Source organism: Vitis vinifera, chromosome 1 (assembly GCF_030704535.1).
Source record: "Vitis vinifera cultivar Pinot Noir 40024 chromosome 1, ASM3070453v1".
Taxonomy (NCBI): domain Eukaryota; kingdom Viridiplantae; phylum Streptophyta; class Magnoliopsida; order Vitales; family Vitaceae; genus Vitis; species Vitis vinifera.
This window is the reverse complement of record NC_081805.1, coordinates 1,037,696-1,151,058: the sequence shown is the minus strand read 5'-3', so window position 1 is coordinate 1,151,058 and position 113,363 is coordinate 1,037,696. Positions and strand designations below refer to the sequence as shown.

The 113,363-nt window shown below is 33.3% G+C and overlaps 14 protein-coding genes and 1 long non-coding RNA gene across 23 annotated transcripts; 10 read left to right on the top strand and 5 right to left on the bottom strand.

Moving 5' to 3' along the window:
• The first annotated feature begins 3,111 nt into the window (after positions 1-3,111).
• LOC100266338 (copper-transporting ATPase RAN1) lies at positions 3,112-10,979 on the top strand. The gene is made up of 9 exons (XM_002275968.5): positions 3,112-3,547; positions 4,229-4,837; positions 5,337-5,766; positions 5,877-6,202; positions 7,571-7,629; positions 7,738-8,080; positions 8,700-8,900; positions 9,008-9,265; positions 10,313-10,979. Exons 1-9 carry the CDS (start codon positions 3,248-3,250, stop codon positions 10,787-10,789), a joined length of 3,003 nt encoding a protein of 1,000 aa, XP_002276004.2. The 5' UTR covers positions 3,112-3,247; the 3' UTR covers positions 10,790-10,979.
• Positions 10,980-17,306: 6,327 nt separating this feature from the next.
• LOC100855161 (uncharacterized) lies at positions 17,307-17,894 on the top strand. Its single transcript, XM_003631197.4, has one exon. It carries the CDS (start codon positions 17,307-17,309, stop codon positions 17,892-17,894), a length of 588 nt encoding a protein of 195 aa, XP_003631245.1.
• A 13,724-nt stretch (positions 17,895-31,618) lies between these two features.
• Positions 31,619-35,423, top strand: LOC100254274 (organelle RRM domain-containing protein 6, chloroplastic). Its single transcript, XM_002274947.5, has 4 exons — positions 31,619-31,883; positions 34,629-34,697; positions 34,824-34,930; positions 35,014-35,423. Exons 1-4 carry the CDS (start codon positions 31,754-31,756, stop codon positions 35,128-35,130), a joined length of 423 nt encoding a protein of 140 aa, XP_002274983.1. The 5' UTR covers positions 31,619-31,753; the 3' UTR covers positions 35,131-35,423.
• A 2,624-nt stretch (positions 35,424-38,047) lies between these two features.
• Positions 38,048-42,600, top strand: LOC100245839 (choline-phosphate cytidylyltransferase 1). 2 transcript variants are annotated; one of them, XM_003631199.3, is made up of 8 exons: positions 38,048-38,229; positions 38,844-38,957; positions 39,341-39,436; positions 40,038-40,080; positions 40,623-40,778; positions 40,885-40,965; positions 41,892-42,002; positions 42,148-42,600. In XM_003631199.3, the coding sequence occupies exons 1-8, from the start codon at positions 38,123-38,125 to the stop codon at positions 42,307-42,309; spliced, it is 870 nt and encodes a 289-aa protein (XP_003631247.1). In that variant the 5' UTR covers positions 38,048-38,122; the 3' UTR covers positions 42,310-42,600. The 2 variants fall into 2 exon arrangements, with proteins under 2 accessions (XP_003631247.1, XP_003631248.1); XM_003631200.3 differs by lacking the exon at positions 40,623-40,778 and having other exon boundaries at positions 38,059-38,229.
• Positions 42,601-43,599: 999 nt separating this feature from the next.
• LOC100259396 (RING-H2 finger protein ATL73-like) lies at positions 43,600-44,627 on the bottom strand. Its single transcript, XM_059737517.1, has one exon. It carries the CDS (start codon positions 44,475-44,477, stop codon positions 43,824-43,826), a length of 654 nt encoding a protein of 217 aa, XP_059593500.1. The 5' UTR covers positions 44,478-44,627; the 3' UTR covers positions 43,600-43,823.
• Positions 44,628-44,897: 270 nt separating this feature from the next.
• LOC100264569 (polygalacturonase QRT3) lies at positions 44,898-48,769 on the bottom strand. The gene is made up of 3 exons (XM_010650873.3): positions 48,502-48,769; positions 48,184-48,408; positions 44,898-46,175 (listed from the first exon to the last, which is right to left on the bottom strand). Exons 1-3 carry the CDS (start codon positions 48,649-48,651, stop codon positions 45,132-45,134), a joined length of 1,419 nt encoding a protein of 472 aa, XP_010649175.1. The 5' UTR covers positions 48,652-48,769; the 3' UTR covers positions 44,898-45,131.
• Positions 48,770-52,523: 3,754 nt separating this feature from the next.
• On the bottom strand, positions 52,524-54,980 carry LOC100242282 (polygalacturonase QRT3). The gene is made up of 3 exons (XM_003631146.4): positions 54,506-54,980; positions 54,187-54,423; positions 52,524-53,765 (listed from the first exon to the last, which is right to left on the bottom strand). Exons 1-3 carry the CDS (start codon positions 54,734-54,736, stop codon positions 52,716-52,718), a joined length of 1,518 nt encoding a protein of 505 aa, XP_003631194.1. The 5' UTR covers positions 54,737-54,980; the 3' UTR covers positions 52,524-52,715.
• Positions 54,981-59,698: 4,718 nt separating this feature from the next.
• On the top strand, positions 59,699-64,098 carry LOC100247417 (allantoate deiminase 2). 2 transcript variants are annotated; one of them, XM_002275807.5, is made up of 12 exons: positions 59,699-60,045; positions 60,992-61,071; positions 61,270-61,373; positions 61,444-61,528; positions 61,649-61,765; positions 62,047-62,156; positions 62,236-62,341; positions 62,457-62,543; positions 62,907-63,149; positions 63,241-63,366; positions 63,445-63,606; positions 63,830-64,098. In XM_002275807.5, the coding sequence occupies exons 1-12, from the start codon at positions 59,910-59,912 to the stop codon at positions 63,950-63,952; spliced, it is 1,479 nt and encodes a 492-aa protein (XP_002275843.3). In that variant the 5' UTR covers positions 59,699-59,909; the 3' UTR covers positions 63,953-64,098. The 2 variants fall into 2 exon arrangements, with proteins under 2 accessions (XP_002275843.3, XP_059593493.1); XM_059737510.1 differs by having other exon boundaries at positions 59,751-60,045; positions 60,998-61,071.
• Positions 64,099-69,360: 5,262 nt separating this feature from the next.
• Positions 69,361-70,923, top strand: LOC109121469 (zinc transporter 5). The gene is made up of 3 exons (XM_019222770.2): positions 69,361-70,044; positions 70,145-70,294; positions 70,393-70,923. Exons 1-3 carry the CDS (start codon positions 69,460-69,462, stop codon positions 70,702-70,704), a joined length of 1,047 nt encoding a protein of 348 aa, XP_019078315.1. The 5' UTR covers positions 69,361-69,459; the 3' UTR covers positions 70,705-70,923.
• A 2,473-nt stretch (positions 70,924-73,396) lies between these two features.
• Positions 73,397-75,949, top strand: LOC100250979 (zinc transporter 5-like). The gene is made up of 3 exons (XM_019222406.2): positions 73,397-74,412; positions 74,862-75,011; positions 75,445-75,949. Exons 1-3 carry the CDS (start codon positions 73,675-73,677, stop codon positions 75,748-75,750), a joined length of 1,194 nt encoding a protein of 397 aa, XP_019077951.1. The 5' UTR covers positions 73,397-73,674; the 3' UTR covers positions 75,751-75,949.
• A 696-nt stretch (positions 75,950-76,645) lies between these two features.
• On the top strand, positions 76,646-79,487 carry LOC100256132 (uncharacterized). Its single transcript, XR_785686.2, has 3 exons — positions 76,646-76,784; positions 78,062-78,171; positions 79,016-79,487. It is a non-coding gene; the product is annotated as an uncharacterized LOC100256132 (long non-coding RNA).
• A 56-nt stretch (positions 79,488-79,543) lies between these two features.
• On the bottom strand, positions 79,544-83,378 carry LOC100261218 (putative phosphatidylinositol N-acetylglucosaminyltransferase subunit C-like). Of its 2 annotated transcripts, XM_002274347.5 has the most exons (4): positions 83,203-83,378; positions 80,996-81,145; positions 80,715-80,790; positions 79,544-80,585 (listed from the first exon to the last, which is right to left on the bottom strand). In XM_002274347.5, exon 4 carries the CDS (start codon positions 80,520-80,522, stop codon positions 79,611-79,613), a length of 912 nt encoding a protein of 303 aa, XP_002274383.1. In that variant the 5' UTR covers positions 80,523-80,585; positions 80,715-80,790; positions 80,996-81,145; positions 83,203-83,378; the 3' UTR covers positions 79,544-79,610. The 2 variants fall into 2 exon arrangements, with proteins under 2 accessions (XP_002274383.1, XP_010649217.1); XM_010650915.3 differs by lacking the exon at positions 80,715-80,790.
• Positions 83,379-83,937: 559 nt separating this feature from the next.
• LOC100266425 (protein SUPPRESSOR OF FRI 4) lies at positions 83,938-90,762 on the top strand. Of its 4 annotated transcripts, XM_019222654.2 has the most exons (8): positions 84,091-84,424; positions 85,275-85,375; positions 86,177-86,303; positions 87,345-87,769; positions 89,401-89,555; positions 89,653-89,706; positions 90,081-90,141; positions 90,399-90,509. In XM_019222654.2, the coding sequence occupies exons 1-7, from the start codon at positions 84,231-84,233 to the stop codon at positions 90,114-90,116; spliced, it is 1,092 nt and encodes a 363-aa protein (XP_019078199.1). In that variant the 5' UTR covers positions 84,091-84,230; the 3' UTR covers positions 90,117-90,141; positions 90,399-90,509. The 4 variants fall into 4 exon arrangements, with proteins under 4 accessions (XP_010649233.1, XP_019078115.1, XP_019078199.1 ...); XM_010650931.3 differs by lacking the exon at positions 90,081-90,141 and having other exon boundaries at positions 83,938-84,424; positions 90,399-90,762; XM_019222628.2 differs by having other exon boundaries at positions 90,081-90,762.
• Positions 90,763-91,984: 1,222 nt separating this feature from the next.
• LOC100244086 (GTP-binding protein ERG) lies at positions 91,985-99,428 on the top strand. Of its 3 annotated transcripts, XM_059737486.1 has the most exons (8): positions 91,987-92,591; positions 93,637-93,726; positions 94,480-94,625; positions 95,914-96,072; positions 96,230-96,300; positions 97,841-97,944; positions 98,103-98,242; positions 98,929-99,428. In XM_059737486.1, exons 1-8 carry the CDS (start codon positions 92,115-92,117, stop codon positions 99,011-99,013), a joined length of 1,272 nt encoding a protein of 423 aa, XP_059593469.1. In that variant the 5' UTR covers positions 91,987-92,114; the 3' UTR covers positions 99,014-99,428. The 3 variants fall into 3 exon arrangements, 1 of the variants encoding a protein (XP_059593469.1); XR_002031001.2 differs by lacking the exon at positions 98,929-99,428 and having other exon boundaries at positions 91,985-92,591; positions 96,230-96,296; positions 97,793-97,944; positions 98,103-98,216; XR_009465844.1 differs by lacking the exon at positions 98,929-99,428 and having other exon boundaries at positions 91,986-92,591; positions 96,230-96,296; positions 98,103-98,216.
• Positions 99,429-100,316: 888 nt separating this feature from the next.
• On the bottom strand, positions 100,317-102,017 carry LOC100262784 (protein UNUSUAL FLORAL ORGANS). Its single transcript, XM_002275737.3, has one exon. The coding sequence runs from the start codon at positions 101,773-101,775 to the stop codon at positions 100,465-100,467; it is 1,311 nt and encodes a 436-aa protein (XP_002275773.1). The 5' UTR covers positions 101,776-102,017; the 3' UTR covers positions 100,317-100,464.
• Between the last annotated feature and the right edge of the window lie 11,346 nt (positions 102,018-113,363).

Genomic DNA, 113,363 nt, shown 5'->3' with positions numbered 1-113,363 from the left:
CATTTTAAGTTTTCAACATCATAAAAGAGTTTTTAAAAACTATTTTTGATAATTATTTTGGAAAATAATTACCAAATTGTTCCTAAATTTCAATCTAAAAAGTTACTAAACATATTATAAAATTGATGAAATAAGAGAAAAAGTTGGTAGAGAATTACAAAGGTAATTCCATGAATCAAGCACTTGAATTGGGTAAACTATTTGTGATTGCCACATGAGCCCATTTTCCACCAAGTGATAGGGGAGGTGACCAAGGGCTTGTTTGCGAGGAATGAGGGCTTGGAAGTTTTCCTGGAGTGATTTGCATCGTGTCGTCATGAGTGGAGGCTGACATCCCCTTCCTCAACTTTTGTTCCCCCGTGCGTTAATGGTTAGTGCAAAAGAAGTCATCTTTCCAACAACAACACACGCACCCCCACCAAAAAGGATTGCTTTACGTTAACAGAAACCCAAACTTTTCCCATTCCTCTGCTTGGACATTTCTGTCCCTGCATCCAAACAACCCCTCAAGTTGATAGGATGTTCCACTGAACGAAAATTTCTGTTATGTTTGGATAAGACTTACAGCAAAGGGAAAAAAAAAATTGACCTTATTGTTGATTGTTGATGCTGATCAACATGAGTCGGATCCTCCTTATGATGTGCCACTTAGAGCCTCTTCCATGCACAAAGGATTCTTCCATGCACAAAGGATGTTTGAATAGGGTGTCCAACACACTCCATTAGACGCAAGTGAGTTAGAACCTTTTTGAAAGGAGAGTGAATAGGTCAGTTTAAATATATGTATTTGGGTTATACGTCAAGAGAGTTTTTTATAATGTTCGGGAGGAAGTTATTATAGTGCCGAGTTAACACTTTGACTTTCACCGTAATGATGATTATTCTGTAGTAGACAGGACAATCATTATAGTTTAGGACGACTAGCAAGTGTCATCAAATGGTGTGTCATGATATAGCCACCCGTCATTTTAACCTGTTGGAGTTATGAGATAGTGTGTGACAATCCATTGACACAAACGTAAGGATTGGAGAATATCCCATCAGTCATTCCTATGTCAGATGGGAACTGTTTCACATGGTAGGGTGGGCTTGAAGGTTAGCTGAAAGACATTGCCTGCTTAGGGAATTCGATGTCATTCGCTGTATGCCTATGTGGTCCAAGGCTCCGGACACGTTGACAGTTATCCGGACAATGCTGAAGGGAGTGACATGTGGGGGAAGCCCCCACACTTATGTTTGCTTATTAAAAAATTTGGGAAAAAATGCGAAAAGAAAAATTAAAGAAAATAAAAATGGAAAGAAAAGAAAAATTCATTTAAAGTTAATACATTATTTTAACATATTTTTTAAAATTTAATTTAATTTAATTTTTTTGCATAAAATGAATCATATTAAAATATATAAATTTTATATGAATTCTCCACTTTCTTTAATTTCATTTATTTACTTCTTCCTTATTTAAAATAAAGATATTTTTGTCTTTTTATAATTAATTTTAAATTTAAAGATAAAAATTAATTAAAATAAAAAATAAAATTGGTGAGTAGGGATAACACCAATCAAAATTAAATAATTTATGGTTATAGAGAGAAAAAACTTGGATGGACTTAGAATCCTCCTATAGACTAAACAAAAGAAATAGATTCATCCAACATTTTCAAATTAAATAATCCCCATGCCTCATTCCAGGGATAACCTTATATCTCACGGGAACAGAAGTAACCTTACGCCCAAACAGACCGGAAAACATGACATCTTTGTCTATACCGCTATACCGGTCAAAGCTTCTGACGGCCGCCGTGTCTGCCAATCAAAAATAGAAGACACGTTCAAAAATGAAAAAAAAAAAAAATTTAAATGTCGAAAACGCCTTCCACAAATCCCAAAAATTTAAAAATAATATAAAAATATTTTCAAACTTTTGTCCCCAATCAGATAAATTTATTAAAAAATAAATAAAAAATCCGAACCTCGCCGTTGTTGAATGGGAAGCAACTACTTTAAAATTTTGTTTATATTATTTTACCAAACTTTCAACCCTATTGGCTAAGTAATATTATTTGTATTTAGAGTTTATTAATAATTTTTTATTGCCAAATACATTATAATGCAAATGAAATGAATGCAGGATATTTCGTTACATTTAAAAAATTGATTTTAAAAAATAAAAGTCAGTTTGACAATATGATTTAAAAATAGTTTTTTGTTTTTAAAAATATAAAATTGTTTTTAAAATTTTTATAGCATTGTTCAATTTTTTAAAATAAAAATAATTTTTAATGAATAAATAAAAATTGTTTTGATTGATTTTTAAAAATAAAATGACAATATAAACTTGTTTAATTATATTTTTTAAAAATTATTTTTTACTCTTTAACTTAAAAATAAATTTAAGAAAATATTACCACACAAACCTTAAAACATTCATTCCAAAATTTACAAGTTTTCTAAAATCCAATTACTAAATTAAAATTGGTGACAAAAATGGTAATATGAAAAACATTTTTTTATATAATACATTTTATTTTCTTTTTCCTTAAAAATGTGATTAAAATAAAAAATATTAATAATGCCATCACTTTTTCCAAATAATTTATTAGATACTAATAAACTTTTGTATTTTATGAATGTAAATTACCTTTTATCATATCAAATTATAATTTAAATAATAATATTTTTGTATTTCTAGAATTTCATAAATATAAATATTTGGATGAAAATTAAATAAGAAGTTTGGTCAGGTGGGATCACATGGCGTAATGTACTAAGCAAATAAAAAAATAGGAACATTTTTTAAAAATAAAATTGGTAATAATTCTAAAAAAATAAGTTTCACTTTTTTTTAAAGATGAAATTCTATTTTTTTTTAAATACTATAAAAATAAATTAAGGCGACTTATTCTTGGAACAAATTAGAAAAATTTATTTTGAAAAACATTTTCCACAATGATTAACTTGCGTGTTTGACACATTTCATTTTCCCGTCAAGCCCCCCACACGTTAAATGCAGTACAAAAACCGGCCATAGTATAAAAGGCCCTCATTGGTAGATTGGGGAAATATCAAGGGCAAATTAGAAAACACAAAAGATATATCTCTCTTGAGACTTGACGAGCCCACCCGCTACAAAGTTAAATAAAAGACAGAAGGTTTTGGTGTCTTCGCCATCTGCATCGGAAAAGTCTCTCTTTCTCCTTCTTTCTCTCGCTAGATTTTCTCTCTCTTGCTCTGTTTCTCGGTTCCATCAATGGCGCCGAGTTTCGGAGGCCTCCAGCTCACGCCGTTTTCATCCGGCGGCAGGAAGACGTTGCCTGACGACGATGCCGGCGACCTAGAGGACGTGCGGCTCCTCGATGCTTACAAGGAGGACGACTCTGGGTTGGAGGAAGGTATGAGGGGGATTCAGGTGAGAGTCACGGGGATGACCTGCGCTGCTTGCTCCAATTCCGTGGAGGGAGCTCTCCGGGACGTCAATGGTGTCCTGAGGGCCTCCGTGGCGCTGCTTCAGAACAGGGCTGACGTGGTTTTTGACCCCAAATTGGTTGGGGTTAGTTCTTTCTTGCTCTGTTTCAGCAATTTGTGTTTCTTGTGGAATTTGTGTTGAGATCGTGTGATTTGCGTTTGAAGTTTTAATTTATGGTGGGTTGGATGATGGGTTAGTGTTAATTGTTGCGAATTTGTTGACTTGCAGCAGCATATATTGGTTTAAGCTGTGGGTTATGCTTAGTTTTTGTTGGTTTTCTGATTTCTATGTCTTGAAATTCATTATATTAAATCACAATTTACTGTTAATTACTGAATACAAATATTAATTAGGAGCTGCACCTGTTGTTTTGGTGTTTCTTAGTGAAAATTAGTTCAAGGTGCTTTCTTTTTCTGATAAATCATGTCTTTATTTTGTCTATTTTTAGTTTTTAGTTTAGAGTATGTGGTGGATTAGATCTTTGGATAGTGTTAATTATTGAGAAAATCAATTCAGGTGCCATGTATGGCAGTTTGAACTAGGAGTTTGGCTTAAGTTGCTTTCTTTTGCTGATTTATCTATATGAAATTTCTGAGACAAGGATTTGAAATCTTTAAATGCTTTTTTACGTGGGTTGGATCGACTATGGAGTCCAAGAATCTTTTTGCCTTGATTTGCTTTCAATGCTGATAATCTACTTGATAGCTATTACTGACATGGGATTATGCTTCAACTGATGTTTGTTGCAACTGTTCCTTGGTTCAGGAAGAGGATATAAAAAATGCTATTGAAGATGCTGGGTTTGATGCAGAGATTATGAGTGAACCCAGTCGAACGAAGCCACATGGGACCCTGCTGGGGCAGTTCACGATAGGAGGTATGACATGTGCTGTGTGTGTGAACTCCGTTGAAGGAATCTTGAGAAAGCTTCCTGGTGTCAAGAGGGCTGTAGTTGCCTTGGCAACTTCATTAGGTGAAGTTGAGTATGATCCTACAATTATTAGTAAAGATGATATAGTCAATGCCATTGAAGATGCTGGTTTTGAAGCTTCATTTGTACAGAGCAGTGAGCAGGATAAAATCATACTAGGGGTTACTGGGATATCTAATGAGATGGATGCACTGATTTTAGAAGGCATACTCACCAGCATAAGAGGTGTGAGACAATTTCTATTCGACCGGACGTTAGGAGAACTTGAAGTTCTCTTTGATCCTGAAGTTATCAGTTCTAGATCCTTAGTTGATGGAATTGAGGGTGGAAGCAATGCTAAGTTTAAATTACATGTCAAGAACCCTTATACGAGAATGACTTCTAAAGATCTAGAAGAATCCTCAAACATGTTTCGGCTCTTCACCTCTAGTTTGTTTCTCAGTGTGAGTTCTCTTTAACTTTTTTACATGGACATAGTTTTGGTGTATTGTGTGTCCTTTTACTTTTCCCCCATGTTTTCTTATTAATCAGTGTATTATTTTAATAATTTATTTTCATAATGGTTGGCTTTGTCATTAGGCGTTGTTTGAATGATCCCTCAAAATGCCTCTTATTGAATGATTCATGTGAAACGTGTTGCATTTTTTAAACAGAGCATGCTTTCATAAAAAAAAATATATGGTATAGAATGTTCACAATAAATTCTCTTTTAAGAATAGAAATCTTAGCTGTTTTTTCCTTCTGCCTTCTCCTAAGCAACATGAGAAGTAGACACATTTTATGTTAACTCTTCATGAGAATCTCACTATTCAGTAAAACATGTGTCTCTTGTGAAAACACATGGATGATGCATCCAACAACCTTTTAGTTTCTAACAATTTTTTTCTTTTTTTTCTTTTACATTTTAGAATTAATTCTTGGGACTGGTTGTATTCTCTTCAGATTCCTGTCTTTCTCATACGAGTTGTTTGCCCTCATATACCTCTGGTGGATTCATTATTGCTCTTGCGATGTGGACCCTTTCTAATGGGTGATTGGTTGAAATGGGCATTAGTCAGTCTTGTTCAATTTGTCATTGGGAAGCGTTTCTATATTGCTGCCGGTAGAGCACTTCGAAATGGTTCAGCGAACATGGATGTTTTGGTTGCATTGGGAACTTCAGCCTCATACTTTTACTCTGTTTGTGCACTTCTGTATGGTGCAGTCACTGGGTTTTGGTCTCCAACTTACTTCGAAGCAAGTGCCATGCTAATAACATTTGTATTATTGGGGAAATATTTGGAAAGTCTTGCTAAGGGGAAGACATCAGATGCGATCAAGAAGTTAGTAGAACTTGCACCAGCAACGGCTCTGTTGCTTGTCAAAGATAAAGGTATACTTTTCTCAACATGACTTGAGGGAGGGTTTTTTATTTTTTAACAAGACATTTACATATCTTTTGATCAAGATAGAAATAGTAGTTTTGATTGATTGATTTCTCAGGTGGAAGGTTCATTGAAGAACAAGAAATAGATGCTATGCTAATTCAGCCTGGTGACGTATTGAAAGTTCTTCCTGGTACAAAGGTTCCTGCTGATGGTATTGTCATGTGGGGTTCAAGTTATGTCAATGAGAGTATGGTAACAGGTGAATCTGCACCTGTTTCGAAGGAAGTCAATTCACCAGTTATTGGAGGTACAATGAATTTATATGGTGCCCTTCACATACAAGCCACCAAAGTAGGATCTAACGCAGTTTTGAGCCAGATAATTAGTTTGGTTGAGACAGCTCAGATGTCCAAAGCTCCTATTCAGAAGTTTGCTGACTTTGTAAGTATTATTCATGTGAGGTGCATTCTAAGCAATTTATTTTCCTTCAAAAAAATTAATGGAGTTGACGTATGTTGTGCTTGTGTTACAATTTGTGTTATTTGAGGATATGATTTGATTATTGTTTTGGAAGTACTTTTCTTGCTTGTTCCTTTTGAAACCGAGTCAACTAGGGGCTTTCATACTGACCGAATGGTTTCTTGGGTAAACAAGATGCTAAAACTGTGACTTGGCATTTCTAACGATGTTAAATCTAATTACCTCTGTTCATTCAGTTCCCTATTTTTGTTTCCTAAATTTTATGATATATGTCGGCCTGCCCTCTTTATTTGATATATTGAACTCAAAAGTCAGTAATCTCTTAATATTTAAGGGTCAAGTTGAGTGTCATGCTGTTGCACTATTAATGTTGTCTTTAAGCAGGGTCATTCTACACTGTGATGCCATTAGGTTGGATTCCAGATACTTTGCTTGATAGAATCCATGTGATTTGAGTGCCTTGCTCTCTTGCTTTTGGTTGATTCTGATAGTTGTCACTGTTTAATTTGTTGTTCTATTCAATTTCTACTGAATTGAGATAACCATTTATTCCAATATAAAATTAGTCATTCTTTGTTCCCCCACCTCAAAGAGGCTGATTATTTGGATAAGTAACACTTCAGCTTGTTGAAGTTTCTCACATGTTGCTGGCAGCTAGCTGTTATGTCTAACAAACCTCAATCAAAAGCAAGGTGTGTTGGGTGTTAATGAGTCGGTGCCTTATTTTGTAATTTGTATCTTCCTTGTCATTGCTCTTCAAACCATAATGCCAACCATTTTGGTGTGCTGTTATTTTTGTATTCCATTCACTAGAACAATATTAATAACTACCCCAAAGTCTAGGACATAAAGAGTCAAACAGAAGATAATAGCCTTGACTTGTGAAATTTCTTCCATTTTGCTTACTCCATGCGGTTTAAGAAGTAAAAAACCTCAGGCAATAATGAGGAGCATAGAGTATGAATGAGTGAGTATCCAGTGCTTGATTAATGCTTGTCCAAGCATTATTCTCTTAAACATATTGTCAGCTCTAGGAGAGATGTAGAAACTTACCGTTTTGAAGTTTCTCTAATAACTACTGCAGATGACATGGAAGAATATCCCAAGAACAGTAATAAACCATTATGATCCAATAGAATACTTCTGAGAAGACTAATTATCAAGTTTCTATATTACCATCTGTATGCCTTTTTCTGTTCTCTGAAATTCATATTTCTTTTTTCAGTTGTTGACTTTATGAGCTGGAATTTTTGTTGGTCAGGTGTCTATATGAATTGTGAAATCAAATTTCATCTGACCCCAGGTTTCTTTTATTCTTAATGATTACAGGTTGCCAGTATTTTTGTTCCAACAGTTGTTGCTATGTCGTTGCTGACACTATTGGGCTGGTAAGATTGCAGTGGCTAAATTTGGGGTACTCATTTAAGTGGTATATTCATAATTTTGTCTGAATGTTTAACATCTCATTATCATTTCTTTATTTTAATTCTCCATAGGTATGTTTCTGGCACTCTTGGTGCTTACCCAAAGCAATGGCTGCCAGAAAATGGAAATTATTTTGTTTTTGCACTTATGTTTGCAATATCAGTTGTGGTGATTGCATGCCCCTGTGCCTTGGGCCTGGCAACACCAACTGCTGTCATGGTTGCAACAGGGGTTGGGGCTAATAATGGTGTGCTGATAAAAGGAGGAGATGCTTTGGAAAGGGCTCAGAAGGTTAAGTATGTGGTATTTGATAAAACAGGCACCCTAACTCAGGGAAAAGCTACAGTTACAACTGCAAAAGTTTTCACAGGAATGGATCATGGAGAATTTCTTACTTTGGTAGCTTCTGCAGAGGTGATTTCAAATTCCCTGATTAGTTCACATTTTCTGTTTTTTTCTTGATAGTCCTATTCATTTTTTGTTTTCAAGATTTCGCTTTCAGTTTTCAATTACATGGTATTGCAGAATGTATAGTGCTCTGTAATTTTCTTATGCATAGAAAAAGTCATTTAGACACCCTTCTTGTTTTGGTGAAGGGACCACATGCTCTCCTTACAGTGTGGTGTATGCTGTGCTTGAGAACTGAATGGCGTGGGTTTAGGGGAGTGGAACCTTTTTCCCATCTGCCCTTTGGTATTTGATGTCCAATTTTCAGTTTTTTAATCACAGTGCTACATGTAGGTGTGAAGGGACACCTTTGTAATTTCAGTAAAAACAGCACAAGCCATTTATTGAAATACCCTTGCTTTATCGAAAAAGGACCACATGCTTCTTCTTGCAGTATTATGGCATGCTGTGTCTGCAAACAGAACTGTAAAATTTGGTAGTTGACGGCTTTTGAACCTTTTCTTCTTCTTTTTTTCTTTATGTATTTATTATTTGGGTGGGGACAGGAGCTTGACTTATTCAATTGTCAATCAATTAAAAGGTATGGACAACCAATAATTCTGTTTTTTCTTTTTCCATGGCTTAGGCTAGTAGTGAACACCCACTGGCTGTAGCCATAGTGGAATATGCTCGCCATTTCCATTTCTTTGAGGAGCCTTCTACAACCAAGGATGCTCAAGACCACAGCAGAGAGACTAGATTCTCTGGATGGCTTCTGGATGTCTCAGAGTTTTCTGCTTTGCCTGGAAGAGGTGTCCAGTGCTTTATAAAAGGAAAACGAGTCCTGGTGAGGTTTTTTATTCAGATTAATGCTATCAATGCAGTTTGGAGCCGGAAAACTATGCTTAATTTTTCTTTTTGGGGGTGCTTAATAGAGATAATGTTCTTGAACAGGTTGGTAATCGAAAGTTGCTGACTGAAAGTGGGGTCACAATCCCAACTGATGTAGAAAATTTTCTTGTAAATTTGGAAGAAAGTGCAAAAACAGGTGTACTTGTTGCATATGATGATACCGCAGTTGGTGTTTTGGGGGTTGCAGATCCACTAAAGCGAGAAGCTGCTGTGGTTGTGGAAGGCCTTTTAAAAATGGGTGTCATACCAGTCATGGTTACGGGGGACAATTGGAGGACCGCTCGGGCTGTTGCTAAGGAGGTCAATTTTTTTGCCCTCCTTGTTCAGTGTTATTAGTCAAACTCAATTTTTGGCATTTGTTTTTCTTCTAACATTTTCCTTCATTTCAAGTTATTTGATTTACCTTTTTGTTTGAGTTTGATGGTTCTATATTTCCCTTTATAAATTCCTTCATCATCATAAAATTTTAGGGTGTGTTCAGGTATAGAAAGTTCTCCTTATTCAAAAGCAGCCTATATAAAAAGAGCACTGAAAATGTGTCTAGCGGCTTTTTTTTTTTTTTTTGGAAAAACCATTTTCAAAAAATATCTTTGAAACATCCTGTATCAAGGATGCATTTCTGGAAGTTGCTTCTGGCGTTCATTTTGGAAACTTATTTGAGAAAGATGGTGGAAAACATGTCGCTGAAAATTTTGTTTCTTCTATTTTCCAAAATTTCAAAAAAAAATTTCTAAGATGGAAGCAAGTTTTTAAACCAGATTTGCATCAGCCCTAACAGTTTTGGAATTTTATCTAGAATTTAACCAGGTTCAAAACTGTTTTGAAACCACAGTTTGCACCCAATCCATAACATATGTTCCTGAGAAAGTGAATGTTTAATTCTTGTTTCAGCTTTGTGCTAGTGATTCTAGTAAATGGACTTGATCTGTATACAATTTAGTTAAATATAAGTGGCTCTGGAATTGTCCAATACAGACAAATATGATCCTACATGAGTATTTTTTTCTCTTCTAAATATCAGTCTCATGTTAAAATTTATTGTGAATGGATAGATATTTAATTCCTTTATTTGAAGCTCTTAGATTCAAGTTTTCCAGATCCGAAAGAACTTCTATGAAATGTTATGCCATCTCTGTTCATGTGTGTGATTAGATATATAAGCTTGATTGGTTCAGATACTCCTTGGATATCAGATGGAAAACCCAACGACTTGCTCTCTATGGAACAATATCATTTTCCCCATCTCATAGGCTTGGTTTTCTTCATGAACATGAATCCCAGCTGCACAAATATCAAATGTCAAAATTCATATGAACAGGAGATTGAAAATATTTTCTTGGTGAACAGGTTGGCATTCAAGATGTAAGGGCAGAGGTAATGCCAGCAGGAAAAGCTGAAGTCATCCATTCCTTTCAGAAAGATGGAAGCATAGTTGCAATGGTGGGCGATGGTATTAACGACTCTCCTGCCCTGGCTGCTGCAGATGTTGGTATGGCAATAGGAGCAGGGACTGATATCGCCATAGAAGCTGCAGACTATGTGCTGATGAGGAGTAACTTAGAAGATGTAATCACAGCCATTGACCTCTCGAGGAAGACCTTCTCCCGCATCCGGTTGAACTATGTCTTTGCCATGGCCTACAATGTGATCGCGATTCCCATTGCTGCTGGGGTCTTCTTCCCTTGGCTAGGTATAAAGTTGCCACCATGGGCTGCTGGCGCATGCATGGCTCTCTCATCTGTAAGTGTTGTGTGCTCTTCTTTGCTTCTAAGGAGATACAAAAAACCAAGGCTTACAACTATACTAGAAATAACTGTAGAGTAGGAATAAATGAAAAAAGTGAAGAGAAAAAAAAAAAAAAAAAAAAAAAAGAAGCAATGTATCATAGGATGGAAATTGGGATGGGTGTGAAGAGCTGGTCTCAATTTTGTGCAATTTTTTTTTTTTGTTTTCATGTGCTGGGGTCTGTATTTGTAGTCCCCATGCAATGTAAATGGCTGCTTCTTCTTTGTTACTTCATTTTTTGTCCGTTCTTTTCTTGGATTCCCCGGATGCTCAATTCATGGCTATGCTACAATCTCCTCCCTCCTCTGTGAGAGAAGAAAGGGCTGTTTGGGAATATTTTTTAATACGGTTCTTAATAAATAGTTTTGGAGAATAGTTTTGAAAAGTAGTTCTTCCATGTTTCCCAAACAAAAAGTAAAGATGATAAATTATATATATATATAAACTTATTAAACTTATTTTTGTATACAAAAAATAAATAATTTGAGAAAAAATAAATTTTGGATAAATTTTAATTATATTTATTTATTTTATGTATTTACGATAAATTGAATATAAAAAATTATTTTTCTTCCTATATATATATATATATATATTTTTTTTTTTCCTTAATATTTTGTTGAAATTAAATATAGCCTAAAGAAATTAAGAAGGAAGGAGAAATTGAATGCTAACTCCCGGGTGTTTACGCATTTCTTTCATCTCCTACTCTTCATAACAATTTTTTTAAAACTTATTTCTTCAAAATAAATCAGTGTAAAAAAAAAATTATATAAGTTTTTATTTTTTTAAAAAAGGAATTAAAAAGACTTGGGGATATTTTCTAGTAATTTGCAAGTATAACGTTTATTTGGTTACCTCTAATAAAGAAAATATTAAATAGAAAAATTGAAACATTTTCTAACACTTGCAAGTGTCACTTGGTTTTTTGGTTTTTCCTTTTCCCATTAAACTCAGTGAAAAGAATGTCCACATGGTTCATCAATTCTTTGGCTGATTACACCATCTAAATTTTGATTGAGTGGAGGTTCAATTGGGTTCAAAATCAATTCCCTCTTCACAAAGGTTCTATTTGAAGTTGGTTTACAAGCCTAAAAATTCAACTAATATTTGTATCATAATTTTTATATCAGCCACAATTAAAATAGTCATTTTGTTTCATTCGAATCTTATTACAATGAAAAATTTTAAATTTAAACAATTAAACTTATATGAATATAAGAGACACAAAAGCATCAATATAACATGTAATAGTAAATGAAACAATTACGTAAAGTAAATAAAGGGGAGATAGAGAGAATGCAAATTTAAGATCTTTATAATAGTTCGATGCAACTCGATCTACATGTACTCTCCTTACGCTTCTACTTGAGTAATGGTTCTATTAATAAAGCATCCAACACAAACCTTCAAGTTTTACACTTGGATTAAGTAGGATTTAGTGGACACTTAAAAATTTCCTCATAAGACGCCCTCTTTTAAACTCTCAAAGTGATGCCTCGTACTTGGTAAACACTAAATCATACCTTACATTTAGATTTTTCATTTAAGTGATATCCAAAACTTGACAAATACTGAATCATACCTCCTACTTATATTTATCCCTCAAGTGATATCCCGTACTTAAGCTTACCTTACAAGGTTATAATTCGATAGAAAGATAAATATCTCAAAATCTTAGTACTAGTTTAAGCTCAAATAAAACAAAATAAAACTAGGATTGAGGTGCACTAAAATGAAATGCAAGTTTGAAAATAAGTACACTCTAAAACACTCCTCTAAATAAGAGTTGAAAGCTCAAACTAGCCATTTGACATAGTTTAGGATTGATTAATTGACTAATTGGTTGAATCAATTACTAGCCATTAAAGTTATTATTTGTCAAACCAACTCAATTGATTGAGGTTTAACCTTCACCGATTAAATATGTATTATTGAAAGAGAGAAAAAAAAGAGGAAAAAAGGGAAGAGAGAGAGCAAATGCACCTTAGTTAGTCAAGCTAAATCGGCTCAACCATTTCTTTCTTAGTCAACTGATTGCATTGTAATGCATAAAAATCCTTGTTTTCAGGCTTGAAATCTTTGATAACTTATATTCAACTGTTTAAAACCCTTTAAAATAAGTTTATGAATGATTAAGTTTTAGGTTTTTATAAAAAAAATATAAAATCATCTAATTTATAAAAAAATAAAATCAATTTAGGCACTTGAGTGATTTTAGATACTTTAGTTGAAAATGAAATGTATGATCCTCATGTATCAATTACTTTATAAGGAGATCTTAGACAAATGATTTTACTTAAACTTTTCTTTAAGATTTTTTTTATTTATTATTTTTCCTATTGACTTGATGTATCTTTGATTACTTCTTTGAAAATCTTTTTGTTGAAATATATTTAAGATAAATTATTAGTTTCATAGTTTGATTTGGTTTTTTATAAATTGATAGTATGAAGTGTCCATTTAGACTTATTTCTTATTTTTTGTTTTTAAAAATAAGAAAATAACATTAGTTTTTATATTTAAAACAGTAATAATTTTAAAATTTGTTTAAAAAATAAAGATATTAAAAAAAATTCCACCAAATATACAAATAAAACCTAACCATATTATTTTTCTTATTTCAATAATATAAGAAGAAGTCCCAACATATCGCCTCAAAATCAATTCCCTCTTAACAAAGGTTCTATTTGAAGTTTCATATACAAGCCTAAAAATTCAACTAAATATTTGTATCATAATTTTTATATTAGCCACAATTAAAATAGTCATTTTGTTTCATTCGAATCTTATTACAATGAAAAATTTTAAATTTAAACAATTAAACTTATATGAATATATAAGAGACACATAAACATCAATATAACGTGTAATAGTAAATGAAACAATTCCAGAAAATAAATAAAGGGGAGATAGAGAGAATGCAAATTTAAGATCCTTATAATAGTTCGATGCAACTCGATCTACTTGCATTCTCCTTACGCTTCTCCTTGAGTAATGGTTCTATTAATAAAGCATCCCATACAAACTTTCAAGTTTTACACTTGGATTAAGTAGGATTCAGTGGACACTTAAAAATTTCATTCGAAGATCCCCTCTTTTGAACTCTCAAAGTGATGTCTCATACTTGGTAAATACTAAATGATACCTTACATTTACATTTTTACTTTAAGTGATATCCCAAACTTGACAAATATTGAATCATACCTCATGCTTATATTTATCCCTCAAATGATGCCTCGTACTTAAACTTACCTTAAAAGGTTATAATTTGATAGAAAGATAAATATCTCAAAATCCTAGTACTAGCTTAAGCTCAAATAATACAAAGTAAAACTAGGATTGAGGTGCATTAAAATGAAATGCAAGTTTGAAAATAAGTATACTCTAAAACACTCCTCTAAATATGAGTTGAAAGCTCAAACTAGCTATTAGACATAGTTTAGGATCGATTAATCAACTAATTGGTTGAATCAATTACTAGCCATTAAAGTTATTATTTGTTGAACCAACTCAATTGATTGATGTTTAACCTTCACCAATTAAATATGTATTATTAAGAGAGAGAAAGAGAGAGAGAAAAAAAAAGGAAAAAAAAAAGAAGAGAGAGCAAATGAACCTTGGTTAGTCAAGATAAATCAGCTCAACCATTTCTTTCTTACGTCAATTGATTGCATTGTAATGCATAAAAATCCTTGTTTTCAGGGGCTTGAAATCTTCGATAACTTATATTCAACTTTTTAAAACCCTATAAAATAAGTTTATGAATGATTAAGTTTTAGGTTTTTATAAAAAAAATATAGAATCATCTAATTTATAAAAAAAATAAAATCAATTTAGGCACTTGAGTGATTTTAGATACGTAGTTGAAAATGAGACGCATGATCCTCGTGTATCAATTACTTTATAAGGAGATCTTACACAAATGATTTTACTTAAACTTTTCTTTAAGATCTTTTTTTATATTATTATTTTTCCTATTGACTTGATGTATCTTTGAAAATCTTTTTGTTGAAATATATTTGAGATAAATTATTAGTTTCATAGTTTGATTTGATTTTTTATAAATTGATAGCATGAAGTGTCCATTTAGACTTATTTCTTATTTTTCGTTTTAAAAAATAAGAAAATAACATTACGTTTTATATTTTAAAAAGTAATAATTTTAAAAATTGTTTAAAAAATAGAGATATTAAAAAAAAATTCCACCAAATATACAAATAAAACCCAATCATATTATTTTTCTTATTTCAATAATATAAGAAGAAGTCCCAACATATCGCCTTAAAATCTATTTTTTTTTTAAAAAATATAAGATAAATTTACTTTTTTTTTTTTTACAAGACATTCTACTTTTATATATCACAAAATTTATTTAAAAAAAATGTATCCAAGCAAACACTAAATTTGATCTTGTCGGTGAAGTTTGTAAAATTTTCAAGTTTTCTAATATTTTACTATTAAATTTGTAATCTAGATTGTTCTAAACTTTAAAAGATCTATATTTTAGATTTCGATTCAAGTACCCTTGGACAAGGTATTTAATATTTTAGATAGCTGTCACACATGGAGAGAGGAGTGTACTCCTTTCAAAACCAGTCACTAAACTCTCCAAATTCTATATACATTTATTTTTTCTTAACCGGGAAGTAAATTCCCTGTCATTGAAACCATTCTCCTCCTTCACTTTCAATCGTAGATTAATCAAAGTTTGGTTATTGATTGGAACGAGTCAAAGAACTCCAATAGTAATGAAGTGGGTTGGTGGAAGATTAAAGTTTCGTGACCCATTCCCTGGTTGAAAAATATTGCTGTCATCATATTTATTTTTCTTTGACCAACGTTTCTATTGTCTTTGTCACATATGACGACGCTTGTGGCTTGCTTTGTCACGAATGATGTAAATTGGAAGTTGTTGTCTCTAGGCATAGACCATTTCTTTCACCCCGACGTACACTTCACTTTCATCGCACGTGACAATGTCATAAATTAGAATTAAATTCCTTCATGTTTAATTTGGTGGGACTCATTCATTCCATCATAGTTGCTAGCTTGCAGGAGCATAGACCAATTTTAATAAATGATGGCATCAAAATTCCATATGGGTGATTTTATTTTATTTTTTCTCTTTTTTCCCAATCCTAAAAATATAACTTTTAATCATTTTTAAATTTGGAAATTGAGATTTTGAAAAGTAAAAAGATTTAAATATAATTTTTCAAAAATGCAAAGTTTCTCGGGGAAATAATCATTTACTTTTGAGTTAATAATTAGAAATGATTTTTTCTGGTAATTTATTTTTATTTTTTATTTCTTATATTAAAAATTGTGTCTTGATGAAAAAGTAATGTGAATAAGAAAAAAATATTTTAAAAGGAAATTGATATGACGTGAAGTATTGAGCATTATTTTCTTTCAAAGAATTATTTTAGAATTTTTAATTTTTACCCAAACCTTTTCATCTTCCCATGCTTGTTTGCCCATCAGGCAACGATCTCTAGGGTTTTTGGGTCTTCTTCCCACGTGGGGCAACAACATAATGCGTTCAAACTTCAAAATTCAAAGGAGCAAAGGGGACAAATACCTAGTCAAATTTGAATCCCGTAGACTTGCTTTGCAAGCCAACCCTTATTGATAGAGATCTAAGAGGCCAAGTATATACCACATATGCGTTTCTCTCTCTCTCTCTACTATATCTATATCTATAAAAATTATACATTGCTTTCAAGTGATCAACCATTATGGGTTAATAGGCCTTGACTTCCCATATCTTAAGCTCTAGACTATAATATGTAAAAGTTTGTCAAAATTTTAGCAAAACGTGTTCACAAAAGAGGTTTTGAAAATAAATAAATAAACTCTTCATCCCTTTTTTCTCTTACAAATCTCAATTCACTTTTTTACAATATTTAAACGTATCAGGTGAGTCATACATATATAAGACGACCTTTTTGTATATCTATTTTAAATAGTAGACAAAGTAAAAATAGAATTAATTAAGTCACGCAACGAGTTTTAATTTTTTAAGATAGTTATGATATTTAAAATTTTAAGTAGTATACTTTCCCGGAAACAGCTTCGGAGAACTAATGCAAATTCTTGGAGAAAAAAGCATTCATATCAATACCAATCCTTCGTGTATAAAATTCTAAAACCCTAAATCCATGCACGTGCACCAAATGGTCAGCCGAAAGTTCAATGGGTGCGATATGTCTCCTGGAGAAGGTGTAAAAAAGAGGTGTGAAAGCTCAGTGATTTCCAATTCTTTGACCAAATAAATGAAGACCCTCCAACACTGCTAGAGATTACCTAACCATGGGAAGGGCCCTAGGCTGAGGGTAACCTTACATGTATATGATTACGACCCCAGTTTGATAAGCAGATATGCTGCTTCCAGGAAGCACACATCCCCTTTGGCTTAATTTCTCTCTCTCCCAAGGAATAGTCAAGAGTCCGCGTATCCATATCTCTCTTTGACCACCATAATATTGATCACTATATATTCCTTCATAATGGGGTAAAGGTTGCTTGCTGAAGAACAAGCAAGAGATCAGTCATGAGCAGTGCAGAGAGTGATCAAGAATGGCTACAATTCGTAGAAGAAGTGCAGTTGTCTTCTCCGGCCACCAGTTCTGGTGGTGGTGGCGGCGGCAAGCTGAGCCCGGCCACTTCAACTGATCACCTGCTGGGTCCCAAGGGCTGCATATCCAAACCAGTCCGGAGGCGGCCTAGGGCTCCAAGGAGGATTCCTGCCACCCTCCTCACTGCCAACACCACCAACTTCCGAGCCCTGGTGCAGCAGTTCACCGGCCGTCCCACCACACCATTTTCATCCAGGTCCCAGAGGGGGCCTCTCACCTTAAACTTCCAACTCGGAACCCAGCAGTATCTTCACCCTTTCGGGTCCGATTATCACAGCACTGACCACCACCACAGCCACCACCACCGCCACCGCGAGCAGCAGCAGCAATTCTTCCCGGTCAATGGCACAAGTATCACAAGCGACGTCCTGCTGTCGACCATCAGTGACGCCCCGAACTCTCAAGGTAGCCTGATCACCATGGAGAACATTCCTTTAGATGAACTTAGTGTTGATTGTTTCTCCGCTGGATTAAATATGAACGATATTGGTCACTTCTGGTGAGAATATAGAAGAGAAAAAGAATAAGGAGATCGATCGACTAGTTGTTAGACTAAAACTTTCATTGTTATTTATGGCTAATTAGCAACATTAATAATAGTGTAAATTACTTGGAAATATTTTCTTTACTTTGATGAATTAATCCACACCCATATCAATATATATTCTGCATGCATTCATAAACACTAGGGTTTTCCACTGTTCTTTTTCTCTTACAGCTTCTTTCTAAGCTTGAAGAACACGGGTATATCATATATGTTCTAGAATATCAAATGATGTGTTATGATCAAATTCAATGGTGTAGAAGAAGAGATGATGGGGGTGATGCAGACAATAATACGCGGATGATATGTTGGTCAAACACATGGACTGGAATAAGAAAAGAGAGAAGGATAAGAATCACGTGGCGGCCCAGCGAGGGGTCCATTTGGATCAGAGAGGATTCGCTTTACTAGCTCACTCCCCTCCATCTTAACCTAAAAGTTGCTTTTGACTTTCCTTTATTATTATTATTTTAATTATTTATTATTATTATTATTAATTATATATATATATATATTTCCTCCAACTCATTGAATTATTATTCATCCTACGATTCCTTTTAAAGCTATAATTCTCTCTAAGATGGATCACCATTCACACCCTGCAAAGCAATCTCTTACGGAGCTAGGTGTTTGTATTTGTTAAAACTTTTAGAAATCAATTAAGATAGTGTTTATTTATTTTTAATTTAATACTAAATGTAATTCACTTTACGTTAGTTTTTAATCTTTTTTATTTTTATTTATGATTTATTTTTAATTTTTTATTAAATAAAAACAAACAAATGCACAATCTCAATGCAATCTTTATCCTATTAATACTCAATATTTATTAAAAAATAATAATATAAATAATCAATTTAATCCTTAATATTATTAAATTATATTTAGAGTTAAGTTAAATTAAGTTCTAGTTAAATTTAATAGAAAGAACAAACACTTTTGTTATAATATACCAATTCAATTAAGAAACACAAAACTATAAAGGGTTGATTTTTTTATATAATTGGATAGCCATTGACTATATATTAAATACATTTGTTTATTTAATTAATTGCATTAACCTAATTGAAAATTACTAAATTGAAGAGATCCTTGGACCAACTCCAACTAGGTGTAGGTAGGAAGTATGATTAAGAATAAGAATTGTGCTAGTCTATTGCCACGTACACTTGTTGAAATGGATTATTGTATGCTCAAGAATATTGTCTTCCCCTAAGGGCATATATATATATATATATATAAAGATAAATTACAAAAAAATCACAATTAAATTTTTATAATTTGGCCAGATTCTACCAACCATCCGCTTAATGGATTAAATTTTTATAATTGAGTCAGATTCTACCAACCATCCGCTTAATAGATTATGGGGATTAAGTAATCTCGATTTTTAAGATAATAAAGTCAATGTTATGGAATAATAATAATCTTGTTATTTAAGTACATAGACAATTATTTAAATATATTAAATGGGTAAGATAGATTAAATAATTAAATTATTAAATGAGTTATAGGACGTAATAGGATTAGTGGAGGAAGGTGTCGGTGGGAAAGGAAGATCTGCTTTACTAGTTCACTCCCCTCCATCTCAACCTTCAACCTTGAAAGTTGCTTTTGACTTAGCTTTATTATTATTTGTTTTCACCAACTCATTGAATTTTTTAGCCCACGATTCCTTTTAAAAGCTGCCTTTTTTTGCCAAGAAGGTTAGAAGGGTCACTGTAGACCCCCCCGAGGAGCCGGGGAGTTTTTCTTTTTATTATCATTTTTTTTTTTTTTTTTTTTTTTTTTTTTTTTTTTTTGCTGCTTTTCAGGGGACCTCTCAAGTGGGCTGCTTTCAGGCGGCTGAAGGGGACTGATGGTGGGCTACTCTCGGGGCGACCAGATGGGACGTGTAGCAGCAGCCGATGATGGCTTGCTGAGGAAGACACAAACAGAGGAAAGAAAAGGAGGGTCAGGAAAGGGAGTTGCGGGAGGAGCCCGTTCTGCTGAGGGTTGCAACCTAAAAACGCCCAGCTGAGGGAGGGATTTTCAGGTTTGGTTACCATGTTTTTCACGTATATTTTCATTCTTCATGCTTTTCTGTTATCTTTTTTTGTTGATGCTCAGATGATATTTGTTGCTTGGGAGTGAGTACGTTCATATTTTGCTAATGGGTCTTTGCTGAAGTTTAGTTTGCCCTGTTCTGATTTCTGCATGAGATGTTTTGTACCTCTGTTTTACCTTTTATTTGGTGCTCATTTGATTTCATCCACCCTCGTATGAGCTCATTGATCGTTATATGAAATGAGGCTTGTATGGGTTTCTTTTACTCCTACACGTTGTGCTCTATTTTTCTTTTCCATCTTCCCCTGTTTCGGGTATCTAGTCATGGAGTGCATCATTCTCCTATTTCCGTCCATGGGAGCAAAGAGTTACAGAGGATGTATATTCAGTGGTGAATAGGTTATATGTTGCTAGTACTGAATCCCATGCAGGGCAAATATTCTGTCAGGTTGGTGTTCTTGCTTTGACGGGTTCTCTGCATCATGTTGATGAGGACCTCTTTGGGTGGGGGTTATGTGAACGACAAGTCCAATCTGGAGGACTAAATGGTCTACCAGGGAAGCCTCCTGATGACTGTTACTCATGGTGAAGCTATCATGGCTAAATGGCTTCTAAAACTTCAGCCTGTGACTACTTCTCCTTATGTATTATTATCAAACTTGTATGCTACAGATGGGATGTGAGACAGTGTTGCAGAGGCAAGGCTTGAGGTAGAAAGGTTGAAGAAAGAGAAGAAGTTGTCCTTTGCATTGTCACCAGGGCGTTTTTTTTCTTTTAACACTTAAACGTCTTCATTCTCTCTCATGCGTAATACCCACATTTTTCCTTGACTTTTCTCCCACTCAACTATCCTTCCATCCTCTCTCTTATGCATGCAGCCATGTTTTGCTCCCAAACCTATTTAATATGTGGGGACCACATGTTTTGCTCCCAAGTCTCTTAAATATATGGTGGTCCCGGGTGATTTTCTTTTCTTTGCCATCTAACCACTCCTAATAACAAAGCCACAACTTATATTTTAATATTATTACTTATGTCTCCATATTGTAATATCCAACCGAAAATCTCAATTCTAAATCTAATTTTCAAAATCTCAATTTTCATTTCATTCCCAAAATTCAACTTCCACATTTATTTGTTTAGTTACCATTATTATTGTAATTATTACTATTGTTATTGTTATTGTTTTTATTTTATCCATTTATTTATTTTTAAATTCCATTCTCAAATTTTATTTATTTATTTATTTTTAAATTCCATCTTTTAAACAATTTTCATAATTGAAGTTCCAATTTAAAAAAATCCCAATATTCGCATTCATTATTTAATTATTATTTTCGTTTTTATTATTTTTATTTTTATTTATTCATTTATTTATTCTTAAAAATTTCATCTTTAAACAATTCTTCAAAATTCCGATTTTAAATTTAATTCCAATTTTCGAAATTCCAATTTTCATATCAATTTATTTAATCGTTATCACCTTATCCATTTATTTATTTGTTTAAATTTAAAACTTACATTTTTTTAAATAATCCTCCTAATTCAATCTTTAAAATAATCTTTCAAAATTCTAATTTCTAAATTTAAATTCCACTTCCCGAAATTTTAAATTCTCGCATCAATTTATTTAAATCATCCTTATTTTATTTATTTATTTGAAATTCTATCATCAAGCAATTCCTCAAAATCCCGATTTCCAAACTCAATTTCCTAACTTCCGGAATTCTAATTTCCATACGTATTTATTCAACCATTATTTTTGTTATTATTATTATTATTACTATTTATTTATTTATTTAAAATTCTATCCTCAAGCAATTCCTCAAAATCCCATAACTCAATTTCCTAATTTCTGGAATTCCAATTTTCATATTTATTTATTTAATCCTTATTATTTTCATTATTATTATTATTTCATTTGTTTATTCTAAAATTCAATTTTAAACAATTCATTAAAATTTCCGACTTTCAAATTTAATTTCTAATTCCAAATCACATTAATCTATTTAATTATTATTATTTTGATTATTTATTTCAAAACTCCATTTTAAATCAAATTCTCTAAAACTTCTGATTTTCGAATTAAATTCCTAGTCCCAAAAATTCCCCATCTTCCCATTAAATTATTTAATCATTAGTATTTTATTTATTTGTTTCAAAACTCCATTTTAAATCAAAATTCTTTAAAACTTCTGATTTCCGAATTAAATTCCTAATCCTGAAAATTCCCATATTCACATTAAATTAATCACTAATAGTTTGTTTATTTATCTTAAAATTCTATCTTAAACAATTCTTTAAAATTTCTGACTTCTAAATCTAATTTCCAAATTCAAAAATTCCAGCATTCTCATTCATTTATTTAATCATTATTTTCGTCCTTATTATTATTATTCCATTTATTTATTTCAAAATCCCATTTTTTTAAACATTTTTTTTTAATCCCAATTTCTGAACTTAATTTCCGATTTCTAAAATTCTAATTTCTTTCAAGTTTGACATCCTAAAATTCCAACTCTTAAATTTAATTCTCAATATTCCAATTTTCGAATAAATTTCAAAAATCCAACTTTCTCTCAAATAGTTTTAATTCCACTTTGGTTTTCAAATAATCTTATTTTTCTCTTAACTTTATATAAGCATGAATGTCATTTTCATAATTTCAGAACAAATGGAATTTGTGAGATTAATTCGTGCAAGACCAATCGGGCTTTGGTGGGGGCCCCACATACGTGATTTTATGATTGATTGTTTTGTTTGTCACGTGCGATTTATTTATCCTGCTCTCCGACATGCATGCTATTATTTCTTAATTGCGCACTAACCTCTCTCTTGATGGCGCATGGTGGCTCGTCGCCCAGGTACGCACCTACTTTCACTCTGGTAATTGTCCAAGCATATTTTGATTCTCACGTGTGCATGATTTATTCTGGGTACTCATTGATCTACTCGTCCACTGCCATGATTGCTTCATTTTATTAGTAGAGACCCGCCTCTAGGGGCTTAGAGGGGTGCTACGGTCTTTATCGTACCTTCCCGATGAGTAACCTGACCCCCGAACCCGATCCGATTTTTCACAGACCACCTTTTCCAAAACAAGGAGTCACCCTTAGGGTTTTTCTTTCTTATTTTGTTTACCCTTTAAAAATAAAACAAAAATAAGTGGCGACTCCAAATCAATTTTTCTTAATCAATAAAGATCAATTTTTCAAATTAAAATCGAGCTCGCCATCGAGTGGGAAACGCATTGAGCCGAAATGCGGGGTCCACAGTCACCCACATGCAAAGGAATCTCATGGAGTATGAGATTTATTTAAGCTTAATAATTAACTTAGGTCTTGATTGTTTTTATTTTTATTTATTTATTTTTAATTTTTTATTAAAAGTAATTTGCTTTTAGATCAATAGGTTATTTATTTATTTAATTACTTCTTATTGATTTATTATTTATTTTTTAAAATCTTTATTGAATAAAAAAATCAAAATATTTGATTTTTGTTAAATGTTAAATATATATATATATATATATATATATATTCTTTATTTCATAATATTTAATAGAATTAAAATATTTTAAAAAATAATTTAATACTTAACATTATTAAGTACTATTTAGAATTAAATCATAAAAATAAACACCAACTTAGTAAAAATTAAATGATGATTTATTTAGTTATAGTCGTCAAAAAATGTTACTTAATTTAGATGCTGAGTATCTTGAATTTGGCCCCATGGATAGTAAGATACAACGATTCAACAAATAAAATAAAACATAAATATTTATACGCACCTAAAAAGTGAAAGTGTTTAAAGTATGGAAGTAAAGAGGATCACATAGAAATTAATGTTTCCTTGTTATTTATGATAGTTACCAAATTGGCAAATATTGTACAACTAGAGTGTTGAGTCTATATAATTGAATAGCCTTATAGCCATCAACTATAGGTTAATGTAATTGTTTGTTTAATTAATTGCATTAGCCCACCTGAAAATGACTATATATAAAGAGATTTTTGGACCAACTCCAACTAGATTTAGGTCCGACATATAATTAAGAATGAAATTTGAGCTAGTCTACTGCCACATAAGTAGGGCATATTAAGGTAAGAAATAATAAAATATATAGGTTATGTTTAATTTCCAGAAAATTTGAGCTTCGATAAAGGGAAAGAAAATGTGAAAAAAAAATTTAAAATTAATAAGTTATTTTTATATATTTGTGGACCCCGTAATTTTGCTCGATGGGTTCCCACTTAATGGCGAAACTCGCTTTTTATTATTTGAAAATGATTTATTGATTAAGAAAATGACTTGGAGTCATGACTTATTTTTGTTTTATTTTTAAAGGATAAACAAAATAAGAAAAAAAACTCTAAATGTGACTCCTTATTTGGAAAAGTAGGTCTATGAAAAACCGAGTCGGGTCCGAGGGTCAGGTTACTTATTGAGAAGGTATGGTAAAGACCGTAACACCCCTCTAAATCCTTAAAAACGGGTCTCTATTAAATAAAATGAAGCAATCATGACAATCGGTAAGAAAATCAATGGATGCCAAAATGATCACAAATCAAAAGCAAGTCATGATAATGAATAAATGAACAAAGTGAGAGCGAGAGCGTACCTTGACAGCAAGTAATAAAGCGCTATCATGAAACAGAGTTAATACACAATAACAAATACAAAATATATCGCATGCGTGTTAAAGATCAGAACAAAAAAATCAAGTAATATTTATTAGGCATATCAATTAACAATTAGAAGAGAAATCTCATATGTAGGGCCCCCACCTAAGCCCAATTTATCTTGCACGAATTGGTTTCACAAATTTCATTATTTTGGAATTATGAAAATTGTCTCCGTGCTTATTAAAGTAGTGAAAAAATGAAAAAATAATTAAGAATCAAATAAAATCACAAGATGCGTACCTGAATGAAAAATGATAGCATGTTTATTAAAAATTAGGTTTTGGTGAATCAGGATTTTAATGAAGAAAATAAAAATAAAGAAAAAAGAAAATAATGCTAATAATAATAATGGCAAATAAATAAATAAACGAATAACATAAAATAAAACAATAAAATAAATAATTATATGAAAGATGAACGAATAAAAATAATTAAGTTAGTTGAATAAACAAATCAAATAAATGAATTTAAAAGATTTAAAACCATGTGAAAGACAAAGTTTTGAAAATCAAGTTTTGAAACTAAATTGAAAATTGAAGTTTTAAGAATTAAATTGAAAAATTAGAATTTTAGAAAAATAATTCGAAACTGGGAGTCATGAAAATTGGAACTTGGAAATTACTTGAGGATTAAAGTCTGGAAAATTAAATTTGAAAATTTGAAGTTTTAAAAATTAAATTTAAGAATTGAAAATTAGGAAGTTAAATTTGAAAGTGGAAATTTAAAAAAAAATAATAATAATAATACTAATAATAATAAACAAATATGAAAATTGGAACTCTGGAAAATTGGGAATTAAATTTGAAAATTAGAATTTTGGAGGATTATTTAGAGATGAAATTTTAAATAAATGAATAAGTGAATAAATAAATGAATGAAATAATAATAATAATAACGAAATAATAATGATTGGATAAATAATTGCGAAAATTAGAATTTTGGAACTTGGGGATTAAATTTAGAGATTGAAAATTTGAAGAATTATTTAGAGATGAGATTTTAAATAAATAAATAAATGAATAAATAAATGAACGGAATAATAATAATAATAACAAAAATAATAATGATTGGATAAATACTTGCGAAAATTGGAATTTTGGAATTTGGAAATTGAATTTAGAAATTGGAAATTTGAAGAATTATTTAGAGATGAAATTTTAAATAAATGAATAAATAAATGGAATAATAATAATAACGAAAATAATAATGATTGGATAAATACTTGCGAAAATTGAAATTTTGGAATTTGGAAATTGAATTTAGAAATTGAAAATTTGAAGAATTATTTAGAGATGAGATTTTAAATAAATGAATTAGTGAATAAATAAATGAACGAAATAATAATAATAACGAAAATAATAATGATTGGATAAATACTTGCGAAAATTGGAATTTTGGAATTTGGAAATTAAATTTAGAAATTGGAAATTTGAAGAATTATTTGAAAGGAAATGGAGTTTCAAAAAGTTATTTGAAGGTTGCTTTTTTTTTTTTTTTAAATAGATTTGGAATTGTGGAATTTTTGGAAAATTAAATTTAAAAATTTGAATCTTGAAAAATTAAAATTTAAAATTAGAACCTTAGAAAATTGTTTCGAGAATGTAAATTTGGAAAATTAAATAAAATAAATAAAATAATAATAAATAAATAAATAAATAACAAAGTTTAGGAAAATTGGACTTTCGAGAATTAAAGTTTTATAAACTAAACTTTGAAAGTTGAAATATTTGGAAAATTGTTTTGAAAATGGAATTTCGGAAAATTAAATTTCAAAAATTAGAAACTTGAAAAAATTATTTTGAGGATGGAATGTTGGAAAATTAAATTTCGAAAATTGGAAACCCGAAAAATTATTTTAAGGATGGAATGTCGGAAAATTAAATTTCGAAAATTGGAAACTCGAAAAAATATTTTAAAGATGGAATGTCAGAAAATCAAATTTCAAATTATTTTAGGGATGGAACGTCGGAAAATTAAATTTCGAAAACTGGAACGTTAGAGAATTATTTTGATATCAAAATGTGAAAAAGAAATAATGATAAAAAAAAGGGTTATGGTGATGCATAAGTCACACATCTCCTGTACAGTGGCCATAAACCCATTTTTTATCAACTTATTCCATGCACAACTAGAATCCATTTTTCGTAGCCCTTATCCACCACCACCATCAAAACCATTTAAAGTCCCCTAACTAAACTCATTCTACCTACTGCTAACACTCTCAACCCATTCCATGTATTACCAGAGAACACAAACCCATGTTTTACATAAATAAAAAAAACAAACAAACACCACATGCTGCCACCTTTTCACCCAACTGCCGTTCTCACCACCATGCATGCTAAGCTCTTTCATTTGTTTCAAACTTCTCTCCACTCTCCATATTTCAACACCTATATTCCTGTGAACATGGGTGAGAAATGGGTGTATAAAGATAAATGAAGACGTAGGTGGTGACGAGCATGAGTGGAAAATAGGTGTAGTGAGATGGAAGGGGTGAGATTAGGAAGGGTGGTGAATATGAAAGTGGCTACGTGCATGAGATTGGCGTTGAGTATGACCACGAGTAGTGAGAGAAAGTGAGAGGAATGGGTAGTGAGTGAAAAATGGGTATGTGGTGTAGAGAGAGAAAGGAGTATGAAAGGTGGCCATGTTTACATGGCTCCTATGCATGTATGAAGCTTTATGTACGTGGAGAATGGAAGGGAATGGATGGGTGTGAAATGTATGGCGGAAACGGTGATGGAAGGTGATGAGGGGAATGGGTTTGAGAGACATTGGAAGGTGGGTATGAAAATGGGTAGTGGGTATACACGGTGCATGAGTTAGTGAGAGAAAGTGAGAGGAATGAGTAGTGAGTGAAAAATGGGTATGTGGTTACACTCGGCTGACCTAAGTGGACCACACCCTGATCAATCAGATCCTAGATGGCATGTCTCAGAGCAGTGCAGCGATCTGTCTCATGTCCTGGTCCCTGATGATACGCATAGTGTAAATCCATCCTGAACTGAGGCGGAATTGGTTGAGGTGGTGGTCTGGGAGTGAGAGCCGTCAATAATCCAGTCTCTGTAAGCTTCCGAAGAGCCTGGCTCAACGACATGCCTAACTGTGAAAACTGTCTCTGCGTCCTCAAAGCAAAAGGAGCAGAGGTCTGCTGAGCTCTGGGCTTGGGATAAGATGTCGTAGGTCTCACAACAAATTGTGCTACATAGCATGGTTGTGTTGTGGCAGAATATGAGACAAAAGGCCTCTTTATGCCTTGTGCGGTGTGGTGAGGCAGTGCCAATGCAGGAGGCACGTAGGTCTGATCATATGACAGTGAAAGTGCTCGTGGTCTATACTGCACATAAGGTGATAGTGGGTAGTAGAGTCCAGAAATCTGCCTAACTGTCTGATAACATCTAGGAGGTCTCAACCCTATCGAACTGATAGCACTGACATCTCCCGATCTTTGTCCTCCTAAGGGCTTCTTCCCATTCGAATCAGAAAGAGAAGACTCAGACCATAATCCTCTAGCTATGCCCTTTTCTATATTGTACAAGGCCTATATCAAAGATCCAAAATCTGTATGTGGAAATCCCATCAAGTGCCGAGCAAATTGAGGCTGCAAACTCCTCATAATCATGCTAATTTGATCCATCTCAGATGGTCTATCAATGACCTGCGAAATCTTCTTTCTCCAGCGGGGGATAAATGAGGTGACCGACTCCTCTGGCCTTTGTCTCAACGCCTTTAACTTCTTCCTTGATACGTCAATGACAGTATTAAATGCATGCTGTCTCAAGAACTCTTGGGCTAGATCATCCCAAGTCCGACGGTGTGATACATCCAATGAAGCAAACCAACGCTGAGCTGCACCACTCAGGGACATGGGAAAAATCATAATTGTCTTAGCCTCGTCCAATCCATGAGCCCTCATGATCGTACTGTAAAGCCTCAAATGGATGTGGGGGCATCCAATTCCTATGTATCGCTCGATCTTTGGCATCCTAAACTTGGTCGATAAACTGGCCACTAGTGCTCCATCAAAATCCTCCCAAGTAACAGCTCTGTCTGAAGTCCTCAACTACCTCAACCTTTGCTCAAGCCTATCCATACGAGCATGTGGGTCCTCTGAGGTCGGAGTAGGCACAGTGACAGAAGGCGGAGCAACCTCGGTCTGACTATGTAGTGTGAAAGGTATAGCTTGCGGTGCTGACTGACTGGGTGGAGGAGGTGGTGGCACTGTAGGGTCATACTGGGCTCCATCCTGAGGCGAGACCTGCTGCCCATCTATCATTCGGCTGAGGCTAGCTATAGCCTCCTGAATCGAAGCCATGACCATAGCAAACTGGTCAACTGTAACTATTTTTGAATCCATCCCTTTGATCTGATCTCTGGTTTGACTGGTCTAACGTTCTGATCAATCTGCCCCCAACTCTGATCCAATAAGTCGAACCCAGACCGAACGTATCAATACTCCTACAACAGCGAAAATACCAGATAAGATACGAGGTAAAGGAAACTCCATAAGGAATGTCTATCAAATATGTTGAAAGGTAACCCAGAAGCAATCAAACTGATATCCAATCCTGAGCAGGTATATAAGAGATTACTACGAAAGTAAATAAACTTATCACTACCGAACCGGCTCTGAAGGCCCATGGATGCACCCACGTGTTAAGAAAAGAAATCCTGATTGAAATATTTAAGGTTCAACCTACAAGGTCAAGGTGACTCTAAAGAGAAAAGGGGTGGACTTTAAAAGATCCCGACCAGAAGCGATCGTACCCTCCAACGGTACGCAACCCTCTGCACGCTTCTAAAAAGACGGGGCGCTTCCATGCAAGGTGATCATCATCTCCATGCATGCACCACCTCGACATCCCAGGGGGTTTCCTATAGTGAAATCTCTCAAAACTCTCAACATTAAGTGGTCAACTAGAGTGCATAGTGAGCGGTGTGGGTGCATTCAAAAACCCTATGAAGTTAAAACATAAAGATGGAACATATTGGTCGTATAAATATCCATGAAACCTAGCTTCGGGCTATACAGGTCTTCAATGATCGGATTCCAATCAACACTAATGTGTCGGTCTCCTCCACAATGCTCCCAAACATCGATATGGCCCGTTGTTAGACCCTACTTCTAACATCTGGCTCGGTCAGATAAACAAGTACACACAAGGTCTCACACTTGCAAAAGCGAGAGTCGAAATTGAAAAAAATGACCGAAAACCAGAGGATTGGAGGTAAAGAGGATAGGTGTACGACCCACACAGACACGTGACATACAATCACACAGAAAAATGATAGTCATGCAACAGGCAGTCAAGCAGGGTACAAATATATCACTCATGTTCACATACAAGCTATGATAATTAAAATGAATAGTGACAAAGACAACATGCTCAAAGATAATCAAGGTAATGTACAAGTCGATGAATCAACACATCAAGTCGAAAAATGTACAACAATGAGTCTATACATGCGAGGTGAGTAGAACAATCATGACAAAGTTAAAGTCACTATGCTAAGACAGACAAGATAATCAATCAATACAATCAACATGTCAGTATCCCAAACAGACACAATAACTAACCATACATCAAGGATAATGGCATCAAGAGCTCTCAATATGCAATCAACAGTCAGACAAACAGAGGCACAAAGAGAGATAGGTACCTATTGATCGACTAATTAAACGCCACACTTACTTCATCTTAAGTTCAAGCTTGACCCTCTTGTACTTCCCCAGTGGAGTCGCCATTTTGCTCCATTGTCTTCCCTTCTCAAACGGCTATGACCCTCTTTTTTGAAACAAGTCACCCATCAACTGTTATGGCCGCCTGGGACAACTCCTCCATCAGCAACTCTTTTTCACTTTCCGTCCTCCTCTTTGCTACCCAAGGAACAACTCACTTAAATACAACTCCTCATCGCCTATCTTTCTTTATTTTTTAGTCCTATCTAGCTACCTAATGCGGCTCAATGTTGGGGTGGTAAGAGGAAGCGAGGAAGAAGAGAGAAAAAATAATAAACCAAAAAGAGAGGTCCCTCCACCCGAGGGGGTCTACAATATTACTTTAAACTTATTTCACTTGAAAATATATAAATTTTTAATTAATTTTAATTACATATAAGGGAAAAGAAATAGAAAGAGAAATTAGAAGGAAAGTTAAGTGAAAAAAAAATTTAAAATTAATAAATTATTTTTATATACTAGTTTAAACTGATTTAACTCTATTTTATAAATATGAAATAATTTAAAAATATATTATTTTCTTATTAATTTGAATTATATTTGAATTTCTTTCATATTAAATATTATTTTCTTTCATATTTTTCATGGTAAATCCAAAAATAAGAAACTAATTTCTTTTAGTATGTTTTTTTTTCTTTTCTTAATACTTTTCGAGAATCAAGTAAAAATTTTCATATTACAACTAAATATGAAACTAATGTTAAAATGGTGCGAATCGTGGTGAACTCAGCCCAGCATTCACTTAATGGGTTGTTAAGAGAGGCCCATGTTAAGCATGCTTTCCGTCAACTTTGATGAATCAATGTACAACGGAACACTGCAGTCTTGCAAAGGAGAAAGGAGTAGTAGTCAGAAGGGATGCAGTTGGATGTGTTAAAGGCCCAAGCATATGGTAAATATACTAATTCAAGGATTAATAGGTACAATTTTTTTCCCATATCCCACATGGTGAATTTTTCTTGGCAAAATTTTAAACCTACGATGGAATGGGGCTTGATTGATCACTTAATCGACACCTTAACTAAATCATTTTCTAAATTCATATTTTTCGGGAACCAAATATAATTAAATCAATGACACCTTAGCTAAAATTCATATTATTTTTAAGTCTCATTGTATCAAAATTATCACCCTTAATTATCATATGATTAAATTATTTATTAACTTCGCTTAATTCCTTTATTGAGGGTATTAATTTGATGATAAAAAATGCACATTTTGGAGAGACGATAAACCTTTAAATTTAAATTAGGGTTAAATTGAAAACAGCAGACCTCAAAAACGGTGCGTTTTGAAACAAACCGAACCGACGGCTTCGAGGAGGAAAGTCTCTCAGGGAAGATGTCATGGCATCAACACTGTGTTTCAGTCCACAGCAACCCATCTCTCACAATCTCTTGGAACAAGAAAGCTTTCAATCTTAGAGCATCTCTTTTCGATCATCCTCTTGCAAGCAGGATCATGGTTACAAGTAAATTCATTTCTCTGATTTCTTAAACTTCTATCTATTATTCATGGATTTATGGATATATTATATGCAATTTTTATTTTTATTTTTGTAAATTTTCTGATCTGGGCTTGTTTGGAATCGGTTCTCAATGCACAATATGAAGTGGGAGTTGTTTGATTGTTGTTGTTATGGTAAAATTTTGGGAAGTTTGGTTCTCTTTTATCTGGGTTTTCCTCCAATTCTTTTTGTAATTATCTTCTGGGACTGTTTGGTTCCCCTGAAAACATAAGAAAAAAAAAAAGAAGAGAGACTAGAGCTTAGTTTTTATAACACTAAATTGAATCCCTGCTTGAACCCATCATGGTTATTCAAATTTTCATTATAAAAAGCGTACGATGGATTCTTTGTGGAGACAATATGGCGGGTTTTAGGAAATAAAGGAGTGTCATTCAAATACATTTGATTAAGGAAATGGATGATGGTGCAATAATTAGCCCTGGAAAATTGAAAAGAGTGATAAGTGATCGTCCATTTACAAAAACAATACATTAAGGATTTGTGCGGAGTCCTTAATTCTTCTCTTTATGTGTTGGTTTTGGATGAGCTTACTAGGCATGTGATGTTATGAGTCTAGTTGATAAAACTTAAGGTTTAATTTCAAATGAATTGTGAAGAGAGGATTTACAATTTAGATGTTTTGAGCTAAGCCGGAGTGCAAGACTAAGATGAAAACTATAAATATGATTTGTTTAAATTTTTGTTAGAAATGGGATATCATGAGAATTGGTTTTTGTTTACAATTCTGGCCCTGGTAGAGAAAAGACTCTAGAAAATTTAGAGGGTGATTGGTTTGGGGTAGGGTTACAAGCCTAAGCAAGATGTTGATTAGGCATTAGGTGGCTGAGGATTCTCGGCCAGGCTCTTCTAGGCAACTGGTTGCAGAGATACACGACCAAGAGGGTTCATTTGTGGCTGAGGGTGGTGAGTAGCAAATACTGGGAGGAGGTAGAAAGGTGGACTTGGAAGGAGGGGTGGGACTCTGACTCCTCCCAAATCATCTTGTGGAAAAATATTGGATAAGTATGACAAGAGCCTGCTTGCAGAGAAGCTTTCTGAAAGTTACTTTACTAAATCCATTTGCTTTGGCCAAGCCGAAGAAGTAAAAGTGCTTCAGCATTGCAAGGAGGGAGGTATGGAGCAGGAAGATAAAATCTCTGGTTGCTAACAGGACTGTGTTTCCCCTCTAAAATCCTTCTTGGTGGGTCTTGTATGAGGATCTTGATTGTGGCAATTACAACTCTCTGCTTAGTTTGATTGCAATTTGGTGGGGTTGTTTAAACCAACAATCTTCACAGCAGCTAATAGCAAAATTTTATTTTGATTAAAAAACTAGATCGTTTTTTGACAATCAGGTACATATGGAATGGTGTAATTTTTCAAGGCAAGAAGTATTTTGCTCCTTAATTATAGAAAGAACTGTTCGGGCAACAGAGAGTGATTGTAATAACTTTGAGGATGGTAGGAATGAAACATTAATCAGAAGGAAAATTTATAAGCATAAGGTGGATGTTGTCTTCTAAGCCATGTAATCAACTAAACTGGTGGTTTCTTTAGTAGGGATAGAAGAAGTAGCTTCGTTCATAATCTTCCTCTACTCTGCAGATTGTTTTACATCTCTTTTTGGAGCTTTTCTTCTTGTTTTAATCAGATTTTGGATATTCTGGAAGGATGCCTTATCCTTCTTGATCCTTGCCAATTAATAAAAGTGATTGGTTTGTTTCTGATGGAAAAAGGAAGTAGCTTTGTCATTAGAGAATGAACTGGACTGCACATTTGGGCTCACTCTGTGGGTTGGAAAGGCTTTGTCATTAGCTTATGGAAGTTCTTCCCTAAGAAATGGCCTCATTGTAGCCAGTGAGTCTGGTTGGGAACTGGTTTGTTCAGTGATGAAAGAGGCTTTTATGCCAGTCTCGGACAATTCCTTGCATTTTACATTATTACTAGGAACCCATAGGAGTTATAATACAGAAACTCTGACATTTTCTCGTTCTTATGGGTAAACTAATCCGGATGCTGACTTCCTAGCAAATTCGGTAACTCAACTAATCTAGGCAGCAGTTGGGAAATTATCAAAAGGATCTCAAGGTCAATTGATAGCTGATCAGAGCGGCCTTGCTCAGGATCTCAGTTTCCAAAAAGATTGTGATGCTCAGGAAGTCAAGAGAGATGGAAGGAGGTGGAAAGAAGAAACTAGAAGATGAAGAGAAAAAAAGACCACTTCCAGAACTATGTTTGGCTTCTCCTAGAGCAGAAAGGGAAAAACTGTTCTTAGCACTGTAAGACGTAAGATAAAATATGCACAAATGACCATCCATGATGAGTGAGCATATGGGAACCATTTGTTTGTGTGAATGAACTTAGTGTTCTCTTGGTTGCATTTAGAATCAGAATGTAAGATAAGGTGTCATCTTCCATCAGGACACATTCGTTGCAGTACATCTCATCCCTAATTGCTTCATTATATTAGCAGATGCCTGGTATAGAAACTGGATCAGTTTATTGTGTTTTACATAGCCATTAAAAATGGTGGAAAAATCTTGGACTTTGTTGATTGATTCTGGAAACTAAGTGGCTACAAATGCCTTGTAAAACATGAAGAACTGATTCAATTTCCATTGATTGCTCAAATGCCTATCATTTCAAAACCATATAGAATTTTCATCTTAGAGTTTACTAATTACTAAATTCGTGCATATTGAGCTGCAGATTTATCATATGCTACCAGCAAAAGTAGTCTGCAGGAGGAGTTCTCAAAATTCGGCCAGATAGTTGAAGGTACACATCCTGTGTTGATTTGCCCATCATCCATCAAAGGCCTTACTGAATAAATTAGGTTTCTACATTCAATTCAGACCTTGCTCGTCTTTTTAACTGCTTGTACCATCTTTGATTCTCTGGCAGTTGACGTTGTCAAAGACAAAGCTGCAAAGAGGCCAAGAGGCTACGCATTCATCCAATATACCTCTCAAGATCATGCCATGCTTGCCCTAGAAAATATGGATCACAAGGTTCAACCTTCTCATTTTCCTTTGGTTTTCCTCCCCACATGCATTTACTTTCTTCCCAAGGCTTATCTTATTTTCTGTATCAGTATTTGGATGGCAGGGTGGTCTGCGTGGAACTCGCAAAACCTGGGAAAAATGATTTTGGTAGATACCCTAGAACCTGCGGACCACCCAGCAAGAAGGAAGACGAGACGAGAGAGTGACTGGGTATGCAGCAAAGATACTTCCATTTGCAGTGGATTCCTTCATCCTCATCAAAGAGAGAAGCTTGGCGTGTAAATACCAGTACTACTACATTCCTACCTGCAAGGTGCTGAGCTGAAAGGATTCCTCCAAACCAAATCAATTTTTTGCATGCCCATGTTTCAAATTGCTCAAATTCCAAGCTTGAGGCACAGCCCATCACCACTTCTTTTGGATCAAAGGCTTGATTTTCTTACATTTTGGTTTATCTTGAAAAAATATGAAAGAAAATCAAATTAAATTTAGTTAGAAATTTGTATATTATTAAATTATTAAATATTAATATAAAAATGAAATAAATAAATAAAATGAGTTGACAGAAACATATAAAATAATTTTTAAATTTTAAATTCTATTTTTCTATATTTTCTATATTTATTTTTTGTTTTATCCGTTTATATTTTTTCTGGAATTTTTCAAGAACCATCCATAAAAAAGAAAATTTTAAATAATATTTCTATTCCTAACATGTTGTGAAAAGAAATTAAAATGTTGATGCATTGTATATTATTAATATTTTATTATTTAGTAAGGTTTTATACAAAATTTTAATATTTTTTAATTAAATTTTTTCATCTTTTTAATTTTTTTTTAAAATTACAATCGATATTAGGTAAAATTGAGCCAACCATTGATATTTTCACCGGAAAGTTTGAAAATCGAAATCAGTAGTTAAAACGATGTCGTTTTGGAGTGAGAAAACTTTCAGACGCGCGCTGTCGGCAGTTGCAGCCAAGGGACGTCGTTTTCCTCGAAAAATGTGGGCGCCTTCAAAAAGGTAAGCGTGCGGAATAATGAATGGTAAGACCCATTTTCTTATCGACTGACCGCAATTCAAGAAACCTGCGTATTATTAATTTTATTTTAAATTAAATGCATGAAATTAATATTCTAAAATAATCAAATTATTATTTAAGTGAAGTTGGATAAAATTATTGCCGACACATTTATTATTTTATTTATTTCAAATTATTTTTTTTTCATCCCTATTTGGTTGAAGAAAATGGAGAAAAATTTAGACCAACCATTTTTAAAAATAGTTATGGGTTGATGATAGTTTTTAAAAATTGTTCTTACAAAAAATAAAAGTATAATTGAAAATCTAAAATATTTTTAATCAATTTTTAATATTTTTAAAATAATTTTTTTATTTTTTAATATATATTTAATCATCAATATATATTGTTTGTATAATTATTTTTTAAAATAATTTTTAAAAAATAAATAAAAATAATTAAAAAATATTATCTCAAAAATTATAAAGAAAATAAAAAAATATTTTTTGATTGCAAAACGGATATTCTATTTTTTTCCCTTATTTAAAAATAGTTACCAAACATATTTTTAAAATTTATTTAAAAATAATTTAAAATTTTGTATAACATATTTGATGAATTTTAAAATAAAATCATTTTTTAATAATTTATTTTAAAAATAAGGCGATTTCCTATAAACAATTTCAAATGTTTTTTAAAATAAAAACTTATATGAAAACGGTTTTTGAAAATGATTTTTGAAGTTTTAGAACATGTTTGATAAATTTTAAAATAAAATATTTTTTTTGAGAATTTACTTTAATTGCAAATGTCTTTTAAAAGGGAAAATTTTGTTTGTAAAATTTATTTTTAAAAATTGTTTTCAAGATATGAGGTGAAAGTGGCCCAAGACCCAAAATTTCAAAGATGCGAGACTTAAAGGGTCATGGGAATTGATATTTTCAAGACAGATAAAGAATGGAGACACTTCATGATTGTTCCTTTTTCCAACGCCATATGTCTCTTTCTTCACCAATTTTCTTGAATGTTGAAATCTATCAGATCAGTCTTTCTCCACAATTCATCGAAAAATGAAAAAATAAATTAAAATATAAATAGCAAACAGAATAAAATATGATCACAATTCTTGATCATCCATTACGTTTGGTTCCCAAAATTTTGGGAAAAAAATTGAAAAATTAAAAAATAAATTTAAAATTAGTAAATTATTTTTATATATTTTAAAATTTGTTACTTTTTTAAATAATTTTAAAATGTCTCAATTTATATTTATTTATTTAAAAATAAACATTTTTAAACTTATTAAAACGATTTTAAAAGCATTTAAATAAAAAAATCAAATTATTTTAAAATTCAAAAATTTCTCCAAAATATTTGTTTCGTAATTTTTTGACTAATTTTATTTTAATTATTAAATTTGTTGAAACTTATATTTATAATATCTCGTATCAAAATTAATTTAATTTAAAACTTATATTTTATTAAATTTTTAGATATTTTAGACCAACAATCCTAATTACTTTTCTTTTGTTCAAATTTTACTTTCTCTAGATCTTCAAATGTCTTATTTAAATTGAAAAGTCCAATTCTTTTACATTTTTCATCTTAAATATTTTTGGCTGATTTATTTTTAAAAAATATTTTCCAAAATTTGAAGTAGTCATCTATAGGATGATGAAATTTTGTAAGCTATTTAACCCCACTTGTTGGAAGTTGACCTATTATTTTGAATTTAAAAATGATTTTTCCTCCCAATGTGGTCCAATTCAATTCAGCCCGTCCAAATCAAATCTTTGGGCCGTGCCCGTCCAATTCACTAAATAGGAAATAATTTTATAAAAAGTAATATTATTATTATTTCCGTATTAAATTATTTCTTTCAGTTAATTTTTTTAATACATTTTTTATTTAGGAATTCTTTATCAAACTTATAAAAAAGAAAAAGAAAAAAAAAAAAAGCATGAGTGTGATTTGAGAAGTAATTAATCTAAATGTGATGGTGAGATTTTTTTAGCCACGTGGCATGTAATGCCAAGTCATACGAAAGTCATTTTTAGCCACGTGGCATGTAGGTGCCCCGCCCTGCCCGTACAAAACAGGTTAATCATTTTTCTCGTCCCTGTGCGCGCTGCGGGAACCATAGGAGAAAAGGAAGCAGCTTTCAGAGGGGGAGAAAATGGCGAAGAGTGAGGAGAACGGAAAACCGGTTCGTGTGTATGCTGATGGCATATACGATCTCTTCCATTTCGGCCATGCCCGCTCTCTTGAGCAAGCCAAGAAACTGTGACTCTCCCTTATTTTTTTATTTTTTTATTTTTAATTTAAATTTTCTTTTGTAATTTCTTTTTCTAGTTCCATTTTTTTTCGGAATTCATGTATGTATGACTTGTTTCTTCATAAACCTAGAAAGAGGAACAACATGTGGCGTGATTCTAGGCTCTGTTTGCCTTGAAATTGAGTGATTGTACGTTATCTTGGTGGAGTTTTGAGCAAGGGTGTTAATTGGGAAAGGACTAGGAAGTTTGCAATTTTATATGTTTTGGAGAAAAAACCCTAGAAAGAAAATTCGCCTCTAAATGCTAACTATGTGAAGAGAACTAGAGATTGATATAGATCATGTGATAATTCATGGGTGTCGTTTTTCTTTCCCATGAATATGTTGTAGCCTTTTTGTATGCCATTTTGCTCTTTTTGTTGATTTTTTTTTCCATTCTTTGTGAGACTATGCGTTTTGAGATGAGGTGATGATATTGTCCTAAGATCTTCATTAATATATCTAGAAAGCAGCCAAACAGGTTTTTGTTTTCTTTATTCTTTTTGGGGTTTTATGGTTATGGAATTGTCTGTGATTTGATTTTATTGAGTTTATCAATTTATTCTGGATGCATGAAATATAGGTTTCCAAACACATATCTGCTTGTTGGTTGCTGCAATGATGAAGTCACTCACAAATACAAGGGCAAAACTGTTATGACCGGCTCTGAGCGCTATGAATCTCTTCGCCATTGCAGGTTGGTTTATGTGTATATAAGTCTGTGTTCTGGTTTATGAAGAATTCTGCAGTTGTGCTGTATTAGCTGGGAAAAAAAATATTTTCTATTGAAAAAATTAAAAGATTATGTGGCAATTGATAGGGAAAAGGCATTTTTGGGATGATGTTGGTAGTTTGTTTTGAAATTTAGTTAGAACTGACGGACCATGTGAAATTAATGAAGTCTTCAGTTGCAATTTTTGTTCCGTATCTGTCGCTGAGTAACTCAGCGGAAATGGTAATAGGTGCTTTTGATTTGTTGGTAAAACTTTTGAACGTTACAATTTGCTTCGTGAGTGCATATAATAAATTACTTTGAATTTCTTATTTGGAATGCACTGAATGGTTATCTATTTGATGCAGGTGGGTCGATGAGGTTATTCCTGATGCACCATGGGTGCTCACACAAGAGTTCATTGACAAACATGAGATTGATTATGTCGCACACGACTCTCTTCCGTAAGGTTAATCAGCCCAAATAAACTACTTTCAATTGATTTGTAGTAAGATCTTATAGGATGTTCAAATGTTGGAAATTTCTCCTTGGTTCTCTTTTGTTTGGAATTGTAATTTTAGGAAAAAAGGACTTCCGCCAATGTCAGTACATAGGTATGATCAGAATAAAGTCACTGCTAAAGGCATTTTTGGAAACTATATGAAATCATATTTAGACTTTGCAGTTCATAGCTTCGGAGTAAATTTATCTTGTTCCTATCAGAAATAGGAAAAAACAAAGGAATTCAGTTTCTCTTGTTTGCATCTCCAATGACTTTATCTGTATTCCTTAAAACTTGTTTAAAATTATGACATTTTATAATTGGCTTAAAAACCTGATTTCCATCTTGTCGTTTTCTATCAGATTCTTGGCCGTTTCAGAGATGATTCCATCTGCCTGTTACGTATTGAACTTATGCACACAAATTTTGTAGATAGAAAATTTGTTTTTCCTATGTAGTTTCCAAGTACCCAATTTTTCTTTCCTATGGAATTATTTTATTTTGTGTCAACTTGAGTGTATTCTTAAATATGTTAATTGCTCTTATCTACTCTAAAATTTCAGTTATGCTGATGCAAGTGGAGCTGGAAAAGATGTCTATGAATTTGTAAGTTGGAATGACACCCTAATTTTGTATAAATGCTTTTAATACAACTTGGAATTTTTTTTTAAAACTTACCTTTAGTTAGTCTTTATGAATATGTCTTGACCAAACTTGATAAAGTATTTTCCCATCCTCGTGGGTGGGAATGTAAATCAAGTTCCACTTTCTAATTGGAGCCATATATTTCATTAAATAACAGGCCATTTTGTCTTTACTACCCCACTTCAGTGCTACTTCCTTTTGGCTTGCAACTTGATCCATATAAGTCCCTTTCGATTAGTGATGACAGGACCCCTCTTCATGGTGCATTACCCCACATCTCATCTGGTTTTCTCTCATCTTATCACCAATTGGTGCTATGTCCAACTTCCCTTGGATGTGACAAATTTGGTATTTTGTCTTTTCCTTCTGCTATCTTATGCAGAATATTCTGTTTGAGCTACAAAATTTTGTGGATATGTTTTTTCTGGACTGCAAATAATTTCCTACCGTAGAGCATCATTGGTTTTAATTTAAGATGTATGCCACATAAATCTCTATCTCAGGTTAAGTCCATTGGAAAGTTTAAGGAAACAAAACGTACAGATGGGATCTCTACATCAGATATAATAATGAGGATTGTTAAAGATTATAACCAGTATGTGATGCGTAACTTGGACCGTGGATATACAAGAAAGGATCTTGGTGTTAGCTATGTGAAGGCATGGTTTTTCATATTTGATCCTCATAATTTATTCCTTTTAAACATTATTCGAGATCCTGTTTGACTTCTTATTTGCTCGACTCTGATTTTGTCTCTTTTATCAGGAAAAGAGGCTGAGGGTGAACATGGGATTAAAAAAGCTGCACGAGAAAGTGAAGAAGCATCAAGAAAAAGTGGGAGAAAAGGTATGTTTGTTTTCATACCAAAAGAACTTGAACTTACATCATGGATTTTTATAAAAATATATCATTATCTCTGTCTTCTTAGTACATCAAATATGATATCTTAACTTTACACCCTTGATGGTAATATTTGATTTGTAGTCATGGTCCTCACAGGAGTCAAACCCTAATCATGCTTCATCAGAGACTATATTGTGTGCCCTATAAGCTTCATTTTAAAGTCCCATGCTCATGAAATTTATTTTGGCACCTGTCTGAAAAGAATTCATGAGATTAAAACTTCACAGCTTACAGGGGCTTGATGATCATCTGTATTCACCATCAAAATTTTGTGCTGACCAGCCTCTATTCATGGGTTTAAGAAATGCCCCTTCCAAAAGTTCCCTAACATGAAGATTAATGGACTTTCCCCAATAAATTGTACTTGTGAAGTAATCAATTTAGTAAACTTAAAATTTTTTCTTTCTGCATTTGGTTTGCTTGTACTTGCCTAATGGAAGTTGATGGCTGAAATATAGTCACTTTTTTCAAGAAATATGGAGCTTCTCAAATTATTTATTACTTTGTTCAATTCAAGTAAGAGCCCAATTCAAAAAATTTTCAATGATGATGAACTCTTTGGGTTCTATTATGTTCATGTGGCATCATATTTCACATTTAATTATGTACCAGGAAGGCCCTATGGTCCTTCCCCGAATGGATATTTCCTTTTGATGGTAATGTGGCACATAATCAACTTGAAATAAGTAATATTTCTAGTTAAGTATTTCTTCTGCACCTAAATGGCATATTATTGAATTGCTAACCAAAAGTTGCAATGCTATCACTCATTAGTTCCTGATTCAGAATATGACAACCAGCTGGTAGTTAAATTAAGTGATGGCCTATGGAAACTTCATGGGTATGTTTCTCGGCTGTGAATGTTTCAGATACAAATAGTAGCCAAAACTGCTGGTATGCATAGAAATGAATGGGTGGAGAATGCTGATCGATTTGTTGCTGGATTTCTTGAGATGTTTGAAGAAAGTTGCCACAAAATGGTGAGCTCTTCTCTCTCTCTCTCTCTCACACACACACATGCACACTCAAAACATAGGTGCTTCTGTGAACTGGTGTCCTTTGACTTCCACATTCATAGATTGTGGTTTTTTGCATTTGATCATACATTTTTGTGCTTTTATTCAGGGAACGGCCATTAGAGATAGAATTCAGGAGCAACTAAAGAGGCAGCAGTTAAGAGGGCTCCTATATGACAAAGAGGATGATGATGACGACGACAATGATGATTACTTCTATGATGACAGCACCGAAGAAGAAGAATACTACGAGAATGAAGATGAAAAATAAGCTTGGGCTCTAATACTTGTTCATGGTCTTAATATAAAAATAATTTAGGTGCACAATCAATAGAGTTTAGTATTGCAGAGATAGGGTGTTGACTTAGTTTGCAAAAAAAAAACACAGCTTGAAGTTTGAGTTCTGACTTCTTTATACAATAAATAATGTATTCTCCTGTTATTGTCCAAGATAGGAACTTGCCGGTTGAATCATGTTTAGTGAAAGATGTTTATGGAAAATTAAAAAAACCAGCCCAGCCGCTGTGTGTCAATGGAGGTTGATCAGATTTACTTTGTCAAACATAGATGTTATGTTTCAATTTGTTAACCCTAGAACACTATATTTTTCACTCTCTGATGTCTTTGAGGCCATTCGACCATCTGATCCCTTTGGTTTTGCTTGCCTTCCTGATCAGCACTCTTTTCATTTTATATTGCTAAATCTCTTATATTGTCAAGTGTTTTCAGGGATTATTCAGCTATAATGGTAACTTTTATGGAATGATTGATTGGAGATGCCACCAAGGTCTACAAAAAAAAAAACAAAAACAAAAAAGGCAGTTTGCAGGCAAGGATGGTAGTGCTTAGGGTCCAAGGATTAGCATATATTTATGCAAAAGAAAGTGAAGAGTTCTGCAATCATATCAGTAAAGTTACAGAGACCCCATCACTAATATTCCAACACTGGCATGCTTGTGGATATGGACACCCACCTCAAACAAAACACGTCCAATCTAAAAGCAAATTTTGGTCTCCCACCAAGCACCAACACTTCATCTAAACACATAATGGATGATAGATCAGATAATGAGTAACCCATTTGAAATCTAGGGCAATGGGGATCAGGGACGTGTTGTCATTGGGGGCAATACTTGGATAATAGTCACACCATGGAGATTGTCACGTGTCCCAACAGAGTTCTTCATGAGCTTCTCCGAAATTCAACAAAGATTTTCGAACCGTGAGGAATTGAAGTTTTTGAGTTGGGGTTAATCAAACTTCCAGGTCTTGTTGCCCAAAGGCTGCCATCCGATAAATTCTTTTACTACCCTCCACAGACTTGGAGTCGTAGTGGCTTCACCTTAAGCAAGCACAAGGCAAAAAGTGTTATCATGTGTTTCTTCAAACTCCTAGCTCAATCAAAAAAGAAAAACAGAACTTTGAAATCCCCAAGTTCTACACTTTTTCTTTATCAATGGAAAAATGCTGTTTTTTGACAGCAATTAATTGTACAAGACCCAGCTTCTGAGGGGAGAGCAAAATTTCTAAAGCTGTAAGAAAAGAAACTGAATGATAAGTGTTTACTCCTCTGAAACAGCAGCTTAATTCACTTGCATGAAAGGAAATTAAAGGATTACATACTGAAAGTTGAAGAGTCACAGGGCAGTGGGAGTCTCTACAATTAACTACATAGCGAAAGAATGAGAAGAAAAAGAGAGGTAAACAGAGGGAAAACAGTACTAAATAATTACTCAAAGTTGACAAGACCATGCAACAGAGGAAAATACTACTTTGACTGAACGTTTACAAGGTTATGAGAGTTTCTAAAGAGGGCAGAGAGTCATTGGACTTGAGTTGATTCCGGCAAGTAGGGCAGGAGGAGTGAGCGAGCAGCCACTTGTCAATGCAGAGGACATGGAACCAATGGTTGCATTTAGGAAGCACCCTTATCTTCTCCCCATCTGAAAAGTCTGCCAAGCAAATAACACAGCCTGAAGACCTTGATGGTGAGCCAGAATTGGAGTAAGTTGAGGTTGGCAGAGCTACCATGTCCTTCTTCTTTAAGCCTGAGTTCAGTCTACGTGAAGCGGCCCACTGGACTGGCTCAGTGAGTGCAAGGCGTGTGCAGCGGACCACACATTGGAGGGTAGAGTTGAGGCCTAAAGCGCAGACCAAGAAGCATACCATGGCTGCTACTATCACCACAAGGTTGAAGTCCAGAGTAGCTGCTTCATGGGGCTGCAGAGGAGGTGGGGTGGAGCTGGGAGTTGGGGATGGAGGTAGAGCCTCAGACATGGCATGGGAAGCACTGAGCTGAGAAGTGATCAACAAAGAAGGAAAGGTGAGTAAGAAGACAGAGACGGAGAAGGCACTCAAGGGGAGACATAGTACACACAAGGAAAAGACCAACAAGTATGAGTGCAGAGTTGCGGTAAGATGATGGGAAAATGGTGTCATGGGATATGCTTACTTGATAATCCACTGTCCTCCATCCCTTTTTTTTATGCGCTTAAAAGAGGTAGAGAAAGAGAATGAGAAAGGGTTCTTTCTCTCTCTTTCTCGCTCTCTCTCTCTCTCACACACACACTCTCACCCTCGCTCTCTCAAAGAATTTATCCACTGCAATTGCTTATTCATCAACTAGTGCCTACCTTTTGTGATAAGGTAAAGGAGAACTCTCCCACCATCCATGGTACCAGGCACTTCACAAGTTTGACTTCAAGCCACAGCACTCAAATTAATAACGATACCAAACCTATAAAAGAGAATGAGGATGAGAATATTATCTCATTAGCTACCAAAATTTCTTCTTAGTTGGGATGACATGAGCTAGCTGAGATTCACTCTTAAGTAGGATTTTGAATAATGGAACTTGAATCATTGAAAGTTCGACCCGGAAAAGTCCCATAGTGTCAAATTTGTCATCATGAACACATCCTCATATTTCATCAAAAATCTCTAGAGACCCATCTTCATTGCAATTATCTTCCTCTGAGAGTTAAAAGATAGGAAAATTCAAAGTCATGTGCAGGGTCCAATGGCCATGAACATCAATATATTGTAATAACATCAAAGATTCAAACATCTATGAAAGAGATCCTATTTTGATCTTCACTGCTCAACAACAATGGAAACAAGCCCTTGAATAGGATTCTGGCTCTCCACAACCAGCATATTATTGGACACATTGGTCACTGAATGAGCTACAAACCCAGACCCCCCTTGACCGTAAACCGAGTACTGAAAATGATTGATCCGGTTTGGGAACAGCAGCAGGGAGGAGAAATCTGCAACCCTGTGAGTCCCATTTCCGGGAATTGTCAATCTCGCCACTGTCGATTTCAGGCTCATCCCAATCGCATTGTTTCTGTCCACAACCACCTGATCAATGTCAGTGAACTGACCATCTAGCTCAACAATGGCCTTCATGTTCGAGGGGTTGCCATTGAACATATTATCAACAATGTTGAGACCTCGGACATGGCCTTGGACTGATTTCAGAACCACATTTCCATCTCCAAGGAAGAATCCATTTGTGACATGAACTTGACTTGGATCTTCCATCACTATCGCATTGAAATCCAAGTAACAGTTGCTGATTCTAGTAAGTGAGCCACCCGCCTTCACCAGTATCCCAACGCCTCCAAAGCCCGTAGCCTTGTTATAGCAGTGCACCCCAGTGATTATATTGGCCTGTCCTCTGAGTAAAACTCCAATGGCAGCTGAGAAGATGGCGACATCAGTGACTGCATTGTCGTTGCCAGCAAGATCAATGGCGGTGCCAGAGAAGTCTCTCTCGCTCCTGTCCCCGCCGACGGTTGAATGCTGGCCGAGAAAGGAGGAGGAAATGAAGTTCTCGTGGCCTTTCTGGACTAGAATTCCTTGGGTGGTGAAGTGGAGGAAGAAGCAGTTGTTGATGCGGATTCTGGCGGTGTCTATCATGAAAAGACCACCTCCGCTGTTGTTGGAATCGAAGAGGATGTCTCTGAAAGTGATGTCTTCATAGTAGATCGGGTTGTTTTGGGCTTTGATGATGGGGAAATCACCAGGGTTGATGGAGGATGTGTTGAGTTTATGAGAATTTGGTGACCATAATTCAATGAGATGCTCATCGTCTGGAAAAGTGTCTGATGCCCGCAGAGTCCCTTGGCACACCTAATTACTGGCCGGGTTAGAAGTTGGAATGTTTTTTCATGTACTTTTAAAATGTTGTACAACATAATAAGTTAAATATAATAATAAATGAATTAATAAATTAATCTTTTAATAGCTAAAATCTTCACCAACTATATTCAAATAATTTCTCTCTCCAAATATTTCTCTTTGATGGATCTCCATAATCTATTAGGCTATTAGCCTATAACCTATGATGTATATGACTCCAATCAATGATACAAAGGATGGTGTTACATGCTAGTTGATGATCAAATACAAAAAGTGGTTAATATGTATTACATGTAAAAATTTTTAGATATTTGATTAATTACTTATTACTAATAAGTTTTGAATTTGACTTAGAGTTTGATTGATGATAATTTTAGGAAGTATTTTTAGTTTAAAAAATATTTTAAAAAAAAATTAAGTATTTGATAAGATTTTAAAAATACTTTTAAAATTTTGAAAAAACACTAGTAAGATTGTAAAATCACTTAAGGACATGTTTAATACCCGAAAATGAGAAATAAGAATGAATATTTTGTTTCTATTCCTATTTGTTTGAAAATAGGAATATATTTAGAAATTCCAATTATTATGTTTGTATAACATATAATAATGTCAGGTTTGAATGGTAATTTGTTCCTATCTCAATGTTAAGTGAAAATAAGAATAGAAAAAATAAAATAAAATGCTAATAATATTCATACATATAGTTTAAATAAATTTTATTTTTATTTAAAAAAAATTCTTGAGAGCTTTATTTTGAATAATTATTCTTTATTTTTAACACAATAAATTAATTATGATTTTATAAGATATTAATATCCATATTTTTATAATATTTTTAAAATATATAAAATCATATAAATAGTATTAGAAATTATTAACTTTGAATTATTATTATTATTTATTTTTAACAAAATAAATCAATTAATGTTAATATCTATATTTTTATAATATTTATAAAAAATATAATTTATGATTGTATTATATTATTAATATTCATGTTTTATTAAAAACTATTTATTTATATTTAAAATTATTTTTATTTTCAATAAGACATGGATTAAATTCAATTTACATTATATAAATTGGATTTACGTTACAAAATCAAAATTAAAAATTATTTTTAAAAATAAGTTATGTAAAAAAGTCTTTGGTATTTTAATATTTGAAAAATATTTTTAAAAATAACTTGTAGAAAATACCTTGTACTTAGGATAAATTGAAATCCCACATATAAGTTGGACTTTATTTTCATTAAAATCACTTTTGATTCTATTCCCTATAATTATTTAAGTTATCTAAACATGAGAATGGAGGAAAAAATAAATAAGATATTCATTTTTACTTCTCGTTCCTTTGAACTAAACACGATCTTATAGTATTTTTTTGAGAAATATTTGATAAATAATTTTCTTGAAAATACTTTCAAAGAAAACACTTTCATAAAAAACCCTTTGAGTAAAAGCATTCACTAATGCACTTTTAATAAGTTCAAAAATAGCATTAAAATCCAATAAGGAGAAAGAAGGGAAGGAAGAATTAAAATAACTTGCAAGATTCATAAGACTATTTACTTATTTTAACTTTTATAAATCAAGTCATTAATATTATCTTTATGATTTGAATTTTTAGTTTCCCTCCAAAAGTTAAAGACTTCAGAGAGTGAGATTAAAAGTGAAAAGTATCCGTATGGATGCGCTCCCATGCATGAAAATACTCATCAGACACGTGGCACAAACCCACAAGCAAAGTTGAAAAGGAAAAAAACAAAAACAATAAGGCTTCACCAACCTCTCCAAGTGAATGACTGTAGATTCACGTAACGGCAACACACAGCAAACCACATCTTCCCAAGAAAGTAAATAGAGATTGAAAGAAGGAAACCATTTTGTATTTACTTTTCTTAATTTTTATCCTTATTTTTGGATTAAAAAAAGAAAAAAGGAAGAATTAATATAGAACTAGATGAAGAGGAGGATGAAGAAGAAGGGAGACTGACCAGAACATTTCCTCCACCAGCCGGAAACCTAATGGGTTTGCTGATCTTGTAGTTTCCACCTTGTAAATCTATGACCACACCACCCAAATCAGTGATTCCAGGCAACATCTCAACCCCATTTCGAATACTGAAAGCATCAGCCAAAGCACTGAGTATTGCATCACTGCTCTCATTCACCCCAGTTGGATCAGCCCCATATGCAATAGGGTAGAACACTCTCCCATTCTACAAAAGAAAAAAAAACCATTTACCAAACAACCAACTATAACACCCAGAAGCAAACATGGGTGAGAAAGAAAGATACAAAATTATCATCACCTGCGACCCATCTAGTGATGGAAATGGAGGTAGTGCTGTATTCTGAAGCCTGCTTTGAAACTCCGAGAGCTTCTGGTGGATTGAGGAAAATGTGGGTTTGTGTAGTGATAAGAGTAGCAGGATGCATATTGCCCAAGAGCCTTTCATCATTTCTGGATGCTTAAAGAATTGGGTGAGGGTGACAGTGGTTGGAGCTAGCCATTTATTGGGTCTGTTTTGAGCTTGGAAATGGAAAATCAGTAGTCAAAACCTTTGGCTTTGTGCCCGTGTGGTAAGAAGAATTAAAACTTTACCTTCATCCAAAAAGGGTGAATCTAGCTATCTTTGGTTTATTTATTGAATTCATGGATTTAAATTTTTTAAAATTTCTGAAACATGGAAGGATTTTCATTTGTGAAAATTTTTGTTCCATTCTTTGTCCCCATTTTTTCCCTTGTGAATTATTTTGGTTGGGATTGACATGCATGATAACCATTTCTGATATATATATATATAATATTTGATATTTTCTATTCAGATAAATATAATATGTTAATATCAATTAATATAAATAAATTGAATATATTAAGAGTAAATTTACTTGATTGATATCAATATGTTATTTTTAATTAAATAAAAAAATAAAATATTTTAATTATTTTTATTTAACCAAAAAATAAACCCCACTTAAGTAAACTTTTACACCATTGATATTAACAATTGAGTTGAATATGGATGGAATTCTTTAAACATAATCCTTGCATGAATTTAATCAAACAATTTGACTAATTAAATTAAACTTGAATTGAATAGTTTTATCCGATTTGAGTTAGGTTCGAGTCAAAATCTTGTTTAACTTTTTTGACTTGGTGCCAATTTAAGTTAGGTTCAATTGAAGGACTTTGGTAATATGATTCCACTATATTTGTGCACTTTATAACTAGAATTTTATTTTCAAATATCATTTATTAGTAGAAATGAATTTAACAATTCCTTTAGTGGGTCAGGATCGTGCCCAATGCAGGGAAGGGAAGATTATGATATGTGCCAAATTTGAATTACTAACCACTAAAAGCACATTTTTTTTCCCATCTCCATCAAAATTATGTTGTTTTGGGGATTTTATAGCACTCGTGGAAACTTAATGGAGAAGGTTCCTTTTAGCTTATATTCTCCATCTAAAAGCATACGAATCATTGCATTGGCTTTCATCGATCATTTACAAATTCCCAAAAAAATAATATAAAAATAAAAATAAAAAGATTAAAAAAAAAGAAAGAAAGAAAAAAGAAAAAAAGAGGTAAATTAAGATTAATATATAACAATAATAATAACTCATTGAATACAATAATAGATTTATTAAATATAAAAATTATTAATTAAAATTTTTTGTTAAACTTTTTTTATTTTATTAGTATAAAATGCAATTTTATTGTCTAAGACAATGCTTATTTTTGTTGTCTCTAAAATCTAAATAAACCTAAATTCAACTTAAGTATGAAAATAATTTAATATCATTAGTGTTTAAATTGTTTTTTTTTTTTTTTTACTGATATCTAAATGTCATTAAGGGTTAAGTTGTTTTTTATTTATTTATTAATGTCTTAATATTATGAAATGTTAAATACATTTATTTTTATGGGTTAATATTTTAGTGACCAAGGAACAAGTAATTCCACTTATTCACCTACATAATTATGAAAAGTCTACCACATAGTATCAAAAGTTTTCTCTCATTGTAGGGATTTTCAATCGGGTTAAGGTAACAATTTTGAATTTTTTTGTGGATGAGTGTGAGTGTGAATTATGCCTAATTTGAATTGTTGATTTTAATGGATATGTGGATGAGTGTCAATTATGCTTATGATTTTTAATTAAAAAATTTATGGGAATTAAAAATAGTTTTTTCTATTTTATTGCATGGTAAGAGAATGAATTTTGAAAATTTATAGTAAATTTGTTTTTAATCAAAATCTTATTATTTTAGCATTGTTATTTTTATATTTGAATAAGAAATTTATGAAAATTGCATGGTAATAGTTTTTTCTCCTCCTTTTTTTTTTTTTTTTAATTTGTAGATAAAGAGTAATTTATTATCTGAATTAAGTGATTTTTAAATAACAAAAATTTGGACCTAATTTTTTTTAAGAAATTAACAAAATATAACTTATTTTAATGATATTAGGTTTTTTCTTGATGACAAATTTGATAATTTATAATAAATATATTTCTTATCCAAATGATATAAAATTAAAATAGATTGATTTGTTTTTAAGATAAGAGTTATGTAAAAAATTTTAAAAATGTATTTGATTTTATTTTGTATAAGAAATTAGGTTTGAGCATTGTAATAAAATCATATTTTTAAAAAGAGGAAAATTTACTTTTCCATTTTAAGATTAAAAAAATAATTTTTTTTTATTAAAATGAATTTCTTTTTTTAAAAAAAATAATTAGCTTTAAAAATATCTTTTAAGTCTTAAAACAAATTCTTCTACTACTTTACTGTTAAAAAAAAAAAAAAAAAAAAAAACCCTAAGGTTATATTTGATTCATGAAAAGTACAAATGAAAGAAAAAAAATGTTAAAGAAAATGATTTTCTTATGTTTGGTTGTCCTATAAAATATTCTAAGGAAAATTAAATATAATTAAAATTAATTAGAAACTTATATATTTTAAAATTATTTAATCTTTATATTGATGAGTTAAAATAAATAAAATAAGTTTGAAATAGCAATTAAAAATAACTTATCATCTTTAACTCTATTTTTTATTTTCATTCACTTTTTCTTTTATTTTACTTTTCCTCTCTATTTTCTTTCCTTTGCATTTTCTCTCAAATTTTCCGAGAATCAAACATAGCCTAAATTTCAAACATCGAACCCTAAGCTCAGTCCAATCCAACTAAACTTAAATTTAATTAATTTATTCAATTCCCTTAATTTAAATTTAACCCAATTAACCTCAATTTTAAACTTAAAAAAACGAGAGATCGAGTTGATATAAGATGAAGTTTTAAATTCGAATCAAACTCGAAATAGGTTGGAACTCGACTCAACCTATTTGGTGTAATCTTACCCTAGGTGGACATCTTATATAAATTTTTAAAACTTGCTTAACCAAATTTAGGTGCCGGCAAATCTTTGCATGACTCTTCCTCTTGAAATCTTTACATTTCTATATGGGTGTTTTCAAAGTGATTAGGTTCACCAACCCTAACCGAGCCTATAGTGACCTAATTAAATTTCATGAATAAATTGGTTATGCTTTCAACTCCAACATCAGCATCAACATCTCACACTTCCAAACATTGGCTCCTGCCATTATTATTCTACCTAGAATTTGTTTCTTTCCACCTTCCTTTTAAAACTCAAAATTAATGCTAGTCAATGTTTGGCCATTATGAATAATCTACCAAATACCTGACCTTCTAGACTCGTACCACAACACTTTCAAATGGGCATAAAACGATTTTGACAAAAAAAAAGAAAAAGAAAAAACGGAATTATTATAAAATAATATTTGAAATTTTATTTTTACATCTACAATATTTGATATTTTCAAAAAAAATTATTCTCCAATTTTATATAATAAATTTTATTTGAAAACCTAAAATAATTTTAATCTATTTTTTTATATATTTTAAAAATAACTTTTATATATATTGAATTATTTTTAATCATTTTTCATATTTATATAATTAATTTTAAAATAACTCTAAAAACCAACTTTAAATAATTAAAAAATATTTTCTAAAAAATATTATTTTTTATTTTTAAGAATAGAAAATTGTTTTTTGTATTTTGATTGTTAAATTTGTTTTCCTATTTTTTGTTTTGAAGAACATAAAAATGTTTTGAGAAAGAATAGCAAACAATTAAGACCTTGATAACTATCATCTTTTACAAATAAATCCTGTTCTAATGGGCACAAGTTGATTTTCCATTTTCAACATGGAAAAATGGAACAAGACCCATTTCATCACAATCTTCGAATTGGAAAATTTCCCAGACTTCCAGCCAGTCTTCCATGGTGCCAAAAATCGACTCAAAAGGCTTTGACATTTGAACATATGGATGATGATCAAAAGTATATTTCCACCTTGGGAACGAAGTATAAGTTAAAATCATTGATTAGTTTCAACAACTTTTCTTGGCATACAACATGTATGAATTAGTAGTAGGATCACTCCAACCCTTGAAACTGGGCTAATCAGCTTGGCCCCAGATGCGATTCATTGATCCACCGTGACAAAAACACTTGCCGGAACTGCAACATTGGATTCGATCACAACCCGGTTACCGGACACATTTCTCAGGGCATGGAGAGGGAAGGAGGAGCCAGCGGTAGTTAGGAGGGAGTATTGTACATGTCTTATATGGTTAGGAAACAGAAGAATTGGATTGAAGTCAATACTCCATGAGGTTCCATTACCTTGAGTTGAGTCCCTTCCAACTGTGGCTCTCACCTTCATTCCATTCACATTGTTTCCATCGACAACCACTTGATCAATCTCCTTGAAGGGTCCATTCTTCTGATCCAACTGAACAATCTCCACCCCTTTTCCTGACCCACTGAACATGTTGCCCACCACGCTGACCCCTCTGGCTACGCCATTAATGGACTTGAAGACGATGTAGGCATCGCCCAGGAAGAAGCTGCTAGAGATATGTAGCTGAACTGGGTCTTCTGCAACAATCCCGGTGTAGTCCAAGTAACAGTTCACGATCCGGGTCTGTGTCAAGCTCGGCAGCTTGAGGTATATCCCGGTGCCCCCGAACCCAGTGGCTTTGTTATAGCAGTGAACCCCGGAGAGGGTGTTGGCTTGGCCGGACACCATCACGCCCACTGCCGCTGAATATATTACCACGTCGGTGATGGCGTTATCGTTGCCGACGATGTTTATGGCCGTGCCGGAAAAGCTCCTCTCACCGGGGTCGCCCCCGGCGGTGATGTGCTGACCGAGGAAGGAGCTGTGGACGAGGGTCTCGTGGCCACCTTGGATGAGGATTCCGGTGGTGTTGAAATGGGCGATGTAGCAGTTGTCTATGGTGGTTCTGAGAGAGTTTATGACTGCAATGCCGCCGCCCCGGTAGTTGGAATCCAACATGAGGTCTCTGAGGCTGATGAATTCGTAGTTATAGGTTGATGATGAAGAAATTAGCTGGTCAGCCACGGTGGTCTGGTTGTTTTCTTTCTTCTGGTTGCTAGAGCTAGAAGATAAATCAATGAGGTAGCCATCAGCCGGAAAATTATCCGATGCTTTCAGTGTTCCTCCATGGATCTGCTTCATCAGAATTCAGAAACCCAATGACTAAAACAGAGTATGGTTGTTTTTCCAATTTGGGTTTTTGATTTTTTTAATGTTCTCAATTGGCCTAAAGTGTACCAAGACATACCCTTTGACCATACCCTAATGCCAAAAACTTTGGAGCATTTTAAATCCAACTTATAAAATTGTATTGTCAAAGAGTTGGGTACATTTTAAAACCGCTTCTGAATTTTTTTAGTTTATGTTGTTGAAAACGAAAGCAAGGAAACACCTTGTAGCCCAAATCTTTGACATTTGGTATATTTTAAAAGCAATTTTCTCTTCTTTTAAAAAACAAAAACAAGAAAAGCGTGACACATGGCAAAGTTCTGTTAACTTTACACAGCATTGTTCAATGAAGATGTTGACATTAGAGATTAGTACTTCAACATACCATTATGTTTCCAGCGCCGGTGGCCGGAAACCTCAGGGGTCTGCTGATCAGGTAACTGCCGCCTTCCAGATCAATCCGTGCACCTCCCAGATTTGCAATTCCCTCCATCAAGACCCCGTCACTGGGCCCCTTAAACGCGTCCGATAACGCCCCAAGAATGGCCTCCGTACTATCGGCCACTCCCGTTGGATCCGCACCGTACGATGTCACGAGATACAGACGTGGAGCTGATCCGACCTACATCACCATCACCACACCATGGTCTGATCATCACTGGACTACAACAGTTGTTACAGAAACCATTCTTACAGAAAGTCACCTGTGAAGGACTCCCGCTAGGAGAAGGAGCAGCGGCTGAGCTCGGGGGAAGAGAAACCGAGTCACGGCGGAGCAATGAGGTCTTCAGGGCTTTCATTTTTCGCATTTGTTGGCTGTAATGTCCCCCGGAAAAGTGATCCACCGGAGAATCTTGGCCGGAAACCCGGATTATAAGCAAGCTAGCCATGGCCATGGCCAACCCCATTAACATAGACACTGATATTGCTTCCATTTTTACTGTTCAAAGCTAGAAATGAACAAAGAAGAAGCAATGGGGAAAGGGTATATAGAATTGGGACATGGAAAGAGTGGGGCTGAGCTAAGATTTTGTAAGAAATTGTGGCATCTGTTAAGAAATTGGATCATACAAACAACACCCACAAAGCTCCTTTAGATGTTTGTTTAATATATCAATTGCTTTTGCTCTGCGAATTCTTGAGGCAGATACCAACTTTTACTTTAAGGACCCCGTACCAAATACAAGTTTGACGTTGCGCTAAAGGTATTTTTACAAAGAAAGTTAAGGCCGTGGCTTGTGAGGTGAGGAAATATATTCTCCATTGACCCACTTCCCCAACCCCATTTTTGTTCTTATTTTTATAGAAATTTTCATTGACATAGATATTTCCCTGGATATTAATAAATTATTAATATTTCAATGATATAGATATTTTCATTATTACTTCAATGTAATATGATATCAAGTCTTGATTTATGAGAAGTGTAAACTTAACGTGACATTAATCTTGGTTGTTAAGATGTGTTCATTGTACCACGGTTAAATTTTGTAAGTAAAATCATTGGTTTACCGTTTCTTATAAATCTAGATTAAACTAACATGTAACCTAAAAAAAAACTGCTCATTGAAAAAGTGTATTATTAAACTATAACTTATCTAACAACTTAAAGTTTTTAGGTGAATTGGCAACCAAGTCAATTTGATTTGCTCAAAAGGCCATGTGGGTTGTCTCCATTGAGCCCAAATTGGAATTAAACCTATTGTATGCGGTCCATATCATTCCATTGGTAGGCCATTTTTTGCACTTACTACCACCAAATAACATGTTACATCACCAATATTAATTTGGTTTATGTTAGGTACTTTTAGATACCCAAACCATTAAGTATTTTAGATGCCCTAACCATCATAATCATCAAGAGCTTTGCAAAAGACCAATTAGTGAAGTGATTGGTGTTTGTTTCTCCAAATCGATAGGGCCTTGTGGGTGTGTGATAAAATCATTGGAGCCATTTAGAATAACTTTGTGATGAATATAATAGTATTATAAATGATAATAATTTTGAAAGATATTGGGGTGGAGTAATGGATTGGGGAAGGCAAGGAATTAAAGCTTGTGCATTCATTGATGATGTTGGGGTTGCTTCATGCTCAAGAAAAGACACAAACAAACAAACAAAGATACCTCTTTTTGGCTAGTTGAAGTTACTCTTTCCAACCTTTTAATTAGTGTCCTCTTAAGATTTGATTATAGGGTAAGGCTTAGTAGCATATGATGTGCCCTATTAGCTATAAACATTTGAATTGCACACCCACCTCCATTATTGAAATTGGTGGATCAAGTTGCAGGTATTTGGCATCCATCTTTTTTACCATTTGATATGTTGGTTATTTTAATTAGTAACAAATTTAGGGCACCCGATTAAGAGAATTTAGAGTTGGGCAACCAAAAATGTGACATCTTTGATGCATCTAAGAGATCTAATCAAATCATTTATGGCATTCAAATTACAAATCTTATTGCTTTTTTTTTTTTAATTTAATGAGTTAATTTGATGTCAAAATTAACTTTAAAAAGTAATAGGTATAAAGATAACTTCTTTTTTTTAATCCAAAATAGTTTTATTCCCTTATTGGAAAATTTTTCCTCATCTCGCTAATTTTTTACCGCAACTATCAAAATTTTCCTCTATTATCTCTCTTTGATCATCTTCTTAATTAATATTAATAAGAGTAAATATCATAAATTTAATAATTTTAAAAATTTTAAATTAATTTTATAGAATAAGCTTAAATAAAAATTAAGTAATATGTTTTAAGTTAATAGTGGAATAAAATTGGTTAAAGTCATGTAAAATTATTAAACATTTATGAAACCCAAAAGCGAATCAAACATGAAGTCATCAACCCTGAGTTGGGCTAGGTTTGGCCAAGTAGGCTCATGTGAATTGGGGAACGGTAAGCTCAGCCCACATTGAGCCCAATTAAAGCCCAATACCGTCTCAAGCCCAAAAGTAGTTATACCAGCCACTAGCCTTGGACCTTAACTTGAGGCCTAAGTGGGCTTGAGCCATTCTTGGCTTGGCCTAGAGGCCTCTTGGAGAGGACCGGGTTTGGGTCCTTGGCCCAATTATTTTATTTATATAAATTTTCGAAGGGTTAGTTTAGGACTTTCTCTTAAACATTATATTCGAATATTTTAATTGGTTATGATTTGGATTCTTAAGCTATTAACAACTTAATTCTTAAAAATATGTGCAAATTAACACACAATCTTTATAGGACATATTTGAAAATCTTTCAAAATTTGTTGATTCATAATTAATATATATATATATCATGTTTCAATGCCTATTCACGTGCAATAATTTTATCCCGACACAAACAATCATAGTTAATGACAAATCACAAATTTGTAACAATAAATAATTAAATAAACTTTTAATTAATTATAATTCTAATAAGAATGTTGAATTATACCAACTTGACCGCAAACACGACATTGTCGAGATTGCATCAATTACGTGCATACATATATTTTAATTATTAAAGTTGATAAATAAATAAATTATCAAGAGAATGAGAAGGCCACTAGGAGCATTATAATTTAATGAATAAAATAATATTTAATAAAATAAGAGTTGTGGGTGCATTGGAATCTTTAAGAAAACGACACTACCTGGACAAGAATTGAGAAGCCCACGCGCATTTTAGCTCAATTTTGTCACCACCCACATGCCACCATAAATTCCCTATTTTATTTTATTAAAGCTTCTACCAAAAAAATAGGTCACTTGTAATAGTAATATTATAAAAGTTTTAATCATAATTTGCATGTCTCAAAATATAACTTTTATAGAAAAAAACATTTTTTAAATAAATTATGTAAAATTAAAGCTTTCATTGAAGAAAAAAGGTTTCCTAATTGTATTTTAAGAGTAAATATTAAAAATCAATTTAAAGAATAGTTCTTAATTTTTAAGAATAATTAATATTTTTAATTATTTTTATTGTATAATTATGTTAAAACTAAAATATAAAAAATGGTTTTAAATATATATATATATATATATATATATATATATATATATATATATAAAAAAAAAAAACTCTTAATTTGTTCATAGTATTTTTTTTTAATTCCATTATAAGAAACTAATACTACATTTGATTAAAAAGATACCATGGAATATGATAAGTGTATATATATGGATATCATATTTCATTTTATAAAAATTAAGATTATGTTTAGTTGACGGATATGTGTATCCAAATATATTATATCACATTGGATTATAACATTTTCAATAAGGTATACTACAAGGTATGTTATTTTTGAATATGCATATCTTATGAATATGATATTTTAAGGTAGTATGTCAAATGAGGTATGTTATATTATATTTATATTTAATTTGTGAAATAAATAAAAAATAATATAAAATATATATTATTTTTAATATTTAAAATAAAAATTATATCATATTTAAATATTTTTTATTTGAAAAAATAAAAAATTTGTTATATTTAACGGTATTCATGGTTAAAATATTTAAATTTTAAAAATAAAAAATTATATATTATGTTATTTAATATATAAAAATAATATATATATATATATATATATATATATATATATATATCATATATTAATATTTTTTTATAAATATATTTTTAGTTTTTCTTTTTTAATCATAAATTTAATTTATAATAAAAAAATTATTTTATAAAATAGGTATAATAAAAAATAAAAAAATAATAAAAAATAAATTTTTAATACATATATATTCCATATATATGAGATTATTAAAAAAATAAAATAAAATAATATATCTAACTATTTATCACATCTTTTAATATAGGTTATTCACGAGATATCTCTTATTCCAGGTATACGTATATCCGACCCCCCAATCATGCCTAAAAGATGGAATTAGACGGGGAAATGAGGAGTGGCTGCAGAGAGGCAGCTCACGTTAAGCAGTGCGGGGCCCAGGAAACTGGGGATGGCGTAATGATACTAAAATAATAACGTGCGTGACTAAGATACGCATTAGACATGCTGACGAGGCTCCAGCTTGCCAACATGCGCACCATAGAGGAACCCACATCCCAGCCAACCCTCCCCACCACAATTGATTTAAAAATCTCCTTGGAATATTCTCGAAATTTTGCAAGAGATAAGGTTTTCAATAAAAAGATTCACTTCGGCGCCACTAATAAAACTCACGCTACAATCACCATCCTACCAAAATTTCTAATATTATGAATATGGTGAAAATTGTAAAGAATGTGACAGAAAGAATACGGTCAAAACGCTGTGGAATGATTTTATCATTTTATTTTAAAATTAATTTAATTAATTAATTAATCAATGATAATAAATTAATCTTTTTAGAAAGGTAACTAAGATAAGTGGGGTCAAGCATGATCCCCTGATCCCCTTGTCATATCTCGCTCACAATTTTTTCCCATTTCCCATCATACAATTGAATTTCTCACAAGAATCCAACCTATCTTGTTCCTTTTATATGATGAAATATTATACTATATTCTTGATCATCTGACAACACATCCATCTCTAGATTTTTTAAGTATTCCAAAGTTAAATGGAACCTAATAATTCGTGTAAGCTTATTCATCCACTTGCTAATCCTAATAATTGTAATATGATTAAAAGTATGTTAGGGAATGATTTTAGAAAGTGTTTCTAATATTTTTAACATCATAAATAAATTTTAAGTATTAAAAATATTAAAAACGCTTCCTAAAATCATTATCAAATAGATTATAATCATAATGTTATCATTTTATGGAGAAATAATATTATTATAGGCTTAAAAAAAAGTAATTATATGCCAATAAATAATGTAGAGTAATATAAAAAGATGCAAACATTGGTACGAAAATTATTGAAGCAGAATAATTTTTTGACAAGCTTATAAAAATGGAATGGTAAAACATTTTTTCTATTTGAATTTTTGGAGAGGGTGTCGGGAGTCACGTGTGGGTGCATTAACAGTCACGAGAGAGAGCCAAAACGGCACGAGTCTCTGATCTGTACAACCAGGAAATTTTAGAGCAATTGTGGACAGCTGTGGTGTTTTGTGGAGGTGGTGACCGTGGCGGCGGCGACGGCGGAGGTGGCAGTATTTGGGGCGCAGCCATGGCTCATTCATATGTGAGGAGAATCTCGAAGCCTCAAATGATGATCGTCGTTGTCACATCCTCATCCTCGATTTTCTCTTTCTGTTTCGCGCTTTCACTGCTGGCTTTCTTTGCTTCTGCTCATATTCTCACTGGTAATTTCGTTTCTCTCTTTTATTTTTTCGTTTTTTTAATTACCGGTTCTGGTTCTCCTTCGCCATCTGTTTGGTTGCTGAGAAAACACTGGAAAAAGAAAAGAAATTTTAGGATTTCATTTTATGAAAAATAAAAAGAATAGATAAAATGGAGAAATCCACTGAAAGTAAGCCGAATGGTTGCATGCTCGGTTCCCGTAGTTTTTCTTTTGTTTTCCTCCGTTTTCTCAGCAACCAAACGGAGCAACCTACGCCTCGAGAGGAACGATTATTTTGAATCTCTGAAACTTGTGATTTCAGGTTCAAATGTAAATTAGTTTTTCCTTTTTATTGATCATTCACATGATGTTGATCTTGTGTGCTGGTTCTATTTTATAATTTTCTTTTGTTTTTCTTATTTGCTTCAATGTCTTTCTGTACCCTAATTCCTTGAGGTGTAAGCATGAACATGAGCCGGCACAGGGGTCTTGGATTTATATATGGCTATGGAAAAACATTGAGATGAGTTTGAGTTTGTGTAGGCTCAGGAACAAACTGTAGAGGATTAAATACCGAATTAAGTAATAACTTTCTGATAGTTTCTCTGGTAAACGTATATAATTTGGTCATCCTCGTGCGCTTCTTTACTTCCATGAAGCGTGTAAACTCCAGACTAGGGTTAAATATAGGAGAGGACAAGGGATAAGGGTGTTGTAGCTTTTTATAAGCAGGGGTGGCCCTACATGCCTTAATTCTATTAATTTAGCTTCGTTAGCATCATTATAAATATTACTTTTGTTGCTGTTGTTGTTGTTGTTATTGTTGCTGCTGCTGCTGTTAATATGTAAATGAAGAAAATGTACCTTTTTGGACCCATCTCTTGGTGTTATATCATGAACATTCATGTGTATTTGTTTCAATTGCAATGCTGGAATTCTCTGACATTATTAGGTGTGGGTTATTGAAGATACAGAGGGCAAGAACAGTGATTTGTTTCCTGAAGTTCTACGGGAAGAAGCAGTGGCAAGGCTCTATGAACTTGGAAAGGTACTTAAACGAACTTCGATCAGTGTTTAAATAAATTGTTGTTACTTCTGATTGAATCAGTTGTAGATAATTAATTGAAAATTTCCATCACTTGTTTGCCAAAATTAAGCCAAATGTTTTTATCTGATTCTCTAATTTTATTTTCCTTTTGCATAAGGAAGAATTTGAAAATGCTAATATTATTGTCTGATTTAACAGGTAAGCGACGCTGAGGGCTATCTTGAGCGGACCTTCTTGAGTCCAGCGTCTATAAGGGCAGGAAATCTTATTCGAGAATGGATGGAGGATGCCGGTTTGAGAACGTTAGCATTCCATCTTTTTTTGCTGAGTTGGTGTTTCATAAACAAGATTAACACTACTGCTGATTTCCAGGTGGATGGACCAAATGGGCAATGTACATGGTCGAGTTGAAGGAATGAATCCAAGTGCTGATGCTTTGTTAATTGGTTCTCATTTGGTGATGCTTCATACTCATCTTAGTTTTAATATAATTTCCATTTTACATTTCCCATTTGACATGTTGACAAAAGTGTAGCATGTGGATACTCTTGTTGATGGTGCTTCGTTTTTTGAATAGGATACGGTTGTTGATGCTGGAATATTTGATGGGTCACTAGGCATAATTTCTGCTATCTCTGTGTTGAAGGTTTTGAATATCACTGCCAAGTTACAGAAGTTGAGGCGGCCAATTGAGGTCTGTGAAATACCATCTCCTAGCTTTATTAGTATCATTTGTTGAAAACTTTCTTGACTGGTGCATTGCATGATCTCATTATTATTATTTTTGTCCTATAACACATCTTACTCACCTAAACTGAAACCAACATAAATGCAATCCCTCAAAATTAGAACCCTTTTGTGCTTCACAAGTTGTGAACAATATACTGGACTGGACATTTCTTCCAGAAACTTGAACTTGAGGTTTTGAATTAGTTATAATTATTGATATGAGGTTGTTACTCTTGAACCTTCCAGGTGATTGCATTTAGTGATGAGGAGGGAGTTAGGTTTCAGTCCACCTTTTTAGGAAGTGCAGCTGTAGCTGGTGTTTTACCAGCTTCAGCCTTGCAGATATCTGATAAGAGGTTTTGATCCAGTAACTTAAATTGTGTATATTTGTTACACTGTTTATTCCCTATATATTTATGCATAATCCTCGTTCAGTGGTGTAACAGTGCAAAATGCTCTTATGGATAACTCTATAGAAGCTACAGAGGAAACATTGTCTCAACTGAAGTATGACCCAAAATCTGTTTGGGGTTATGTTGAGGTATCTTAACCAATGCTGACCGTATTGCAGAGTTGTGAGTCCATTATAGAACGGAGTTATTTTAGACTCTAATTTTCAATGCTTATTATGCTTTTGTATTGGTTCCATGCTGCAGGTTCACATTGAACAAGGACCTGTACTAGAAGGGATTGGTCTTCCTCTAGCTGTGGTGAAAGGCATAGCAGGACAGACACGGCTAAAGGTATTGAACACTTGTTTCATTTGATCTTGGAGTTTGAAGAGTCTCAAATAGGTTACCTCGTCCTTTTTGGTGACCACAAGAAATTGGATTTGCTTGTTTTCAAATTTAGAGTTTAGACTCATTTTTATTACAGTGGCATATATGTTGAGTTACCACACCAATCTGTCAAGTTATTGCTATAGGGGGATATAGGTCTGCATATAGAGACAAACTAAATAATATAAACCAATGGGCTGATCATATGATTTCTTAGTAGCCAGTTGGCAACCTATTTAATAGCAATGTTTTCAATCATCCTGGGGGTTTTCATCAAAATTTAACTTCTTTCTAAGCTAGCAAGTCTTAGATGCATTCACTTTGCAGGTAACAGTGAGAGGTTCACAAGGGCATGCTGGAACGGTCCCAATGTCCATGCGCCAGGATCCTATGGCTGCTGCTGCTGAATTAATTGTTCTATTGGAAAGCCTTTGCAAACATCCCAAGGATTTTCTATCATATGATGGTCAATGTAATGGTTTTGCAGTTGAATCTCTTTCTGGTTCCCTGGTCTGTACTGTTGGAGAGATATCATCCTGGCCAAGCGCAAGTAATGTGATTCCAGGACAGGCAAGAACTTTTTCTCCAGAGAGTACTGATCATGATACCAGAGGCAAGTTTTTTTTTGTAATATGTAGCTTAATGAACCTCCCAATTGCAGGTAACATTCACAGTAGATTTACGTGCAATTGATGACATGGGGCGTGAGGCGGTCTTTTATGAATTATCTGACCGGATGTACCAAATATGTGAGAAGCGTTCTGTTTCTTGCACCATTGAGCGGAAGGTGTGACACTTCACCAAATTCTGCAGTTCTTCCATCACCTGTATGATCAATAACCTATCATGTTATGTTCCATTTCAGCATGATGCAAATGCTGTGATCTGCGATACTGAATTGAGCACACAGCTGAAGTCTGCTACATACTCTACACTCAAAAGAATGGAAGGCGAGATTCAAGGTGATGTGCCTGTGCTGATGAGTGGAGCAGGGCACGATGCCATGGCAATGTCCCATTTAACTAAGGTTTGTTCATTCTTGTTCATTTAAAAATTTGTTTGGTAGTGATTTTAGGATGTGTTTTTAATCTTTCTAACACTTGAAAACAATTCTTTTAATAAAAGTTTTCAAGTGCTAAAAATGTTGGAAAGACTTCTTAGAATCATTACCAAATAAATTCTTATTCTACTACAACGATTAAGATCTAATTTCCTAGACGGAGTATCATAAGATGCAAGTGTTTGAACAGGTTGGCATGCTGTTTGTGCGGTGTCGCGGGGGAATCAGTCACTCTCCTGCAGAGCATGTGTTGGACGAGGATGTCTGGGCTGCTGGCTTGGCCATTCTAGCATTCCTGGAGACCCACTTGTAATTTAGTATATTTCAGTCACTGATGTGCCTCAAAAATAAAACTGAATTGTCCTAATGGATGATTTAAGGCAACAATGTTCGTCAATTTGTACAACCTCTTCGTTAATTGCAGCTTCGGTAATTTAGAGATACTATATTATCTACTAATATTGAACTATTTTACTTTCCTTTTATAAGTGTCATTTATAATTTTAATTATAATATAAAATCATTTAAATAATTTTTTTATTTATAGTAACTTACGACTTACGAGGATAAATTAAAATAATTATATACATATGTCTGCATCCGATCTTTTACAGTCTGATATTACTATATTATATACTATCATTTGGTGTTACATCGATCACCCACGTAGCGTAACGCGAGTGGACAACGGGTTGGAATAAAACAGGTATTTTAAATAGGCAACATCTTAGAAAAATTTGAAAATAGGACACCTCAGCTGCAATTTATGAGAGGCGGACAACGTGGCAGGAATTTGTGGAAATGGAGAGACGGACACGGCAGCTGGAATTATTTTATTAGGAGGGCGGGTTATGAAGAGATTTAGATTAATATGAATCATTTACAAGTTTTCATCATCCAATAAATTATCATATTTTACAACACTTTAAAGATGATCATAAGGATATATTTATTAAAACCTTATTAGGAAAACCCAAATAAAGAAAAAATATGTAATATTTTTTTAATTATATGATTGTTAAAAACCCTACAAATAAATATGATTAATATTTAAGATAGATTTTTGGTTTTCTTAAGATCTTTAATTAAATAATTAACCATTTTTATGAACTTATCGAGGGTTACTAAGATTGCAATAATTACAAACTTTTACTTTAATCCATTTAAGGATATAATTTGATAAGTGTATTATCATCATGAACATGGTTTGATTGAGAATGTAATATAAATTTTTGGGATAATTGTGTTTAGGGGTCAGGGTCCAAAAATTGACCAAAGATTCATATATCATATATATTTAAGCTCAAGACCCCAATAAAGTGTAAAAATTAAGTTGAAGGGTATTATCCTTCATTAATCCTTAAAATACCCTTAATCCTTACATAGGCACATAGTGAGTGTAAATTTCAAATTTTTTTTTTTGTTTTTTGTCATTTTCTATTCCCAATTAAGTATTATTCATTTATAACTTTTTGTTTTTTTTTTCTTTTTTAAAAATATTGAATTTTTTTACTCTTATTATAAGTAAGAATAAATTTTTTTCATATAAATTTTAATGGATAATCAATGAATGAAATTTAATTCTTTTTATTATTTTCATATAAAAAATAGTACTAAACAAGGTTTTCAATTTTTATTTTTAAAAATAGTTTTCATTTTTTAATTAAATGTTTTTTCAAAAAGAAAATATAAAAAATATAAATTATATTGCCATTTTTTTAGAAAGCATTTTTTAAAATAGTTTTTGAACATGATTTTGCTTCATTTATAATTTAAAATAGAAAATAATGTTGATTTTCAATTATTTATAAAAAAAAGTTTTAAAAAATAATAAAAAATCCAAATAATTAAAATAAAATTATTACGGTTGCATGAATTGTAGTATAATAAAGACAAAAAAAACTTATGTGAAATGTCAATGGGTATTTTGGTCTTTTGATATCTTATATTATTTCCGTCGATTATATAAGTTATATGGATCAAACCTTAATTTTTGGGCTCAATCAATTATCCCTAAATTTTTTAATAATTACTTTAAATATTTTAAATTTTTAAAGAATTATTTACTTTAAACATATCAATCCTTTAAAGAATTATATGCCCCAACCATTTTAAATCCTTTAAAAATATGGTTGTTTCATGTATTTTGAATCATTTAATGATTTGAATATGTATTTTGAAAGTGTAAGACATGGGAGGTCTTAGGGTGTCTACTGAATTAGTTTCAAGCTGAGAAAAATCTTACTGTTGTTGTTTTTCTTTTTAAAATATGTAAAAAAATAAAATAAAGAACGGGTTTAACCATAAAAGAAAAAAAGGTATCTTCCCACTTTTTCATTCATCTTAGAACACCATTTTAGTTGTTATGCATACTCGTAGGATTATATCGTTATTATGAACATTACCAAGCTTTATTATAAAGGTTATCAATAATTGTTTGTGAAATTATTTATCAACCCTTAAACTTATTAATTATTTATGTTAAAAAGTTATTAATCTTTTGTTCATAAGCCACGATTTATGAAAAGTTATCGGTTTTGTAATTAGTATTCTTCATAAACACGAGGTTCTAATGGCTACAATTTAAAACTTTTATAATGGGTTATTTGGTTAAAAAAAGTATTGAAAATGTAAATTATCGGGAATGATCTCCATATTTTAAAAACATGTTTATATAATCTCTTTTGAACAAAAATACCCTTCATCAATTTTTAAAATCCTATCTTGTATCAAATGCATTTTAAATAAAAATTTAAAAATAAAAATACCAAAACAAGATTATATATATGTAATTTTGGATATGTAAAAGTTTGTTTTTAAAAAGAATGAGACAATATTGTCTCATTCTTTTAATTCAATATTTTTTTTAATTAATCCATGTCCCATAAAGTCCATCTACATGCACCCATGTCTAGAATTTCTCTATGAGAAAGGTGGTATCATTTTAACTTGGACACGATGTGACATAAAAGGTATAAAGTAAGGGTCAAAGTTGATATGAATAAGATAGAGAAGCTAATAACCAAAATTGATGCTTGTTATGAGTTTGAGATAAAGTTTTTGAAATTTTTTTTCATAGATATGAGTGCATGAATTATCATACTCCATCTGTACAGAAAATTGACATGTCAGATATCTTCCATAAACATCAAAGGTCTGCTCTTTGGGATGAATAGGGAACTTTATCCATATCCATGCTCACCACTAGGGTTCTTCGCAGAGGCTATGGTGATGTTGCTTTCACTGGTACTGACCCACTTGAAAAATATAGGATAGAAACATAGGAGATGGTCTGGGTCGGTGCTTTTTCACATTATTATGCCTCATGAAAAAAAGAAGGAAACAAAGGAGCAGAACCCTAGGCCTTGACCTCAACTCCATACTCAAGCCACCCACAGATGGCACCCTTGCAAGTTGTAACATCAGCCCTGTACTGGTGAGGTAACAGCTCATAGAAAGTATATACCCATCTATAAGACTACGAGTCTACGCTCATGGAAAATATGGTAAACTCTTAAGAGTGCACCACTTGGTTGTCTTGTCCCTTCAAGCTTAGTGCATGCTTTCCAAAAAGCAATAGCTATGGAAGGAGGATGGTAACTCATTTTGATTCAAGTTCATTGCTTTTTAATTTTCATCATCATTACTAGCGTTTTTGGATGGGATCATTGTTAGGTTTTTTTCCTGTATCTTTTTTGGGTGTATCTATGTTACATCTAGGCAGTTGAATTTTTCTTTGGTGTATCTCTATTATTAGCAAACCCTTGGTTCATGAATGAAAGAGTATGAGAGCTCATCAACTATTATATTTCCCTTGTTCATTGAGAGATTTTAGGACTGTCTATGAGGTCGTACCCCCACTTTGGACCATCTTGAAAGTCTAGTTACAACCTCAAAGAAGATAACATATGAAATGAGATTTTAAATTTCTATAATGTGGGAACCATTACCTACTAGCTTTCTTTTGAACCTAATAATGTTGGGTTTTATCATAAGGTAAATGTGTCATTAGCTAATAATCTTCCCTTGAGCTTGACAATGATCCCGTTTTAAAATCCCTAAACAAGAAGTCGTGAGTTTAAACCAAATCACAAATATTAATTTTTTAAAGTTCACACATGTACAAACCCAAATATTCTACATGCAAACTAACAAGAGATTACATATAAGATAAACCGTTGACGTTTTTTGAAACATGTGACCTTATAGCTTTACTCAACCTCCACATGTAAACTAAAGGAATACCATTAGGTAATCAAATCTTATAAGAAGATAGATGCCGTAAGGTAGACCAATGATGTACTTTAAACTTGATAACAATTTTAATTTTTGTCTTTGTTTTTTTTTTTTTTTTCGATGACCTCGAATAATATTTTGAAATTTGATTGATTGATGAAACTATAGTTCTACACTTTGTTATCACATTGTAAGGCAATGAAAAGAACTTGTTCTAGTTGATAGGACATGAGCGATTATGTTGAAATATGAGTCTTCTGTGAGTCTTCTCAATTCTCTATTAAAAGTCTAATAAGGTGGGCGATGACTTTTCAACTCCACTAACAATGAACCATGTGTTGAAGAAGTACGTGGATGCATTATTATTTATAAGAGTGATGCATTAGTATGTGTAATCATAAGAGCAAAGTTACTTGTATGATATAAGAGTTTTGATTCAATGAAAGTCAACGAAATATTGACAAAAGTGATTCCTCATTTGGGTTTTCACCACTTTAATTACTCATATGCATGGGAGGGTGAATATAGTCTTAATGAATTTCTTTAATTACTTTACATGATATTAAGTTTTGACTTTATGAATGTTTACTTGTAATAACGTCAACGAAATTTTTGATAAAAGCGCATAATTACATATTTTGGTCCTTAACTTTTAAAACCTATCTACACAAATCATCACATAAGTCAATCCCCAATCGAAAATCTATAGATTCCCTCCATACACCCCGTGGTTCTAGCTAGACAAGAATATCACGTGCATGGGAGCACGTAACGAATATGATAACGACTCATCTAGTATGGGGTGATGTGTCTTAAAAGTGTTAGGGGGCAAATCCAACCTTACCCATGCACCCACATAGTCTAGAATGCCACAGTAGAATTGGGAATGTAGCAATAGGTGTGAGGTGGTATAGGTTGTTGTTTTCATAGGGGGTTCCTGCAACTATATTCTTGAAGATTTGAAGGGTTTTCGAGGTGATAAAGAGGATAATAGAAACAAACACCAAAGACTTGTGGTGCCTAGGCATGCTGTACTGTCCTTATATTCTGGACGGCAGCCTTGTTTATTTTCTTTATGCTTGTCATCTAAATATTCAAACTTCATAGAAGCAGATTGCTACATCCCACCTTCCCAATACAACAATACCAGTTAAATCACTAATCACATTTGCCAAATGACATAAAATTCGCTTTATTTCCTCTTCTCCTTTCAACACTTTTTCACTTTTTCACTTTTGTACCCATATGTTGGAAATAATTGTGATTAGCCTTATTACTTGGGGGAAAGAAAAGAAAAGAAAAAAATCAACGTATATACAAATAGTTGAGAAGAGAATCTTATGTTGGCAACCCTCCTAAGTCAGCTGATGGGAGCCCCTTTGTCTTATTAGTAGTTAACAAATAAACAAAAATGGACAGCACCCCATGTGAGGGCCCTGAACGACCTCCATAAAAATTTTCAGTTCGTTTCTCAATTATTAATAACCACAACCTTATATATGAGCAACAAGTTAACACATTCTCTGTCAACAACTGAACACACTGCTCTTAATTTCTTCTTCCATTCACTCTCCATCTTAAGCCATGAGCAAGCTTCAGTTCTATCCATATAGAATCTTAACAATCTCATCTCTTCTTATCCTCTTTCAACCTCTGCTGGTCTCCTCACTATGCACATGTGAGACACAGCACAAGGATCAAAACGCATCCCAGGCAGTCACATATAAACTAGTTGCTATAGCTTCAATTCTAGTTTCCAGTGCAATTGGGGTCTGCCTTCCATTGCTGCTCAAAAATGTTCCATCCTTACGACCCGAAAAGGCGATTTACTTCCTGATAAAGGCCTTTGCTGCAGGAGTGATTCTGGCAACTGGGTTCCTTCATATACTCCCTGATGCCTACGACAGCCTGAAGAGCCCATGCCTCAGTGAAAATCCATGGGGGGGTTTTCCTTTCACTGGCTTCATTGCCATGATGGCTGCAATTTTGACACTGATGATGGAAGCTTTTGCGACTGGCTACCATAGGAGGTCAGAGCTGAGGAAAGCTCAGCCAGTGAATGGTGATGAGGAGAGTGATGGGGACCATGCAGGCCATGTCCATGGCTCCGCCTTTGTGCTGGAGAGATCCAACTCCTCTGATCTTATCCGGCACCGGGTCGTTTCTCAGGTAAGTACAGTACCTGCAATTGCGAAATCAATTCCCTAAAATTCTAAGTGTCAATCATTCTATCTTGAGGCTCTTAAGTATTGTGTTCAATATTACACAGGTTTTGGAGTTGGGAATTGTGGTACACTCTGTGATCATTGGCATCTCCTTGGGGGCTTCTGAGAGTCCAAAGACAATCAAACCTTTGGTAGCAGCATTGAGCTTCCACCAGTTTTTTGAGGGGATGGGGCTAGGTGGATGCATCTCTCAGGTACATTTCTACTCAACATACTCGGAAAAACTATGTATGGTAAGGAAATAAATATCAAATATGTGATCTCCTATGTGAATTCCCATCCTTTTGTTTAGGCAAAGTACAAGATTAAAGCTACCATAATCATGGTTCTGTTCTTCTCCCTCACAACCCCAACTGGGATTGCTGTTGGCCTAGGGATATCGAAAATTTACGACGAAAACAGCCCAACTGCACTTATTGTTCAAGGGGTCCTGAATTCGGCATCAGCTGGGATTTTGATCTACATGGCTCTTGTTGATCTTCTTGCAACTGACTTCATGAACCCCAAAATGCAAAGCAATGTGAGACTCCAACTTGGGGCATATGCTACTCTTCTTTTGGGGGCAGCTTCTATGTCAGTTCTGGCCAAATGGGGTGGAATCTGATCTCCCTTTTTCCAACCCTTTTTCTCTTGATCTGACCCAAATAGATCATGGACTGGAATTGGAGTTTTGCATTCTCTATGGTATGTGTTTAACTTTATTGACAAAGTTGTTCCAATAATATTTTCTCAATCTGAATTGGCACAACTACAAAATGTTGTGCTCTTTTCTGTGTTGAGCTACAGCAACTACATGAAATTGAAGACCATCTTTGCCTTTTGAGTTGGAATTCCACAAAGGCCTTAATGGCCTAACAAAAAAAAAAACAAGAGAATATTATCTCTACCTTTTTTTTTATATATATTTTTCTTTTTTACCATTTTTTTCTTAAATTTGTTGATGACTTTTTCATAATAGTGTCTATGAAAATGAAACCACATTTTCAAAATGCAGGTAGACTTCTTCTTAGTGGGTTTAGCATTATTGAAGCAAATTAGGGCTATTTTTGCCTTCAAAGGCTTTCCTCTTTTGTTCACCATAAAAGGCAAATAAGATTCCCTTAGATAACTCTTAGAGAAAAATGATCGATTGCAATTAAAGAAAAGGGTGGAAAAGACTAATTGGGGTAACTTCACCATCATTTCCCTGTGATATTTTGAATAAGGTTTCAAACAACATGACTTAAGGATCAAAGCACCACAGGGCTTTGTTTGTCTCTCTTGTACAAGATAACAAATTTTTTCTCATTGGGTCCAATTTTAGGTGGCTAGTCTTTCAATTAATGTGATGCCCCCCAATACTTTTGGGTTCAAAGTTGCCTTAGTGAAAAAGAAAATTAACTCAAGCCCAAAGATACCTTCTTTTTGTGGTCTTTTGAGGCTCCATTTTAATTAGCAACTCATGACTTTTAATAAATAAAGTTGAACTGATTGGGACAATTTTATTTTATTATTATTATTATTATTATTATTATTATTATTATTTTTACTTTAATGAAAGTTGAAGTTGAAGTAATGTTATAATTTTTAAATGATAATATTTATATAAAAAAAAATATTAAATATGATTTTTTTTATTTTTTATAAATCAAAATAAAACTTTAATCTTGTACATCAGAATTAGGCATAAGAAACTTAATGACCCATCAATGGTTGTTAAACTATTGAAGGTTTTAGTATTATTAATTTCATGACAGAAATAAAATAGTATTTCACTCCATAAATATATCAAAATAAATTTAAAATATTAAGATAAATATACTGTCAAAGCTAACCATCATATTTGAGATTACTTTCCATAATTTTTTTTGATGAATTAAAAAAAAATTAAAAATCTGTCACATAGTTTCAAATAAGTTAATTTAACTCCTAAACTATTTTTAAAAAATAATATAAATTTTAAACTATATTAGGATTTTTCATCAAAAATTGATAAAGAAACCAATGTGACAAATATGTGATTGTTGGCATAAATTTTTATATGATATGTCTTAATATATCTAATTTATCCATGTGCTTGTGACATGCCTTCCAAAGTGAGCCATTAAATGATGTTACACATACTCCTATCTTTAGTTTATAGGACAGATGAAAGTTGATACAATAAGCATTCAGAAAATGTTAAGGTATGGAACAATGAATCAATACTATGATCAACTCCAAAGCTAAGTCATTAATGTATATAGTTAATAAATCTTGACCACTTCAAAACTAAACCATTAATGTGTGGTTAAATCTAAACCTTAAATAAAGTTATAAAGAAATGAAAAATGGTATTAAGTTATAAATAAATACGAGTACGTCAAAGTTAGCGCAAATATGATTATTTTTATTATATAATTTGTTTTGATGGACTATTTTTGTTATATGACCCATTTTGATTAATCACCACTTTTTCATATGATATTGAACACCTATATTTTGGTAAATGAAAATAGGTTAAGATATTTGATTAACTATTTTTGCTATACAACCTGTTTTGGTTGATCATCACCTTTTCATATGGTATTGAACATCTATATTTTGATATATAGAATGATCCTATGAAATCAAGATATAAGCAAATGGAAATCGGATGAGGTATGAGCAAATTGTTATATAATTTGTCCTGATTGGTTATTTTTGTCATTTGACCCATTTTGGTTGATCACTGCTTTTTCATAAAGTGTTAAAAATCTACATTTTGGCACATTGAATCACACCATGATTTCAAGATAAGAGCAAATGAAAATAAGTTAAGATATGAACAAATTGTTGTATGATTTATTTTGATTGACTATTTTTGTTATATGACATGTTTTGATTTGATTGATTACCACTTTTTCATATGATATCGAACATTTACATTTTTAAATATATAGAATCATCCTATGATATCACGCTATAAGCAAATGGAAATAGGTTAAGGTACGGGTTCATTATTATATTATTTGTTTCAACCGACTATTTTTGTTATACTACTCGTTTTGATCATCACCACTTTTTCATATGGTATTGAACATCTACATTTTGGTATATAAAATCACCCTATGATATCAAAATATAAACAAATGGGTGTAGGTTAAGTTACTAGCAAATTAATAAAATTATTTTTGTCATATGATTTGTTTTGATAGACTATTTTTATTATATGACCCATTTTGATTATTAACCTCTTTTTTATATGGTATCGAAAATCTACATTTTGGAACATGAAATCATAACTACCATTGTTCTTTTTTGTTGGTAAAGAATTAAGTAAAATCATACTATAGGAAAAGGCTATGATACTAGAAATGTACTATCGACAACTTTAATAGGTTAAGATTATGATTATATGAGAAAGATACGAGATTCGATAAAAAAAAATTAAATTAAGGTATAAAGAAATTAGAGTATTTATAAGGTATAAATGATGAAACTCTTTATCTACGTGATTGATTATTTAGGAACAAAACCCTAGTGATTATCTATTAATTTTATAATTTTGTAAGAAAAAGTGGGGGAAAGAAAAGACAGAGATGCTTGTGAAGCCTAATGCCTGATTTATTCCATAATGTCGTCATTTACGGCAATGTCTTTCCACTTGGCACCATTCATTCAATTCCACGCACTTTTAGTCAATCTACATGTCGCCATTCCACTCTGCGCTTTCTCTCTTTTTCATGTCATCAATGCAAGCTCACTCTCCGCTCTGTGCCTCCATCTCACCATGAACCGCCTCTCAATCTTTTCTCTTCTTCTTCTTCTTCTTCTTCTACCTTTGTTGATATCCGCGCAATGTACATGCGAGTCTGACCCAGAAGAACAGAGCAGCAGAACAGGCGCTACCCGATACAAATTGGCTGCCATTTTCTCGATTCTTGCCGCGAGTTTAATTGGGGTGGCGCTCCCAACCTTGGGCAAGAAAATCCCGGCATTGCGCCCGGAAAACGATGTGTTCTTCGCCGTGAAGGCCTTTGCTGCCGGGGTGATTCTGGCGACCGGGTTCATTCACGTGTTGCCGGATGCGTTCGAGTCTCTGACGAGCCCCTGCCTCGGCGAGAGCCCGTGGGGGAGTTTTCCGTTTAGTGGGTTCGTCGCTATGCTTTCGGCGATCGGGACGATGATGATGGATGCTTTTGCCACTGGGTTCTACCAGAGGTTGCAGCGGAGCAAGGCTCAGCCGGTGAAGGAAGACGAGGAAATGCAATGTGAGAATCAGGACCAGGTGCATGGTCATCCACATGGGTCCGGCTTCGTCTCCGGTGAACTGGGATCTCCGGAGCTAGCCCGCCACCGTGTGATAGCTCAGGTGGGCTGGTTGGTTCCGTTTTCATTGTCTTTTATTTTCCTGTTGATTTTTTTTTCTTTTTTTTTCTCCTTTAATGATTTTTATTATAAAAAAAAATAAGCTAAAGTTATATATATCGTAAATGTTTTTTTTTCATTTTTTTTTCAAATCGCCTTAAAAAAATATTAAATCTATCTTAAAAAATAACCCAAAACAAATTTTCAAAAGACTTCTTTTTTTTTTTATCCAGAATTCTTTCTTACTTGTTATTTATGTTGAAAAACTATATTTTATTATTTAGAAAAACCCTGTTGACTAAGAACTTCTGTGTTTTTGTTTTTTGTTTTACCAATCCAATGCAACAGAGCAGAAAAAAAAATAAAAAATTGCTCTGTTCTAATGCTAACTGGAGTGTTGTGCTCTTCAGTGTCTAGTGCGAATTAAATTATAATTTATTTTTTTTGAAATAGGTTTTGGAGTTGGGGATTGTAGTTCATTCGGTGATTATTGGGATTTCCTTGGGAGCTTCTGAAAGTCCAAAGACAATCAAGCCTCTTGTGGCTGCATTGTCCTTCCATCAGTTCTTTGAAGGCATGGGCCTTGGTGGATGCATTTCCCAGGTATCTTCTTTCTCTTTTCTCTTTTTCGTCAAAATTTGATATTGTAGTGGTTGATTGACATTGGGCTTTCTTGGAGAGAAGTTTGACCAATTCATATTGTAGTGGTAATGACCTGGTCCCTCTTCTGTACACATTTGTCTCCTTGGTTCCCTACGACTTTAAAGGTTAGGAGGAGTACATATATATAGAGCCATAAATATCTCCTGCCTCAAGAGCCAGCACGAGGCTCTGGTGACTCCAACCATGACCTTTGACAAATGATATCAATTATTACATCGGATTTTAACTTCTGGCTCTGTTCTAAGAGCCTTATTGCACATCTCAAGACAGCATTAAAGCCCTCAGGCCCTGGTGCGGGTTCTGTTCTTATATATCCAGTTTCAGCAACTCTGGGCTGACTCTTAAAAGCACTCATTTCCAAATGTCTGTGCAGGCAAAATTCAAGTCTAAGGCAGTTGCAGTGATGGTGGTTTTCTTCTCCCTGACCACTCCAGTTGGGATAGCAGTTGGCATGGGGATATCAAATATTTACGACGAAAACAGCCCGAAGGCTCTGGTGGTGGAAGGAGTTTTCAACTCAGCCTCAGCTGGGATATTGATCTACATGGCCCTTGTCGACCTTGTTGCAGCAGACTTCATGAGCCCTAGAATGCAAACCAATTTCAAGCTCCAAATTGCAGCCAATATCTTGCTTCTTCTTGGTACAGCCTGCATGTCCCTCTTGGCCAAATGGGCTTAATTGCCATGCAACCATAGTTATTAGCAATCCCAATTAGGCAAGGTTGGGCCTTTTTTTTTTCCCATAAACATTGATGATGAGATAGTTGTTTTGAGCTCGATATCAACTTGAGCAACACACAAGACTAGTCTATGAGACAAGAAGCTTCTTTTTGTGTATTCTTCCCTTTTTTTAAACTGAAGTATTTGAACTTTCTGCATTTTCACTTGAGGTTTATCAGTTGGAAATTGGCAGTTTTATTTTATTAGTAATTTGGAAAATACTGTAATTAATGACCTGAAAATAAAAAATAGTTTTTTATGTTTAAAAATAAAAAATATAGGACCGTATGATCATGTTTTTTAAATCTTGTTTTAAAAAATTGTTTTTAAGTGAAAGAATAAAAAATTGTTTTTGAGTGTTTTATAAAAATGAAAGTGTTTGACCATTGTTTTTAAAAACAGGTTTTATAAAAAAAATAAAAAAAAACTTGTTTGGACAAGTTATTTTTAAAAATAATTTTTATGTATCAAATATAATTTGATTCATAATTTATTTGTTTAATGAAAAAAAGATATTTAGAAAAATACATGTACTTTGAAGAAAAATCATATTTAAAGATTTTAGGTGTTGATATTAGATGGTGAAAAGATAAAAAAAATTGATATATTTTTCCTTTTTTTTTTTAAGAACCGTGAAAACCACTTTTACTTTTATAAAATTTTAAAAATAGGTTTTTATTTTCAAAAACTGAAAATGGTTTTTTAAACCCACCCTTAAACTTAGTGTTTTCAAAAAATATTTTTTAATTGTTTTTAAGGGTTATTTTAAAAAATAATTATATTAATAGGAAGAATGATTAAAATAAAATAATATATATAAAAGTTATTTTTAAATCATATTAAAAATCTACAAAATATTAGAAAAGTTATATGAAAAATGAAAACAATCTCCGTTTTCCTTTATAAACTCTGGAGCCTCGCACAGGATCACAGGATCCCACCTGAAACTCTCTCTCTCTCTCTCCCTTCTCTCTCAGAGTGAAGGCTGTACAGGTACGTTGGTCTCTCTCTCTCTCTCACCCACTTGAAGATGATCTTTGCTTTCAAAATGATGCTCCATGGGTATTAATTGGTTCCATCCATTAGGGTTTTCATTGGTCCATTTGTATAAATCTAGTTGTATTTCGTTATCTTACCTGTAATTTGGGCGTACACACAAGATGTTCGATGAAATGTCTGAACGACTTGTTTGATCCTACTTGCATACTGTAACCCTTTATTGTGCTTTCTTTAACTGCATATCCGTTTACGGTAATTCTCAAATTGATCAATGCTCTGTTGGGTGGCTGAAAGATGTGGGAATTGACAACTGTTTTTAATAACTGAACAGAGGACAATTTTCCAAATTGAAAAACCAATTCACAGATTTTGGACTAAACAAAGTTTTTTGAGAATTTATTTTGGAAACAGGATGATTTTTGCAAACAAATTTAATAGACTGTTATAAGAACCAATGAAACACTAAGAATCACTTTTAGGTAACCCTAACCCTAACCCTAAACCCTCCAATCATCATCATCTTCTTCTCCTCCTCCATTTTACTAGAATTGAGTTTCCAAATAGAATTTTGTTCTTCAAAATAAAGAAATATTTTTGAAAACAGTTTTCAAAAACATTTTCAAACAAGTCCTAATATTTTGAATGTTAGATTCCGTTGTTTGAACCTGATGAAATTTTATTTTAATTGATTTAGAATGTAAGGTCGCCTCATCTGTTTGAAAATCTTGTTTGTTATTGCACTATCAAGGCTACGTATACGCCCATTGCTCCCCGTTCGGCTTCTGCTCCCTTATCTAAACCCTTGTTCCCTAGTTGATAGTAAGTTATTTGCCTACTCAAAGTTCATAATTTTCCCTGCCTTAGTTTTCAACAAGTATTGGGTTAAGCTCTTGGGCAGAACTTTATGGCTAAATTGAGGTTCATTCCAGCACTAAAGGTTCCATCACAAGTAGCTACAATATGTGCCCTCCATATCATAAGCATATCTAGCATCCTAAATGTGATCAAGCAAATGTGATTGTGAAATTCAAAATTAAAGAAGCTATCTGAAGCAAGGTGTGAGACATTTTCCTTATGTCTGCCCTGCACTATGGGAATCAACCATACGGTATTTGAGCCTCAGGGTTGCATATTGAGTTGAATCTCATGGCATAAGTCTTATACACTTCTAGACTAACATAAGGGTATTCATCATTTGCCTTTACAAACATTTCAGTTTCATGAGCTTGGTGTGATAGTCTTTCACAGCATCGAGTTTTATTTCTTTGTAGATTGGAGGCGCAGATGGCAGGAGTAATTAAGAAGTTCTTCATTGCGTCAATGTTGATGTGGATTGCACCCATTGCAATCTTATATGGTTTTAACCATAATTTGTTTCCTGGTAAGCTTATATATTAGGTATTTATGAAAATGGATGTAATTATATGTCCAAATGCATGTGATAGTTGAACTTGAAGGATGTTTGAGATTCTTAACTCAGTTCAACAAATCCTGGTGCCAAGCATTTTGGGTTTGGCAACACAAATTGTCTTCTACATTCCCTTCTAGCTAGGGCCACAATGTTTGTTGCTAGACAAAGTATATTTACTCTCTACCTTAAACTATGCCTTTCTATTTTTTATATCTTTCCCTAACCTTTGACACCTTAAACTTCAATCATGTAGCCACTAGCACATGGACAGACCTTGTCTATTGATCATCTTGTCTTGTTCCCAGTTATGCTTACCTTATGAACATGCTTCTTCACTCTGCAACCATCCAAACCATAAAGCAGTCCTGGTATTGTAGCACTTTGTTGATTTCCTTTGCTTAGGTTGAACATCTCCGATCTTGGGTTCAACTTGGATTTCACATCATTCCACAATGGAGGAAGTGAATATGTGTGTGAGTGAGTGAGAGAGAGCTAGTTAGTGAGTGAAAGAGAGTTCTGTTGCAACATTTGAGATTGACATTTTAAGGAAAATGTATATCTGATCAAATGATCATCAATCAATTGCTGATTCAACTGTAGCATCGAAGTAAAAGCCACTCTTCAAAACAGTCCTAAATTCTATCATATTCTAATCTCATCTTTCTTGTGACCTAATCCGATTCTTTGCTGAATTTTGAGAAATGTACCATAAATTTTAGGGTAGGCTTCTTAGCCTATGTAGTCGCTTGTTTACTTGTACCAATTACCATTATCATCGTTATTATTGCACTTAAGAATTATTTACTTGGAACAGGTTCAACCCAGTTGTCCTCCTATTCTGCCACGCTGTTGAGCGGATTCATTGCTGTCATATCAGTCAATATAGTTATCGCCTTCTACATTTTTATGGCAATGAAGGAACCTTCAGACAAACATGAACCAGATCCTGCTTTTCTTGCTGCTGCCAAGGCCAGTGTAAGCCAATCTACACCTGGTGAAACTGAGGATCCTTCCCAATCCCGTGATAAACAAGAATAGGATGCAACCGAGCTGATTATGACATTTCCACTTACGGAGAAGAACTGGATTGAAATGTGGGGAGAAACCATGACAGATTGGATGAGCATTGAGATCATACGCGCTGATTTTGTATTCAAATAGTATTGTTGTTTAGTTGTTCTTGTGCATGAGATTTGATGTCAGTCGCACTAGTTTCTGAGACTGCTATTGTTAATGTACATTCATATTACCTTTTGATGGAAATGCAACTTCTATTTCACCTTAAATCGATATGCAGACTACAAATTTAACCAGCAGGAAAAGCAAAGACACAAAAGGAATATGAATAAATCGATTTCTCAATCATTTTCAAGGTTTCCAACCAATACAGAAGATGGACACAAAGAATCTCATTCTGTAATGTCAAAACAGAGCTTAGCCTCATCCCAGGGGCCATTGATCTCAAACTTGAATTCCTGAATCCTTATAAGCCAGTAAGGACAGACCACGGTCACAAAAACCAACAGACCCAGCAGCAGCACAAAAAGTAGCCGATGCAGCATGTAAACGAAGGCCAGTGTCAAGACCATCAACCCGAAAGAGAACCAGAGGTGTAACTGGAAGGAGTATTTCTTAATACAGTATGTGACGAGTGGAGCAAAGAGGAAGACTTGCAAGGAGAATAGCATGATGGCGAAAACTTGTATTCTTGATGGGAGGCGAGAAGCAATAAAAACTGAAGCCACTACAGAAGCATTCAAAGAGATGCAGCTTGTCAAGTTTGGATTCTTCAAAGCCCCAGGAGCTCTTATGGTGGACCCAGAGTAGTCGTGCAGGAAGAGATGGAGTATGAGAAGTGAAACCGTTACTGCCCAAATGGAGTCTGAGCTGATGGACCTTGTAAGAGTTTGGTAGATGGGTGCCAAAACATATAATCCAGTTGTGAAAAATGAGATGTTGATGAAATATTGGAAGAGAAGATTGAGAGACATCATCTCAGCAGTTAGGATGAGAACTAAGAATCCCAGGCCAAGAAGGCTTACATCCAGAAGCAAAAGGGTATTTTCATTAAGGGTTGATCTGAGGGTGCAGGTCCAAACCAAGATGACAAGAGCAACAATGCATAGATATTGAGAGATGGAAACTGAGTCTTGCATCACCTTGAGCATGCTGCGTTTAACAACATTGGTATTCATGACCATAGCTTCAAGGAAAGTTTCATCAGTGTGGTTGTCATCAAACCCAGGTTGCATCCCTCCATATGCCACTTTCCTCCATCTAGATCTGGTTGGTGATGGATTTTCATTGATGCTAGAATCCATGACAATTCCACCTCTCTATTGAGAGATGTCCTCAATAGTGAAACTAATGTTGATATGCCAATCCTGCAAGAAAATTCATCTATGATTGTGAAGAAAACACTTTGAATTCAAAAGAAAGCCTGTTCAAATATGCAAGTTTAAAAAAATCTTATTTTAGTTTTTAAGGGAAAACAAAATAGCAAGCTTACAAACCTTTAAAACTTTGAGGAAACCAACTTAAACGAAACGTCTAACCCAATAGTAAAGCTCATGTTGCAGTGTACTAATCCTACAAGAAAAGACATCTATGAGTGATGAAGAAAACACTTCAAAATCAAAAGAAACTTGTTCAAGAATGCCATCTTCCAAACATTTGAAATTTTGAAAAAACCAACTTAGATGGAAATCCAAATTGTAATTCTTGCAGAAAAAAGGCCTAATTCCCAAATCCATGATAAAAGCAAATGTACTCAACAAGAAGGAAGAAAACTAACCCTGGGTTGCATCCTTCCATACACTACTTTCCTCCATCTCAGCATGGCTGGTGATAGGTTCTCTTTGATGCTAGAATCCTCAACAATTCCACTGCTCTATAGAAATTTGTCAACAATAGTAGAACTCACTCATCCTGTGTTAAACCAATCCTGCAAGAAAAGACATTTATTATTGATTAAGAAAACACTTAAAAATCAAAAGAAATCTGTTCAAATATGCAGTTTTGATAAATAAAAAAAACCCTAATTCCCATATCTAGGATAAAGAAAGTGACCTCAACAAGAGCAACGAAAACTAACCCCTTTTTACTATGATAAATTTATTACAACAATAAAAAAAACCTTTAAATTAGCAATTCAACATTATTGTCCTTACATAATTATCATATTTATTCTTATTGTATATAATTAAGAAAACATAGTTCAAAACTAATAACTTGACAAAACCTAAACCCAAAAAAAAAAGAACAAAGAAAAATGTAACAATTTTATTAAATATTTCCAAATGTTAAAAAACATTAAATTTATTACAACAGAAAAAGTGTAGAAAATGACAAATTAATTAAATGCTTGAAAAAGCTCATTTGCAATTTAGTCTCGAAGTTGTTGCATGGACACTTGATTAGATGTTGCAAAAAAGCTTGATGTCTGATTCGGATTTACATTGTAGTTTTCCAATACAACCTCTTTGCTGCCATATTCAGAAAGTGATATATTAATAGCTGAGATCTGTTGAAGAAAATTTTGAATGAAAAAAACATAAATACAAACTGTCTTCTCGTATACGTACATACATACATATATACATAGATATATACAAATGGTTGTAAAAAATAAACAATATCAAGAACTATAAATGGCCTTTCAGATGCATAATCAGAACAAGGAAATGTGCTTGCAGTTCATCTTGGGAATCATATGATGAGCAATTTTGTTATGTGAAAAAAAAAATCATTATCAAATTAACAAAAACCACATTGTGAACCTATCAAAATTCTAATGCTGTATTTGTAGCCAAGAAAATGTAGGCAGAGAAATGGAACTAAAACTGTGACTCTTAATTTTTGCTACTCAAGAAAACAAAAACCTCTACATAAATGAGTCTAATACAATTATTGGTGCCTTTTCTTTCTAAATATTGACCTACAAGATTTTATTTTCTAGAAAGCAACACATGAAGAGTATAAAACTCAAATTAATAGTTTTATTTTCATTTCTTCTACTTCCTCAGCAACCAACCAAGTGGGTAAATCAAATTCCCAAACAATTAAGAATCTGGATCAAGATAAAAAATCGAGAAATACAAGGAAACCAAATTTCCCAATTATATACATGAAGCAGAAACCCCAATGTTGGAGATTTCAAAACCTTACTGTAAAATCACTTGGAAACTAAAATCCACAAGACCAAACATCGAAGCAGTGACCGATAATGCAAAGGAAAAGTTTGTCATATTTCCAGCAACTATTCATCAAAACCAGGACAAAATCAAAATATTAGGGGCAAAAGGTAGGTCTGATTAATCTGAACATTAACCAACTTTCTTTAACATAATTCAACATTTCAACACGTCTTCTTGCTAACAACTTTTAGAATTCAGATATCTTGACTTCAAGCCAAAACATGTATTTGGAATTCTTCGTTTCACTGAAACACACTATGCAGGTAATCATAATCAACATTCAAGAGTCAGAATCATTTACAGCAATAGCTGCAACTTAACAAACCCATCACTGAAAACCAGAATTTAGGACAACCCCATCTCAGGAGACTTCCCTTTCACCTTTCACAAGGATCTCTGCAAAACACCCACAAAATTCACCACTCGAGGAAAACGAAAAGCTTCCCAAGAAAATTTACCTTGAAAACCAAATTTTCCAGAACAACAAATCATCAGTGACAATATCCCAGATAAAAATCTAGAATTTCCAGACTGAGATATAAACAAAACACACACACACACACAGACAGAAAACAGTGAAATCCAGAGGAACATAAGTTACTAGCACGAAGCATACCTCGTGCAAAAGAAGAAATTCAAAGAAAGCCCGAACCCCCATGACTACCAAACTCCCCAAAAATTAAACCCATCTCCATAAAACCAAAACTCAAAACGAATGCATAGAAGATCCAACTAAAATGCAAACCAAATCACAGATCAGACCAATTCAAGACGGAGAAAGAGTGAAGCAGGGAGAGAAAGGTACTTTTAAAAACCCCAAAGACGGGAGAGAACGAAGAACCAGCTTGCTTTCGTGCTCGGGAGCAGAGGCCGGCGATGAAACTGGCGATGAAACGGGCGATGGGGACGAGCGGCAGCGAGCAGGCGAGGGGAGGTTGGCCAATAGACGAGAAACCGTCGTTTTGTCTGATAAAAGACAAATATTTACACTCTTTTTTCAGTTTTCCATATAAAAAAAAAAACATAAAAATAATAATAAACTTAAAAAGTAAAAAAAAAAAAAAAATCGGTTGATGATTTTGATAAATTACAAATATTTTGATTTGAAATAATATCCTATTATTCGATCTAAATATCTTATTAGCTTTTATATATAACAGTTTTTAAATATATTTTAATTTATTTATATTTCTCTTTTGTTTGAAAATAATTAAGTCTTGATAAGAAATTATTATTAAAAACAATTTTAAATAATTCTCAAAAATTAATTTTTTAAATTAGTTATCAACAAACAAAGCATATGGTTCTTTGATAACTATTTAAAAAAATATTTTTTTTTTATTTTTTAAAATAGAAATAATTTTTTACTTTCAAAAATAAATTATTTTTATAATTTCTCCTGAGAATAAAATATTTTTTTAGAATGAATTGAGATTTTTTTTCAACCTTTTTTATAGTGTTTTTAAAAATAATTTGAAAAATAGATAATAGGTTAAAAAATTTTGTATTATATATTAGTGTAGAAATAAGCCTAAAAAACATTTTTAATATTTGCGTTTCAATCAAAATTTATTAAAATTGTTTTTAAGACATTATAAAAAAAATGGTGTTTTTTTTTTAATAATTTTATTAAAAAAAATCAAATAAAAATTGAACTTATTATACTTTTGGTCTTGAAAAGGAATAATAATGAAGTGAGCCTGCTATGTGAGATGACGTTATTGGACGAGGGAGAAATACAAGACGGAGAGGGAGAGGAAGAGAGAGAGAATCCAGAAAGAGAAAAAAAGGAGCGAAAAACCCTAGGAGCTAGGGTTCGTTGTGAGATCGGAAATGGGGAAGAAGAAGAAGAGAGTGGCAGCGAAGGTGTGGTGCTACTACTGCGATCGTGAATTCGAGGACGAGAAGATACTGGTACAGCACCAGAAGGCCAAGCACTTCAAATGCCATGTCTGTCACAAGAAGCTCTCCACCGCCGGTGGCATGGTCATCCACGTCCTCCAGGTCCACAAAGAGACCGTTTCCAAGTACTCTCTCAAACCTTTCTTCTTCCTAAATTATACATATGTATACCGCTTGTTCTTGTGATGGTTGACCTTGGAATTTGTGGTTTTCGGGGATTGTGAGCGGATCTTCTGATGGTTGGTCTTGGAATTTGTGATCTTCTAGCATTGTTTTTGTTTTTGTTTCGGCGGATGTTTTTTTCCCCAACTCGTTGGCTTTGTTGGGGAATTTTTGTTTGAATTTCATTGGACTGTACTGAAAAATACCCATGGAGATTAGTGGAGCTGGGAAAATTTTTCCTGGGTACTATTTTCTGCTGAAACGAGCAGCATTTTAAGCATATGATAAGATAGGGCAATTACATTCACAAAGAAATATAAATGGTCATTACAATTCGATAGGAGAGATTAAAATAAGGGTCACTGAAATGAAAAAAGATAAATACAGGAGTAAATCAATAATTCTGAAATGGGTTGTTGTGCATTTCAGCAATATGCACATTTTTAATTGTGTGTTTTTTTGAGGCAGGCTGCTCACCCATGGTTCCCACTTATTGATCTTCCATGGGGTTCTGGTTGGTTTTGTATAAGTACTAGAAATTTTCGTTAGAGAGCTGTATTGAAATGTATATTGTATGACAAAAAATCCCAGAGCCACCACTTGAGTATGCAAGCTCAATTCCTATAGAAATCTGGAACGTGAATACTTATGAGTTGAGTAATACAAGAACACCAGAAAGTTCACATATTTGTTAATCTGTCAATATGAAAAGGGATATTGGCACTTGTTCTAATGTCCTTTTTAATGCTATACTGTTTCTCATAATGATGTTTTCATTTGTACTAATTCTCTGTAGATACAACTCCTTTACAGGGTTCCCAATGCAAAACCTGGCCGCGAGTCAACCGAAATTGAAATATATGGAATGGAAGGAATCCCACATGAAATCTTAGCAGCTCATTATGGAGAGGAAGGTAGTACTCCTTACAAATCTGTGGTTCCTTTAATTACATTTTTTGGTGTGTGTTTGTATGCATGCCTGTACACAAACATGTGCCAATTGAGATTTCATTCTTAGTCCTGTCTTTCTATTTAGATTGCATTCTTTCCACTTAATGGAATTTCAAAATGTTTAGGACTTCAACACTCTGATTTGCTTAGTGTCTTCTTGTTGTTGCTGTTATGTGTGTATCTGTGTGTGTTTTTCTCCTTTCAAATGTTATTTTTATTACTGCCCATGGCATAGTTCTAAAAGGGTTCTGAGGCTTCAACCTGGAGAGAAAACACCTTCAGGCACAAATTCAAAGCTTAAGCAATGTAGAGCTCACAACCTGAGGTGTCAGTATCTAATTAAATATTTGCCTGATGATTTCATGAGCTGCATCCCCCCCTTTAGGTGCTTTTTAACAAACTTTTAATTTTCATATTCAAAGAAAGATTAGAGTTTTCTGACTGTTTAAGTCTTTTAGCTAAAAAAATATGTGCCTCATATACAATAGCAATACAATCCAATGTGAATAGGTGGTTGGATGTGACTTGTGAGTTTCTTGTGGTTTTTTATTGGCACTGTTTAATACATCATTTTGTTTGCATATCAAAAAAAATATCAATGTTGAAGGAAGAATCATGATCCTCAAAATAAGTTTGATACTTTGATTTGTCTAGAACTTAAATTTCTTGCGATGTTAAAAGTTTGAAGATGTTGCATGTGCAAAATTATGGTAGAAAACATGTAAATTTGTTTTACATTCCAACAAATATCAAGCCTCTTGCAGATGAAGATGTCCCATCAAAATTGGCTAAAGTGGAGATCCCAAGTTCACAACTTGGTGGTGGTGCAGTACCTGGAACTTTAGGAATTGGAGTTCCTCCTCAACCAGCATTAGGTGCAATGCCACCAGTGTATGTTTTCAGAATTTTATTTTAAGATCTTTCTGCTCACATTTATGCGACATGGTGATTGGAAAAAGTAGATCAAGGAAAAAAAATTTTAGAAAACCTTCACTGTTATTGTGTTCTGCATGATGAGAAAAATTGATTTCCATTGTTTTTGGTTATCAATTTTTCTACTATTACAACTAATTTGATGGCATTTATGTAACCTATGCTGATTAGCACACACGGCATTTGTCTTATGGAGTGCGTGTGTTTGGTTGTTACATTCATGAGAATGAACATCTCATCCAACAACATCAATTTGCTTAGTTTTTCTCCTTTTCTGATAGGTTCATATGACATTGGAATTGCCCACATGTCAATATGGGTATATATGTGTTTTGTTATTGTATTTGAGGGCTTGCTTATGGATTAGCTTTGAAAAAATTTGAACTTAGCAGTCATACCTTTGAAATAATTGAGCCCTTGAGGCGAAACAAAAGAGCTTTCGAGAATGAGGAACAGTCCGGTCAAGGACTAAAATATGCTTTCCTTTGTAATCTATGAGATTGGTCTAGGTTGTTTTTAATTTTTGGTCCTTCTTCGGTTGTAGATTTTGTGAATTGGGTGGGTTCCTTTTGAGGGGGGCATAGTTTTTTGTTGGTCCCTTTCCTTTCGTTTGCCCTTTTAAGCGTTTGTTGTATACTTCTTGCATACTTTAGAGGGCTGTTTTGGCGCTTTTTTGTGTATAATACACTCTGGTTTGCTCATCAAAAAAAAAATAATAATAATTGAGCCCTTGAGGCTTGGCTCAAGTGATAAAGGGTTGTGGTGGATTTATGGGAGTTTCTAGGTTCATGTCCTAATGAAGAAAAAAAAATCCCTATCAGAAAATTATCTTTGAAATAATTGAGTTCTTTTGCATTGGGAAATTGTGGCTATATATCTCAATTTTTAATTGATGTGCTTGTAATTTTTGTCAGAAAAACTAGAATATAACATTTGCACTGTCAAAGCAACATATACACTCATTGCTTACTGGAAGTTTTTGATTGTTGTTTGACACAGTTACAATCCTGCATTAGCAGTGCCTCCTGCTGGTTGGCCGGTTCCTGCTCGTCCCCAGCCTTGGTACTCTCAGCACCCAGCAATCTCTATTCCTCCTGCTCCATTGGGGATGACACAACAGCCTTTGTTTCCAATACAACCTGTCAAGCCTCCTCTGCCATCCACTATGTCTTCTGCTCTTCAACCATCATTGCAAATAACTCCTCCTGGGCTTCCCATACCTTCACCTTCTGCTCCTTTACCTCAACCCTTGTTCCCTGTCGGTGTTAATAACAATTTACCTACTAAAAATTCACCATTTTCTACACCTATGCTTTCAACAAGTATTCCATTAAGCTCTCAAGCAGAACTTAATAGCTCAATTGAAGCACATTCCAGCACTAACAGTTCTCTTGCAAGTAGCTACAGTGCCCCAAGCATTCAAGGTTTGAATTTTTCTCCTCCTCTTTGATAGCTTTAGATAGGTTTTTTAAATTTGGATTTGTTTCTAACTTTTTCCTGGTTGAATTTGAAGATGTCTTACTACTTCAAAAAATTTCAAAACTTGAAAATCTATTGAAAATTTTCAGATGGATTGAAATTTAAATGAAGGTTGCATCATGAAGCTTTCTTGAAATTTAAAATCTTTTAGAATCATTCATTTTATGTGCTAATGTTTATTGGCTTAGAAATGATGCTAAGAGTTACCATTCTTAAGTCACCCCGTATTTGTTACAATGAATGGCTTGAATTAGGGGTATTATACTCATTTTTGATTGATCATACAAACGACATAGGTGCCTTCCCAATGGATTCTTTTGTGCCAACAATTCGATTTTCTGAATTTAACTAAATTATAATGTTTTATGTTATTGATTTTGAAGGGGATAGGTTTTATGCATCCATTTTGGTATTCTCTTTATAAAGGTTACATGACACACCGAGTTTCATTTACTCTGCTTTCTCCTTTTCTCGAATCATTTTTTCCCCCTTTTGAGTTAGTTTATTTTTGTGGTCCTTGAAAATTTACTGTGGTTTGTATTCTATCAATAAGTACTTTGTGTGCCATAGCTGTTGAACTGCCATTCTGCATATATTAAATTAAAATGTAAAAAACTGTATTGAGTGATGAAGCATTGATTTTTCTTCTCTCTCCCTTTCCCCTTCTGGCCTTCCCTAGGTATCTTTGTCAGATGGTTAACGTCTCAAAACAGCCAATGCATCTGTTGAGTGAAGCAATGCCTTGGTTCTTGCACTGAATTTCCCAAATAGCCCCTCATGGTCACTGCAACTTATAAAACACTAAGGACAAAAGAGTACACACTCTAAATGGTTAAGTACACTTGCTGTTTAGTTGATGTCTCAAAACACTAAGGACAAAAGAGTATACACTCTATTAAGTAAGTCTCTGCTTTGGTTTTTGCACTGAAATCCTGATATAGCCCCCTTATACATTGCAATTTGTACAACACTAGGTTGGTAGGTTCAAAAGAATGCACACTCTAAACAGTACTTTCTGGCCTTTCCTATGCACCCTTATCATTTAGTTGATGCCTCAAAACGGTCAGTACCTCTGTTGAGTGAAGCTCTATCTTGATTCTTGCACTGAAATCCCAAAACAGCCCCTTAAGGTCATTTGCAATTTGTAAAACACCATGGATGAAAGAATACACACTAAACACCTGCATGTCCTCTCTCCACCACTTTCACTAAACAAATATGTTTCCTCCTATTCCTCTGGAATAAATTATTGCAGGTGCATAGGATGTGGCACTACTAGTAATAATTCTGTGGAACTGTTTTGAATATTAACTAGTACTTTGGTATCAGTTTGGGTGTGCCCGGTAGCACAAACGAGGATCCCAATTGGTTTACTTTGTGTTTACTTTGGGGTTCAAAAAATTATAACCATGGGATACTGTCTTTTAAATACTGAAGAGTAGCTTATATGTTATGGTGCCTGCAGCTAGGCATGCCCAATAATACAGTTGCCATACGCAAGTCATTTTGTTTATAGTTTAGTTGACTGTGTAATAAATTTCAATTTTAGTTTTATTTTTGCTTTTATTTATTGTAGGTGGGCCATCAATCAACTCACATTCTTATGCTTCTGGTCCAAATACTGGTGGTCCTTCAATTGGGCCACCTCCTGTCATTGCAAATAAAGTTCCTGCTACTCAGCCAGCCGGCAACGAGGTGTATTTGGTTTGGGATGATGAGGCAATGTCCATGGTCAGTTGTTTCTGAATGCAACTCCATGCTGTCTTTTTGTAATGCAGCTGTGGTTATATGTTATTTTATATTTTGGTATGGTTTACAAAATTTGCAGGAGGAAAGAAGAATGTCATTAATGAAGTACCAGGTGCATGATGAAACTAGCCAGGTAAGTTATAACTACTTCTGTAATATAATTCATTCAACTGGATATGGAGTTGCTTCCAACCAGATGGGTAGGCTTTATATTTTGTATTTTTCATATTCAATTGTTTCTGCATGTTACATGTTTCAAGTGGTATTCCAAAAAATGCACAAATTTTCTTTTTCCTCTGTATTAAAAAAGAAATACTATGCATTTTGGAGAACATCCAATTAATCATCTTCCTACTTCCAAGCCAATTGGTTAGAGGGCATGCTGTTTTGTTTTTAATTGCCGTTCTCCAATTTGCAAGCATTTTCACCCAACTTGTGGTCATCAAAAGATTTGAAGTAGGTATTTACATTGTCTCTGCTGTAATTAGTAATTACATTTCTGACAAGCTTGCTGCAATCAACTTCGAGGATTCTCCAACCTAGCATCTTACTCGGTTAAGAAGAGAGTGTATGTATTTGCTCTTCCAAAATTTAAATTCATTTCTTGTTATTCATTCTCCCTATGCTTGATTCTGAAGCGTGGGGGTTTGGGTGGAACGAGAATATACCAACAGATATTTGCCCATTTCTAGCATCATTATTATTTAATTTATGATCCAACAGTGAATTCAGGCTTGGCCCAGGTCAGCTTCTTTCACAAAATCTCTTGCATAGAGCCAAAGTATATAATGTTCCTTAATTTTCAATTGTGGTTCCATATTTCAGATGAGCTCAATTGATGCAGCCATAGATAGAAGGATACTGGAGAGCAGGCTTGCTGGCCGAATGGCATTTTAGATCTGTGGCGATCATATCTCTGCATCATCAACATCTGGAATGTAGTTTGCACTTGCAAGTGAGTGCTAGTCTTCTTAATCCTTGCTTGTCTTCTTTGCAAGAAAGGCTTAGGAGAGAGCAATTCTTTTGACAATGGGCTGAGGGGTCTCAGAAAAAAGTAGACAAATTCTTTGTATGTTCTTAAAATTTGTTTTTTCAGATGTCATTGTAACTTTACAGAACATGGTTTTGAGGTGTTCTGACATTTCAAGTGGTGTAGTTGCTTCTAGGTATACCATTAAGACTTTGGGAATCTTTTGGTGTACATTAATTTGTTTCCTCACTGCTCTATCCCTCTTTCTTTTTTTCCTTTTCCTTTGGCTGCCAATGTGGATTTGAAAAAACTTATGAAATTTCATATGTTTGAAAATTGTACAAATAATTTCATTTTGATCTTTTTATCCTTGATGTGAGCTATGAATTAAAAAATTATTGAAGGGAATTTTGTTTTTTTTTTAAAAAAGTTGTTTTTCATATTTCTAAAATATGAAAAGCGGTTGAGGTTTTTGAAATTTTATTCTTAAAACAGTTTAGGTTTTTGATAATTATTTTTAAAGACATCCTCAAACATGTCCTTAACCTTTTGCTTTTCTGCAACAATTAATAAGAATTTTCCAGTGTCTTTGTAATTTATTTAAATTTGATATAACCATAGTAGTTTTTTTTTTTCTTCTTTTTTTAAACATTTTGCTCATCATACGTTAAATATGCTTATCCAAGTGCCTCCTTTTCTTGACTTTTATTACACAAGTGAAAACATTGGTTTAATTGTTTTTAGTTTTTGCTTGATTTCCTATAAACTGTTTTAGAAATTTTTGAAAACACAAAAACATTAAAACAAACTATTTTTTAAAAATTATTTTCAAAAATTAGAATGTATAGAAATATAAATAATTATTACTATAGATGTTTGAAAAAATAAAATATGAATCTCTATTTGTTTATTTTTCAAAATAATCACTTCATAAACTAAGAGACTTTGTAAAACAAATATTTTAATATCACTTTAAAAAAAAATTAGAATCCATTTAAAAAACAATTTTAAATTAAAAAAATGTTGTAAAACAAACTCTAATGTTTGACCAAATTTTAAAAAATTTAAAAAATATTTTAAACAAAAATAGTGTCAAATACGTTTTTAAAAAATCTAAATAATCACTCGATGTGGTTATTAATATTTGATAGATGATTTTTCTTAAAAATGATATATTTTGTTATTTAAAATAAGTTTGATATTATTTTTATTTAAATTAGTGTAAAAAATGTTTAAAATATAATTACTTATGCAAATTATTTCATCTCCATGGCGCCTATTTTTATTTATTTATTTATTTATTTATAATGAAATAGAGTATACATAATTGAAAATTGTTTGTTCTGTCATCTGTGTGTTATAAAACACATTTTCTTTTCTTTTCTTTTTTTTCCTTTTTTTATTATGTAAAATCCCCAAGGAAAACCCTTAAAACCCCAAAATTTCAAAATTGCCAAACAGATCCCTCACTGCTATGCCCTAAAACCCTGAATTCATAGCAAAACCCTTCTCTCGTTTCCTATCTCTGCCAGTGCACATATGCTTGATTCTGAGATTTGTAGGAGGCTGAGATGAAAGCTTTGAGGGGTTTAAGAGCCCTCACAACCCTCTCTTCCAAAACCCAGAAACCCCACCTCACTTCCAATCTTCTCTATCGCTTCTACGCCGCCCAACCTCAGCAACAAGACCACTCCACAACCACCAACTCCCTCGAAGACCACGAAGACGATGACGCCGTTTTCGACAGTTCCCAATTCGCATTACCCAACATGGGTACGTCCCCGGTCCCCGATCAACCCACTTGGGACCGGGAGTACAGGGCTAAGGCTGACCGTACCATCTTCGGCGAGGAGACCCAGAAGCAGAAGTCCGAAGAAGACGAGAGGAAACGCCGGGCCATTGTGCTTGCGAAGGCTCTGCTTGAAGCGGCTTTGCAGAAGCCCGACGAAGAGGACGATATGCCGGTGAAGGAAGAGGACCAGAGGTCGTTGTCGGTCGGAATTATTGGAGCTCCCAATGCCGGAAAATCTTCACTGACCAATCACGTGGTTTGTTTTGTTTTCCAATGAGTGATGGGTTTTTTCTAGTTAATAATTGGTAATTTCTTAGTTGCCCAATTCATTTTGAAATGGTAGAAAGGACAAAGGCAATTTATATTGACGGCTTGTGTTTTGATTTTGACTAATATGTTGGTAACTTTTGTTGCTGAAGCATTTGAATTATGAATATGGGCTAAAGATACTATTACCAAGAGTTTCTACATAGATTAGACAGTATACAGAGTTGAATGAAAATGTAGGAATCATGTAGGATGTAGCCAATCCCGAGTATATAACAAGTTTGGATCAATGATTTGTTGAATTCAGTTAGTATGATTGAGATGGGCTTTTGTGAATTGGGCTAGGGTGTATATAGAGGAACACACTTTCTCTTCGATTGATTTTGTTGACTGGTTAGCTACCAAGTAAGGGACAAGCTTGTTGCCTTGTTGTTTTTTGTTCTTTTGTTCCCTGGTATACTCCGAGTATACTCTTTAGCCTCTTTGGCTTTTAATGAAATTTTCCTTTACCTATCAAAAAACAAAGATTGAGATTGGGGAAATCTAGTTAATTCCTGGAAAGTCTACTACGATGGGGTAGATGAGGTAGGAACTGCAGATAAAGTAATAATTGTACACTGAATGGACTCTACATCTCGGGTTTCTGTTGTCACCCTCAACCTCAAAGTTTTGTTGTCTTAAGAATTGCTGTTACTTGGAACCAAACACAATTGAAAAATGCTGTTTTCGGCAGACAAGAGTATTTCTGGACAGCTGAAAAGCTGTGCCAATTAGGATATGGTTACTTAGGAAAGCTCATTGTCATAAAACATTTTAATCAGGCAATTTGGTATGGAATGCTTTAGTTTTAATAATCTGGCTAAACATCTAATAACTTTATACACACATGTAGATAAGTGAGGCGCAGAGTACATGTGCAACCACACTCATTAACATGTAGGTGCATGTTGCATAATCAAATGTGTAATGTTACACTATTTATTGGATCAACTTTTTTTAACCATCATTTGTCTCATGTTTGCATGTGGATACAGGTTGGGACAAAGGTTGCTGCTGTTTCACGGAAGACAAACACTACTACTCATGAAGTGTTAGGAGTAATGACCAAGGGGAACACCCAAATTGTATGATTTTTCTTTTGATTCATAAATAAGTTTATTTGTTTTATGTAATTCTAGATTATGTAACATTTTTTACAACTTATATTAAATAAGGTGGAAAAGAACGCAGTTGTTATCCCTTTTAGCTTCCTGGCTATTTTAATAGCCATGGTAATTTTTTGGAAAAATGCTTTAAGCTTATACAAGTTAAATGCAACAAAAAGAAAAGAAAACTAAGAAAAAAGGCAAAATACAGCAAGGTAGTCCATTCGTCGATGCCTACCCATCTCCACTAGTTGTAAAATAATCTGCAGTAAGTTCTACCATCATCTCCTCACTTGCTGTAAAATAATCTTAATCAACTTCCACCCTGGGCTTTCTTCCCTCTCAAATGTTCTGTTTCATTTTTTCCATTAAACCCCATGCCAAACAAGGAGGTATCCTCCCTGTTTTCCTCCTTAAAAGAAGCTTACCATGCCAGTTCAATAATATTTGGTGTAAAATTGAAAGCACCCAAGACTACCCTTTCAATTTATCTAAAAAGGTTTTTTATTTTGTATCTCTGGTTATATATACTGATAAGTAATAAGTTGACTCTGTTAAATTGTATCTTGTTAAAAAAGCTTTATATTTTTTCACTCTCACAAGCACAAGTCTCTGGTGTTCCCATTCCATTTCTCTGCTTTCCTTATGATAAAATAGATATCTCATCATGTAATATCTAATTGTATCATGGTGTTGTTGTGTATAACCTTTGCACTAATCTGTTGTACACAGTGTTTCTTTGATACCCCAGGACTTATGTTAAAGAGCAGTGGATACCCTTATAGTGATATGAGGGCTCGTGTGGAAAGTGCTTGGAGTTCAGTTGGTCTCTATGATGTACTCATAGTAATCTTTGATGTTCATCGGCATCTTAGCAGGTCAGTGATGCTCCACCCGCACACAACCAATTTGATTTTGTGCAGCCAATTTCTATTTTTTTTTTCTTTTTTAGATACAAACCACAATTTTTCAAGTGGGACATACAAAACCAAAGACAAGACTGTCAAAGGTGCAACTTAAAACAATACCCAAAAAAAAAAAGCCAGCCACTAATAGGTACATAATTTCCCTAAAAGTCTACCAGTATAAAAGCTCCTCACTTAGCCAAAGAATCTGCTCAACAGTTTGCTGAGTGACGTACCAACAAAAGGAGCAGTCTAAACGAGAATGTGAATAAAAACCCCTGCAAAGCAAACAATCCATTTTTAAGGGCACTCTTTTCCTCTGGGAGGACCATGAAATGACTGGCTGAGTTGTCCTCTAACAAAACACTACAGCCTAAAGAAACTGCTTGAACCAGGCTTTTAAACAATCCTAGCTCCCCAGCCTTAATAACTGGACATGATTTAGCATTCTTGGAGAAATCTCAAACCTCTGCTCCCCTATGATCATGGACTATGCCACCATTATCTGTCATCCTTGAGTTACTCAATTAACAACCATTAAAGTTAAGTTTCCAGCACCTTGTCATGGGAGGAGGTGGGATCCCACTCAATGCCTCTTCCTTGACAGTAGGCAAATCTTCCTTCCAACTTGGTCAGACTCAATGGTGACCCATACAATTTTTAGGATACTAATACCAATAAAGATGGGAAGAAGTAAACTAGACTCTAGCAGCCTCCATCTATCCTAAAATATTCTGACATTCCTCTCTAGCTAGATCACCCAAAATGGAGACTGTGGGCAGGCACCAGGGCACCCGGCTCCTAGCATTGCCTCCAAAGTCACAGTAGCGAAGCACCAACATATCTATCACTTTACTAGGAGGAGCCTTAGCGAAATGAGCAATTTAAAAAAGTCTGTCACAGTACCATTGCTCCTGGATAATGATGGAAAAGATGATCTACCAGTTCTCCCCTGCCCAAGCACATCAAGCATTGGTCAGGCTAAGTGTTGTACAAAAGCCCTGTCCTTTGCAACATTTATAGGTGTTTACCTTCTTATTACCCTCTAGTGATGCAAAAGCTTTGATCTTAGATGGAGATTTGGATTTCCAAGTTTGGTTAATGGCGAAAATAGATTCAATTAATTCTAACAATGCTAGAAAGAATCAATGAGTGGAAAATACTGCGCTGGGGGTCAATAAATGAACAAACCCTGATGATAGGGAAAGATGGTGCATATAAACATGTAAGATTGATCCTTTTGATTCTTTCATTCTTACAGGCCTGATTCAAGGGTGGTAAGATTGATTGAAAGAATGGGAGCACAAGCACACCCAAAACAGAAGCGGGTGTTGTGTATGAATAAGGTTGATTTGGTTGAAAAGAAGAAAGATTTGTTGAAGGTTGCTGATGAATTCAAAGATCTTCCTGGGTATGAAAGGTAGGGTTTTTCCTTTTTGATTGTGGGTCATGGATGCTGAAGATAGTCTATCATTCCTTGTATATCAATAAATATAGAAAGGATGCCAAACTAAAGTGGCAAATACAGTAGACCGTAACTAGTCTATCATTCCTTGTTTTAATTTTCCATTTTGCAGGTATTTCATGATCTCAGGATTAAAGGGTTCTGGAGTAAAAGACCTTACTCAATTTTTGATGGAGCAGGCATGTTCCCTCTTAAAGATACCTCTGTCTTTGTTTACCCATTCGAAGTCATATCTTTTTATGTGGCATTAGAGAAAAATGTTCTTTCTGAATATTTTATTTCATGATGTGTTTCTTAGTGAATGTTATATTGCCGATGATAAGAATATTGAAGACAAACATATTTTGCAGTTTATGATTATGCTGTTAACAGAAAAATACTTTTTTCTTTATTTGTGTTTCATTTGATTAATTTTTATATTTTCCAGGTAAGCAAATGAGGGTTTTGTTTAAAACAACTACAAATAGCATATGCTAAACAAAGTTGAATCTTGAATAAAATAAACTCTTCCTTGCTATGTTATTTAATTTGATCTCCTCAACAGTGGATTTTTCTTGGCCCATCAATATAGTGTAAGGATTTAGAGAGGAAACGAGGGTGCCATGAGATGGATGGATTCTTAGGAGTTGGGCGTCAGTCTTGAGTTATGACTTGTTATAAAAGCAAGATTAGGCAGTGGAGATGGGCACTTCACCGGAAAGGTCTGGATTCTTTGAGCCCTAACTAAGGTTGCATTCTCAAATGGGAGGCTGGCTTGGCAATGATTTTTAATGTTGATTAACTGGGTATTGTGGAAGGAAAGGAACTGTAGAGCACTTGGAAATGAGGAGCAATCCGAGACTAAGTTGAAATGGTTGTTCCTTAGCAGTTTGTTAGCTTGGCTTGGGATGTGCATAAAAGAAGACTCAATGCCGTTTATTTTGTAGACTGGTTAGGAACATGTTTGAGACAAAGAGTGGTTTTTTGTCTGTCTTTTGTGGATTTGCTGCTTAGTGCCTGTTGTACATGGCCCACATATTTCTTTGCTTATAATATTTGAAAATAAATAAAATTCATTGATTAACTGGGAGAAGAGGTTTTTCTTTTCATTCCTAATCGGTGTTGCATCTGCAAAAGGGATAAGAAGACAGTTAATCACCTCTGATGCATTAGAGACGTTGCCTGGAAGTTATGGTTGTTAGTCTTTGCCATCTCTGGGGTCCATTGGTGTTGCTGGACTGAGTTAGAGACCTGCTGCTAGGGTGGCAGGGATAGTTCATGGGCAAGAGGAGAAAACATGTTTTCATGTATGGTTTCACATAGTGTTATGTGGTGTGTTTAGAGGAGCAGTAGACAAAGCTCTGAATGGTTGGAGCTTCTAAACCACAGAATAAAATCCTTTCTTTTTAATTCTTGATTCTGTTGGTGTGATGAGGAGTGTAGGAGGTGTGAGCATGGATTTTTTAGGTGTTTGAGTTGTAGACAATGTTGGATATGATTCTTAGATTTTCTGCTTGCTTTATTTTTTTATTTTTTGTGTGCATGTGTGTGTCTAGGAGAGAGAGGGAATAGGTTTTGTATACTTGACGTTTACTGTGTTTTGTGCCCATGTTCCCACTCCATTTAATGCATTTTATTTACCTGTGAAGAGAAAGGTTTTTGCGATTACTGGCTTTGTGCTTGTACTTTTTGCCAGGTAATGCACCTAATTCTGGCTCTTCAATGGTTTTTTATGCTTAGGCAGTTAAAAGGCCTTGGGATGAAGATCCATTCACCATGAGTGAAGAAGTTATGAAGAATATATCATTAGAAGTTGTCAGAGAAAGGTTGTTAGATCACGTGCATCAGGTAATGCTTGAATTCTTCTATTTATTTACTGTAAATGTATGATATACTTGGGTCAGAAGATATATCTGTCTGTCTATGTATTTACACAGAGATGCATATGTAGCAGTGTGAATAAATAGTGAGATTTAAACTGGGACAATGAATTCTGTTCGTTTCAGGAAATTCCATATGGTATAGACCATCGCTTGATAGACTGGAAGGAGTTAAGAGATGGTTCTCTTAGGATTGAACAACATTTGATCACTCCCAAACAGAGCCAGCGCAAGATTCTTGTGGGAAAGAAAGGCTCTAAAATAGGGTAATGACCTTCTAGAGTATGGATTACTGTGGTCTTGAGTTCATCATTTTGGTAAATGCAATATGATAATGTGAAGAATGTAGTGGTTGTGTTCTCTCTCTATTTCTCACTTTCTCTCTCTGTCGTACGCACACACCAAAAGAAAAATTTATGGTAATGATAGACTTTATTATGGTATTATTACAATAAGGTCTTTTGTAAAATCCTAATATTTACCTGTGTATATTTGATGGATCCCTTAGAGACCGCTGATAGCGATTGTCAGCCTTGATGTATCCTGTTGTTTGGCATCTGATTTATAGATAAAAACATATGTTTGATTATCAGAAGCTGCTGATAAAATTGAGAAATTGGTCTTGTTTGTGGATTTCACAAAGAATTTCCAGGACATATTGTGCTAGTACACATGGACTTGAACACCCAAACCTTAATATGGAGGAGCCCAACCGAAATTAGGGCACCTTTACATGGGATTTTCTCTATAGATGTGTCCTAGCCAAACCCAGAAATTGTGTATTGTCTCCAAGTTCACTTGCACTACTTTATTTCTAGTTTCAAGGAAACCTTGTATTGATGCATTTGGTATTCCACTTGCAATCATAGGCCCATGCTTCTTATAAGAGCATATACTTGCACCATTATTTAATGTGACCTTATGGAGAAATAAATGCTTTTTGTTTACACAGGAGAATTGGCATTGAAGCTAATGAAGAGCTTCGGTCCATTTTCAAGAGGGATGTGCATCTCATCCTCCAGGTCAGAGTTAAATGATACGAACAACAGATGAACTTGATATCAGGAATTGTACCTGTCCCCTACATCATGCATGTATACGTCGAGAGAGGCCTGTCGTGTGTGCTTGTGCTGTGGTGTTCCCTGATGATTTAACATCTTGAGGATCAGATGGAACTGGGCTTTAAGTCAGAATGTACATTAGCTTGGATGTGGGAAATCAAGATATGGCAAAGTAGGTGGGTAACTCTTGAAATCAGAAGACCCCCTCATGGCTGGGATGATCCCTGTTGTTGCTTTTATGGTATGTCAATTTTGCGGCAAGATGGGACCACCTGGCATCGTTTTCTTTTTTCTTCCGTTCTCTTTTTGATAAGCATGATATTTCTTATTTTGTAAGTGATTGTATCCTTCGAACTTTTTTCTAATGCGACCTCAGGATGCAGTTTCAATATTCTCTTCTCTCCTGATTCTCATCAACTCAAGGGTTATTTGCTTTTAGCTGGAGCTTTTAAGGTTTTGCAGTCTTTGCCCATGTTGCTTGGACCATATCTGCTAGACAAGTCTTTCTAGTCCACTGAAAAATCCCATTTGTAAAATGCTACCTGAAAAAAGGAAATTAGTGCCTGTTTAACTAATGTTTCAGAAATAGTTGTCCAAAAATTAGTTTTTGAGAATAGTTGTTAAAACAAAATTTTGTTTGAGAAAAAAAAAAAGAAGTTAGGATGACTAAAACTTGTTTTAAAAATCACTATATTTTCAAAATAATCTTTTTAATAGAGAAATTGCCATGTTTTTTAAGTTAGAAAACTTATTCTTGCCTTAAAGAATAATTAAAAATAAATAAAACTCTAAGCAAGGTCTTGTGACTTGAACACTTTCTTCATGAAATGAGACTACCAAGAGAAAACGCTCAAAGGTTCCTTACATATTTTCAATTTTTTTATTTAAAAAATTTTCTATTTCTAAAGATCCCCTGTACAAATGCTATGTATAAGAATAGAATTTTCATAACCTCACCAGAATACTTCAGGATAGTCTACTTTCTCTCATCCATGTGTGATGTTCTCTATACCTTTGACCATATCATGACAAAGGCATGACTTAACTTCTGAGTAAGAGTGTTGATTGTTTTCATGTGCCTGAAAATTAGCTAACAATAATTTGGGTTATCTTAACACACACCCAAGAAAGAAAAAAACACAGGAAGGATAGAAAATCAATGTGGAAAGCCAGAGAAGCAAAGAATTAGGTTGTCATTGGAGACATTAGGAGCATGGAATCGAGTATATATGCAAGGATAATGAAGTGAATGCTAAAAAGTGATACTCATTTAACAGAACAGATTAGACCCACTACAATAAAAGTACTTCAAAGTAGTCTCTCAACATCTTGATAAAAGTCATGCTACAACTGGTACATTCACTACTTGGAAAAGGCTAGCAAAAGCATCAATACCACTGCATCCCATCCCAGATTGTAAGATCCTACTATCCATTAAAAGGCTGAAAGGGAAGTGTGAGCTGATCAAGGAGGGTGGTCACTGGCGTGGCAAGCCTAGGCTCATATGCAAAGCCGTGCAACTCACAACCTTCTCCACTGCTACTGCTGCTGCCGCCGCTCCCACTAAGGAAAGGACATGGAGGAATCCATTGCCAGGTCTTTCCATAGATGTTAAACAGCAATGCCTTGTCTGAACCTCGAATCATAATGGCAATGAACTCTCCATGACCTACACAGTCAAACCCTTGGCTGCCTTCAACCTCTGCAAATTGAAGGTAGAGTTGCTGTGGCATTCTCTCAATCTCCACCCATGTTGTTCCACAAGCTTGCAAACCCCAAATCCTCAAGCTTTTTGGCACGTTAAGCTTGCTCTTCTCCACTGTTGCAACTAGAATGAGTCTCCCTCTGCTCTCCACCAAGCTTGGGGACCGGAGAAATCTTCTCATTGGAGCTTGAATCTTCCACCAATTGTTGGCTGCTATGTCATATGCCAAAACACTGAATGGGCTGTAGTTCATGCAGTAGAATCTCCCTTGGACGTGAACCATTCGCCCGGATTCGAGGCTGCAGAGCCTTGGTAGAGAAGAAGTGGTGCCCCATATTGAATAGAACCCACCCCCATCAATGTGAAAGCTTTCTGTGGTCAGATTCTTGACCGCATATGGAGAAATCAAGTCATCTCCAGCAACAGCTACGTCTATGGATGAGGGAGTGACTGTTAAGCCGATGGACGGGAAGAGACGGGGTCTCAGGGTGGGAGGCAATTGGGATAGAGACCCAACAAGTGGGTTGCAGAGGAATAGACCCTTGGGACCGGCCTCATCAGAGACCCAACAGATTAAGCCACCAGAGGAAGAAGCTGGAGAGAACCCAGATGGGATCAGAGAGAAGGAAAGACGATACCATGAATTGGAGTAAGGATCAAAGAGGTATCCTTCACAATTGGCTCTATCACTGCCACCACCACTGTTCCTATAGATGTAGCTCTTGAGGCTTTTGTGCTTGAAGAACAGGAACCAATGGCGGCGTGGGGATATTTGCAGATACAATTCAAGAAAGCTGCTGGAAAATAAGAGTCCATACCATCTCTTACACACTGCTCTGGCTCGAAAAAAGTCTGGAGGTGGGAGGAAGGCAATCACCCGATCGATCAGCCTCTGTGGGAGCTTACTCCATATCCTACTGTCCATCCAGGGATTAATATTTGTATTGGCAGCAGTACCACTACTGGTACTACCACCACTACTAGTGAAAGAGTAAGACATGGGCAAGGTTATGGGAGTGTTAAAAGCATCCATGGGGAAGAATTTGGTTGGTTTTGGAATCAATATCACTAAAGCTCATCTGGGTTTCGGTTTCTCAGAAAAAAGAGTGATTAGGGTTTCACTGTGATTGGTGACGGTTTAGAAAACTGAGGTTCTCATTGTTTTTTCTCAGTAGAAGTGAAAGCAAAGAGGAGGTGCATGAGAGAAGACGGGGAATAGAAGAAAGTACAGCTAAGTAGGAAGAAAATTAATCTACTAAAAACCATGAGAGCTAGGGTTGGTAGCCTTTTTTTTCAGTCTTTTTTTTCTTTGATTGTTTTGGGTGGGGGGACAAGTGTTTATATAGGATATGGGTTTAGTCTCTTTTTCCCATTTGCCTTTTGGTGTCTTCGTTCTTTCCTCTGGTGAGAGATTGGCAGTGAATTTGATGGATCCATCTATCATTTCAGTGTTTTCTTGTCAAGGCCGAGGAGGAAGGAAGGACATGTTGCAGAGAAGACTGAAAGAAGTGCAACTCACAGAAAGACAAAGAGAGCAAGCAGTAAAGTGTCCTTCCACTGATTATTCACACGACACTACGCATGAATCTGACTCCAATCGCCAACTCAAAACTCCCTATCTAAGAAATATACATAAAATAATGAAAGATATTGGCCAAATCTTCCATGTCCATTCAACCCAAGCGCATATTAAATGGAAGAAACCCTTCAGTAGGGTTGATCGGATAGGTTAGAAATATCAGTAGCCATTGTGATTTCTTTTTCTTTTTCATGGCATTGAAAAGGTCAATGAAATAGGTTTCATATTTCTTTGTGTCATTCCTCTATACCTTTCTTCAACAATTTAAATTTAATTATAGGTATCAACAAGCACTCACTTCAAAGTTTGACACTCTATCAAATACAAACCAAAAGAACTTCCCTTGGATCATTTTAGGAAGACAGATACTAATCTTTTCTTTCATTCTTCACTTTGTTGGGTCATAATATGGGTTTTCCATGTTACTTTGAATCCAAACACCACCTTTCTCCTGGAAGTTGGAACTATTAAAGATTGGCGAAAACACAACTAGGAAAGAGAACACAAAAAAAAGATGGTTTCCAACATGACTGTTCTCCATTTAAGAAAGGATGCACTGCAATGAGATTGAGGAGGAGTCGGTGAGTAGAAGGAGTCGGTGCTGCAAACATCAATCATTACCACCATTAAGTTAATATTATTTCTTTGGTTTAGAGATGAGAGTGGTGACACCGTCTTCAATGTAGTGTGTATGACAGAAAGCAGAGCTTCAGATCATATGTCCAATCCCATCTCAGTGATGGGTTGTTTGCACAGTCTGGCGTGAAATACAAAAAGCTTTGACATCCATTCATATCTGGCCAGCCAAGGAGGCTCAGATTCAGATACATTTTCCTTCTTTTTTTCTTTCTTTCTAATAATAATATTATCTGACTATTTATTTTCTCTTTTCTGCGAGTAATAATATTCCCTTTATCAAACCCTCTTGGTTTTTGTTTGGATTTGTTATCATGAGGGGTGAAAATTAAGTCAGAGTTTCTCCACCAATTCCACCCCACCATGTCTTGTTTGTGTCAATACTTTTAGGATCATCGCCTCAGAGTTTACCCATGCAAATAAGGAAAAAGTTTCTCATCAGATTTGGAAAATTGTGTTTTCCTCCAAGAAATCTTCAAATATGGAAAAAGCCACGCTGATCAGATTTGGAAATTGTGTTTTCCTTCAAGAAACCTGATAAACCCTCTCCCCATTCTCCAACACTAGTCTTCCAGGGCCTTGGGGCTCTCCTTTTTGGATTGTATTTATTATTTTATCTAGTGTTTTCTTCTTAATTGCTCTAATATTTTTTGTTTATAGCTAGGGTTTTTTTTCTCTAAACATAAACCATGGTTTTTAGAAATTTTTATCTTGGTATAATGTGACATTCCATGGTTCTTGAGATAAGATAAGAGCCAATTCCCCCTTCACTCCTCCCCCTCCCCGGCCCTCCCTAGGACACGTACGACCTCTTACGTTATAATATAAAAGCCAAACCTTATTACAAATATAAACACAACTTAACTTTTTACTATCGTAGTTAATTACCTCATCCTTCTACCTTTCCTTCGTGTTAGTACGGCTTCTAACTTAATGGTATCAAAACCGATCGATATCAAAATATGTAAAATTTAGCCATCTATAAACTTCTTGGATGTGTTGTGAGGCATACATTCTATAAGTGCATTAACAGATCACTTACATCGATAAAAATCTATAAAATTACTAAATAATTAATCACTTAATTTATAGTTAATACTATAGGGAAATAAGGCTTGGGATGATTTCTTATTTTTAATTTTAACTAAAAATAATATTATAATTTTCAAAAAATAATATTACTATTATAAAAGTTTTATTAGACATGAAATTATTTCCAATAAAAGCTATGTATAATAGAGTTTCTACAAGTAGTAATAATTTGGTGATGTCCATACTATCTTTTAAGTCATATATTCTTTCCATAAAATTAATGAGATATGCATATAAGCTTGATTAAGAGCTTTTAGCCTTTCTAAATGATGGTTTTTAATAGTAATACCATATTCAACGAGTATAAAAAAAACCTAGATTCAGTTAAAATTTGAATTTTTCATATGAAATGTACAAATTTAAAGAAAAAATTAGTTACTTTTATTTAATATAAAAAGTTATTATCATAAATTTTAAATTTAAACGAGATTGTATTTCCTAAACCTTTTAAATATATTTGAAAATATTTATGTATATATATATATATATAGAGAGAGAGTTTTAAGTTCTAAGTTGTAACTCATTCATCCACTACAAACAAAAGTAATCTAGGAATATAGAATGGAAAATGCAAGAAGTCCTCTTCTTGCATGAGGTTCTTGTTTGTTGAAACCTTTCTTTGTTTACAAGATCTAAGCACTTTCTCATATCTTTCATGATATAATAAAATGGTATATTCAGAGAATGTTTCTTTTCTTTCCCTTGCTCTCTTCTTGGCCATTGAATTATCTAAGAAAAATTTAGCATCTCAACATAATATCATTATTTAATTCAATATGATAAGAGTGGGCTTTGAATTGACTACCTCCATTATTTAAACAAGTTGATGGAACCCTATCTATTTAACAATCATATCATCAATCTCCCCAAAAGATAGATTAATAAAGCAAAAGACACAACAAGATAACCTTCTTTTTAATTATTATTGATTAAAATTGGTGAATATGGTGGAAAATTGATGAAAATGAGGAGAGAGAGAGACAGATGGGATAGTTGGGCCTTAAAAATGTGAGGATAGACACAACTTGACATGAAGATGTGATATCAAAGCCAATTGCCATTTCTCCTTCCCCTCTTCTCCAAGGACACGAACTCTTACATTATAATATAAAAGCCAAACAACCCTTTGGAAACGTGAGTTTAAATACTAGCAAAATGTTAAGATATTATAATTAAAGAAGGGCACAAATAAATAGAATTAAAGCATAAATAATAAGATTTAAAAATGTGTATGTAACATCACTTAGTGTCTTTTCAATAAGTATATTAAAATAAATACATTTTTATAAAGTATTCAAACCTTAGTTGATTACCTTTTCCTTTTGTCCTTATTCCATAACCGTGAAACTATAGTTTACCTAATATTTTCAAAGCCAACCCCCCTCAGAATGAGTGAAATTTGACATAAATCCTATGTAGGTGTCACTAGGTTACTTACAGTACTAAAAAGAATCAATAAATCTACTAAACAACTAATCAATTAATCTATAGTTAATATTATGGGAATAAAGCTTTGTTGGATAGTTTCTTGTTCTTATTTTAACTAAAAAATTAAATTAAAACAAAAATTATAATTTTTAAAAGATAATATTAATATTATAAAATTTTCATTAAATGTGAAAATATTTCTTATAAAAGTCTAAATAAAAATTCTACAAATAGTAAAAAAAATACTTAAAAAAACCCTAAATTCAGTTGACATTTGAATTTCACACATGAAATGTACAAATGTAAAATAAAATTTTAAAGATGATATATTAATTATTTATTTTATTTAATATAAGAAATTATTATCGTAAATCTTTTAAATATATTTGAAAATATATATATTCTTTATTTTTAAAAGGTATTAATCACTAGGAAATTAAGAATAGATATATACTTTCAACACGTCTAAGAAACTCTCCCAAACAACTAAGAAGTTATTTTTAACAAGCATTTACGTTTTCTTTTATTTTTCTTTATTTTTGAATAGCAAATCAACCTAATGCTAGAATTAGGGTTTCTATAAGGGAAGCCTGTGGAGGATGGGTAAGGATCCGGTGAAGGTGGGTCCACCATAACTTTCATCCAGGTATAACTTAGGCAAAGATTTTATTTGTACTTATTATAGAATATTTTTAAATTCATAGTATCATTATTTAATTCGAAATGGGCTCTGATACTGCCTCAATTATTTAAACAAGTTGATGAACCTGCCCAAATTATATAAAGAAAAGAATAATAAATACCTTAAAATTAACAAAAATAAATATTATTTCATAAATTTAAAAAATCAAATATTATTTTATCACTCTTAATTTTTAGATATATTGTTTATATGCATTTTTTATTTTATTTTCACCATTGTTTTGTCAATCATATATCATCTTTAATCTCCCAAAACCTAGAATAAATTAGAAGACATGGGCATTGAAGCCTGAGTCTACCTTTTAACATCCTCATGTGTTTGTTAAATTTTGATAAAACTTTATGAGAACCCTAGCCCACATATAATTTGATCTTTTATTTAATGATGAAGTTAAGAAAACATGAGTTGAGACTTGAGAGAGAGAATCCTAGACTCCCCATACTAGGTAGGCATTTTATAATTTTCTTGTTGGCCTCCATCAATGCCGGCCCATTCGGGTCCTATACCGGTCCAATCAATCTTGTTGAAATCAACTCAAGCATGTGAAGTTTGAGTTCCTTAGATGAAGTAAGATGGGCCGTCATGGGTCAAAAGATGAATATGAACTTAAGAAAACCCTTTGGTGATATGAAGGATAACAATATCGAAGGAACGTCGATCATTGGAGTACAAAGCATATTGATGATTAACCTGATGAGTAAGATGGAGTTAGAGCCCCATGTGATAAGCATGAGGGTAGTAGTCGCATGTTTCACATAGGGTTTATGCATTTCTATGAAGTGAAAGAAAGATCCCAAAATGGAGAGGTCGATGAAGAAGGATCCCATGTTTCACATATGTGATGTGAGATTTATAACCCAGCTAGTGGATTAAATTGTCTCGTCAATTAGTTTCTTTACATAGTATTCAAGTTAATTTAACATTGATGTCAATTAGAGCAACATATTAGTCCAAAGTATTCTAGAAAATATCTTAGAAAATTATCAATGTCGATCTCTAGGATGAAGAAATTATGAGAACAAAGGCTAGCTAAAAGTCCATTTATATATTTCTTCTAGTTGATTTTGAGAAGAAGAGTACTTGAGAATTTTACCTTGAACTACTAGTCATTTGACTCATTTCCTCTCATGTTGTCCCCTTGGTTGCTTCCTTCTTATTATTTAAACGATTCTTTGAATCTCATTGTCATGATATTGATAAATATTTGGTCTTATTGGAAAATAAGTTATGTATTGTGAACCTAAATCCTATGAGTTTAAATTTTTATAAGATGTTCAACATGATATGATATCGGAGGTGTATTAATTTTTTAATATATTTATTTTCCCAATTTAGGTAGCTCAAAAAAAGAAGTTATATAAGCTACACATAAAGGAGGGTGCTGAAGAATGTGATATATGTTATAAACCTAAATTCTACAAGTTTAAAGTTTTATAAAAATTGATTGTTCATGTTCACAAGTATTTGATTTTTAGTATAGGTGTTGAAAAAGAATAAAAAACAATGTAACCAACTTTCTTCCACAACAGTGGCTTAACAACCATTCAAACTCTTAGAATTATCATCCATGATCATCTCACTCATTCTCTCTTTTATATGCTTTTGTTGCCTAATTTAACTTTAACAAGTCATTTATTATAAATTTAATATTAGAAACTGTTGTGAAAAATAATTTTCTATTTTTAAAAACACGTTTATTGAAAAAATATTATTTTGAAAATATGTTTTTTAAAATAAATTTGAGGAATTTTAGATGTTTTTCAAAGTCTTATGATCTATAAATAAAAATATGGAGAATATTTTGGAGTGTTATATATGTATACACATTTTTTTTTTACTAAATAGAAGAATTATGAATAAAATTGTAATTTCAATTGATTTATGAGGTCATGAAAAATCCTTATATTGTCATATGGTTTTTCTTGTAAAAACAAAAACAACCTCCAAACATTTTAATGCTTAACTTTGGATTAAAAATGTCTTTTAAATAGACATAGTTCTTTATAAAGATTTTCAAATAATATCTTATATTTCTATAATTGAAGTTTTCATATCTTCAAACAAAATCTACAAGTTTTCGTGAAAATCTCTAAATCTTCACTCATATTTATAAAAGTATTTAAGAAATCTTCAAGTTTTCATAAAAAATAAAAAAATAAAAAAATTCATATCAATATCTTTGGTCGAAACATCTTATCATGTTGAGAAACATAAGTGGCTCAAAACCTTTTTAGTTGAATTACTCTATTGTTCATTCATTTATTGAAAAGTTTTGAATTAGGTATCATGGTCCAAATGAGATGAGAATTACATTGGTTAGATTTCTTAGAAAGCCTAATAAGTATAAAAATAATTAGGAGTATAATATCCTTCAAAACAAACCCTAAAATTTTGAGAAACACAACTAACTCAAAATTGTTTGAGCTCATACCATGCTCAATGTTTCTCAATCTATATGAAATTTTCTCATGGAGTTAATGTCATTTAAATGTAACAAGACTCCAAACAAAACCGTTCCTCACTAGGACGAATTTTTCAAAACTCGAAAACCAATTTTCCCTTTCACCTTTAAAATAGCGAGTTGCGTCAGTCGGTGGATCGAGTGAGGGTCCACACCTATATTCTACAAGTTTCAGTTTTATAAAAATTGGTTGTTCATGTTCACAAGTATTTGATTTTTAGTATAGGTATTGAAAAAGAATAAAAAAATAATGTAACCAACTTTCTTCCTCAATGGTAGCTTAACAACCATTCAAACTCTTGGAACTATCATCTATGATCATCTCGCTCATTCTCTCTTTTATTTGCTTTTGTTGCCTAATTAAACTTTAACAAGTCATTTATTATAAATTTAATAATTTAGGGCATGTTTAGAAACTGTTTTGAAAAATAATTTTCTATTTTAAAAAACATGTTTAATGAAAAAATATTATTTTGAAAACACACTACAAGAAAATGTACTTTTCGTGACAAAAATTTAGGGGCGAATTCTACTTTTGTCACTAAAAGTAACTTTTATTGATGAAATTTTAAATGTTGTCAATAATGCCAATTTTCTACAAACTTTTCCTAACAAATTTGAAATTTTTATCATTGAAAGATGTGGCGGGAAAATTTGGCCCTTTTTTTTTTGGCGCAAACACTTTTGTGACGAAAATAAACTATTTCCCTATGAAAATATTTATCACTAATTATAATACTTGGTGATGAAAATAATTTCCTCACTAAAAGTTACAACTTTTTATCTATTTTTGCTTACAAAATTGTTTCGTTGGTAATTATATTATTTCCTGACAAATTGAGTAATTTTGTTGCCAAATAATGTTATTAAATTGTGATATTAATAAAGAATATTAATAAATAAGTAGATGATTTATACTATGAGATAATATAATATATATTTGTTGTTATTTATATAAATAATAATAAAAATTAAGGATCCATAAAATTAAATACTAGAATGTAGATTTATTTAAATTTAAATGTTCTATTATGTAATAATAGTATTGTTATGAAATAACAAAAATGTAAATTATGTAAGCAATTAATATTTATAGTGTAATATGTTATTTATATTTTTATATACATAAATAATAACAATAGTGTGGACCCCGCATTTCAGCTCATGCGTTTCCCACTTGATGGCGAACTCGATTTTTATTTCAAATAAATTTTATATTGATTAAGAAAAATGACTTGGAGTCGCCACTTATTTTTGTTTTATTTTTAAAGGGTAAACAAAATAAGAAAGAAAAACCCTAAGTGTGACTCCTTATTTTGGAAAAGATGGTCTGTGAAAAACCGGATCGGGTTCGGGGGTCAGGTTACTCATCGGGAAGGTACGGTAAAGACCGTAGCACCCCTCTAAGCCCCTAAAGTCGGGTCTCTACTAATAAAATGAAGCCGACGTGGCAATCAATAAGAAAGTCAATGGATGTCTAAGTCAAATCATGCACATATGAAAATCGGAACATGCATAGAGAATGATCAAAATGAAAGTGTATGCATACCCGAGCCACGAGCCACAATGCGCTATCAAGAAACGGGATTAGTACACAATTAACGAATACGAATTATAGCTCATGCATATCGAAGCGCAAAATGAAGATCAAGCAAAATACATCAAGCACAACAGTTGACAATCAATAGGGATCAATCATATGGCCCCTCCACCAAAGCCCAATTTATTGTTCATGAACTAGTCCCACAAATTCCGTGTTTTAGAATTATGAAGAATTCATTATTGCTTATGTAAAATCAAGAAGATTAGAAGATTATTTAAGAATCGAAATGGAACTAAAACTATTGGAGTGAAAACTTGATTTTGGATATTTATTCGGAAATCGGAGTCTCGAAAATTATTTGAAGATTGGAGTCTTGAGAATTAAATTTAAGAATTGAAATTTTGGATACTAAATTTGAAAGAAATTAGAATTTTAGAAATTGGAAATTAAGTTCCGAATTTCGAATTTTGAAGAATTGTTTAAAATGGAATTTCGAAATAAATAACTAAAATAATAATAATTAAATAGATTAATGTGAGTATTGGAATTTTGGAATTAGAAATTAAATCAGAAGTCGGAAATTTTAATGAGTTGTTTAAAACGGAACTTTAGAATAAATAAATAAAATAATAATAATTAAATGAACTAATGTGAATATTGAAAATTTCAGAAATAGAAATTTAATTCGGAAGTCGAAAGTTTTAAATGAATTGTTTAAAATAGAATTTTAGAATAAATAAATGAAATAATAATAATTAAATAGATTAATGTTAATATTGGAGTTTTTGGAATTATTAAAATCGGAAGTTGGAAATTTTACTGAATTGTTTAAAATGAATTTTTAGAATAAATAAATAAAATAATAATAATTAGATAAATTAATGTGAATATTGAAATTTTCAGAAATAGAAATTTATCTAAAGTTTTAAATGAATTGTTTAAAATAGAATTTTAGAATCAATAAATAAAATAATAATAATTAAATAGATTAATGTGAATATTGGAATTTTCAAAAATAGAAATTTAATTCGGTAAACGGAAATTTTAAAGAATAGATTAAGAATGGAGTTTTAAAATAAATGAATAAAGTATTAGTGATTAAATAAATTAAAGTGAGAATTTTCGGAATTTAATTCGGCAAACAAAAATTTTAAATAAATAGATTAAGAATGGAGTTTTAAAATAAATGAATAAAGTATTAGTGATTAAATAAATTAAAGTGAGTATAGGAATTTTCGGAATTTAATTCGGTAAATGGAAATTTTAAAGAATAGATTAAGAATGGAGTTTAAAAATAAATGAATAAAGTATTAGTGATTAAATAAATTAAAGTGAGTATGAGAATTTTTGGAAATTGGAATTTTGATAAAATAAGTTGATATGAAAAGCAAAATTTCAGAAATTGTAATTAAATTTAAACACTGGAATTTTGATGGCTTATTCAAAGATTGAATTTTAAAATAAATAAATAAAATAATGATCATTAAACCAATTGATGTGAGAATTAAAATTTCAGAAATTAGAATTTAAATTAAGAAATCAAAATTTTGAAGATTATTAAAAGGTTGAATTTTAAATGAATAAATAAAGTAATGATAATTAAATAAACTGATATGAGAATTAAAACTTCGGAGATTGGAGTTTAAATTTAGAAATCGGAATTTCGAGGAGTAGTACTTTAAAGATTGAATTTTAAAGATAAGCAAGTGAATAAATAATGATGATTAAATAAATGGATGTGAGAATTAAAATTTCGGAGGTTGGGATCGGATTCGGAAGTCAGAAAATTAAGATTGTTTAAAGAATGAAAACTTGAAATAAATAAATACAATAATAATAACGAATATAATGATTAAATGAATGAACAAGAATTTTGGAATTTCTTCAAATCGGAAATTGAATTTAAAGGTTGGAAAATTGGAATTGTATAAGGAAGAATATTTTGAAATAACTAAATGGAATAATATTAATAATAATGATAGTTGAAGTTTTTGAAAACTAGGTTTTAAAGATTGGAGCTTTGGCAACTAGATTAAAATTTTGAATCTTGACAATTAACTTTGGAAATTAAAAAAATTATTCTAAAATGGAAACTTCAAAAATTAGATTTAAGAAGAGAACTTTGGACAATTAAACTATGAGAATATGGATTTTGAAAGTTAAATTGGAAAATTGAAACTATGAGAATATGAATTTTGAAAGTTGAATTAATAATAATAATAGATTTTGAAATAATAATAAGATATTGAAATAATAATAATAATAATAATAATAATAATATTTTAAATAATAATAATAATATTTTGAAATAATAATAATAATAACAATAACTTAGTCAAGTCCAAGTCCATCAGCAAAAGGGCTTTGGGCTCCATCTACCTCAAGCCCAAGTCCATAACCCATCAGGACTAAGAAAAACCTTGGGCTCCATCTGCCATCAAGCCCAAGTCCATAAGCAATCAAGACCAAATGATCCACCTGGGCATCGTCTTCAACAAGGAGCTCCCCAGCAAAGATGCCATGGCCGCCGGAGCTAGGACCGTGAGGATGGCGCCGCCAGCACCGACGTCACGGGGGCGCGCGTGGGCTGTCGCGCGGCGTGCGCCGCTTGGAGCTTAATGCAGCAACCCGTGCTCTTGAGCGTGAGCTGCATGCTGTCTCAACACCTTCACCGGAGGTTTTTTTTTCTTTTTAACGACCCAAACGCTGCATCGACGTTGAATAGGAGAAGATCTCCTGTGTTGTTAAGCCCCAGTTCTGCACCCTTTCGCAAGCGTCCATGTTGTCTCCGGCGGAGCAAAAACGGAAGCGAGACATTGAGCTCCAAAATAGAGAAAAAGAAAGGCTTGCTTCGGAGAGAGAGGCTAGTGAGAGAAAAGAAAGATGAGATGGGTTTATGGGGAAGGTGGTCGGGTTTGCATGGCTCATTCGTACACGTACGGATCCTTGGGCGCATGAGAAAGGATAGAGATGAGGTTAAAAACTACTTGGCTAGGTGATGAGGGTGAGCAGTGCGCGGCCATGCCTGGAAGCGTACTGAACATGGGTTGCATATTGCTACTTTTTCAGCTGTAAGGAAAACCTTTTAGAGTATATTGTAGATGGAAATTCCATTTTCTTACGACACCAATGGGTTTGGGAAATTGAAGGGAAAACAAACAGGGCATACATGCCCACAA

Coding starts and splice junctions, on each gene's coding strand:
- LOC100266338 (XM_002275968.5), top strand. CDS start 3,248: ATGGCGCCGAGTTTCGGAGGCCTCCAGCTCACGCCGTTTTCATCCGGC. Junction 3,548..4,228: donor TTGACCCCAAATTGGTTGGG/GTTAGTTCTTTC, acceptor TCCTTGGTTCAG/GAAGAGGATATAAAAAATGC. Junction 4,838..5,336: donor CCTCTAGTTTGTTTCTCAGT/GTGAGTTCTCTT, acceptor TATTCTCTTCAG/ATTCCTGTCTTTCTCATACG.
- LOC100250979 (XM_019222406.2), top strand. CDS start 73,675: ATGTCGTCATTTACGGCAATGTCTTTCCACTTGGCACCATTCATTCAA. Junction 74,413..74,861: donor GCCACCGTGTGATAGCTCAG/GTGGGCTGGTTG, acceptor TTTTTGAAATAG/GTTTTGGAGTTGGGGATTGT. Junction 75,012..75,444: donor TTGGTGGATGCATTTCCCAG/GTATCTTCTTTC, acceptor ATGTCTGTGCAG/GCAAAATTCAAGTCTAAGGC.
- LOC100855161 (XM_003631197.4), top strand. CDS start 17,307: ATGAGCAGTGCAGAGAGTGATCAAGAATGGCTACAATTCGTAGAAGAA.
- LOC100264569 (XM_010650873.3), bottom strand. CDS start 48,651: ATGATGAAAGGCTCTTGGGCAATATGCATCCTGCTACTCTTATCACTA. Junction 48,409..48,501: donor CATCACTAGATGGGTCGCAG/GTGATGATAATT, acceptor TTTCTTTTGTAG/AATGGGAGAGTGTTCTACCC. Junction 46,176..48,183: donor CTGGTGGAGGAAATGTTCTG/GTCAGTCTCCCT, acceptor GCCAGTAATTAG/GTGTGCCAAGGGACTCTGCG.
- LOC100254274 (XM_002274947.5), top strand. CDS start 31,754: ATGTCATGGCATCAACACTGTGTTTCAGTCCACAGCAACCCATCTCTC. Junction 31,884..34,628: donor AAGCAGGATCATGGTTACAA/GTAAATTCATTT, acceptor ATTGAGCTGCAG/ATTTATCATATGCTACCAGC. Junction 34,698..34,823: donor ATTCGGCCAGATAGTTGAAG/GTACACATCCTG, acceptor ATTCTCTGGCAG/TTGACGTTGTCAAAGACAAA.
- LOC100262784 (XM_002275737.3), bottom strand. CDS start 101,775: ATGGATGCTTTTAACACTCCCATAACCTTGCCCATGTCTTACTCTTTC.
- LOC100244086 (XM_059737486.1), top strand. CDS start 92,115: ATGAAAGCTTTGAGGGGTTTAAGAGCCCTCACAACCCTCTCTTCCAAA. Junction 97,945..98,102: donor TGTTAGATCACGTGCATCAG/GTAATGCTTGAA, acceptor TGTTCGTTTCAG/GAAATTCCATATGGTATAGA. Junction 98,243..98,928: donor AAGAAAGGCTCTAAAATAGG/GTAATGACCTTC, acceptor TTGTTTACACAG/GAGAATTGGCATTGAAGCTA.
- LOC100245839 (XM_003631199.3), top strand. CDS start 38,123: ATGGCGAAGAGTGAGGAGAACGGAAAACCGGTTCGTGTGTATGCTGAT. Junction 38,958..39,340: donor GAATCTCTTCGCCATTGCAG/GTTGGTTTATGT, acceptor TATTTGATGCAG/GTGGGTCGATGAGGTTATTC. Junction 40,081..40,622: donor GAAAAGATGTCTATGAATTT/GTAAGTTGGAAT, acceptor TCTCTATCTCAG/GTTAAGTCCATTGGAAAGTT.
- LOC100266425 (XM_019222570.2), top strand. CDS start 84,231: ATGGGGAAGAAGAAGAAGAGAGTGGCAGCGAAGGTGTGGTGCTACTAC. Junction 85,376..86,176: donor AGCTCATTATGGAGAGGAAG/GTAGTACTCCTT, acceptor AGCCTCTTGCAG/ATGAAGATGTCCCATCAAAA. Junction 89,556..89,652: donor ATGATGAGGCAATGTCCATG/GTCAGTTGTTTC, acceptor CAAAATTTGCAG/GAGGAAAGAAGAATGTCATT.
- LOC109121469 (XM_019222770.2), top strand. CDS start 69,460: ATGAGCAAGCTTCAGTTCTATCCATATAGAATCTTAACAATCTCATCT. Junction 70,045..70,144: donor GGCACCGGGTCGTTTCTCAG/GTAAGTACAGTA, acceptor AATATTACACAG/GTTTTGGAGTTGGGAATTGT. Junction 70,295..70,392: donor TAGGTGGATGCATCTCTCAG/GTACATTTCTAC, acceptor CCTTTTGTTTAG/GCAAAGTACAAGATTAAAGC.
- LOC100259396 (XM_059737517.1), bottom strand. CDS start 44,477: ATGACACCATTTTCCCATCATCTTACCGCAACTCTGCACTCATACTTG.
- LOC100242282 (XM_003631146.4), bottom strand. CDS start 54,736: ATGGAAGCAATATCAGTGTCTATGTTAATGGGGTTGGCCATGGCCATG. Junction 54,424..54,505: donor CTAGCGGGAGTCCTTCACAG/GTGACTTTCTGT, acceptor ATGGTGATGTAG/GTCGGATCAGCTCCACGTCT. Junction 53,766..54,186: donor CCGGCGCTGGAAACATAATG/GTATGTTGAAGT, acceptor CTGATGAAGCAG/ATCCATGGAGGAACACTGAA.
- LOC100261218 (XM_002274347.5), bottom strand. CDS start 80,522: ATGGATTCTAGCATCAATGAAAATCCATCACCAACCAGATCTAGATGG.
- LOC100247417 (XM_002275807.5), top strand. CDS start 59,910: ATGGCTCATTCATATGTGAGGAGAATCTCGAAGCCTCAAATGATGATC. Junction 61,374..61,443: donor GAGGATGCCGGTTTGAGAAC/GTTAGCATTCCA, acceptor GCTGATTTCCAG/GTGGATGGACCAAATGGGCA. Junction 63,150..63,240: donor GTAATGTGATTCCAGGACAG/GCAAGAACTTTT, acceptor TCCCAATTGCAG/GTAACATTCACAGTAGATTT.